This window comes from Jaculus jaculus, chromosome 4, assembly GCF_020740685.1.
Source record: "Jaculus jaculus isolate mJacJac1 chromosome 4, mJacJac1.mat.Y.cur, whole genome shotgun sequence".
In the NCBI taxonomy this organism is placed as follows: domain Eukaryota; kingdom Metazoa; phylum Chordata; class Mammalia; order Rodentia; family Dipodidae; genus Jaculus; species Jaculus jaculus.
Window position 1 is genome coordinate 110,527,706 of NC_059105.1, and position 144,179 is coordinate 110,671,884.

The 144,179-nt window shown below is 36.7% G+C and overlaps 1 long non-coding RNA gene and 1 pseudogene across 1 annotated transcript; both read left to right on the forward strand.

Moving 5' to 3' along the window:
• The first annotated feature begins 45,469 nt into the window (after window positions 1-45,469).
• LOC123460206 lies at window positions 45,470-109,652 on the forward strand. Its single transcript, XR_006636855.1, has 3 exons — window positions 45,470-45,534; window positions 48,465-48,503; window positions 109,331-109,652. It is a non-coding gene; the product is annotated as an uncharacterized LOC123460206 (long non-coding RNA).
• Window positions 109,653-127,057: 17,405 nt separating this feature from the next.
• On the forward strand, window positions 127,058-131,807 carry LOC101598833 (annotated as a pseudogene).
• The last annotated feature ends 12,372 nt before the right edge of the window (window positions 131,808-144,179 follow it).

Below are 144,179 nucleotides of genomic sequence, written 5' to 3' on the forward strand. Positions count from 1 at the left end.
ATATTATTAATGAACTCTGGACCATCTAAAGACTTCAGATGTCTGTAATTCATAGAGTATGCCTGCAGTACACCAGAAGAAACCCAAGAACCGATGAATTTCATGTGGCTTTGGGGCATTCACATGACAGACTAAAGTTAGCTGACATGTACTGACAGTGTATGACTTTTCTTCCCACATAGGGTTGAATCGATTGCCAAGAATTCAGTACAGAGTAGACTCAGCATGGCTCCCTATCAAGGGAGATAGCAGACTGATGGAGGAGGATAAAAAATTGAGTAGTTCTAAGGTATTGTGAGGTTTGGGAAAGCAAGATAAACACAAGTAACACACTAGTACCTTGTTTTCCTACCTTTTCAATAGTGTGTGTGTATCTGTGTGTGTGTGCGTGTGTGTATGTGATGTTGGATAATAAAGAAGTAAGAAAGGAATAAATAAGTAAATGAATCTGAATAATGTATTGAAAAAAGAAACAAGAAAGAACAAAGGACACCATGGTAGTAGATGTAATTTTCTATCCCTAAAATTTAAAACATACATGGTATGTTTCATACTTTATTGGAAGTATTAAAAATGACAGGTTATTTGCTGCTAAGTAGGTTAGACCATGAGTTGCTTGGACAGATATTGGTCATTTTCCCCCAGTCACCCATGTAGCATCTTCTGGCACTAGACACTCTGACTGTCTGAGGACTCTCTTCCAGCTTCCAGTCATGCTATTCCAATTTATGTGTCAACCACCTATGGTGTCTTCAGCAGTAGGGTCTTACCTAAACTTTGGTGGGCCATCAAGTACTCTGACATAAATCTGTCTTTCTTTTAGGAAACGTTGTAGGCCTCTCTGATCAAGTGCTCATTGTGGATAATAGCCAAATGCTGGTACTGGGAGTTACAGGCCAGTGCCCATGAAGAAAAAGAAGAAAAAGATAACTGATATAAAGGAGTTAGGGAGAAGAGACAGAGAAAGAGAAGCTGTAGAAGATTAAGGTCAGTCTTCATCATAATCTTTTCAGTGTCTTGTGACTTGGGTGTTCCCTCTAAGGGCCTGGTGAAGGTTCAGCCATTTGGTCTGCCTTTTAGGATGTAGAATTTCATGGTACATTGCTGTTTGGGTCTAGATTTGTGTTCCCCACCCCTCTCTTACCCTCCCCTCCTTCCCCATCTATCCTATTGTCTAGTTCTCAAGATTCTTGCTGGGTATGTAAGGTATCCTGGGTAGATTCAGGTTAGGTACTGTAGATGAGTGAGACTATGTGGCGATTTTCTTTCTGTGATTGGGTAAGTTCACTGAGAATTATCTGTTCCAGATTCAGCTATTTTTCCTCGAATTTCATTCTGTCATTTTTTCTTACTGCTGTGTAGAATTCCATTGTGTAGATATACCACATCTTAGTTATCATTTCTTCTAATGATGGACATCTGTGTTGATTCCAGCTCTTAGCTATTACGAATTGAGCTGCTACAAACATGGTTGTGCAAATCTCTCTGCCCTGTAGTTTAAAGGTTTTAGGGTAGAAGCCCAGTAAGGGAATAACTGGGACTGTTGGTATCTCTATAGTCAGCTTTTTCAGGAGTCTCAATATTGCTTTCAAAAGTGGTTGTACCATCTTACATTCCCACCAACAGTGGATGAGTGTTCCTAATTCTCTGAATTTGAAGCTAAAGAAGAATTTTTTTTATAAGCACCCAGCTTCAGTTACATTGCTATAGTAAAAGAAAATGAACAAATACAAAATCTAGTCATATGTTAGCATGTCTAATGCCAGAAGGTGCTACATGAGTGACTGGAGGAAAATGACCAATACCTGTGCAAGCAATGCATGGTCTTTCCTACTTAGCTGCCAACAACCTGACGCGATGTTTATACAAGTGCAATAGTGGTGCAAAGCCATGTGGTGGAAACCAATGGATCTCAATTTGGCTAACTGATCTGCTCAGTGGAATGGAACCCATAGCTGGAACTGGGAAAAAAGTCAGAACCATATCCAAAAATGAGCCTGTTCTCCATTAAACTCTCTCTAAGAAATAATGGCTATCACATTTACTTGGTGCTAACTTTAATCTCCATTGGAGAATTTGCTTCTCTTTTTCACATAGATGCAGATCCTAAGGAGAGAACCACCCCATCATACTTCATAAGAGCTCCAGCTGAAACTAGGTATAACTGGGGAAGCATGCAAGAATGCTGTTCTCTTGGCAAACCAGGAACCAGCACAATGGTGAAAGAGATAGACTGAGAGAATAATCAACCCCTAAAAAACCAGATATACAGAGACACAGAGGAACCCAAGATCTCAACACTGAAGCAGACCTAAAATGAACTCAACATGGCTCAGGGAAATTTGCAGAAAGAATGTCAGAGCTACACATTGGTTCATGACATGCAGAGACATTTCCTCCTACCCAAAACTGAAGGCTAATTCCACAATGTATGACCCATATACCTCAACAAGGAGGGTCCCTGTTGTGGGGGGAGGACAGGGAAGAGGCTAACAATAGTACCAACTTGACTGTATTCACTGACTACAAAAAATATTCAAGTCATTAAAAAATTGACTAAAAGCAGGTATGACTTACCAGAGTTCTGTATGATTGAAGCAATATAACAACATTTCATAGTGTGTTTTAGTTCAGAGAAAAAAGTTGACATGGTAAACATATAACATCAATATAATATAATATAATATATTCTATTCTATTCTATTCTAAAAATATATAACAGCAATAGAAATTAATTTCATAAATTATGACAAACCTGCTGAGGGTAGTGATATAGACTGAAATCATACCAATTAGCAGGAAATGACAGGAGGGAGGATCATTATGAGTTCAAGGTCAGCATGGAAATACAGAATGAATTCCAGGTCACCCTGGGCTAGAGTGAGACCCTACATACACCACACACACACATAAAAACACACACACTGAGCTTGAGAAATTGCAAGTGCTTTAAAACATGATTCCATCATGTCAGCCCATGGTTTTCTTATTTTAAAGATTGAGAGAAATTGCTCAGTTGTTAAAGGCACTTTCTTGCAAACACTGATGGCTTGGATTCAATTCCCCAGTACCCACAAAAAGCCAGATGCACAGTGGCACTTGTACCTCGAGTTCATTTGCAGTGGCATTAGACAATGGTGTACCCATTCTTTCTTTTTCCCTCTGCTTGCAAATAAACAAATAATAGTACTTTAAAAAATGACACATCTTCCTGAATTTAAACACTCTTAGAAAATTGATGACCCTTATACAGATATGTAAAAAATTCTTTCATATATTAAAATTACAAATTTATAATTTGTATTTGAAAACAGTGATGACAGTATATTTCTGTATAGAAAGCATTTTTATATTCATGCATTTCTTAGAATAACATATTTATGTATATATGTTTAAATATATAAACACATTTACATGAATAGGTCTACATAAATATACATATTTATGTACATAAATGCACATACATCTATATCCATAAATGTGCATATAAAGTTACATACATAAATAGGCATATTCACATATGCATAGATTCTGGTAACTTAAAAAAATCCACCATCATATGACATTAGGTTTTGTAATTAACTCTAATTATATCCTATCTTGTACTTTTTTGCTTTTCAATTTTTCAATATTCATATGTATTGGTTGTGATTTTTCAATACTAAATAACATTATTTTCCCCAAATTTATATAAAATATGTAAAAATATTCTTTAACACTCTTAAGAAATATTTAAAATAGTTCATAAGATTTTCAATTTTTTTATTATGCCTCTATTTTATAAAATAGTTAGAATTCACACTTACAAATAATATATATAGATATGAAGTATTGTATTAAACTGTCCTTATGATACTTGTGATCTAATTTGATCTAATTGTATAACTTTCTATTTGATGCAGCATCTCTCGGTATAGCTCAAGATGATCTCAAAGTCACAATCCTCTTGCACCATCATTTTCAAAGCTAGGTTACAGGTCTGAGCCATCATGCTTTACATCAATTATATATTTAATAATTTATAAAGTAGGTACATTCTCAAAGACTCATGTACTCTGTCCAGGTTAGCTTTCCTTTAGCTCCCCAACTGTAGTTTGCACTCTGTACAATCTAGATTTTGCATATGCCAGCTGGGCTTTGTCAAGGGCTTTTCCTCACATTTTCACAAAGAATGATGTTTCCTTTTCCCTGTGAATATAGCTTGAAAGTGCTTTTCTCAAGAGCCTCTAATTACTGAACAACCAAAATAAAGTCAGCATCTTCCATTGTTATGTATTGCCATTCTCAAACATAAGTTTTTTTTTTTAATTTGTTTTTGTGTTATTTTTAATTTCATCAGTATGCTCAGAGATTCTAAACTACTGAGCAGGAAGTGTAGGTCTAGCTGATTTTCTTTTAATTTTTTTTTTTTTTTTTTTTATTGAGAGAGGGAGGGAAAGAGAGAGAGTGAAAACATCAGGGCATCTAGTATTGCAAATGGACTTCTTCAGATACATGTGCCACCTTGTCTATCTGGCTTACATAGGTCCTGGAGAATTAAAACTGGGTTCTTTGGCTATGTAGGCAAGCACCTTAACTACTAAGCCATCAGTCCAACCCAGTTCAACTTTTTTATAATGAGCTGGAGAGATGGCTTAGTGGTTAAGGCACTTGCTTGCAACACCAAATGTCTCTGTTTCAATTCTCCAGAACCCATGCTAGATGCATAAGGTAGCGCTTGTGTCTGGAGTTCATTTGCAATGCTGGATACCCCCTGCACCAATTCTCTCTCCACCTCTCTTTCTTTCTTTCTTTCTTTCTTTCTTTCTTTCTTTCTTTCTTTCTTTCTTCTTTCTTTCTTTCTTTCTTTCTTTCTTTCTTTCTTTCTTTCTTTCTTTCTTTCTTTCCCTCCCTCTCTCTCTCTCTCTCTCTCCCTCCCTCTGCCTCTTTCTCTCAAATAACTAAAAATAAAAATATATATAAGACTGAAAGCATGTATAAAATGTTTGCCTAGTTTATGTACCAGGAAAATTCATACATACATCATATATATATATATATATATATATATATATATATATATATATATATATATATATGTAGGGAGAGAGAGAAAGAGAGAATTTGTGTTTTAAAACTTGATTGTGTCAGATAATTTGAAAAATCACAGAGAAAGAACATTGCATCTTTTAAAGTTCTAAGTTTGGTTTAAAAAGCATATAAAGTTGTTCAAATGAGATTCATGAAGGAAGAGAACATTTTTATATTGTATCTAGTTCATCTCACTGGGAGGGTAATGTTGGGTAAATTGCTTATGTCCCCAGCCTATGTTCACTGCTGCACCATATGGTCATGTCAACTTCTTTCCCTCCATTTTGAGACCTGTCCTCATCCTTTCTAGGCCTGGCACATCTAAATTTGAATTCAATGAATTCTTAATGCTAGCATAAACATCTATCCATTGAACTTCACAGTTGAAAAATAAAGATCTATAACTGTATTTTATTGAAGTTTTTGAGGAAATTTATCTCAGGAACTTGTGATATATATTCAATGGCAGTATCTGACCATCTTCCCCAGTGTTCAGGTAACAAGGTAAATAATCCCACAGATCAATTATTATGGTCTAAAATCATCTTGAAGGTACTTCAGGTAATTCACTCAAGTCTTTTCTCAAAACTGACCATTACCCCAAGAGACACTTCTGCATAGTGCTCAGAATAATGTCAACTCTTAATAAATATTTACAAAATGTACATAGGCAAGAAAAAGTAACATGTGTTATGAAAACATAGGCTGATATCAATATGTGTTTTTACCACTATAATGATTATGATGGCAATCACTGAGTCTTACCAATTATAGGGGAAAAATAACAATATTAACATTATGCTGGCAGACAAGATAATCAGTATTAGTATAAATGAATTGCTGGTACATGTGAGTGTTAACTAGTTTATTTTATCCTAAAATTGGACATGACTAAAATAATGAGTAGTTTAAAAGATATTTTCCATCCTTAAAAAAAAAAAAAAAAAAAAAAACAGAAACAACATTTAATTCTCCTGCAGCAGTGTTGGATCTCAGCTAAAACACCATTTTTACATGTTTGGACAGAAAACAGCACTTCATTTATAAATAATGTTTTTATTTAAATAATCTTGAATTAAAATGAAACCTTTGGCCTTGCTAGTAATTAAACAGCAGTGCTTTACACTAGTCCCATTCTAAATATGTAGACAGAGAGAAACACTTTACAAATAAAAGTATATACAAGCTGCAAAATGTGGATCCATTAGGGAGAGAACACCTGCAAAAATTTGACTTTCCCCACTTAGTGTTTTTTGTTTTTGTTTTTTTTTTTTTCCTAATGGGATGAAGTGTGATAATACTCTTGTCCCCATATAGGAATCAGGTATTAGCCCCAGCTATAACATCGAAGACACTCAGCTACCTGCAAGCAGTGAAGAAACCTCAGCTTAACAGATATGTAGAGCTGGAGGAAAAGCACTTGAAACGACTGGCCACATGGGGCACACAGCGAGAGGGGTATTCAAAAGTCCAAATAAGCATGTGCTTGTTGGTCTCCTATAGAGGTGGCAGAAAAGTCACCACTCAGGATAGACCTATTCAACTTCACACAGATGGTGGAACTGGCTGAGCCTCTCCATCAGAACCCCATACAGTGCTGGGCCTGGAGTCCAAGAGTAGCAATCAGAGTAGGAGAGTGTTTCACAGACCACATTCAAAAACAATGGGGACAGTACTGCTTAACCTTCAGGCACAGTAACATATGGGAATGCAAACTTCTGTATTCTGCCTTACAAGAAGGATTTTACTTGTCTCCCCAGCTGAAAAATGCACAGGGAAGAAACAGCTGATACAATAGTTGTTTTGTGTCTCATCCCCTCAACATCATGGTTGACCAACCCACATGCTAAGGGGCTGCACACCGCAGCATACAATCAGCATTGCTGCATACTGCTTTTGAGCTGATGCACACACTCAAATACCCATGCAGGAGAACAATGAGGCCATCATGCTTCACGTGAAGTCAGGGATATGACTCAAAATGCACATGTCTCAAGTTGTGAAAAACATGGAAAATGTATATACTTAACAACATTTAAATGCATTACTGTGCTTAACATTTAATATATACTATAAAATAACTTCCTTTGTCTCTCTGTTCATATCCTCTAGGGCTCTTAGCACATCTTATTTCAACTATGCTCCCTATTTCTCTGTTCTAAAATCATATGAATTCATTGTCATCATAGTTTATACTCAGTAAATTTTTCACTAAGCATGATAATATTGAAAGTAAGTTTAGAAAATACTGGGTGAAAACTACATGGATATTAGCCATACTCCTATTGTTCTATCATATGAATGTCCCTGTAATTTGAGAACCTTATAATTTATTAAGGGAGATAGTAATTTAACCAAGTCAGTCCACAATCATATGCATGATATCACTACAAGAAACAAGAGAAAATTTAACTGGAGATCAGAGAAATCTTCCATTAAAAAATGATTTGGGGGCTGAAGAGATGGATTAGCAGTTAAGGTGCTTGACTGTGAATCCTAAGGACCCATGTTCTGCTCTCCAGGTCCCATGTAAGCCAGGTGCACAAGGTGACACAAGCTAACAATGTGGTGCACATGTTCAATTACAGTGGCTGGAAGCCCTGGCATGCTAATTCATTCTCTCTCTCTATGTATCTTTTCTTTTGGGCTTGCCTTATAAAAAACTGATTTTGTATATATATATAGAAAAGAAGAGTAAAATTATCCTCTACTCAGCAGAGTCAAGAGTATTTAAGCATTAAGAATCAGATATTATCATCTAAGACTATATTTGTAGTGATTGATGTAGAGACTCTCAGGAGATAAGATTACTCAAGCAGACAAAGTCAGAAAGCTTCTAAGGCCCTAGTAAAGGCTACTAAGTGCCACTCCAAGAATAATAGGCATAGCCCTGTGTCAACAAGGGCTGGGTAAGAACAGTACAAAACTACTATAATTGCTTTAAATGGAAGGGATATTTGAGAAGAGTTTAGACACCAACATGATTGTTAGGCAACCTATAAATTTGGCACATCAGGAAGATGTTATTAACTACTTAACTATAGGAAAACTTGGAGGAGATAGGGAGGTAGAACTTCTGATGCTAGAGAGAATTGCGGTTGCATTCAAACAAATGACTGTAATAAGGAAACAGAAGTGACAGGTGGGGGTGCAGGTCGCCCACTTTGAACATCTACCAAGAAACCAGCTACTAGGAAGGACTCCAAAGAAAAGACCCCCAGTGATAAAATGAAGAGCCATAATGGTTGAGAACACAGAGAAGAGCAAAGAAGCACTTAACCCAATGGATGTGTAAATGTGATCAAGTTTCACTTGAAACATCACTTTGGTGTTATATAATCCTATAGGTAGAGGGTGTCAAGAGTGATGCAGGCATTAAGGTGTCCAGTGCTACTATCCATGTGCTTGATGAGGCAGACTGAAACAGGATGCTCACAGTTGTGGTGAAGTGTCACACTTAAGTTTGACACATATTCAAGAGGAAGGTAAAAGCAGCAAGGATTGTTTCTTTTCTTTTCTTTTCTTTTCTTTTTTAAGGTAGGGTCTCACTCTAGCCCAGGCTGACTATGGAGTATCAGGTTGGCCTTGAACTCACAGCGATCCTCCTATGCCTCCCAAGTGCTGGGATTAAAGGCATGCGCCACCTCGCCCGGCAAGGATTGTTTCTTGAAGGAAGGGAAATATGATTTTTATGTGATGGGAAGTCCCTGAAAAATTTGGATGAAAGGTGACAGAAGTAGTATGATTCATTTGTGAGAAATAGAATGAAGGAGAGCTTGTTTATAAAGTTATTGCAATAGATCAAATGGTGATAGTCAAGTGTCAAGGTGAAGGGCAAAACAAAGAGGAAAACAAAACTACATCAGTCTAAAGATGATTTTATTCATTTTATTTAGATTGTAAGAGTGATTTTCATAGTAAACTTGTTTTTAACACCTTCATTGTATATTTTAGTCATTTATTAGCATTATTGTTTGTAAACCAAGAATTCGCTGGCATATTTAACAAAGGCTAGTGCTCTTGATTGATGTCAGTGTGAACCTGGATGAGCAAGTTTGGAGCCCTAATGACTGTATGATTAATTCCCATCTCAGCCTTTCTGATATCATTTATCAAAATCCAGAATTTTTTTTTTCTGGGGGGTGGTTACCGAGAAAGTAAATGTGTGCAGATTTTTTCTTTTCAATCTAGGTTTGTGTGGTCAAGAAATAATTGTCTAGAAATTTATAAATATTTTATAATAATTTAGACCAGAAATCAGCACTCATTATTTTAGAATGAGAGCCCTATAATTATGTCAATATGGTTGAATTAATTTCTTCACTTATAATTTTAAGTCTTACTAGTTTAGTTCATTAATTCTTTGTTTAACATGTTTATTCAGTGTTATAGAACAGAATTTTTGCTTATATTTGATAAAAACTAACACCAAACTTAAACAAGTGAAGTAGACAAGAAAAATAAAAACTACCCAGGTGGAATTTGCATTGTAGTCCTCATCTAATGGTAGGTGGGTGTGTTTAGTAATGAAATTGCTTCAAAAGTCCACTGCATGGAGACAGAAAATACTTTATATATAAAATTTCAACTCAGAAATATATTTTAAAAATATTCAATTTTTGTAAAAATAATGGAAGGAAGGCAGTATTAGAAAACAAACATTTTCTTTCTCATCTATATTATGGTTTTCTACAATATTATGCTGCATAAGTGCATGTATAACTTTACTTGTCTTAGGAAACAATAAGAAATCATTTACATTACTTTTAAATGTTTTCTGTATAATATTAAGCAATGCATGCATGAAATTAGGCTTAAGACCCATCAGGTCATTTTTCTATTATATCAAAGGCTCTGTTTTATCCTCATGCTTGTTGTATTTTTATTCCATATAAACAAAATGTATTGTCTACTGTGTTCTGGCTCTATATGAAAGGAGCTTAAGAGTCACCACTGTATCCCAAACCAAGAAAAAGCTACATGGACTGAAACCCCAGCTCTTAGATTTTTAAGAAATGGGAGGATACATGGTGTCAGCTGCTCCAAAGTCTGGTGAATGCTTCTCTAAGACAGAGTTCATTGGCAGCCATGAAACAAATATTGGGCAGAGGAATAAGGATAATTTTGGCATTTATTGTATGTGTGTGTGTGTGTGTGTGTGTGTGTGTGTGTGTGTGTATGTATTTACCAGAGCCTCCTGCAAACAAACACCAAACATGATGATTGTGCCATTCTATTTTATTTTATTTTATTTTATTTTATTTTGTTTTACTTTATTTATTTATTTTATTTTATTTTATTTTATTTTATTTTATTTTGTTTTACTTTATTTTATTTTATTTTATTTTATTTTATTTTATTTTTGGTCTGGCTTCCATGGTTGAAATGGGACCTGAACCCAGGTTTGCAGGTTGTGGAATCAAATACCTTTAACTGCTAAGCTAACTTCCCAACTGCTATTTTATTATTTTAAAGCACTCAAACCAATCATGTGATAGTATAGTGTTATTTGAAGGTAGATATTTATCATTCATAAATTTGCATCATTCTGAGTTAACTACTAAAATATTTAGAAAATTATCTTCTACTAAAAGAAATGAAAATGTAACTTAAAAAATCAGGTATAGCAAAAATAGTGCTTAGGGTAAAACTTTAGTTCTGTATTCATACACTAAGCTAGGAGAAATAGACGAAATTAATAATGTAATATGCTACCTTGCAAAATTAGGTAAAGAAAATCAAATTAAATCCAAGAAAAACTGATAAGAATTTGAGACAAAGTTTATTACTAAAATAAGAAATTAGTAGAATTAAAACAAGAAGCTAGTTCTTTGAAAGCAAGAAAAATATTAATCATAGAACCAGTCTAATGGAAAATAGAAACACAAATTATACATACTAGAAATGAAAGAGGGCCATCATGTAGAGCCTACGGACATTCATAGGATAAGAAGTCAATATCATGACCAACTTTATACTCAGAGCTAGTATAACTTAGAAAAAGTAGAATACTTCCTTGAAAAAGAGTCCAAAGCCAGATGTGGTGGTACATGACTTTAATCCCAGCCTCGGTAGGCAGAGGTAGGAGGATCACCATGAGTTCAAGGCCACCCTGAAACGACATAGTGAATTCCAGGTCAGCTTGAACTAGAGTGAGACCCTGCTTTGAAAAACCAAAACTAAAACCAAAACCAAAAAAAAAAGTCCATTCAATCTGATGATCTGATGCTTGGGAAAATAGAAAATATACATAGATTAATATTTAGAGAACAAAATTGTTCCTATTCATTTTATACAGGTCTAATAAGATACCCATATGAAGTCTTGGAGGTACAAAAACATGCATCATGAAATTTGGACTCATTAAAATTAAAATTTAGAATTCAAAGCTGATCTCTGAATGAGCATGTTACAAAAATTAAAGGGCCAACCATAGACCGAGGAAAATCTTAGGAAATAAATATCTGGGAGGAACATGTTAGTGTTTTTTTGTTACTCCCAGTCTAATAGCTATGCAATAGTATCTCTGGGGGGAATGTGGAACAGTAATGCACATTCACTTCTATTTTGACATGACATTATGGCATGACAAATAGACAACTAGTTTGTAAGACCATTAGGCAGCTTCTCACAAAACATATTTTCTACTACATGGTCCAGCAATCATGCATATACATGAGGGTAGCACCAGGACCTCAGTTTCTCTATTACCAGTGCTTTGTTATATCACTCAGCTACCCACCTAGTACTAAAGATGAAGATTGTCATGTTATACATTTTATAGATGTAATAACTTAATTGGTAAGGTAGGATTAAAACCAGCAATCATGTATATAAAAGAAGGATAACTTTTAAAACATAATAAAACAGGGCTGGAGAGATGGCTTAGTGGTTAAAGGCAATGCTTGCAAAACCTGGCCACTCACCCCCACTGGGTCGACTCCCCTGAATGCAGTGCCAGTGTAAAGCCAGAGAACACAGTGATGCATACATCTTCAGTTTGTTTGCACTGTCAGAAGGCCCTGGCATGCCAATTTTCTCTTCTCTCTCTCTCTTTCTCTTTATCTGCCTGAAAATAAACAATAAACTAAAAAAATTAAAAACAAATGAGGGAACAATGTAAATTCACTGGGGAATAAAGCAAGAAAAAGGAATAACAATATAATATTTTTTCAATTCCCCAAATATCAAAAAGTGAAGACAAGAGACACATGTCTATAAAAGTTAAAAGTATGGTAGTTTTGGGCTGGAGAGATGGCTTAGTGGTTAAGCACTTGCCTGTGAAGCCTAAGGACCCCAGTTCGAGGCTCGGTTCCCCAGGTCGCACATTAGCCAGATGCACAAGGGGACGCACGCGTCTGGAGTTCGTTTGTAGAGGCTGGAAGCCTTGGCGCGCCCATTCTCTCTCTCTCCCTCTATCTGTCTTTCTCTCTGCATCTGTCGCTCTCAAATAAATAAATTAAAAAAAAAAAGCATGGCAGTTTTTAAACAACTGGAATCTCATTAATCATATTAATACCATTAATAAATAAAAAAGTAATGAATTATGACAAATAAATATGTTGGATTGAATGAAAATTTAAAATATATACTGAGTAAAGAGAGATAATCAATGTTCATTAGGATGTTCTGAATTAAGATCAAAGTATCTTGAAGAGGGAAGAAAACAAAAGCTTGTGTACCTATCTAATTATAAACAAAGTAGAATATTTCAAAGCTTATATTTATAAACTGAATTTTGATAATAATTACTTTCAAGACATGCTTATGGACTCATTCTACACTGATATGCAATGAAATACATATCTTCAATTCAATGATTGCTGAAGTAAACAATAAACTCACAGTAAGCCCCCTACTGGCTATGCTCTGTAATCAAAGCACAAGAAGCTAGTTATTCATGAAGGCTATTGAGGAATCTCATTTTTTTAAGGAATATGTAATGGTTATTGATCAAGGAAAACAATGATAGAAAGGTATTTTATGAATTGTGAATATCTACCTAGGTTACTGTTCCTAAAGTGGTGAGTATGGACATTTCAGATATAGATAAGAAAGGAAACGGGATATCAATAACCTTATATATTTCAATGAGCTAAAATGTAACATACAGCTTGAAAAAAAAAGTAGAAGATTAAAAAATTAGATTGGATGTTAAGTAACTAGATTTCATTTTTTAACCTTGAATAAAAGTCTTTGAAAGGTTAATAGAATCCGTCATTAGCTAGTGAGACGAGTCTAGAGAAGTGGCACCAAGAACATACATTAGCTATAAACGAGACATCATAGGGTACCTATAAGCATTTAAAGAAGATATTTAGAAGACAAACACAAGCCCACTCTTCAATATCAAGCTACCATCAATCATGGGGTATAAGAGGGCCTAAACCTACCATATTGTCTATCAAAAAAGTAAGTCTTATCTCAATTTTCTGGGTGCTAACTTACTCTCCGTTGGAGAATCTGCTTCTCTTTTCCAGATAGATGCAGATCCTAAGAAGAGAGCTGCCCCAACATACCTCAAAAGGGGCCCAACTGAAACTAAGGACAACTGGCGAAATAAGCAAGGGTGATGTTTTCCTGTGAACCGGAGACCAACACAGAGAAAAATCAACTCCTACCAAATCAGAGAGCCAGAGCCTCAGAGGCCCCCAACACCTCAGCACTGAAGCAGACCAAAAATGAACCCAACATGGCTCAGAGAAATTTTGAGGAAGAGGGGGTGGAAAGAATGTCAGAGTCACATGTTGGGTCATGATTTGCAGAGACATTTATCATACCAATAACTGGGGGCTAACTCCACAATGCACGACCCATTTTCATTAACAAGGAGGGTCTAATGGGAAGGGGTAGATCACAGATGAGCCTAAATAATGGTACCAAACTGCCTGTATTTACTGAAAAGAAAACTAATAAATTAAATATAAATTAAATATAAATTAAATAAAAATAAATAAATAAATAAATTTAAAAAAATAAATGAATACATGAGAAAAAAATAAATAAAAGAATAAACTGTTCCTTCAGACAAGAAAAAAAAAGATATTTAGAAGACTTAACATTATAACATTAAATCCAAAAATATAAAATTAAGCCGGGTGTGGTGGTGCACACCTTTAATCCCAGCACTCGGGAGTCAGAGGAAGGAGGATTGCCATAAGTTCAAGGCCACCCTGAGACAACAGAGTTAATACCAGGTCAGCCTGGACCAGAGTGAGACCCTACTTCAAAAAACCAAAAAAAAAAAAAATAAAAGTAAATAAATAAAATAAAATTAGCCCTTATCTAAGAAAATCACCTCACAGAACTGGGAAGACAGCTCAGCAATTAAAGTTGCCTAATTGCAAAGCCTACTGTCATGAGTTAAATCCCCCAACCATCTACATAAAGCTAGATGGGTATTTGTTTGTAGTAGCAAGAGTTCCCTGACATGTGTGTGAACACACACACTAATGCATGCACGTGTATGTGCACAAGTAAAAAAAAAAAAAAAAAAACTTTAAAGAAAAAATAATTTCACCAAAACTGGAGTTTTAATAAAATTTATAATCAAATCTTATTTCTTTAAAGTACTGTAAAACTGAGAAAAATATCAAGCTCAAATCTTGATTTTTCTTCTACTATAATTGTGAAACAAATTGAAAGCACACCTTTGCCATGTTTTCTACATAAAACTTAGTTTAGGAATAGTGGGAAGCTTTGGATGCAGTGAACTATGAACACGTACTTCTGAATATTTTAAATCACCAAATTTTCATGGGCAACCTCCTTGTAGAACAAAATATATCTTCTTTTATTTTATTAGATGTGTTTTTTTTTTTTCTTTTCTTCCTTTTCTTTTTGGAAAGTAAAGACCTCATAGAACTCTTGTGTAGTTGCTTACAGGAGAAAAGCTGCTCTCCTCCAGGCTTGTATTTACTGATTCTCTTTGACTTCAAGCTTCACACCATAATGAGAGGTTGCTAGCTATGAAAGGGAGAGTATGTGGAATTAATTGTAAGATTAAAGAGATGGAATATATAGTTTTACTCTACCAAATCTACTCTTGTGTGGCTTTTTGGAAGATCTTAGATTACATATGCCCTGAATGACAGAAGAGAAGTATGATCACATAAAAATTAATCCATAAATACTTACTGAGAGCTAATTCACACTCCTATAAATGGAACCAGCTATTCATATTTGGTGTGCACATTTGCTGACATTAGTTAATTCTTTCGTATTTCATAGTTACTGTTTTGAGTGAAAAATACATTGTGTGCACTTTTGCACTTCATTGTTTTCTATTTGAGCATTTTTTCTGTGAATCTTGGGTGAAAAAGTATACATGGCCAAATACAAGAACATGTTTCCCCCTTTTTTGCAAGATATTGTGAGCATCATTGTGCTCCCTATGGTTGTTTAATTGAAAGATATTTTTTGCTATGGGAATTGAATATAGATGGAAATATAAGTGGGGCAAAGAATGAGCAAATATGGCACAAAGATAATCAAGATGAGCCAGAGTGTGCTATTTTCTTGGTTGCTGTCAGGTGGACTCTCACATGCATATGAATGATACATTACCAAGTTTGGTTCCCTTTGGTCAGCTGGGTTCATAGGGATTTATGGAAAGTTGATTGGAACAGGGAACTAATGTTATACCAGTCATTTCTGTGGCATAGAGCACACAAGTTTATCAATGTGAAGCAAATGTTGTTGTATCTTCACCATTCTTATGGGCAGTTGTGTATGTCCATTTGACTAATAGGTCTTATATCTTTCTGAAAAATGTAGGGTTCCCATAAATGACTTCTATTTAAGGTTACTTTCAGTGAGTTTATGCATAGTAGTATGTTTGAATGAGGTTGGTTTCAATGATGTTTTCCTTCTAGGAAATGCTTTTACCTTTATTTAGCCATAGTCTTCCTATTAAACTATCATTTAATTTATAGTAAAGTTACAAAATTATAGAAAAATAAAATTTCTATAAGTAATGAGAAGTTTATTACTCCTATGTAATGCTTTTGTCTAATTTATAAGTCATATCACTGTGTCAAATCACAACGAAAAGAATTGATTTGCCACACTAAAGTTGTTGAATGTCATATAAAAATTGTCATACTTGAAAGCAGGCATCATCTTTTGTTCTTTGACTTAATACTTCCTCTTCTCCTCATATTTCTCTTTCCTTTGTCTATGCACAATATAGTGTTCTGTGTTAGGTTTCCTTTTCCATAGCAAGATTGTATCATTCTAGTCATGGCATCAGTGGAAATAATACTGAATTTTAATTTTCTTTACATTTTGAATGTGTTTCCATGCTTTTGAAAAATATACATATGTAAATAGTTTTAATTTTTCATAACATAAATTATTTATAATATTTAATAGTGCACTGACATAAATCTTTGCATTTTCTAAATAAATTTTATTAGAATAGTTTAGCTTGTTAGTATTTATTACAAATATTTTATTTATTTATTTATTTTAATTTTTTTATTTATTTATTTGAGAGCGACAGACACAGAGAGAAAGACAGATAGAGGGAGAGAGAGAGAATGGGCGCGCCAGGGCTTCCAGCCTCTGCAAGCAAACTCCAGACGCGTGCGCCCCCTTGTGCATCTGGCTGAAGTGGGACCTGGGGAACCGAGCCTCGAACTGGGGTCCTTAGGCTTCACAGGCAAGCACTTAATGGCTAAGCCATCTCTCCAGCCCACAAATATTTTAATTTAAATAAATTTGTTAGAATATTCAGTTTTATATATGCATTTATCTGTTCAAGTTTTCATATAGTTGACTGTAAAGTAGCTTTAGTAATTATATTGTTAAAATATTAATTTTTCTTTATTGGGGTCATTTTTAATATGATGGGACTTTTTAGACTTTTTAATAATTGGAATAACGACACCTTTGAATTTAAAGTAGAGGGATGTTTGGAAGGAAGGGGATTATAGTAAATATTAATATAAATCGATTAGAAAGATTAGGTATAGCCATATAGATATAGATAAGTTTTCATTGGAATCTCATAATGAGGTGAATTTTATCATGTTAAATATCAAGCATGAGGACAGATACTGGTATGGACAGATCAAGAGATGCCATACAGGAAAATTTTGAAAATGCTGTGGGCATTAGATGGGAAAAAGCAAGGATCTGATTATTCTAGTAATATTCTACCTAGCCATACAGAAAAAGGATTGAGGGCTGGTTAGATGGCTTAGTAGTTAAGGCAATTGCTTTCAAGCCCAAAGGACCCAGGTTTGATTCCCCAGTATCCATTCAGGCCAGATGCACAAGGTGACACATACCTCTAGAGTTATTTTCAGTGGCTAGAGACCCATTTTCTCTCTCTCCCTCTCTCTCTTTCTCTATCCCTCTTTCTTTGACTCTCTCCTTATTAATTACATCAATAAAAAATTTAAAAGCTTAATGTCCATTATATTTCTAAGTATGTTTAAGAAAAGACTATATTGCATATAAATAGAAAACATTTTAAATAAATTGATGACTTATTTGCTGAACACTTACCACATAACAGATGTTGTGCTACTCAATGGATGTGCATTATCCTATGTCGCTTCAATAACACTCTATGGGATATTATTTTAATGTGCATATAGTGAAAAGTAAGATTATATCAAGGTTTAGCCTAAATATTTAAGGCTTACTAATATGGTCTAGTTTCATGTAGAAATATTTACACACAATGTGCCAGAAAGTTGAATTAAAAGTTAATGATTAGTATGTGAATATAAACCCCTTTAAAAGATTATGTAGGGCTGGAGAGAACACAGTGCTTAAGGCACTAGCATGTAAAACACAACCATGCAGGTTTGATCCCTCAGTACCCTCATAAAGCCAGATGCACAAAGTGGCCCATGTACCTGGGGTTCATTTGCAGTACTCTGGCATGTTCTCTCCTTCCCTCCCTCCTTCTCTCTCTCTCTCTCTCTCTCTCTCTCTCTCTTTCTCTCTCTCTCTCTCTCTCTCTCTCTCTTTCTTTCTCTCCTCTCTTCTTGAAAAGTAAATAAATAAAACTAAGTTTATGTATCTTTTTCTTTAGCAGAACTGAATTGCAAGGAATGGTTCTATCAACCTATGCTTTAATATACTATAGTACTTGTTTTAGTCTTCCTGTTCTTTTTATTACAAAAAGACTACAGTTTGATTTAGGAAATATAATCAGTCAGTTGAGCAAATATACCTTCATCGGGAAATCATATAATACTACACCTGTCTGAGATTCTTAGGTATAATCCTAAAATAATATTAATATTAAGGTAGATTTTATGTAAAAATGCTTAATGCTAAGTACATGTGCATGTAAATATGCATATGGCTGTGAATATATATTTACATATATGAAATGTACATTGTTAAACAAATACAAACTCAATGGCAAATTAGAAGTCTGTATTCAGTTAAGTTTGAGCTCATTATGAATTATGCATATTTTCTGAAATTCCTGGTTATGTGTTCTGTAAGAGGTTTGCCTCATGTGAAAGATATTACAAGCACATAGGCCTCCCATGACATCGTCCTGATGACCTAAGACAACTTATAACACATGTGGATTGTAACTGGATTATTCTATTAGCCAGGATCACAGGTCATGCCTAAGGATAATTTTCGTCTTTGCTTTATGTTCGTATTTCATGGTGACAGAGCTAGCAGCGGAAGGGCAGTGAGATGCATGTGATTGAAGAGGACAGCCTTAGCTACTTTTGCTCAGATGCTTTGTTCCGAAAATGGTGAAAGTTCTGTTTATGCTGCAAATCTGAACCAGAGCACTGTAGGCGATTACCACTTCCTGGAGCAGTGAGCGGCAGGTATGTGCTGCCATATCCTCAACACATCGGTACTCCATATGCCTGAAGAATGTCACTGAAGTCTGGCAGCAATTTTGAAAGGCTCTTGACATGTTGTTTGGTGTCATTCTTTCATAGGAATTGCCTGGGGTTGTGACTGAAAGAAAGGGGAAATTGTCGCAACCAAGCTACACAAAAGCCTAACAGAAATAAAAGGATATGGAAAAGGTCTCTAGCAAGGAACAGTTGCAGATGATTTACTGAGAACAGGAAGGAGAGAGAATGCATAGGCCAGAAGGGGAGAAATAAAGAACGGGGGAGGAAGAGATAGTAACACCAGATGCATAGAGTACGCAAAGTACTATTAGTTGTATGCTTTTTAAGTTCAATAATGAAAACAAACAAATTGACACAACAAAATGTGAGGCTTTGTCTCTTTGACACATTTTGAAAATTCATCTGAGAAGCATTGAATACAGATATAATTTTTTTCTGGTCAATTGTTATCACAATAGGCAAACATTTTAGAATTACAAGTATCTCAGTTACTATACCAGGTTGTCCCTAAACCCAAAACAGCTTGATTTACAAGAATCCCTACATTCTTTCCCATTCAGCCATTTTTTGCAGAAATCATGTAGCATTCTTAGTACATTGATAGCTGAGATTTTTTAAATATCTCATCATTATCAAGTTTATGAAGTCATTAGACAAATCATTTGCTATACCAGCATAATTGAACAATTACAGAAATTTGTTGTTTTAATTTATACCTGGACATCTACAAGAGATGAAGTGTTTACTTACAGATTATTGTTACTGGCATGGAAAATGGGAAAGGAAACTAGGTAATTTGCTTTTCATGAAGCTAGATAATCTTGACAATGAGACTGTCATGGGATGACCTTAATAGTGATTAACATTTGTGTGATCATGATATTGTCTGTTTTCCAATATCTTTGAGTAAATTAATCTTTCATTAAAAACAATAGCTACAGACAACATAATAAAGACATTCATCTTAATTATAAAATATCTGAGAATGCCAAATTGTTGTGACTTAATAACCGCATACGTATGTATGTGTGTGTGTGTGTGTGTATATATATATATATATATATACATATGCACATATATATAATTATTTATGTATAATTTTCTGTGTATTTATTTTGGACCTTTATAGACATGTGTACCTAACAATGTTGTGACCAGTAACAGACTTCAGAGATGATGGTGAGGCCACAAGAGCATGTTATCTACTGACACTCATTCTATGAGTTTGTGTGAGTACACTTTAAAGTTTGCACAGTGGCAAACTCATGAAGAAATTCATTTCTCAGAAAATACTCCCATTAGGCAGTTCCTCATTACATTTGTTTATATTACTTTATTTTTATCATAAAAACCTATACATTGTCCTATTTTTAAGTACTATATAGCCCTTGACATGTCAAACTGATAATATAGCATTAAGCCAATATTGTTACTATTTACTTGTATAGAAAAATAGAACTTTCCTGATTTAAACTTTTATGAAATAACTCACAGGAATAACTCTAAAATCAGATGTGAATACATTAACCTAATTATCTTTAACAACACAAAAGGGAGGAAGATAGTTGCAAAAAAGCGATCATATATGAATATAAAATTTTCAGGAGCTGTGTATTCAAACAGAACATCAATGTAGATAGTAGTATGCTCATTCTCTTCTATTAGATCTCCAGGTTTCTCCTTCCTTTGACGATTTTCATTGTTTTAAGTCTGTTTAGAAGAACTTAGATATAATACAAGACAATAACAAAATATTTAGCCAAGCCTGGTGGTATGTACCAATAATCCCAATATTGGAGAGGCTGAGGTGGGAGAATCAAAATATCGAGGCTAGCCTTAGCTATGTAGTGAGACTCTATATCAACACAACCCTCCTCAATAAAACATTGTTAAATAATGCTTACAGAAATATAGTAAGAAAACCAAATATTAAAAATAAGGATATTGAAATAATTAGGAAAAATAAAGATCTGATGGCTTGTATCAAATACAAAGCTGTTTTATTTAAATCTAAGAATCAAATACGAATACCACCATATAATGAATTGCAACAAAATAATATTTGCTAGTTTTCAGTTGCTTCCAGTATGCACTAACATTTATTGTGCAGTCAGGACATATGTATGTCTTAACATGTCATCTCAAGAATACATTATGAAGAGATAGCTCCATGGCCACAGGCACTTGCAAAGCCTGCTAACCCAGGTTTGAGTCATTTGAACCATGTAACGCCAGATACACAGAGTGGAGCATATATCTGGAGTTTACTGATCATGGCAAGAGATCCTGGCCTGTCTGTGTTCTCTCTCTCTCCCTCTCTTTCTCTCTCAAATAAAATATTAAAAATGTATTTTGAATATTTTTTTATTTTAATAGTTTTATCAAGAAGTTTTATCAAATAATGCAAATTAGTTTAAACAGTACATTTTAAAAGTGATGTATTAAATATGACAATAGAGCTTTCAGTAGAAATTCAAAACAATTTTTATTTGCTAAAATATTTGGAATTATATGTTAGTAAAAATGGAAGAACATACGGTGATGTTAATAGAGTTTAAATTTGAGCAATATTTTTAAAGTTTGTATAAATAAGAAATAAAGTTCAATAGAACAAGGTTAAAAGATTTTAAAATATGACATTAAACTTAAAAAACTGAAAAAAATAAAAGTAAAGAACATTCTATTATGACAATTATGGTCAATATGATAAATCTATTGTAAGGTTATTATGCCTTGTCTCAATACACTAGGTTTATGCTCCTGATAAGCTCATTTGTTTTGAATATAGACAGCATCATAAAACAATTATTGCTACTTGTGGTAAAATTGAATATCAATATTTTAAAATATAGGACTCAGTAATGCAGCTAACACCACCAAGAAAAAAAGTCAATTAGTTTACCTCCTAAGCTGGAAGCTAGGAAAGGTTGCTTTAACGTGGACAAGTCAGGTAAAACCACCAAACCCTGAGCCCTGGAAGGGAAATGACACTTACTTAACATGGTGGTTGTGATGCTGACAGATATATTTCCAAGAAAATATGTACAGAATTTAGTTTTCTAGAAAAAGTCAAGTGAAATTACTTAGAAATGTAAAATTTGAAATATATCTTCTAGAAATACATCATAAAGGAGATGGATCATAAGTAACATCCAAACTAGGACCTAATGCAATTTAAAGTTGATATGGGATGATAACGCCATCAAATTTCATTTTATTTATTTATTTGAGAGAGAGATAGAGGCAGATAGAGAGAGAATGGGTGCATCAGGTCTCCAACCACACTGCAAATGAACTCCAGACACATGTGCCACAATGTACATCTGTCTTACGTAGTTACTAGCAAATCAATTCTGCATTTTTAGTCTTCATAAGCAAGTGCCTTGACCACTAACCCATCTCACCAGCCCAAATTCCACCGCATTTAAGTAGATGAACTCTCTAGTAGTCTGTATACTAAAAGTATGCATTCATTATTTTTGGTGCTATAATCTGAAACCCAGGAGTGCTATTCAAGGATCTTTATCAAAGTCTCTGGATTTAGTGTTGCATACAGTTATATCTCAAACATTTTTTTCAATGTTAGCAGAGGGCAAATGTTTCTTGAGTGCTTGTGAAATAAATGGATGGACATGTGGATTAATGAAAGCATGAATGTATATCAGAATGCCTATTTTGTATCTCCATTTTAGTGAATAGGTCTTTGAGATGTTTACAGAATGCACAATGCTTTGTGTTGTATAATATAAGAAGATATGTTTGCTGCCACCAAAGAAACTAAAATCAGCTTAGTAGAGGACAGGAAAAAGGCATGTAAAAAACTATGTGTAATGCCACTGGTAAGGTCCATGAACATAGATCATGAACATAGATAGCCTTGGAATTTCCAGAAAGGCATACCAGAGAGGAGATAGGTTTGAAAGGAACTTGGTGACTTGATAGAAGGTTCATTTTAGTTATCTGAATCTCTATGAATTATTACGTAAAATAAGAGAAGTAGAGCCCACAGCCAAGTAAAGAGAAAGGCGTGCGTTTGCTTTCAATGTAGAAATTGTCAATGAGAGGTATATAGGTGAGGCAGGTCAACAAGGATGAATTGACTTGGGCGAGGCTACTTGCCTACTTACTATCAGTATGTAGAAAGCTAAGGCAAAAACCATGCAAGGCAGCAACACGCTAAATTTCAGGGAATGAAAATAGCTTTTGAGAAGCCCAGAGGGAAATCCGAAATCCAGGTGCCATTACATCTTGCTTGTGATACCTCCATTCATTCATAGTAGTGAAACTTGCTCAAATTCCTTTTATAAATCAAAGGGAATCTCCCCAAGATGTGAGCCTAAAAATATTAATTCCACTCTTTTACAGGTAAGCATATGTGTCCTACTGAATACATGTTGTTGGCACTTTTCATCATTAATTTGAAATATACTTACATGTCTTTTGAGATTTTTTATATTGAAAATAAGAATGTTTCAGCATCAAAATATAAAACACAGCTCTTCAAATAATATTAATGAGGCATGTGTAATTAATTTAGAATCATGCATATAATGTGTATTTATTGAAATGTCTGTTATCTTATTTTACATTCCCTTTTAACTGCTTGAAGTTAAATGCATTTATAAAACCTTTGCCTTAGAACATCATAATGTAGCACACATTAAATTTTTTCTTCATTTATCTAGGTTTGAAATTGGGTAGCTTATAATATGAATATAAAACCATGCTTGCTTTATCTAGTTGTATGTAATAGCTACTTCTTAAGTGATAATTTTTAAAGTAAGCAATATGCCTGTGAAATTTCACAAATGTGTTGTTTCTGCTAAAACTATGTCAATAGCTGACTAATATTACAACCCATTATAAGTAAAACTTCAAGCCTACATTCTCTTGCTTATATAGTCACAGAAATAGGTTGTGATGTGAAACATTGACAATATAGAGATGATTTTTTTTTCTTGAATCTTTATTCATGGATTGTTCCCTTATTTTACTTTGCAAAGGAAGATTTAAACACTAAGCTTTGTTCAGAAGTTGAGTGTTTGCAATTTCCAAGTACTTACCAACACCAAAGAGAGAGAGAAAGACAGAGAGAGAGAAAGAGAGAGAAAGAAAAAGGGAGAGAGAAAGAGAGAGAGATGGAAAGCAAGTGCATGCATGTCAACAAGTTGCCTAACAATCAAGACAATAAACAAAACCATAAGGCTGGGAAGAGCCACCCCTCCTCCAATTTATAGATGAATAGAATCAATGCTTCAGAAAATTTCCCTGGAGGGTACAGGGTGGAATTTGGAAACTGTAAAAGGAGCAATGAAAACAAGAAGAGCAGATGGAAGCTATTAAATCAGAATAACATTGCCTCTCACAAAGACACAAATCAAATGTCATGAACTTCTATTATTGACAACACAGGCAGGCAGCAGCTATCTTTGGACTTAAAAAATATAGTATATGCAATATTACACTATAAATAGTCATAAATTCTGCCTCAGTAATTGTTGTGCACCTGGGAGGTACACAATAAAGATTTGTTTTTTTATGAAATTGATCCTAATCTTAATAGAGTCACATGTCTACACATTGTGAAGAAGGGAGAAAAACTGACAAAAGTTGGTATAAATTTTATTTTGTAAACATGCAAAAGTACTCAAATGGGAAAATAGGCAAATTATTTGAATTCATTGCTATGACCAACCAATTTAGAATAAAAAATATTACTTGATGATTTTATATATATTTTATCCACTCACCAGTAATTCTTACTTCTTTATCAGAAGTGATCAAAAGCTCTTGACACATGCTTCCCACCTGGATTCTCTCCATGACCTCTATATCCTCGATGGAGTCTTTTAACGCCTTATGAAGGCATGAAATTATTGAAAGATTTGGAAATAAGATTCTTCAAATGGGGCTCTGGGATCTGAGGTCACATTGCTGTACCTGCTTGTTCTCCTTCTATGGTTATGTGTTCTCTTGATCTTCCACTGGCCCAGCTGTTGGTGCACATGTGAGCACAGATGAAGGTCAATCACCTCCTTCCTGATGCCCTTACTCACATGACTTCATCCAGTGGATGCTGCTCAGTGGATGGCTATATTCCTCCTGCCTTTTCCCCAAATCTCATTTGAAGCCATATTTCATCAGAGATATTTTCTATAAAATTCCATACATTTGCCATTGTTATACCATTCTACATTTCATCCTTTATTATTTTATTGCTTTCTACACCATCCAATCAATACTAGAGGCACTATGCCACAAAACTTGGCAATGGAACTTCTTGATAAGGAAAAACTGAAGAAAAAGGAGAGGTGATGTGGAGATTCCTGAGAAAGACTAGAACGCTCCCCCATGACCTCATTAAATTAACTAATAAGTTAAAAGATTCAAAAGATAGATGTTCATTCTTTGTTGTTTCTTAAGGTTTAATTAAATTTACAAAGAATCTGAAGAAATGATTTCTAGAGTGAGTTTTAATCTTTGAATTACCAATAATATAATTGATGAGAAATGGTTGATTTTATTTATCTCCCCAGGTATACTTTTTGTATTTGTATATTAGAAGTAGGCCACTTCACAACTTACATGCATGCTTACATGGGTGCTTCAGACTAAGAATAAATGAAATCTTTTGAACTATCAATCATTCCTTGATACTGTAGATGTTATACTCATTCAGGTCTGCAACTGAAAGGTATATAGAAATAAACAACAGATTATTCCAATATATCACCTTATTATTCTTTCATTTAACTTCATTTTTTTATTAGTTTGGGTGTATATGTAGCATTTGTTTATGTGTGTGTAATGTATGCATGCCTATATAGATCCATGTATCTATTCACATACATGCAGTGCCTCTATCACTATTCTACCTTGTTTCTTTGAGGCAAAGTTTCATGCTGGGGAGGAGGGCATATCTGCCTCTTTGGAGATTGAACTCTGGTCCCTTATGCTTGCATAGTAATACTTCTACCAATGACTCATCTCTGTAGCCCTGTGATATTTATCCTTAACTTTTAGTAGAGTTGACTGTTTCTTGCTTCCCCTCTGTCCCATGCCTGTGGCAATTCACATGGACATGTGTAAGTCAGACTCCTTGACCATGGAAAGCAAGTCATATTCCTTAATGAGCATCACCTATGTCATATGAAATTTAGGGAGCTTAAAAGTTTGTTTTGTCACTGTTATTGCTGTATTATTGTATTATTGCTGTATTAAATCCTTTGTTCTACAATTGCAGGTCATTACTTAGTTTGCTAAATGGGCACAAATTGCCAGTTTATCTAACAAGTTATTTAAAGCTCTATTTATATGTAGAATATAGATACTCCCAAGTCTTAATCAAATGTACAGTTTCATAGCACAGTGTTGGCCTGGAAAATGGCTAAATACATAAGGTGCTTGCCTGCAAAGCCTGATGACCCAAGTTTAATTCCACAGTAGTCATTTGAAGTTGGATGCTCAAAGTGGTACATTTGTCTGAAGTTTGTTGGCAGCAGCTAGAGGCCCTGGCACACCCACACCTATGCTCTCCCTTTCTCCCTCTCTCTGCTTATAAAGAAATAAGTAAATAAATATTTTGTAAAAAATTAAAAAGCTCAATGTTATCAATTAAAAATTTCTTTTTTATTTTATTATTAAAAACATTGTACTTACATATTTACTTATTTGAGAGAGATAGAAAGAGGCAGATAGAGAAAGTAGGTATGCCAGGGCCTCCAACCAATGCAAATGAACTCCAGATACATGCACCACTTTGGTCAGGTGGCTTACATTTGTACTAGGGAATTGAACTTGGGCCCTTAGGTTTCATGGGCAAGTGCCTTAACTGGTGAACCATCTCTCCAGCCTACTTTAACATTTCTTTCTCTGTGATTATATTAACTCATAATTTGGTATAAACATAGCTAATCACAAATGTTTCACTTCTTTGCATTTTTTTGCTCAATCATTTACTTCATTATTTTAGTATCTGCAAGTTGACATTAAAATGATAATAATGATTAATATCAATAGTTTCAGAACTGATTATTTAGGGAAATATAGGAATTAATATTTGTGAATAGAACAAAGAAAGACTTTAAATTTAGATTTCATTGTCTTTCATCCAAATGTCTTTTTCTTCATTTATTCATATATAGATCATTATAATTACAATGATGGTGGCAATAAATATGAGGGTACGACTACTACCAGTTATGATAGAGTGATATGTGATATGCTACACTGACTTAAACTTACTCTGCCTGTACAGACAAAGTTTTCTTGGGCCTAAGAGGGAGTGGACCTCACTGAACAGCAGAAGCATGATGTGAGTTTTAATGACCAAAGAAGCACTAGGGAGGGAGGGTGTGGTCAGAGATGAAGGGCCAGCCATCCCAAGTCCTGTTGTTTAACTGACTGCTACAATGTGGACTAATCACTTTTTTGAGTCTATTTCCTTGGTAAAATTAATAGAATAATATTTACCTCTGAAGATCGCTATGAAAATTAAAGGAGGCAATACATATATAATGCTTTGAAGGACAGCTGCGACATAGGGAAGTGTATTAGTTGTTTTTCTCATTGCTGTGAAAAAAATACTTGAAAAATTTTTTCTTAAGTAAGAAAGGGACTATTGTGTCACATAGTTTGTGTTTGAGGGAATGTAGTCCACCATGGCAGGGAAGGCATGGTGGGAAGACATGAGGCAGCTGGCCATACTACAATGCACAGGCAGAAAGTAGGGAGTAATGAATGCTGGCCCTCAGCTTTTAATCTACTATGTTACTTATTATTCAGTTCAGTAGCCCAGACTGTGGAATGGTGATGTGCACATTCAAAGTCAGTTTTCCCTCTTCATTTAAACTTACAGGAAACACTATCACAGACATGCTGAAGATGTGTCTCCCAGGTGATTCTAAATCCAACCAAATTGGCAATGAAGTTTGCCTTTCACAAGTCTCACCTTTATCAACAATACACTTTAAACCAAAAGTCATCAGAAGAGAAAAAGAAAGTCACTCCATACTGATGAAAGGAATAATTCACTGAAAGGATGTTATAACTCTAAACATATATGCCACATAGGCACCCTGAATTTCCAATTAAACAAAATCTTCTATATATAAATGCCAGCACAATAAAAGTGGGCATTTTCAATGGCTCACTATCACCAACAGACAGATCATCTAAACAGACAACAAATAGAGAACCAATGGAGCTAAGTGAAAACTCAGATCCAATGAACTTAACAAATATCTACAGGATATTTCATTCAAAGCCAACAAACTGTCCATTTCTCTTAGCAACACATGAAAATTTCTCTGAAATATGGCACATATTAGGATACAAAGCAAGTCTTCAAAAATTCATCCAAAATGAAATAGATATTTTTCTTTTATCTGACCACAATGCAAGTGAAGCTAGAAATTAATGAGAGAAACAACAGGAAGCACAAAAACTCCTGGTGATGGCATAATGAACTCACAGTGAATGGGTGTTTGAAGACATCAAGAATGAGATAAATAGTTCCTAGGATTTTAATGAAAATAAAAATAAAATGTTACAAAACCTATTGGACACCATAAAAACAGTGTTAAGTGTGAAGTTTAAAGCTCTCAACATCTGCATAACAAAGTTTTATTATATTATTATTATTTAATTACACATATGTATTATTATATTATTATGCTATAAATAAATAATAATCAATATTAAGGCCTTGGGGGGAAAAACAAGAACAATCCAAATTAAAATATTCCAGAAAGAATGAAATAATCAATGTCAGGGCAGAAACCAATGAATTAGAAGTGAAAAATAAATAAATAAATAAATTGAATAAACAAAGAGTTTGTAATGCAAAAGAATAAAAATGTTTCATAAACACCTAATAAAATTAACCAAAAGGAAAATAAGACTTTAATCAATAAGTTTAGAGGTGAAAAGGGAGCTATTACAACGGATTTGAATTAAACTGAAATGCTCATATAAACATGTTTCAAAAACCCATATGCCACAAAATTAGGAAATTTGGAAGGAACGGGTGAATTTCTTGATATACATGAGTAACCAAAGTAAAACCAAATGCAAAAAGATAAACAATTTAACCAGAGAAACAACAAATATCAAGATTTAAGCCATAATTAAAAATCTCACAACCAAAAAGAAATTAGACTCATACAGATTCAGTGATGAATTCTACCAGTTTTAAAGAAAATCTCAAGCCATTGCTTTTCAAGTTATTTCATAAAATTAAAAAGAACAAAGTACTCACTAAATTATATGAAACCATCATTACAATAATATGAAAACTAGACAGAGACATAATAAAAGTAACATGATAGGCTAATATTTTTGATAAATTAGATGCAAAATTCCTCAATAAACTTCTGGCCAATTGAATCCAAGGACACATTAATGGTATCACCCACCTTGATCAAGTGGACCTCATTCCAGGAATGCAAGGACGAATCAAATCATGAAACTCTATAAGCATAATACATCATATCAATGCACTTAAGGATAGAAATTGCAAGGTTATCCCAATAGATTCATAAAAGGCCTTAAACAAACATATCTTTTCAAGATAAAAACATAGAAGAAACCAGGGATGGAAGGATCATAACTCAATATATTAAAAGCTATATGGATACAACAAACCCAAGGCCAATATAACACTAAATGTGAAAAAGCTTGAAGCATTCACATGAATATCTTTAACAAGACAAGTGTCTCCACTCTACCCACTGCTACTTAACATAGTACTTGCGGTCTTTGCTAGAGCAATATCTAGGAATATCTCTAACCAAGGAAGCATAAGACCTGTAGAAAGAAAACATTCAAATACTGAATAAATTGAAGAAGACACCATAAAATAGAAACATTAGAACACTGAAGCAATTGACAGGACTCCACAAAACAATAGACCACCCACACTCATGGGTTAAAAGAATTGATGATAATGAAAATGGCCATCCCACCAAAAACAATATACAGATTCAGTGAAATTCCAATCAAATTTCCAGCAACATTCTTAGCTGAAATAGAAAAATAATTTTAAAATTCAAATTCACATGGTAGTACAGAATGTATTAGATAGCAAAAAATATCCTTAGGGAAAGAATTTTGCTGATGGGTATCACCAACTTGAATTCAAGTTAAACTGCAAAGACATAGTGATAAAACCATAGTTGTACTGGCATAAAACACAGACACATTCATCAATGTAGTAGAATCAGGGATGCAGGTATAATGTCAAGTAACTATGGCCACCTTAAGTTTAACAAAGAGGCCAAAACAAACACTGGAATGAAGACTGAATTTTTAAAAAGTGGTGCTGGAGAAAATGGATATCCACCTGGTATAAAAACAAGCCTAGACCCTTCTCTCTCACTGTTCATAAAAATTAACTCCAAATAGATCAAGGACCTTGATATAAAACCGGGAATTGTGAAAGAATTAGAGGAAAAGTACTGAGAAAAGAAGTTCTGAATAAGACCACAGTAACACAGAAATAGAATAAAAACTCAACCAATGTCATCTTAGGAAACTCAAAAGTTATTGCGCAGCTGAACAAACCATCAGTAGAGTCAATAGCCTAAAAATGGGAGAAAATTTTCACCAGCTACATATCTGACAGAGGTTTAATTTCTAGACTATGCAAAGAACTAAAAACACAAAGCTCTCTGTGCAGTCAACCCAGCAAAATCATAGGATAGGGAACTGCACAGAGAGTTGTAAAATGAAGACATAAAGATGACCAATAAACATTTTAAAATTTTTTCAACATTTGCAGCAATCAGGGAAATGCAAATTAAAACTAATTTGAGATTCCATTTTATATCATTCAGAATGGATATCATCATAAAATATAATAATCAAATGACAAAAAATGTTGGTGAGGGTGTGGGGAAAAAGGAACTCTTGTTCACTGTTGGTAGGACTGTAACCTGGCTATGCCAATATTGAAATCACTGTGGAGGTTTCTTGAATATCTAACAATAGATTTATTATTTGACCCAGCTATATGCTGGGTATATACTCTACTGCTTCTCTTCTTTACTATAGAGATACTTGTTCAGCTCTGTCTGTTGCTGATCAATTCACAATAGCTAGGAAATCATATCAGCATGGAAATCAAATAACCTTTCAACTAATGAATGGATAATGAAAGTATAGTACATATACACAGTGAAGTTCTGTTCAATGGTAAATACTGAAGAAATTCTGAAATTCACAAGAAAAAGAATGGATCTAGGAAAAAACAAAACAAAACAAACAAACAAACAAACAAAAAACTTCTTACAGTGATTGAGGTAGCATAGGCTCAGAAAGACAACTGCTGAAGGTCCTCTCCCATATGCGATTCCTAGTTTGCAGAAGTTAGCTTTATAAGTTATATCAATAAAAGTGATCAGGAACCTTGGAGAGAGGAGAAACAATTAGGGATTGGAAAAGGGGTTAGTAGACAGGAAACAGCAGATAAATACAGGGGGTAGAAATAAATGGGGGGGGGGGCAGGGGAAACAAAGGATCAGAAGGTGAAGGGTTATGCAATACTAAAGACAATATAAATGAGTTTTTGAAAACCTACTCATTAGCTGGATAAAACATACAATATTTTTAAAAAGAACAAAGATGGAGAAGTACCCCGATTGGGTGGAGAAACCTTTACCCAGAAGCCATAGGTTGTAAATCCCAGTAATATTAATTGTATCACCTTTCTCTCCCCTGCAGTGAACTTCTGGTCAGGGGTTCCCATGAGGCCCACAAAACAGTGCAGGCCATTTAATAGAGCTTGGTTACCAATCAAAACTAGATGGCAAGATCCTCTTGCTGAAGATACCACAAGCTAAAATCAAGATGGAACTGAGATGGAAGCCATAACCCATTTGCATAGCTATCAAGGTACTGAAAAGTGCTGTGAGAGCTACCGGGCAAAAAAATCATGAACAGTCTAAAGAAATGCTGGATCCTGCAAGCTAATGAACCTGTTGGACAAGATTTTCCTGTGGGTGCAACAATGGCACATAAGTTATGCAGGCAATTAATTGCTTCTGATTGGTTATGAGGCCCTTCCCAGTGGAAGGGAATTCATGCCTAGTACTGAGAATTGAATCAAAAGCCTATAGTTTGAAAGGTCAAAGACCACAGAGGAAAATACCCCCTGCTCTTTGGCTAAAAAGAAACGTTATGCCCATCAAAATACCTTCCAAGTACATATAATGTTGATGTCATTTTTGGTTAGTAAACCTTCTTTTTATAGATGGTGAAAGCCAAGGGGACCCAGGACTCATCAAAAAAAGAAGAAAAGAAAGCCAAATTGAGTCATCTCTATCACACCTGCCAGGGCATAGTGATCATTGCTGCTCTTACTGCTGTCCAGAGAAGCTTCTTTATAGAGATGGAAGTAGTAAGTGAGGAGACTAAAAACTCATCAAAGCAGAAAATAAGAGGTCATTGAGAGCTCAACACTAAAAGACATTTCTATCATGCCCTTCAAGTCTCAGAGAACACTGTGGAAGGAGAGGAGCAGAAGTAATTAAAGAGCCACAGTGTATGTGCAAAATCCCTCTTATGCAATAAAGTATATCTCACACTATTTCATAAGTGCAATCAAATAAACTGTTAATGTATATTATCATTATCATTGATACTATTTTTGTGAGTGGTCAACTCCCAAGCTCATATTTCTATCCTCCTCAAGGTAAATAAATTATTGGTTTTTACCCATGATTTCTCATACTTGGACCAATCATAGTAATATTTTGTCAGACATAGGCAGGGCCCTGGGTTAAAGCAAACTGAAGCTGTCTGACACAAAGGGCCCAGGCTATGGAGGGGTTGCAGCAACCTTGGATCATATCTTGACTGGACAAGCAGGGGAGCTCCTCCCCCTATTCTTGGGGGTTGCAGTGAGCTTGGACCCCCAGATAAAATCTCTGACCCAAGATTGGCACATGTAAGGCCACTCCTTCTCCAAGTATGGGATACCTGGACATTCAAATAAAACTTTGCCTATAACCCTGTGTCATTTGTCCAGTTGCCTAGGAAGCTCCTTATATGGTATCAGCCAGCAGCTTTGCACAGCCCCTCACCCTGCTATTGCCTACCTGCTAGACTGAATGTCCCACATTAGGTGTAGGTTAGCAACCTTGAAACCCGCCAGTCCCCTTAGGGTCCTCTTCCCATCTTCAACTGCTTACAAATCCATTTCCCTGACAATAAACGGAGAGCTGTTCACCAAAACTATCTCTCGAAAGTCTTTGCTTTCACGTGCTAACCACCCTGGTTGCCTGGGTGCCTTTGGGGGGATTGCAGCTGGACTGGAGAAACACACAACATTTTATTTATATTCTTCTTTAACTTTATCAAAACAATATACAATTATTGGGCTGGAGAGATTGCTTAGTGGTTAAGGTGCTTGCCTGCAAAACCAAAGGACCCAGGTTTGATTCCCCAGGACCCACGTAAGCCAGATGCACAAAGCAGTGCATGTGTCTGGAGTTTGTTTGCAGTGGCTGAAGGCCCTAGCAATTCACTTTCCTTTTCTCTCTCTCATAAATAAATAAATAAAAATATAAGAGTTATAACAAAAAAAAAACAATACACAATTATCTTTTCTCATAAATTTCTGATAATTTTAATATTATATATATAATATTAATGCTAAAATATGGGCATTTTTTACTGATACATGGCTTTTCAGTTTAAAATTATAAAATATTTATGCATTTCTTTATTTGGTAAATTAGTTATATTTGTTACTGCTGTATTTTTCTGTATACTATTGTATGTAAGGCAGAGTTCCTAAGAAGTAAATATCTGGATCATAGGACACAGGGATAGGTGAAGTTAATGATATGCTGTCAGTGGCTTCTGTAGAAACTATGGCAATTTTCAGGCTCATTGGAAACTGTGATAGTAACTAGTTTTTCCATGTTCATTTTAACAATTGCAGAATTGTCTTATTTAATTGATTGATTGATGAGAGAGAGAAAAAGAGAAAGAGGGAGAGGGAGAAAGAGAATGGGCACACCAGGGCCTCTAGCCCCTGAAAATGAACTCCCGATGCATGTACAACCTTGTGCGTGTGGCATGCATGGGTCCAGGCAAATCCACCTTGGTCCTTAGGTTTTGAAGGCAAAGCCCTAACTGCTAAGCCATCTCTCCATCCCAATTTTGTCTTTTCTATGGATTATCATAAAAAGCACCACATTCTGACTTCATTTACCTGATCATTATAGGGATTCAATGTATTTGTATATACTTACTGTTTCTTTATGTTTCATTTCCACCAAATGCCTACTTTTACTTTGACATTTCTTCATGGATAATTCAGGAAGATTCTTCATAGTTTCTCATATATTTGAGCATTATTATGTGGAAATTGCCATTGTTAGTCTGTGATTTTCATTTTTATTTTCTCTATGGTGATCTTTTCATTAACAGAGGTTCTTGAACTTCATGTGGAATCTTTTCCTTTAAGATCGTGCCTCTTGTGCTTACACAAAACTACTTTACCTGAAGTCCCCAGTGTACTACTTCCTCTTCTACAATATTATAATAGTTCTCCTTTACATCTCATTTGTGAGTAACTTTTAAGTGATCTATATGGAATGCATGAACCTTCATTTGCTTGTCTATATATGTAGTATGCATACATGCTTACATGTATATGGATGCTCAGGTAAGTGAGAGCATATGAACATGTGTGTGTTTCTGTGTGTAGAGGCTAGAGGTCAAAATTGAGTGTCTTCCTAGATCATTATCCATTATTATTATTATCATCATTATTTTGATGCATCTTCCTCTCACTCTCTCACTCATTCAAAAATAAATTAAATAAAATATAATGAAATAGTATATGAAACAGAATGTTGAACCTTAAGCGAGTAAGGTGATGAAAAAAAAAAAACCAACATATTTACCCTTTAAGTTTCTAAGGGTTTCAACAATTAAACTGTTATTCACAAAGATGTATCATGTGAACTTTCTGATTGGGAAAAACACAATGTCACTTCCCTGTTCAAAACTATCAGTGGTGCTTTTCTTTCTATTCAAAACACAATTTAAAGTCCGTACTTGAGCCAACGTGGTATGCAACAATTTAGCCCTTTTTCTCTGAGATACTGTGCTTCTAGAACCCCTTGTCTACCTTGTTCTAGATATTTCCCATGCACCAAGCCATCTTTGAATCCTCTCATTTCTTCTCTTATAAGGGTGGTAATTTAATTAGGTAGCTACTGAGAAAGTGAGTGAAAACTTAGTACATGGAAATATAATGTAAAGACAGTCTGGAAATTACAATGAGGAACATAGATTTTGTCACAGCTTCTATGAAGAGGTTTTTAAGTTGATCTCAGTGACATATAGAAAGCTTCCTGACATAGTAAGAAGCATTTGTAGAATGAATGAATGAACCAATACACAATAATTAAAACAGCTCTTTGATTTGGGTCACTCAGCTCCTTGACTGTTTACAAGTCATTTTGTTATCTAGACAGCCTTTTTTTTTTTTCATTTGTTTGTTTGTTCATTTGGTTGTTTGTTGGATTTTGATTTTATGAGATTAAAGTCTTACTGGTCAAAATCTCTCTGTACCCTAGCTGGCCTTGATAACTTGATCCTCTGATTCAACCTCCAGAACGCTAGAATTACAAGTGTGTGCCATAATGCCTAGCTGGCTATTTCCCTTTTTAGGTAAAATTATGTTATAGTCATCACAAAAACATTTGCTACATTTAACTCTCACTACATTTAGCTGTTATGAAAGTGTACTTCTGTTCGATCAGAATTTTTAGTAAGTTCATAATTTTTCACTTTTATTCCTGAAGCAGATTATTTAGCTTTGTGTACTGTTTTGGTTGTAGGATCTAGCATTCTAAGTGCTCAAAGGACTTCAGTAGGAAATTAAAATTCACTTAAAGCTACTTTTACTTAGTCACAGACAATTAATAGCTTTAGTTAAAGTCAAATATCAATGTGGAAATACAATTTTAATTTGTGCATTCATTACTAATTTCTTTTGGGGGAGCAAGTTGGTAAGAATACTTTTACTAATTCTTTAGCTAAATCAAATACAAGAAAATTTGCAATAATTAATAAAATGTATTCTTATTTTATAGCACTTCAAATTAAATTGCATATATAATACATACATATAAGAGTGAACACACACACACACATATGTATATATATTCTTCATACAATTTCATTCATCTGTAGAAGTGTAATCTCTTTTTAATCACCATTTCTCATAAAAATTAACTTGAAATACAACCACATTTGGGCATGTGTGCTCAGCATGCTTGCTGTAATCAATGAGTTCTGCATCCTTTTAGACCTTCGTTCCACTTAGGAGCCAGCTGGGCTCAAGCTGAAGCCCTTTCCCTTGCTGCAGCCTTCTACAAGATCAATATTAGTCTCAGTCTCTGTGAGATGCAGTCTGTCCTTTCTTGCTCCAGTGCTACTTCTGTGTGCAGTCGCTTTTCTTTGTACTCTTGGCTTCTTTCTTATTTACTTTCTTTGGCAATCATTGGATCTTAGGCTTAAAACTCTCTTCTCTGTCTCCTGAGTCAATGTCATGGCCACTTTCCAGCCAAGGCCTCTGTACTGCTCACTGTCCACACTGCATGGTATGTGGTGCTCAGATACCATAGAGGGTTGGGACTGACCAAGCCTCTATAGAGGGCCTTATTTCTTTCCACTCCTCATTTTTTATAGTTGTGTTCTGTTGCCAGTTCTCAAAGCCTTCTCTGAGGAACTATAGAATGTTGAAAACAAATGGACAGTAGGGATGGATGCCTACTTAGGTTCACTTTTATCAAGATGTTATGTGAAATTTTACATTTTTATCAAGCATAAGCACATTTTGATACAAAAATAAATGGGGAATAAATGCTAGATAATGCTCCCCAAAGGACCAGTCTCACTCTCCCTTATTTTCAGTAAGCTGGAGTCTGGAATTTTCAGTTTCTATATTAACTAACTAGTTAATTATTTCTTCCCCTGTCCCCTCTTTCCTTTGATTCTCTATCCTCTGGGATGCACTTATTATTAGCTACATCACTTGGGCTCATCTAAAAGAAATAATATATGCATGTCATTAAATTAATTCTACTATTTTCTAATTCTGACTACATCTGTGTTAATTTGTGAAGTTTTTCTTAACATTTCATTGGCCCTGATACCTGTTTTCTTACAGATTCCTAGAGATTCTGCAGACCAAAGCAAGAATTATGATGCTACTTTTTAGTAGGAGCTCCACCCACCCCTCACTACTTCACAGGTTTGAGGCAGAGCTGTGCGTAGCATTTTTGATTGTCACCAGTAGTAGCATATTGGGTGTGACAAGCCCTGGATAAAATATCTTCCAATCACCTCCCTCACAACATTGTTGGAAAGATTCTTTTGCAGACTTGTCTTCTTCAAATTAAGGGACAGAGAAGGTACAAGCAGGCTTCTACTACCTTTAAACATAACTTGAGACCTTCTACCCATGCCATGTCTGTTGTACTAAGATAAGATATCCTGGTTCAGATGCCTGTCAGAGATCTGGCCTAATTCATCATCTATCCATTCTTTCAACAATTCCATATCCAATAACTTAATTCCTCCCTGCTGGGAGGATCTGGGTCAGTCATACTATGGATAAAATCTCAAAAGTATTGATAAAGAGAATGAGAACACAAAGTTGAGAATGAGAAGTTGAATCAGCTGTATCTAGGTGTATGTTTTCTCTTTAGCTGTCATGACCTGCTGCCTTAGAACTTGTTTATTGGCCTGAAGGCTTCTCTTGCCCCTTTACTTGCAGAGGAATAAATCATGATTCCCAATTTAAAAACATATTCATATTCATATTTTATTTTATTTATTTATTTATTTTATATTTTTTGTTCATATTTTAAATTAAGGAAAGTTCTTGCATAAGGGCTAAAGTTGCTAGTTTGCTTTTAGAATCTGTGGGGACTGAGGGCATAGCTCATAGATAAAGCAATTCACTAGAATGAAGGACCTAATCTTAGTCCCCAACACTGATAAATAAAACTTAAAAATTGTGATTTGAGGGCCCTCTCAGAAGGAGGAAATGTCACCAGTTTCTGAGGATAATGATATGATAATGGGATTTTTTGCATAGGCTCTCATTTTTTTCTTACACATAGTTATGGTGTGCAATCTTTGTATCAGGGATAGTTCAGAGAACCCTTTTCCAAATGAGAAGGACTGAGGGTGGTGGTACAGAGCATAACCTTGCCAATGGTAAGTCATGTGCTTCTGAAGTTGCTCTGAACTTCTCTATTTTAGCTCTGTAATCTACAAGGCTTCTGACAGCTTAGAATTCTTTCTGGTCATCTTAAGGAAATTAGTCATAGTATATCTCTGATAAGCAATTTGAAAGAAGTAAGTATATGCAGAATATATAAACTAAATTGTGATTACCTGATGTTTTTAATTACTTAACTTATTCAGATAAGAAAAAGTGAGACAAGAATAGAAAGTGAAACCTGGAAGATGAACTTTCTCATATTTCCATTCCTTTCACTGTGTTCTAAGAAACTTTGCAGGAGGTCCTAGGGACAGGGTACTGAGAAGAATGCTTAAGCTGCCACTTTCTCAAAAGTGGTAATAGCACCTTAGAAAAGTTTTCTGTCTTTTCTGAGCTGAGTCAACTTGTCAGTGGGAGAATCACAATCACCACAGGAACAACACAATTCCTAAATTAAGGTCACCATTGAGACATCATACCACTTCACACTAAGCAGAGCCCTTGCCCTAATGTGTTTTATGGTCCCTAGTTGGAATAAGGATTGAAAGATGCTGTCATTAGGGATACTTATGCTTAGAGCTTGCTTATCTGGGAAAACATAAATATGAGGATAGTTTAATATGAAAGAAAAGACTGGAACATTGCCTAGCCATTCTTCATCTGCATGTACTGTGTTCTCAAATTTTCTCCGCAAATTAAAGTTGTCAAGAACGAAAGGTATAAACTGAAGTGGGAGATTTCTTTGAAATAAAAATTTAGGTTTCATTTTCCTTCCTTAAATATCTTCTAAGATTCTTGCTTTTACTAAATCTGGGATTCCTACATTTTATGCACCCTTACTGGTGGATCTGATAACATTATGCATTGCACATTCTCCTTACTGCAGGCTGTAGGCAAAGGTAACATGTAAAGAAAGTTATAAAATCTGGATAGTGAAGAATCAGCACCAACTTACCATCTTGCCTTTAAATTCCATGCTGCTTCCCTGACTCTAAAGCAGGTGAATGCTGGATACAGCTGCTAGCGCAAAGCCATTATTGTAACCCACACTGTTAGTGCAAAGATTTCATTTGCAGAAAGTGGCTATGCCTCATCATGCTTGGAAACCTAGAACACGTTCCCCATTCACTCAGTGGCAGCCGCGTTTATATTTTAAGCAGCATGTGGTGCACTGAGGAGATAGGTCCTGGGCATATCCTTACACATATGAATAAATAATGTTAAAGCTAATAAGATCTCTGGGAGAAAATGATGATTGTCTTTAATCACTAACCTTAAGCAGCAGCGAACCGTATTATCAAACACCTTCATTTCTTATAAAACTATCTATCACACACAATATAGACCTGATGAAAAAGAAGGTGGAAGTAATCAGGACAGAATGCCAATTACCTCATTACTTGTCATAGCACATTGTAACTGGAAATTGCTTCTTTCAGGTTCTGTTTGCTCAGGCAATTACAATAAACTCTCTGCTTGACATGTTGTTTGCACAGATGTAGTGCATTAATAAACATGAGGGCTAATCTGAATTATTGAACCAGCCACAATAATTCCAACAAAGGATTTATAATAAGTCCAAGAAAGCTGAGGTATCACTGGAATTCCCTGTAAGCAACACTGACATACTTTATCACATGTAAAATCCTCAAATTTAATGTACAGTCCTGGAATATGTCCCATAGGTATTTTATATGTAAGTTCTAAGCAACTGCTACTAAGAAGGAGAATCAAGACTGCTGAGGTAAGTGGCAATATCACAGGCTTAGAGGAAATTACTCTATTTGCTATGTAGCAGTACATGTGGAGCCCTTTTATTCACTCTTGACAAATATAATTTTATTTTAAAAAATCCTGCTGTGGAATCAGTGAAGATTAAATGTTCTGGGTGTCATGAAATGTACTATTACCCAAGAAATGGAATGAAGGTGTAGAAAGTCCTCAATGGGGCACCATGCAAACATGGAATAGTCTCTTGTCAGGGTCAAAATGCTGAATAATCTTATAGAGCAAAATTCATGATCAAAATTTTCTTCTTCGAAATTAAGTTTATTTAACTGAGTTAGTTTTTCTTATAAATGATTCTCATATAAAGTTATCATATTAGTGTAAAAAATATATACACTTGGAAAAACCACGTGTCTCATCAATTTCTACTATAGAGAGGCTAGATTTTAAAATAACTCCTTTTTGCCATGTGAGCAATAAATAAAATTTGAAATAGGAATATTTTCAGAAGAACTGGGTGCATTTATATATAATGACTTCTGGGGTTTGTGGAGAGAACTGCTAATGCTACTAATTGTGGTTGGGAGCATGTCCCAAACGTTTGAAGTTAAGGTCAGGACAGATTGGTTTCTGCAAAGGTGGCAGGAACTTACCAGCAAATATCCATAATGAGTCTTACTTTCTTAAGCAAAGCCATATACACAAAATAGAATCCTAATCATGTTAATTGACTTCTTTCTAACCTAGGCAGGACTCATAATTAACTTGTTTCTTAAATTTCCTCTAATATTCTGTCACCTTTTGTTATCATGTAATTAATTGTACCTGAATGGTGGTATAGTAGCTTGAATATAATGATAAATTAAAGAGCTGCAAGTTTTGATATTAGTAGTACTAATAGGGAGGAGAGTTACCATCATGTATTCCTTCCCAAATAAACAACATGTATTGCCCAACTCTAAGCATTGCTCAAGTTTGTGGTACACTAGCCAAGGACACTGGGATTTGAAACTCATCTTGAGAAATTAGGGAACAAGGATTATTGTTCTCTTTCCTTGAAATTTTTATTTCAAATGAAAATTATGAAGTATTTTTTTCTAATATTGGATCTTAAGGGTTTGATCAATAATAAAATATAAAATTAATGTTTACAAATGAAATTTCTCTTCATGAAACGCAAATTCATATTGAAAGTAGACACTGCCTCTTTTGGGGCACACAATTCCTCCTCAACTCCTGATATCTCTACTTATTATCCTCTCTCTGTGTACCTAGAGTCACTCTATCCCACCCTGGTCTCATGAAATGCTATTTGCTAGTTCAGAAACTACTCTTTATAGAATTCAAAATGAAATGTGAATCAAGATATCTCAAACACTAATGGGATATATTAAAGCAATTCAATTATTTTAATCTTTTTCTTATATCATGAAATTATGTAGAACAATTTCATTAAAGTGTTGCTATCATTGTTGAGACTTATTGTTACACTAGCAAATATTGAAGAACATGCATAGTAGAGAGGTCCTATTGCGGTGTATGCAAGTGAAGACCAGAAGTACACCAGAGGAAAAATTTCCATCATAATCAACTCATTCATTTGGTAATAACCTCCTTAGGAATCATGCTTCAAGATTATAATGTCCTATGATTAGTTTTAGTCTGGAGTTAATGTTATTCTTTGAGTCACTGTTTGCTTTTTGCAAGTTATAACACTCTCACATAGAGCAAGAATACTTTTAATTATAAAATAATTATAAAAATAAATTGAATAAAATAAATGAATAATAGCTTAAAAGAAGATGAATTAGACCATTTACATACTACATAGAATAAGCCTTCTCTGAAAGACAAAGTACATAGCAAAGTTAAATGTAAGGAAAGCTAGATTCCATGGAGGAAAAATTACTTTCCAGTTAATTTTAACTACACAATTCCCTGCTTCATGATGAGATTTTATTAAAATGCTTTTGATTTATTATAAGGCATGGATGCAAAGTTGCCTATTCCTATGTATATAGTTGGGATAGGTGGGGGCCACTTGATTATTTTTCAATAATATTATTTTACTTCAATGAGGATTAAAAGCAAAAATATGTACTTTGCCTTTGTAATATTTAACCACAAAGCAAATTATGTTACAGTTAAAGCTCCACCATTGATAATATTATAGCTTATGAAAATGTTCTAGAGTTTTGGATCTGAGAGTCAATCTCACATTTTCTCATCAGATATCAATCCAGATGAATAAAAATTGATGGATTAAAATTTTATCTTATGTATTTTTGTGATGTGTAGAATTCTAAGCATAAAGAAAATGATAAAAATAAATTTGTAGAATGTATAAAAATGACTAATGAAATCCATGAGAAATTACATTATATACACATATATACATATATGTGTGTGTGTGTGTGTGTGTGTGTTTAAAAATAAAAATAAAAGTAGTTACTCGTAAACACTCCAATTTAAGTAAATCAAAGTAATTATTGAACATAAGTGGATGCATTCATGTCCTACCAAATAAAAGGAATACTGGGAATACTGAGCAGGTATGGTTCTCTGACTTTGCTACTAATCAATGTTGAAACCTTAGGAACTTGAATAGGCAACATCAGAAGATACCAATGTCAGTGTAGAGTACATCACTTCATACATGTAAGCATATTATATAATAGTATTGTTAGTTTCACACAAATATGTACACCAACATTCAACTCTATATACATCAAGAACATGATCATTACATAATACTCCTTTCTTCTATTTAAAGTTCCGATAAAATTAAGAAAATTTTTAAAAAGAACATGAATTTGTATATAGTTAGTAGAATGTTCCAGAGATTAAATATTATTTTAATTTCTTTACATATTAGTTAAAATCTAAAATATTAGGCCAGTAAAGTAAAATCATCCTAACTATCTTACTATTATAATACTAGAGATTATGATATACTCTAGAACAGGAGTGACTTATACCCCAGTTCTCAGGAGCAAGAGTTAGCATGGGAACATGCCCAGGGTAAGACCACAGTCTTTACAGTATTTTTTTTACAATATTTTTGCTTTCACTAATTTTCAATATTGTTTTTCTCATAAGAAACTGATATTTCATCTTACTGAAATACAAAATTGTCAGTTTTGTTAGCCATTTCTGTTCTGCACTCAATGAACCTGAATATATAAACTTGTACCACCATGTTCCAATGAGACATTAGGAAATGCAGATATGGGAAAGGAAATTTAAATTATTTCTCTTTTTAAAACTTAATATATCATATTAAAATAATATAATATATCATATTAAAATAATATAATATTTATATATATTGTTAATATATCATTAAAGAACACATTTTTTAAGTGTTATAGACATTTCTAATATCATTTTCATAGTATTTTTTTTAGAAATTTACCATTTGTCACTATTAGATATTATTGAAAACAATGAAAAAATGACCACAGAGAACCATTTACCCAATATTTTTGCTATGATTTAATTTTTAACATTCATATGTTTCTTATTGAATAATTGGGAATCTCAGAATTCAAAATAACCACCAGAAAAGATCCTAAAAGTTAACCATATAGTTCTTAAAGTTGTTGAATTTTACATGCAAAAATCATGAATCATTTTTGAGAATATTCCCCACAAGTTGCAAATTCAAGCATCAGAGAAGTGTCCAATCATTAACATGTAGCACATGTCCTCAGTGAACTCATCAAAGTGCAAGTCATTACATATTTATCTGTGTGCATGTTCATATCAATCTTCCTCAATTACACAAGTATTTGTACACAAGAAGATATTCAAGTGCTATTGGATAGCAACATCCTGAGTTCAAATTTTGTCATTGCAAGCCATTTATGCTTTCACCAAGTCTGCTTCATTTAAAATTAGTGACTACCAAATGGAACTTTTGACATAAAGTGATATGCTTTTCTGAGGAACACGGTAAGGCTGGTGCTGTGTTTGGATTCTTCACACTCGTAAATGGATGAGGCTGGTCACATGAGTGTCACACTCCTTTGGAATGCCACACTCCTGTTTTCCAATTCTGGGTGGATTTTCACTAGATATTCCCAGAAAGCAAATTAACTTACTCAATATACAAATAAAGTTTTAAGTTAACTTTAAGAAATGTTTTCTTTTTTTTCTCAAAATGCTTTCTATTCTGATTTAGAAATACCTCCAAGCAGCCTTTGAAGTAAATTACACTCTGTTCCTAGTTGTTGTTCATAGAAAAGCATGAGTGTGTGGATTTTCCCATAAAGGTAAAATGTTTTGAGCACAAATGAAAATCTCTTCAGCTAAGAACTCCATTTACTGTCATAGGAGAAGGGAAGAAACAGAGTGGAAGAAATCAATACAATTTTGCATTTCCTGGAGATGGTTAAAAGACTACTAAATAAGGACCAGTGTTGAGAGATGCCTGCTGAGAAAACTGAAGTTGGAAAACAGTCAGGGACAGCATGAGGAGCTGTCAAGACCATGCAGGGAGGAGCGCTCCAGTATTGACTAGGGGCTTTTAAAAAGTGCCTCCACCCTGGTAAGAAAAACTCAATACCAGAGAACTTGGAACACTGAAAGGCAGAACTTGCTGTGGGGAAGAGAAGTAAAGAGGTCCAGGACTCCATTAGACCCTCTCTCAAGGACAGACCTCTGAAAAGGGCAATTACGGGCAACCTTAAATGTCAGCCATCCACCTGGCATTCACTGAGCAACTTTTACTAACAAATAGGGAAAGAAAAAAACACTGTAACTTCTGAAGCTTGGTAATTTTCATAGGCCAGCCTAAAGTCAAACTCTTTATAATGTCCATTTAAAGTGTGATTTTCATCACAATAAGAACATGCAAGAGAGCAGAATAAGGAACTAACTAAATACTTGGCCACTTTTTGTTATTTTAGACCATGTTTCTGGCTCCTCATTACCAAATAACTTTAATACCCCAAAACAAGATCATTTTTGAAAAAAAAAAACACAATAATTTAACTTCTGAAGCTAAGACAATCCTGAAACATATATGTCTGTCAGTTTTTCTCTGGAAAACAGCACTCCCCTCTGATAATTTTCTCATCTGTGTCCATATTTAAGTGCAAAACATTGTTTTTTTTTGTTTTGTTTTGTTTTTTTGGTTTTTTTTTTGCCAAGTGCAGGGCCATCAAATTTTCTTTTTCTGTTTTCCTTGTACTTCAGCCATTAGAAACAATAACAGGATGAGTTTGTTGGACACAGGATGGGTGTTCAAACAAACTTCTCTCAACCAAGAAAACTTCAGCTTTGCCAGCTAAGAAACAAACAGTGGAAATACTGCAAGGAAGCAAACTTACCTTTACTGCTCTGCTCCTCTTAGCAGTTCAGGAGCTACAGTGGCAGGTCCCGCAGAGCTTCCCCTTGGCAGAACTGCATAACGGATACAGTCAGGAGAGGTAAACAGGGGCTTTACCAAAGAAAATGTGGAAAATCCAAGTATTAAAGTGCTGTTATTTCGATTAGAGGAGAGTACAGTCTATTTCTTAGAATATGTGACTCAATGCATATTTCTTTGTCATTGTTTTCAGGTTCACTTAACCATAAAGAAGGAAGAGAGCTCAGTGAAGCATGGCCAGCTAGACAATAGGCTTTCTGCAGGTTAGCCAAATTTAACTGCCAAAAGCTCTCCCCAAACCCCTTTGTCTGCTACATTTGCACCATAATGTCAGTCCCTCTTCGCATATTTCAGAAATCCAGCCTGCTTATTTATCCCCAAAGATGGAAAAAGTCATTTTCGGTTCTGTCCTTAAAAGTTACTTTATACAGAATTGTGCAGTTCTACCAGAAAATACAAAGGGGTAGGAGCCCTTCACACGGCCACAATTAGGGCTTCTGTTTCCGCTCTCGTGCCCTTGTCAAAGCTTTGATTTAGATTGCCTCGGTTTTGTCCAAGGGTCATTACAGATGTCTGCAGATGATTAGCATCTCCCCGACAGCACTCTCCAACTGGGTGATTAGCAAATTAAAACTTTGCATTCTTCTCTGTTTACTGAGACCTCTGGGAAAAGATCAGCAAATGTGGCCATTTCCTGGGACATAAGAGGGGTATCAAGGTGTTTGCCTCTAAGTTTTGGAAGCTAAAGATAAACTTAGAGATTCAGGATCCCATTAGGGCACATGCTCCTGTGTTTAATGAAGCATTCAACTCTGAAACTTAGAAACAATTGTATCCTTGCTGGGGGGAGGGGATAGTGCCTGGAACATTTTGCATCCAGGCCATATATAAAGGGTGCCAACCTGACCCATTATAAACTGGATTTGGCATGTACCATGAGCTGTATTGAGCACATTTGCAGCCTCTGAATTAGAGATTGAACCCCTTTGCCATATATAAGGATTCTGTATAATTTTGTATTCATGACCTATGAAATCAAGCAAATGCCAACCATAACTGAAATATTCAAATGATTCAGAAGAGATGAAGTCTTCAGTTTCAAGTGGCAATTTAAATACAGGAAAAAACTTTACTGGCTCCATCTTTGTTTGAGGAGAGCAAATGTTTGATGAAGTTAGCAGACGGTGGAGGCGGAAGGCAAGGCTTTGGCAGTATTGCCTAAACCATATATAGGATAGAGACTCTACAGAGAGGTCGGGCAAAGGAGACTCGATGTCAGGCTTCCATTCAAAGTATGCAGCCTGCAAAATGAATACTTATTTCTAATGTTTATCCCATAGGAGAACATAACTAAATTTTTTAAAAGAAATTTTTCCATTTTTCTTTTTATCACTAATTTTATATTGGTTACATATATTTCAGAGTATAGACATCAGTGGCAAATAGAAAGGTAGAAGATCACATATGTCAATCATTAAGCTCAATCTCATATATGTACTATGCAAATTTCAACTTCCTACTTGATCTACTAAGACTCCAGACAGAATGTTTTCCTGGCACCTCTGTTTCATGGCATTGCTCCTGAAGTAGCAAAACTTCTTTACCAGGTAGGAGCAAAATGGCTTAACCTTACAACACGTTCTCTTACACCAGAAAGGCACTGTCCCCTTTCTAACACAAAGAAGCCTATTGAAAAATTCTGAGAAAAGGCACATTTGATGATTGAGGCCATCTGTGCATTTTAGTTTGCAGAGTAAAAATGTTTATAGTAGCATATCTCAGGCACATAGTAATTGGCAAGGAAGAAGAGAAGAAGATATGAACAGGAGTCCGTGTTCTGTAAACTACGCCTAACATCAAGCAGTTCTCATAATGATATGGTAGCTCAGGCATGTAAGCCAAGCTTTTAGGAGGCTAAGGTGGAAAGGCTAGTATGAATTCAAGGATAGACTGGAATATAGTGTGACACTTTGACGCCCACACTTACACCCCCCAAAAAGAAAGAGAATAGAAGGAAAGAGGGAAGAGAGGGAGGAAGGAAGAAAGGAATGAAGGAAGGAGAAAAAAAATCAACCCAAGGATTTCAAGATAATTAATATACCCTTCTTAGTTGAGATAGGCCCAAATAATCTTGAGAATATTCTGGAGTATGGAATAATGCATTAAATCAAACTTGTTGAACAATTTACAAATATATACAAAAGAGACCAGAGGAGTATCCTGATGTATAGGATTTATTTTATTATTTTTTTATTGGAAAGTTCAGATGAAACAGTGCCTCATGGGAGAAGTGGAATTTAGTATTAACGATATGGTGCATAATGCACAAGTGTATATAATAAGTACTGATTGAGTGAAAGAAAACCCTCCAAACTGTGTCAGTCCTAGCCTTTGCAAAATGTAGTTTCAGCAGTCTAGGCACTTATCTTTGGAAAAAGTGAAAAAGTTCTCTAAGGAAGGTCTTGCATTATTTTATAGTCTGATAGCTTGGATCAACATTTTCCCTCATATATGTCTTGTCTATTACCAGAAGAGTGAATATTCTCACTGAATGAAAGGGGAGTTTTCATCATATCTTTGCAAGGAAATTAATTAATCATTTGTGGCAATTGATGAAAAATTCTCCCTGTAGGGGCATATACCAGCTATTGATATAAGTGTCTACTTTTCTCTGTGTCTTGCCAGTACTAGTTCTAATGAAGAATTTCCATCCTTCCCAGTCCACAAAATTCTTGGCTTCCACAATCCACATCCTTCCTGACTCTCATTGTATTCTCTGCTCTGTGATGTTATTATATGAGAGATTAATATGCAGGGTACATTTTCATTTCATGTTTAATAGTCCTCTAACTTTTAGTGTGGAACAAGACACATGGATCACCTCAAAATATACTTGGTTATTTGGTTTTGCTTCTTCATTCATTTGTTAATATATTTCAGATGTGATCTGAAACTTTCTTTGAATAATGAAGAAGAAAAATTGGACATGAAAACTGTAGCTAGTATGCTATATAATTTATGAACATAATTTATCATACAAAAATTTCACCATTTATTAAGGGGAATGAATAAGATAGAAATAGATATAAATCAAGGTGACCTCATGCAACCTGAATAGATGATAATCCTAGAACAAATGAGCCATTCCTATGGGCTATTTTATCTTCATTACCTTCTCTGTTCTTCATTACAGCCATATGAGGCATATGCACTTGTTATTGCCATTTTACAGGTAAGTAAACTAAGTTAAGTAACTAGACCTTAGTCATGGAGCTTATAGCTAGGACATAATGGTTGTGGTGGTTTGATTCAGGTGTCCCCCATAAACTTAGGTGTTGCGAATGCTAGCTCCCCAGCTGATGGATATTTGGGAATTAATGCCTCCTGGAGGGAGTGTATTGTTGGGGGCGGGCTTATGGGCTTTATAGCCAGTTTCCCCATGCCAGTGTTTGGCACACCCTCCTGTTGCTGTGTTCCATCTTATGTTGGCCAGGGGGTGATGTCCACCCTCTGCTCATGCCATCGTTTCCCCCTGCTATCGTGAAGCTTCCCCTCAAGTCTGTAAGCCAAAATAAACCTCTTTTTCCCAGAAGCTACTCTTGGTTGGGTGATTTCTGCCAGCAATGCGAACCGGACTGCAACAATGGTGTACCTTGTTTCAATTACTGAGATTAGCAAAACTCATACCTTGGGACAATTTTAAAGGACAATTCCAACTCCATGGTGAATACCAGCAATCCCACTGAGGAGGGCCTTCCGTGGAGTCGGGACAGGGAGGAAGGAAATAATGGAACCTACACATGACGTGTTCATACAACATTTCCACTTAATAAAATAGTTTATAAATATAAAAAGTCAGATCAGATGCCTGGATGCATATGTGCTTATTTATGGATCTTCCATCCTATTGATTTCATCTATGTTTCTGGTTTTGTGCCAATACCACCCTGGTTTTGTTACTATGAATTGGTTTTATAATTTGAAAGCAAGTATTATGATAACACCTAGCATTTTTTTTGTTGTTCAGGATTGCTTTGTGCTTAGTAAAGTATTTAAATTTAAATATTTTTAAAAGGCAATTCAAGGAGAGGAAGAAACCAATTAAGGAGCAGTATTAACTGAAGTCATAATATCTTTTACTTAGTTTTATTGCCTATTTTTAATTTTTTTGTTTACATTTTGTAGACTTTGGTAGCCTTTTATGGTACTGATTTTCTTTGTCTACACCTACTCTCTGATATTTTTTCCTACTGTTATTAAATGTCTAACCCGTATATTTCTCTTTTCATTCTTGCTTTACTCCCTTTTCCCCATTTTCCCTTTCCTTCCTTTAAATAGTTTAAATACTGATACCTTAGCTCTGAACTTCTACGAACTGTGTATTTCCCACTGCCACTGTCTCTGAACTTGAACAGTGAGGGGCCCAAGTGTACTCTCCTGCAGGTTAATGCATAGACCACTGTCAAATTACTGTATCTGCTGCTGTAGTCATGTCTCTTCTAACTAGCAGTAGGGAACATAAATTCAAGTAAAGACAACACACCAGTAGGGCTCACATAATAAAACAGAATAAATGAAATGAATTAAGCAAACAAAAAGAGTGAGCAAAGGGGACAAAAGAATATGTAATTTTCCCATCAAATGTGGAAAATACAACAAAGAAAACCAAACAAATATGACTCAAAACCCCACTATAACACCCATGAAGGTGCATAATTCTGCAATATCAGAAATCAAATATAAAAAAGATAGCTAAAATGAAAGTAAAATAATTCACAGTCCTACTATTTAAGAGGCTCAAGACCATACAGACATCTCTAATATAATGATGAATAAACCATATCAATTCATGATCTAGACAAAAAAAGTTTCAAAGAGGATGAAATGACCAATAAATTATAGCCAATTTTTAAAAACATATGGTGAAAAATGAAGGAAAAATTGAGACTCTGACAAAACCTAACAGAAGTGAAAGAACAACAAAAAACTCACAGTGGAAAGTATCATCATCCGAAAATACAAGTAAAAGAAAAAACTGTGGGAATGAGGACCACATTGAAATAATATGCTCAGACATATATAAAGAAAACAATAAACATGATAAAAGGCTTTAAACAACTGTGGAATATATTCAAGAGACAAAATTTACAAAAATAAAATACACACACATGAACAAAGGTAAAAGAGAGAGCTAAGGTAAAGATTTCCTAAGCCTGGAAGAATAAATGAACATCCAACCATGAGACATTTAGACCTCATATCAACATAACCAGACCCCATGTCATGTCAGAGTAAAGAGGTTTAAAGTAGCTAAAGACACAATATTGAACTTTGAAATTGAAAACTACAACAGACATACAAAGCAGAAATGTGAGACTTATAGCAGACCTCCCATTAGCAACACTAAATTCCAGAATTATTTAATTAAAGTTTCAAAATTAACTAACTTTCAACTAATATGGATATACAGAAAAAAAAAGATATATCTTAAAATTAGTGGAGAAATAAGAATGTTTCAACCATTTCAAATTAGGGAAATTTAGAACAACCAAGCCAGCATTGCAGGAAAAAAATAAAGAAATACAACATGCAGAGGAGGAACAAACACTGTTTTATCCATAATGCCATAGAAAAGAATGTATTCCATTAGAGGATTAGATGAATGAAGGAGATCTCAGTAGGTATCCATTATCTCCATAACAGAGAACCAGCACATTATTACATGAACAGAACAAACCAGAAGAATAAACAGCAAACCACAGAATATAGAACTCTTGGTATTTGCTTTAAATGTCCTTAACTTACCAAATAAAAGATAAATTAAGTGACTGGTGTTTTAAAAATTCATCTATCTTCTTGTTAAAGAAACATACCTGAACAGAAAAGACATCCAAATTCTGAGAGCTAAAGTGTGGAAATGAATCTACCAAGCAAGTGGAAGCTGTAAACAACATGTCCTGAGTATTCACATGTCTGATAAAGATGACATAACAATTGTAAACTGTAAGCTTCTCAATTTGATTAACTAAACACTAAATTTAGAAAATAGGGTGTACCACAATAATCATTAATTTTAATAATTCATTCTCATCGTTTGATAGATCTTTCCCAAGCAGACATTCTAAGACTCTATAGAGCTAATTTATAGTATATACCTATAGAATTCAACAACAATTTACAAACTATTCCATTCCATATTTCATGGAAGCTTTCCTAAACTTGATTCCATTTGTAGGACACAGAGCAAGATTTAATAAAAACAGAAAAAATAAGTGACTCTTTGCATTTTATCAGGTGTTTGGGTATAAAATGAGCAATCAAAAGTATTGGAAACAAAACACAAAAGGTACAAAAATAATTACAGAATCAACAATAATACACTTATGAGTAAACAATGGTTTATTGAAGAAATCCAGAAGGAAATGTTAATAAATCCCAGAATCAAATGGAACTAACAATACAAACTAGCACGAACTCTGCGATATAGGAAAGGCATAATAGAAGGAAAATTTATAGCTGCAATTCTTACATTTAGAAGTCAAACAGTTCACAAATAAATAACCTAATGATGTACCTCAAGATTCTTGCAAAACAAGAAGCCAAATACAAATATACTTGAGAGCCAAAATTAAACTAGGTAATGAGTAAATTAAATAGAGACTAATCGAACCATACATAAAAAGTCAATTAAGGGCTGGAGAGATGGCTTAGCAGTTAAGTGCTTGCCTGTGAAGCCTAAGGACCCGGGTTAGAGGCTCAGTTCCCCAGGTCCCACATTAGCCAGATGCACAAGGGGGCGCATGCATCTGGAGTTCGTTTGCAGAGGCTGGAAGCCCTGGCGCGCCCATTCTCTCTCTCTCCCTCTATCTGTCTTTCTCTCTGTGTCTGTCGCTCTCAAATAAATAAATAAATAATTTTTTTAAAAAAGTCAATTAAATCAAGAGTTGTTTCTTTGAAAGATACAAAGATTGATAACCTCTGCTTCTAGCCTAACTGAATGGAGAACATCCAAATTAGTAAAATCAAATATGCAAAGGGAGCAACTTCTAAAGTTTTCAATGTAATATAGATGGTACTGAGGACGCAGTTTTAATCTTATATTCTGAAAAGCTAGAAATCTTTGAGGAAAGGCATAAACTTCTAAACATATGTGACATATTAAACCAAGAAGATATATATATAAAAAAAAACTTAGGCACATGTCAAGTACTGAGACTGAATTAGTAATTAATTCTCCCCACAAAAAAAGGACAAATCCAGCAGGATTCATGACAAAATTGTGTCAAATATTATGGAACAGCCTACACCAATATTTCTTAAATTGTTTCATAAAATAAAAAGGAAAAGAGCATTACCAAACTCAATCTACAAAGCCACTGTTATCCTGATATAAAATTTGGGAAAGTATACTACATATGATGAGGAAAGTCACAGACCAATATTCCTAATAAACAGTCACTCAAAACTTCTCCAAAAAGAAAAAAAAAAAAAAACTCCAAGAATCTCAATGAATATTCACGTAATTGAAGAGATTAAAGAATTCTTTATAAAGTGCAGAGAAAAGCATTTTTTTCCCATTTATGAGAACAACATTTTGATGTGGTAAACAAATCCTTTGAAATGACTCTGTTAAGACAAGAAGCATTTAACAAAGCCACAGGGTTTGATGATCAGAGTTAACTAGTCTAACTTTTAAATAAATATGATACCTGTAGCTGTAAGTCCTTGAATTACTTCATTAAAAAATCTTAAATTAAACAAAATTCTCTAAAAAATCTGAAATCTGAATTAATGAACAGATCAAGAAGATTCACCATGACCAAATAGTTTCATCCCAGAGGTTCTAAATTGTTTTAACATTGCAGATTAATAAATGCAGCGTTCCATGTGAATAGACTTTAAGAATAAAAATTACCTAAGTATTGTCAGAAAGAGAGAAAAGTCATTTGACAAAGTTCAATATGCCTTCATGATAAAAGTCACAAAGAACTAGAAGTAGCAAGAAATATCTCAATTTAATATAGGCAAACCTATATCCAAAATTATAATAAATTGTGATTAACAGAAATTTTCCTTTAAAATCTAGAATGAGGTGATGCTGTGTACCCCTCTACTGTCATTCAATATTATTCTTGAATTTTAGGCTAAAGCAATAGTACCAAAAAAAAAAAGAAAGAAAATAGATACAAATATGAAAGGAAGAAATCAAAGTGTTCCTTTTTCAGATAATAGGATTCTATCATTAAGAAGCCAAGAAATTTTTAGATCGCATCAAAACTTACTGCAAAGTAGTAGGATATAATATCAACCTACAAAAATATCAGTAATTTGTAAAAATATTCCATTCATAATAGCCTAGAAAATACATAGGAATAAGCCTAACCAAAGAGGTAAAAGACCTCTAAAAAAATAAGTAAATAAGAAATTTAAAAATGAAATTAAAGTAGACACCATACAATGAAAACCTTCTATGTGTATGTATTAACAGAGTTAATATTAAGAAAATGGCTATATTGCTGAAAGCAGTCTATAGATTCAACACAATCACCATCAATAGCCCTATAGTCTTCTTTAGAGAAAAAGAAAAACACAATCCTAAAATTCATATGGAAACATAGAAAACAATAGCCAAATCAGAAAGTATAATGTTGGGATATCATCATATCTTATCTCAGATTATATTGCCGAGCATTAATGACAAATATAAGACAGTACTGGCACAAAACAGACATATACCACAATGGAATAGAACGAAGGACTCAGAAGTAAACATACAACTACAGATACCTAATACTTGGTGTGTATGTGCATACGTGTGTGTGTGTGTGTGTGTGTGTGTGTGTGAAGGACACACACAGATTTATACTTCCATGTGAGGGCAAGAGAGCAACCTCAGGAAAGCCATTCACTGTCTTTTATTGGTGGTGTTTTTGTTTTGTTTTGTTGTTTTCATGGATTTTCTTTTGCCTGCATCTTGTCAAATAGGGTAGACTGGTTGGCCAGTGAGCCCCAGTGAAGAGCCAGTATCCACAGCCTTAGCATTCACATTACAAATGCATACTAACATGTCAAGTTTATTCTTGTGGGTTATGGGAATTATGCTTCTATGACAAGTAATTTACTAACTGAGCTGTCTCTGTCTCTAGCTAAATTTTGGAAAAGGTATAAAGAACATTCCTCAGAAAAGGGAAGGCTTCCCAAACAATCAGTGATGAAAAATTAGGTGAAATTCTTAAATTCTGTTGTTAACTTGATCAGAATATGAATCCAAAGACATTCTTCTGGGGCAGATCTATGAAGTTGCACCCAGGTAGGATTAACTGGAAGAAGGTCTCAGAGTTAGCCCTTCCTCCACAGTGGGTGGGCCTTTTGGTGCTGGGTTATATATAAGGAACCTCTGGAAGAACACAACCCCTTGGCTTCCTGTGTTATTTACTGGTCAGTACCTTTTGCCTGTTGCCCCACCATGCCTAGACCTACCTATTCACAAAAATGTTTAATACAAAACTCACTCCTATCCTTCCTCAAAGGAATCTGTAGCATGATGTTAGGGTAACTGTACATTTGCAGAAAGAAAATAATCAGACCTTTTAAGGCCTAATTGACACTGACTCTGAATTGATATTGATTCCAGAAGACACTAAAAACCATCATTGCTTTCCAGCTAAAGTAGGTGCTTATGGAGGTCATGTGATTAAAAGTTTTGGTAAATGTTTGGTAGACAGTGGGTCCTCAATTTCATCCTGTGGTTATTGCTCCTGTCCCAGAATGCATAATTGGAAAAGATATATGAATTGGAAGAATCCTCACATTGGCTCCCTGAGCTCATGAACGAGGACAATTACATCTGGAAAGGCCAAATGAAAGCCATTAGAGCTGTCTCTACTAGGAAAAAACAGAGAAGCAAAATAGCATTGCATCTCTGATAGGATTGCAAAAGTTAATGCCACCATAAAAGTCTTGAAGGATACATCAGTAGTGGTCTCAACATAACTCTCTATTTGACCTATCTCTTATTTGGCTTGTTAAGAAGACAGATGGATTCTGGAGAATGACAGTGATTATTGTAAACTTAATTAAGTGGAGATAACAATTGCAGTTGCTAAACTATATGTGGTTTCTTTACTTGAGCTAAAGATTAATACATCTCCTGGTACCTGTTATTCAGTTAATAATCTTGATTGGTTTTAGTTCTAGTCCAAGCTGGCCTGGAATACAGTATGTAGTCATCTCAGTGTGATCTCCAACTCAAGATGATCCTCTGCCTCCCAAGTGCTGGAATTAAAGGTATGGGACACCACACCACACCCAGTTATTGATCTTAAGAATGATTTATTCTCCATACCCATTCATAAGGACCACAATAAACAATTTGCATTCAGCTGGAAAAGTCAATAGTTCATCTTTACTATTTTACTTCAAGGTGGTAATAACTCCCTAGCCTTGTGTCATAACTTAGTTCACAGAGATTTTAATGGCCTGTCCTTGCTACAAAGTGTTTCATTGGTTCATTATTTTGATGATATTATTCTCATTGGATCTAATGAGCAGGAAGTGGCAACTACCCTGGAGTTGATGATATGGCATGTGTGCATCAGGAGATGGAAAATAAACCCAACCAAATTTCAATGACCTTTTACTCCAGTGAAATTTCTAGAATTTCAGTGGTGTGGAGAATACAGAGAAACTCCTTTAAGGTGAAGGATAAGTTGTTGCATCTGGCACCTCCTACCACTAAGAAAGAGGCACAATGCCTAGAAGGCCTATTTGGGTTTTGGAGATGGCACATTCCTCACTTGGGTGTGCCAGGTGACTTGGAAAGTTGCTAGTTCCAGTGGGACCTAGAACAAGTGAAGGGTCTTCAACAGGTCCAGGCTTTCTGTGCAGGCTGCTCTGCCATGGGCCATATAATCCAGCAGATTCAATGGTACTTGAGGTGTCAGTGGCAGACAGGGATACAGTTTGGAACTTTTGGCAGGGCCTTGTAGTTGAATAACAGTGGAAGCCCTTGGGATTTTGGAACAAGGCCCTGCCATCATCTGCAGACAATTACTCTTACTTTCAGAGACAGTTCTTGGCCTGCTATTGGACCTTTGTGGTAAATGAACACTTGACAATGGGCAACCAAATTACCATGAATCTGAGCTACCCATTATGAGTGGGTTTATCTGACTCACAAGAACATAAATTTGGTTGTGCACAGTAGCTGTCCATGATCAAATGGAAGTAGTATATACATGATTGGGCTCAAGCAGATCCTGAAGATACAAGTTACATGAAGAAGTTGGCCAAATGCTTATGGTTTCTACTCCTATTACAATGCATTCTGTCCACTCCATTTAGAGTTGATTTTTGTGCAGAATGAGAGAAGAGGGTCTAGATTCATTCTTATTCATGTGGCTGCAAAATTTCTTCAGCACTATTTTCTGAAGATGCTATCTTTTCTCCAGTGTGTGTCTTTGGTCATTTTATAAAAGATCAGGTAGCTGTAGTAATTAGAATTTAAACCTGGATCTTCTATTATATTTCATTGACTCTATGTGTCTATTTTTGTGTAAGTGCTCATGAATTTTTTTTTTATTACTATGGCTTTGCAGTATATCTTGAAGACAAGTATGGTAATAACATCAGTTGTATTTCTTCTGCTGAGACATTTTTGGCTATCCAAGGCATTTTGTGCTTATTTATGAATTTTGAGAAATTTTATCTAACTCTGTGAAGAAAATTGCTGAAGTTTTTATTGGAATTGCATTAAATCTTTATATTAATTTTTAGGATGGCAATTTTCATAACATTAATATTATTTATTTATTTTAGAGTTATAGGGAGAGAGAGAGAGAGAGAATGGATGTGCTAGGGTCTTCAGCCACTGCAAACAAACTCCAGATGCATCCTTCCCCTTGTGCATCTATGGCTTACATGGGTCCTGGAGAATTGAACTGGGGTTCTTTGGCTTTGCAGGGAAGTGCCTTAATTGCTAAGCCATCTATCCATCCCCACAACAATAATTCTTATGGTCCATTGCATGTCCTTTCTCATATGTGGATCCTAGCTACAAATGATTGGACTTCTGTGTGAGAAGGACAAAAACTCAGTATCAGAAGCCAGTAAGCTAGAAAGAAGATGTAAGGGGAATAGAATGGGAGGGAGTGGGAACTTAATAGGATGGTATTGTATATATGTACGTAGAAGAACAGATGAATTGGGGTGAAAAGGCATAAGTGAGGTCAGGGAAAGAGAATGAGTAAAGGAAAGGTGGAGGGAGGGCTAATCAAAATCTCAGAGGATATGAATAAGTCATATGGAAACCTACTGTTTTAGACAATGGAACACACATGAACCATAGATTGTTACCAGAAAAAATTCAGTGCCAGGGATAGGATATCTTCCAGTGAGTTGTTGGCCAGGGAAGTCCCTTATGCCTCAAAAACATTACAGGCCACTGTCGAGTCCCTTGGTTTCCCACCAGGAATAGATGGTAAGACCCTATTGCTGAAGACTCCACATAATTTGGTTGCAAGGTCATTGAGAAATCCTGCTGGAGCTGGGCTGAAAACCTCCTCCATGTAAACCAGCTGACAGAAAGCTGGAAAAAGTTATGCTGCATGCAGTTGAATGGGAGAGAGAGAAATCACCAGTGAAGATAAACAACAGTGGACACTGCCAGTCTTATATTTGTCTAGTCAGGACAAATGAGACAATGGGTGCCATAGTGGCATGCCTGTTATTGGGAAAATCAACCACCCCCTAATTCGACTTAAGGCCTGCTACGTGGAGGGAATGCATCTCTGATACTGAAAACCTACAGCAGGGGTAGTCATGAGCCCTATGGGTGTAACATCTGCTGTGGTCTGGCTAAATGTATATACTATGCTAAGCAAAATGCCCAATAAGCACTTAATGTTCATACCCATATATTAATCTACTCTCACTTTTGGTTAGAGAAGCTTCTCTTTTCAGATGTCAATGACCTTGGGATGACTCAGAAGCACAATGATGCTGAGAAGAAGTGACCGAAGAGTGCTAAGCACTGAAATATCTCAATCACAACTTCCATGGCTCAAGGTCCATTGTGGAAGAGGTGGCAAAAAGAATGTAAGAGCCAAAGGAAAGGTAGGACCCCTTACAACAAGCACAAAATGGCCTGGATATTCATGACCTCACAGTGACTGAAACTACCTACCTACACAAGGAAAGATCATGACATCAGAATAAGAGAAACTGATTGAGAGAGGGAAGGGATATGATGGAGATTGGATTTTCAAATGGGAAAGTGGGAGGAGGGAATTATCATGGGATATTGTTTACAATTATGGAAGTTGTCAAAAAAAATCTTATGGTTCATTAACATGAAAGTTATTTCCAGTTCTCATGTCTTCCATAATTTCTTTCTTCCATGTATTTATGTTTTTATATATAGGTCTTTCACTTCCTGGTTTAGGGATATTCCAAGATTTTTTGTGGCTATTATAAATAGGACTGCTTTCCTTATTTCTTTCTCTGTATGTTTGTCATTACTATATATGAAATGTACTGAGTTATGTGTGCTCATTTTTATCATATCACTTTACCGAAAGAATTTGTCAAAGTAACCTTTAGGAGTTTTGATGGAGTTTTTCAGGTCACTTGCATATGGAATCATGTCATCTGTGAATAGGCCTAGTTTAACTTCTTCCTTTCCAGGTTATATCTCTTGTATGTATGTTGTCTTATTGCTTGATCTAAGACTACAAATACTATGTTAAAATAAATGGGGATAGTGGGCCCCACTGTCATGTTACAGATCTTAGTGGGGAATACTTCAAAATTAGTATAATATGGTCCTTAGGCCTGTCATATATAACCCTTATTATGTTGAGATATGATTCCTCCATCTCTCATCTCACCTGTATTTTGTTCATAAGAGGATATTGCATTTTGTCAAAGCTTTTATAGCATCTATTGAAATGATCATGTGATTCTTGTACTTATGCCTATTTTTGTGATGTATTACATTTGTTGATTTCCATATGTTGAACCAGTCTTGCATCCCTGGGGTGAAAACTAATTGATCAAACTGGATAGTTCTTAAAATCTACTTGCAAGAATTATGATGAGAATTTTTGCATTTAAGTTTATCAGAGGTATTAGTCTATAATTTTCTCTTCTTCTTTTGTCTGTCTGGCTTTGGTATTAGTATAATGCTGGCTTCATAAAAGGAGTCAGAGCAATTTCCTCCTATTCACTTGTGTGAAATAACTTGAGAGGAAGTCATTTCTGTTCTTGAAGGAAGGTTTTATAGTATTTGGCAATGCATCCTTCTGAGTCTGAGCTTTTATTGTTGGGAGGCTTTTAATTACATTTTCAATATCATTACATGTTCTAACTAATTTCAGGTAATTTATCTCTCCTGGTTTAGTTTTAGACAGTGGTATGCATCAGGCAATCCATCCATTTTTTTTCAGATTTTTCCATTTTCATCAAATATAATTTTTTAACATGTGCTGATGAGTCTCCCAGTTATATTGGTTTATCTTATAATATCTCCATTTTCATACCTAATCTGATTTATTAGAGTCTTATCTCTCTTTTTCTTAGGATTGATTTGTTCAAGGGTTTATCAATCTAGTTTACTTTTTTAAATAACAAGTTACTAATTTCATCAATATTTTAAAATCACTTTAATTTTATTAAATAGAAATTTTGTATGGAAACATCATGTGTTGGTGCAATTTCTCTTCTCCCTGCTCCTATTCCACTGAGGGGCCTCCTAAGTGGGATTTCTGGTATTCACCAAGGGGTTTTATGGGTTATGAGTTGTGACAGCAGCAGTCAGTCATTAAGGGGGTGAGCAATGCCTCTGGATACTCACTCCTACCAAATGACTCTTACAATCTTTCTGTCCACTTTCCACAAAATTATTTTCAATTGTTTTCTTCATTTCTAATCCATTGATTTCTGCTCTGATCTTGATTATTTTTTTCATTTGAATACTTTTTCATTTGGATCGTTCTTGTTTTTCCAAAACACACAGATGAATGGTAAAGTTATTCTATCTATCTATCTATCTATCTATCTATCTATCTATCTATCTATCTATCTATTTGCAGGCAGATTGAGAGGGAAAAAAAGAGAGACAGAGAGAAAGTAGAAAGACACACAGAAAAACAATGGGCATGTCAGGGTGTGTAGCCACCACAAACAAACTTCAGATACATGTGCCACTTTTTGCATCTGGCTTTAAATGGGGATAGTGGAGTTGAAGCCAGATTCTCAGTCTTTTCAAGCAAGCACCTAGACTGCTGTGACATCTTTTATATACTTTGCTCTAAAGACTGTCTTCATATGTCCCATAAGTTTTGTGTGTTGTACTTTTCTTGTTGTTAAGTTCTAGACATTTTTATATTAAATTTATTTTTTAAGTTGAAATTTTGTATGGACATATCAAGTATTAGTACCATCATTCCTCTCCTCCCAACCCCCACTCAACTGAGGATTCCCCTTGATGGGATTGCTAGTATTCACCATGGAGCTGTGGTTTAGGAGTTGTGAGAGCAACATTCAGTCATTGCAGTGGTAGAGGTGTGTGGCAATGCCTCTGTCTATTCCCTGCCACCATGTGGCCAATATATTCTTTTCACCCCCTTTTTGGCAAGATCCCCTGAGCCTTGGTGGGTGTGCTTTAAGTCTACTTTAGTGTTGAGCTCTCAGCAGCTTCTGCATTTCTGCATTGGTGCATTTTGAGAATCCTCAGTGTCTGTCCTTATCACCATGTCTCAGGTTGTCAGGGATTGCCATGAAAGCAGCATGTTTGTTCATCTCGCTGATTCCTTTGTTTTTCTGGGCCCAACCAGATATGATAGGGATGGTTTGCCTATTGACATGGAGTTAGGTATCCTTGTCTTGATAGATTTTAGTTGCCCTCAGTTCTCACTACTTTTTGAAAAAGGAAAACAAAACAAACAAAAAAAAAAAAAAAGATTATCCAATGGAGAGTGAGATCAAAATAGGTTAAAGTGCATAGGCATTATTAATTTAGAGAGATTTTTATGGGTTTATCCTGACATGTGGTCAAAGACTGGTGGAAGCTTCTCATTGGAGTGCATAATCTTGGTCTCCGGAGGATTCTGTCCTGGTTCTCATTTCCAGCTATGGTTTCCTATCCAATGAGTGGATCTCTTAGCCAATCAGAAAACCAGTGGTTACCTACCTAGGATGGATGACACTATAGCTCAGGTGTGTATATCTTGCCCAGATGTTTGCATGCATATAGCAGTGTTCTCTGTTTGCTCATAGCATTGTTGATTGTTTTCATCCAGCATCTCATTCCTCGGTTTTTAGCACAATGTGGGGTAAAAATTCAGCAAGATATCTCAATGTTCTGCATTGCCAGCATGTGTTTTCTTCAGCAACAGGTTCTTAACTTTCCCTTCAGGCTGGTAATCAGGCACTTTGACAGAAGTCCATATTGTTTGGGGGACCTCACAGGTCTCTCTGATCAACAGTTCAATGTGAATTGTCACCCATTTCTGGTACTGGGATTTTTAATGTTAGGATTCATCTCACCCTCTTTAGGGCCCATCTTATCAGACAATCCTTACATACTCCATTTGAGTGTTAAATCATTTACTCTTCTATCAGGGAGGAAGGTTTCTATGGTACCAATTAATTTTGGATATGGTTTTGTGTATATCACCCCACCTTCTCCTCCCTCCACAAAACCCTTCAATCTCGCTTATCTGGCCCTCAAGTTTCTTTTAGAATAGGACAAAAATTCAAGCTATTTCAGTTTAGGAACCACAGATGAGGGAGACCATGTGGCATTTGCCTTTATATGCTTATGTGAGTTCAGTTATATGATCTCTTCCAAGTCTGTCCATTTTCCTACAAATTTCATTGTAATATTTTTCCTTACTGCTGAATAGAATTCCATTATGTATATGTACAAAATCATCATCATTTAATCATCAAATGATGGGCATCTGGCTTGATTCCAATTTTTAGCAGGTGTTAATTTTTTTGTTTTTTTTATTAATTAGTTTTGTATTCAGCAAATACAGTCAGTTTGGTACCATTATTAGGCTCATCCATGACCTAGCCCCTCCCCTTGGCCCCTCCTTGTTGAGGTATATGGGTCAGACATTCTGGAGTTAGCCCCCAGTTATGGGTAGGATAAATGTCCCTGCATATCATGACCCAACATGTGGCTCTGACATTCTTTTCACCCCCTCTTCCACAAAATTTCCCTGAGCCAAGTTGGGTTCATTTTTGGTCTGCTTCAGTGATGAGGTGTTGGGGGCCTCTGGGTCGCTGACTCTCTGATTTAGTATGAGTTGATTTTTCTCTGTATTGATCTCCTTCACCCTTGTGCTGGTACCTGGTTCACCAAGAAAACAGCACCCTTGCTTGTTTTGCCAATTGTTCTTAGTTTCATCCAGGGCCCTTTTGAGGTATGATGGGGTGGCTCTCTCCTTAGGATCTACATCTATCTGAAAAAGAGAAGCAGACTCTTCAATGGAGAGTAAGTTAGCACCAGGACAAATGAGATAACCCTTACATTTTTATAGAGAATTTAATAGGTGTAGGCCCTCTTGTAGCCCATGATTGATGGTAGCTTGATAATGGAGAGTGGGCTTATGTTTGGATATAGTTCTGACTTGTTTCACAGCTCCTGCTATGGGTCCCGTACCACTGAGGGGATCAGTTAGCCAAATCAAGAGCAGTTGGTTCCCCACCATGGCTGTGTGCCACTATTGCATTTAAGTGGGCATCAAAACAGGTTATTGGCTGCTAAGTAGGTTAGACCATGAGTTGCTTGGACATATATTGGTCATTTTTCCTCAGTTGCCCATGTAGCACCTTCTGGCACTAGATGTCTGGGGACTGACTCTCTTCCAGAAAGGGTATGCTGAAGACTGAACCTAATCTTCTACAGCGAATCTCCCCCCTCCCCTCTCTCTTCTCTCTAACTCTTTTATATTAGTTATCTTTTTCTTCCTTTAATTAGTGTGCACTGACCTGTAACTCCCAGTAGCAGCATGTGGGTAAAATCCACAATGAGCTTTTGATCAGAGAGACCTACAAGGCTTCCTAAAAGAAAGATTTCTCTCCAAGTACTGGATGACCCACCAAAGATTAGTGGTAAGACCCTACTGCTGAAGACATCTTATGTGGTCAACACGTAAAAAGTAATGGCATGGCTGGAAGCAGTTGTTAATTGAGTAGCTATAAACACGGTTGAGCAAATATCTCTGCAGTGAAGCATGGAGCCTTTAGTGTAGATACCCAGTAGAGGAATGGCTCAGTCAGTTGGTAGCTCTATGTTCATCTTTTTCAGGAGTCTCTATATTGATTTCCACAGTGGTTGTACAAGTTTGCACTCCCACCAAAAGTGAATAAGAGTTCCTATTTTCCCACATTCTCACCAGCTTTTAGTGTCATTTGATTTTTAAATGATTGTTGTCCTTTCTGGAGTAAGTGGAATCTCATACTTGTTTTAATTTGCATTTCCCTGACAGTTAAGGATGTTGAAATTTTCTTAAGTGAGTATTAGCTATTTGTTTTTCTTCCTTTGAGAATTACCTCTTGAGTTTTCTGCCCCATGTTTTGAGTGGATTTTTTTTTGTTGCTGTTTTTTTTGTTTCTTTGTTTTTTTTTTTTTTTTTAATTTTTATTTAATTTATTAGTTTTCTTTTCATTAAATACAGGCAGGTTGGTACCATTATTTAGGCTCATCTGTGATCTACCCCTTCCCATTAGACCCTCCTTCTTAATGAAAATGGGTCATGCATTGTGGAGTTAGCATCCAATTATTGGTATGATAAATGTCTCTGCAAATCATGACCCAACATGTGACTCTGACATTCTTTCCGCCCCCTCTTCCGCAAAATTTCCCTGAGCCATGTTGGGTTCATTTTCGGTCTGCTTCAGTGCTGAGGTGTTGGGGGCCTCTGAGGCTCTGGCTCTCTGCTTTGGTAGGAGTTGATTTTTCTCTGTGTTGATCTCCTTCCCCTTTGTGCTGGTATCCGGTTCACAGGAAAACATCACCCTTGCTTATTTCGCCAGTTGTCCTTAGTTTCAGTTGGGCCCCTTTTGAGGTATGTTGGGGCAGCTCTCTTCTTAAGATCTGCATCTATCTGGAAAAGAGAAGCAGATTCTCCAATGGAGAGTAAGTTAGCACCCGGAAAATTGAGATAAGACTTACTTTTTTGATAGACAATATGGTAGATTTAGCCCCTCTTATACCCCATGATTGATGGTAGCTTGATATTAAAGAGTGGGCTTGTGTATGGGTATGGTTCTCACTTGTTTCCCAGCTCCAGCTATGGGTATAGTACCACTGAGTGGATCAGTTAGCCAAATCAAGAGCAATTGATTCCTCACCATGGCTGTGTACCACTATTGCACTTGTGTGGGCATCACATCCGGTTATTTGTTGCTAATTAGGTTAAACAATGTGTTGCTTGGACAGATCTTGGTCATTTCCCCCAGTCGCCTATGTAGCGCCTTCTGGCACTAGACACGCTGACTGTCTGGGGACTGACTCTCTCCTGGCTTCCGGCCATGTCATTCCATTTTACACGTCAGCTGTGTATGGAGTCTTCAGCAATAGAGTCTTACCACTGGCCTTTGGTGGGTCATCAAGTACTCTGACAGAAGTCTGTCATTGTTTTGGGAAACCTTATAGGTTTCTCTGATCAAAAGCTCATTGTGGATGGTAGGCCCAAGCTGGAAGTGGGGGTTACAGGTCAGTGTCCACTAAGAAATTGAGGAAAAAGATAACTAATATACAAAAGTTAGAGAGGATAGAGATAGAGGGGAGATGGGGAGAGGGAGGGAGAGAAGATGTAGAAGATTTAGGTCAGTTTTGATCCTACCCTCTCCAGTGTCTTGTAGTTCAGGTGTTTCCTGTAAGGGTCTAGTGAAGGTTCAGCCATTTGGTCTGTCTTTTAGGAAGTAGAATTTTATGGTACCATTGCCGTTTGGGTCCGGATTACTGTTTTCCACCCTTTGATTCCCTCCCCGCCCTCCCATCCATCTTATTGTCTAGTCCATGAGGTGCTTGCTGGGTATGTAAGGGATCTTCGGCAGATTCAGGTTAGGTGTTACAGATAAGTGAGACTATGTGTCAATTTTTTTTATGTGATTGGGTAAGTTCGCTGAGAATGATCTGTTCCAGGTTCAACCATTTTTCCTCAAATTTCTTTATGTCGTTTTTTTCTTACTGCTGTATAGAATTCCATTGTGTAGATATACCACATCTTTGTTATCCATTCTTCTAATGATGGACAACTGGGTTGGTTCCAGCTTTTAGCTATTATGAATTGAGCTGCTACAAACATGGTTGACCAAATCTCTCTGGCTTTTGGTTTGAAGGTTTTAGGGTACAAGCCCAGTAATGGTATAACTGGGTCTGTTGGTATTTCTATAGCCAGCTTTTTCAGGAGTCTCCATATTGCTTTCCAAAGTGGTTGTACCATCCTGCATTCCCACCAACAGTGAATGAGTGTCCCTGCTTCTCCACATCCTTGCCAGCATTTATTTTCATTTGACCTTTTGATGTTGGCTATCCTTATTGGGGTAAGGTGGAATCTCATAGTTGTTTTAATTTGCATTTCTCTGATGGTTAGCGATGATGAATATTTTCTTAGGTGTGTGTTGGCCATTTGTATATCTTCCTCTGAATTGCCTGTTTAACTCTGTGCCCCATTTTGTGAGTGGGGTATTTGTCTTCTTATTGTTTAGACTTTTGAGTTTTTTGTAAATTCTAGAGATAAGGCCTCTATGAGTTGGATAACCTGCAAATATTTTCTCCCATTCTGTGGGTATTCTATTGGCTTTGCTTATTATATGCTTGTCTGTAACGAAACTCTTCAGCTTCATATGATCCCAATGGTTGAGTGACTGTTTAAGAACTTGAGCCACTGGGGTTTTATTCAGAAAGTCTTTTTCCATTCCTATATCATGGAAAGTACTTCCTAAATTTTCTTCCAGTAGTTTTCGAGTTTCTGGTCTTATGTTGAGTTCTTTGATCCATTTGGATTTGAGTGTTGTGCATGGTGAAATGTGTGGATCAAGTTTTAGTTTCCTGCATGTGGTTATCCAGTTTGTCCAGCACCATTTGTTGAAGATGCTATCTTTTTTCCAGTCCATATTGTTTGGGCCTTTGTCGAATATCAAGTAGCTATAGTTGCTTGACCCAAAATCCGGGTCCTCAAGTCTATTCCATTGGTCTATACTCCTGTTTTTATGCCAGTACCATGCTGTTTTTATTACTATGGCTTTGTAATATAGCTTTATATTGGGTATGGTGATGCCACTAGAGGTATTTCTTTTGCTGAGGATATGTTTGGATATGCGAGGCCTTCTACCTTTCCATATGAAATTTGAGATCATTTTTTCTATGTCTGTGAAGAACACTGTAGGGATTTTAATTGGAATTGTGTTAAATCTATATATTGCCTTTGGTAGTATTGTCATCTTCACAATGTTAATTCTGCCTATCCAGGAGCATGGGAGGTCTTTCCATCTTTTCAAGTCCTCCTTAATTTCTTTTTTGAGAGTTTTTATATTTTCGTTGTATAGATCTTTTACTTCCTTGGTTAACGTTATTCCAAGGTATTTTATTTTTTTTATTGCTATTCAAAATGGGACTATGTCCTTTATTTCTTTTTCTGTGTCTTTGTCATTTGCATACAGAAATGCTACCGATTTTTGTGCATTGATTTTGTATCCTGCTACTTTGCTATATGAGTTAATCACCTTCAGGAGTTTTGGGATGTTGTCTCTCGGGTCTCTTACATATACAATCATGTCATCAGCAAATAGAGCTAACTTAACTTCTTTCTTTCCAAATTGTATCCCTTTTATTTCCTTCTCCTGCCTTATTGCTTGGGCTAGGACTTCCAGAACTATATGGAAAAGCAGAGGTGAGAGAGGACATCCCTGTCTTGTTCCTGATCTCAATGGGAATTCCTCCATTCTCTCTCCATTAAGTATTATTTGGGCCTTTGGAGCTTTGTACATTGCCTTTATTATGGTAAGATGTGAACCTGTCATGCCGATTCTCTCCAATGTTTTGATCATGAAGTGATGCTGTATCTTGTCAAAGGCCTTTTCTGCATCTATCGAAATGATCATGTGATTTTTATGTTTAAGCTTGTTTATATGGAGTATTACATTGACAGATTTTCGTATGTTGAACCACCCTTGTGTTCCTGGGATAAATCCCACTTGGTCAAGGTGGATAATGCTTTTGATGTGTTGTTGGATTCGGTTTGCAAGTATTTTGTTGAGGATCTTTGAATCTATGTTCATTAGGGAAATAGGCTGATAGTTTTCTTTTCTTGTGGCATCTCTGCCTGGTTTTGGGATTAGGGTGATACTAGCTTCATAGAAGGAGTTGGGTAGCTTTCCCTGTACTTCAATTGTGTGGCACAGTTTGAGGAAGATTGGTTTGAGTTCTTCCATGAAAGTTTGATAAAATTCGGCAGGGAATCCTTCTGGTCCTGGACTCTTCTTTTTGGGAGGTTTTTTATTACTTTTTCAATCTCCATGAGTGTGATGGGTTCATTGAGGTGATTGATCTGCTCTGAGTTTAGCTTTGATAGATGGTAGGCATTCAGGAATTTATCCATCTCCTCCACATTTTCCAGTTTTGTGGAGTAGAGGTTTTTGAAATAAGTCCTGATGATTCTGCTAATTTCACTGATGTCTGTTGTGATCTCTCCTTTTTCATTTTGAATTTTGTTAATTTGGAGTCTCTCCTTTTTTTGCTTGATCAAATTGGCCAGAGGTTTGTCAATCTTGTTTATTTTTTCAAAGAACCAGCTCTTTGTTTTTTCAATTGCCTTAATTATTTCCTTGGTTTCCAATTCATTAATTTCTGCTCTGATTTTAATTATTTCTTTCCTTCTCGATCTCTTTGGGTTGGATTTTTCTTGTTTTTCCAATGCCTTTGGTGGATGGTTAGGCTATTGATTTGGGATCTTTCTGTCTTTTTTATGAAGGCATTGAGTGCTATGAATTTTCCCTTGAGGACTGCCTTCATTGTGTCCCACAAGTTTTGGTATGATGTGTTCTCATTGTCATTCAATTCCAGGAATTTTGCAATTTCATCCACTATCCATTTATTGTTTAAGACTATGCTATTCAGTTTCCAGTTGCCGTTGGGGTTCTTGTTGGTTTTTTTGTTGTTGATTTCTAGGAATATAGCATTATGATCTAATATCATGCAGGGTATTATGTCAATTTTCCTAAATATGTGGAGGCTATCTTTCTGACCCAGTATATGGTCTATTTTAGAGAATGTTCCATGGGCTGCTGAGAAGAATGTGTAGTCTGTGGATTTGGGATGGAAAGTTCTGTAGATGTCTGTTAGTTCTAAGTGCTCTATGGTTTTGTTGAGCTCTCTTACTTCCCTGTTGAGCTTCTGTTTGGATGATCTGTCTATTACTGATAATGGTGTGTTAAAGTCCCCAGCTATGATGGTGTTGGTGGTTATTTCTGTTTTATTGTCAAGTAGGTTTTGTTTTATGAACTGTGGTGCCTCTGTGTTTGGTGCATACAGATTTATGATTGTAATATCCTCTTGATGGATTGTTCCCTTTATAAGTAGGAAGTAGCCTTCTTTGTCTTTTTTGATTGTTTTTGGTTTGAAGTCAACTTTATCTGATATTAATATAGCTACACCTGCTTGTTTCTTATTCCCATTTGCCTGGAATATTGTTTTCCACCCTTTCACCCAGAGGAGGTTTCTATCTTTAGTGGTAAGGTGGGTTTTTTTAAGGCAGCAGATTGAGGGGTCTAATTTTTTGATCCACCCTGTTAGTCTGTGTCTCTTGATGGGTGAATTAAGGCCATTAATGTTTAGGGTGATGACTGTGAGATTTGATTTGATCCCTGTCATGTTGTGGTGGTAGAGGTGTGTTGGCATTTCCATGGCATTTAATTTTTTTTTTTTCTATCTACTCTGGGTTTGGTTGCTGTGATCTGCTTCTTATAGGCATTTGTGTTTGGTTATTTGTTTCTTCTCTGTGGAGAATTTCCTGGAGTACTTTCTGTAGGTTTCATTTTGTGTTCATATAATTGCAAAGCTGAGTTTTGTCATGGAAAGTTTTCCTTTCACCATCTATTATAAGGGAGACTTTTGCAGGGTAGAGTAGTTTGGGTTGGAAGCCATAGTTTCTTAGAGTTTGGAGAGTTTCATTCAGGGCCCTTCTAGCTTTCAGGGTTTCCATTGAGAAGTCTGAAGTAATTCTGATGGGGTTTCCTTTGAAAGTGGTGTGCTGTTTTTCCCTAGCTGCTTTTAGGATTTTTTCCTAGGTGTCAATGTTTAGAGTCTTAATGATAATATGTCTTGGGGAGTTTCTCCTTTGGTCTAGTCGGTTAGGAGTTCTGTTTGCTTCTTGAATCTTAATGGGCCTTTCTTTTAAGAGACGGGGGGAGTTTTCTTCAATTATTGTGTTAAATAGGTTCTCCATGCCTTTGGTCTGAAATTCTTCTCCTTCTGGTATTCCAATGATTCTGATGTTAGGACGTTTAAGTGTATCCCACAATTCTCTCATGTTCTGTTCACAGGAACTTTTGAACTTACTGAAATTTTTGGACTCTCGAATTGTTTCTTCCATCCTATCTTCCAGATCAGAATTTCTATCTTCCACTTCGCTGACTCTATTCTTGAGAGCCTCTAGTGAGTTTTGGAATTGTTCAATTAAGTTTGCATTTTCTACTACTTTCCTATGTATCACTTCCATCGCTTTGTCCAGCTCCCTTTTTGTCTCATTTTCTGATTTTCTGATGATTCTTGGAAATCATCTTTGCATTTCTTTATATTTTTATTTAGTATGGCCAGCTGATTTTTAAGGTCCTCTTTTTTTTCACTCTCCCTCAACTCTCTTAGCTCTCTTTGAATTCCTTCCAGTGTCTTATCATATTGCTCTAGCTTAGTGATGGTAGCATCCATACGATTATCTATCCTTTGTAGTTTTCCTGTCAGTTCTAGCAGTAGTTTGGTCAGGGTTGCATTGTTCATTGTTTCCACTTGATGTTCTGATCCTAAACACTCTTCTATGTTTTGGTTAGTTGTGATCCTTGTTGGACTGGGTGATCTGTCTGGGTTTTCTTCCATTTTATTTTTCGTGTTATTTCTTTTGTGCTGTGGTCTACCCATGTCAGTGTATGGGCAGGTAGGTGGTGGAGCAGCCTGGGATCTAGCTTAATGAGAATCCAAAGCAGCTTGGGGCAGTTGCAAGCAGCCTGGTTTTTTGCTAACTCTTGGCAATGCCGCCCATCTATAGCCTGACAGGGGCACCAAAGTTGCCTAAATTCTCACCCAGTAATGCACCTAAGCTCCCTGCCTTTGAGCTTGAAAGGGGACTGAGGTAGCAAGCCCTGAAAGTGCCCAGACTCTGGCTGGGTACACTGGGGTCTGTAAACAGTCTGTGCTCTCCCGCCTCAGGGGAGTGGGGGTCCAAAGACAAGTCTGGAGCTTGATCCACAGACTTTGCCCCAATTGGGCCCATATACCCCAGACACACAGCCCCTCACCAGCTCCATGTGCACAGGCTCCCATATGCAGGTGCCTAGAATGCACAGGCCCCAGACACACCTTGCCCCTCTCCAGCCCGGAGCTCACACACACACACAGGTGACCATTCTCCATAGGCCCTATGCAGCTGGGAGCTCACAGGCCAAGCTGTAGATTTTTTAGTCCTTTTTTATTTCTTCAGTTACCCATTCACTGTTTAATACTGAGTGGCTCAGTCTTACAAGTTGGTATATTTGCTGTTGCTTCTCTTGTTGGTTTTTAAATTTATTATATTTATAATATAATACAGAGAGTTATGAATGTTTTCCTGAATTTGTGTAGACTTGATTTATGTCCAAATATATAATTAATTTTACAGAGCATTCTGTGAGTTGCTTAAAAGAATGCGTATTCATTACAGTGAGGGTGTAATGTTCTTTAGATGCCTTTTAAGTCCATTTGATCTATGAACTTGCTTAACTCCATTTTTTCAGTGTTTGATTTTCTATTTATACATTCTATATGTTGATAATATTGGTGGTATTAAAGTCTACTATGATTTCTGTATTAGAATTTATATTAGATGTAATGTGTACTAGATTTTGTTTGTATAATTTAGTGCACCTGTGTTTGGCACATGTAAATTTATTATTTTAATATTCTCTTATTGAATAATTCCCTTAATGAGTATAAAGAGACCTTCTTTACCTCTTTACTTCTTTACCTCTTACTTGTGTATAGATATATCATGGGCTAGTAACCTTTCTCCCTTCGTCCCTGCACCCATTCCATTGGGGACCATCAGTGGGGTTGCAGATATTCTGCATGGGTCGTGTGTTATGTGTTATGGGAGCAGCAGTCAGTTATTTTTTTGGTGGGGTAGGAGAGAATGACTCTGAGTATGATGTCTTAACCTGTGGCTTTCATAATCTTTCTGCCCCCTCTTCTGCAAAATTCCCTGAAACGTGGTGAGTGACTTTTAAGTCTACATCAGTAATCAACTCATAGAAACCTCTGGATCTCTGTTTTGGTAATTGTTGTGTATCCTCAGGGTCTGCCTCATTCACCCTGTCACTGTTTATCAGGTTCACCATAGAAGCTGCACTCTTGCTCCCCTCCCCAGTTCATCTGTGGTTTCAGCTGTGGCTTGGCTGATGTGCAAGGAGTAGTTTATCTCCTTGGGTCTTGCTACCTTCTGAAACAGAAGAAGATTCTACAATGCATATTTTAAATGGGATAAAAATGACTAATTTAGGGAGAATTTGATGTATGTAATCCCTCTTTTAGCCAAACACTAATGAGAAATTGAACACTAGACTTCATAATCTTAGTGACCATATGACTCAGATCTGGATCCCAATTCCAGATATGAGTTCCTTGACATTGAGTGGATCTCTTAGTCAATCAGAAAGCTATTGGTTACCTACCACTCTTGCCACTATTGCAATAGTGTGTACATCCTGCCATATTGTTTGCTTCTGAGTAACTTACACCTCTGGTTGCTCAGAACGTTGTTGGCCCCTTTCCCCCAGTAGCTCAAGTAGCACTGTCCAGCACTAGATGGGATAACTGGCGGCTCTCTTCTGGATTCCAGCCAGGTCTCTCAATGCTCTGTGTTGGTGACATATGAAGTCTTCAGTAGTAGAGTCTTACCATTTAACTCAGGTGGGAAACTGAGTGCTTTGACAAAAACCTGTCTTGTTTTGCTGACCTTGTAGGCACTGGGAATTACAGGCCAGAGATAAATAAATTAGTAAATATATATATATATTTTTAAAGCTTAGCCTTCATTCCAACTTCTCCAGGACCCTTTTCTGGCATTCCCACCTTACTCCTGTTGAGGTTATATCTTTTAGTCTATCTTCAAGGATAAAGTTTTCTGTAGTATCAGTTCATTTCTTATTTAGTTTTGTATTTTCTCCACCCTCTGATTCCCTTTCCCAAATCACAATCATCACTATTGTTTGGGCCTTGATTTTTCTATCTTGTTTTGTTGTTGAGTTCTATTATTTACCTGTTGATTTTCTGATTGGATGATCTATCTAATGATGATAGTAGAGTATTGAAGTCCCCAACTATGAAGGCATTGGTGTTTATCACCATTTTGTGGTCAGGTAAGTATATTTATAAATTGTGATGCACCTGTGTTTGGTGCATTTAGATTTATGATTGTGATGTGCTCGTATTGGATCATTCCCTTGATGAGTAACAAGTGGCCTCCTTTGTTCTTTTTGATTACTTTTGGTTATAGCACTGTGGTTTGAAAGCCATACTTTTTTACACTTTGAAATGAAAATGAAATAGAAATTCCAGGCCCTTCTGTCTTTCAGGGTTTCCACTGAGAAATCTGAGGTACTTCTGGTTGAAATGCCTTTGTATGTAGTGACTTGTTTCTCTCTTGCTCCTTTTTATGTTTTCATTTTGGGATTCGATTTATGTTGATTACTCTATGATTCCATTGAAGGCTTCCATTGTTGGACTAGGCATCCTTGGTGGAGAACTCTCAGATTTCTAAATTTCATTGGCATTTTCTGCATTGTGATCTACCCACCTTGGGGAAGCATTTTATTTTATTTTATTTTTATTTTTTTATTTTTATTTTTTATTAACATTTTCCATGATTATAAAATATATCCCATGGTAATTCTCTCCCTCCCCACCCCCACACTTTCCCCTTTGAAATTCCATTCTCCATCATATTACCTCCCCATTACAATCATTGTAATTACATATATACAATATCAACCTATTAAGTATCCTCCTCCCTGCCTTTCTCCACACTTTATGTCTCCTTTTCAACTTACTGGCCTCTGCTACTAAGTATTTTCATTCTCACGCAGAAGCCCAATCATCTGTAGCTAGGATCCACATATGAGAGAGAACATGTGGCACTTGGATTTCTGGGCCTGGGTTACCTGACTTAGTATAATACTTTCCAGGTCCATCCATTTTTCTGCAAATTTCATAACTTCATTTTTCTTTACCGCTGAGTAGAACTCCATTGTATAAATGTGCCACATCTTCATTATCCACTCATCTGTTGAGGGACATCTAGGCTGGTTCCATTTCCCAGCTATTATAAATTGAGCAGCAATAAACATGGTTGAGCATGTACTTCTAAGGAAATGAGATGAGTCCTTTGGATATATGCCTAGGAGTACTATAGCTGGGTCATATGGTAGATCAATCTCTAGATGTTTTAGGAACCTCCACACTATTTTCCACAATGGCTGGACCAGATTGCATTCCCACCAGCACTGCAGAAGGGTTCCTTTTTTTCCACATCCCGCCAACATTTATGATCATTTGTTTTCATGATGGTGGCCATTCTGACAGGAGTGAGATGGAATCTCAGTGTACTTTTAATCTGCATTTGCCTGATGACTAGTGACGTAGAACATTTTTTTAGATGCTTATATGCCATTCGTATTTCTTCCTTTGAGAACTCTCTATTTAGCTCCATAGCCCATTTTTTGATTGGCTTGTTTGATTCCTTATTATTTAACTTTTTGAGTTTTTTGTATATCCTAGATATTAATCCTCTATCAGATATATAGCTGGCGAAGATTTTTTCCCATTCTGTAGGTTGCCTCTTTGCTTTTTTCACTGTGTCCTTTGCAATGCAAAATCTTTGTAATTTCATGAGGTCCCAGTGGTTAATCTGTGGTTTTATTGCCTAAGCAATTGGGGATGTATTCAGAAAGTCTTTGCCAAGACCAATGTGTTGTAGGGTTTCCCATACATTTTCCTCTAGCAGTTTCAAAGTTTCCAGTCTGATGTTAAGGTCTTTAATCCATTAGGACTTAATTCTTGTGCATGGCGAGAGAGAAGAATCTATTTTCATCCTTCTGCAGATATATATCCAGTTTTCAAAACACCATTTGCTGAAGAGGCTGTCTCTTCTCCAATGAGTATTTTTGGCATTTTTATCGAATATCAGGTGGCTATAGCTACTTGGGCTTACATCTGGGTCCTCTATTCTGTTCCACTGATCTACATGTCTGTTTTTGTGCCAGTACCATGCTGTTTTTGTTACTATGGCTCTGTAGTATAGGTTAAAATCAGGTATGGTGATACCACCAGCCTCTTTTTTGTTGCTCAGTATTATTTTAGATATTCGAGGTTTTTTGTGATTCCAAATGAAGTTTTGGATTGTTTTTTCTATTTCCATGAAGAATGCCTTTGGAATTTTGATAGGGATTGCATTAAATGTGTAGATTGCTTTTGGTAAGATTGCCATTTTCACGATATTGATTCTTCCAAGCCAGGAACAAGGGATGTTTCTCCACTTTCTAGTGTCTTGTGCAATTTCTCGCTTGAGTGTTTTAAAGTTCTCATTGTATAGATTCTTTACTTCCTTGGTTAGGTTTATTCCAAGGTATTTTAGTTTTTTTGATGCAATTGTGAATGGGAGTGATTCTCTGATTTCATTCTCTGTGTGTTTGTTGTTAGCATATATGAAGGCTACTGATTTCTGTGTATTTATTTTGTATCCTGCTACATTGCTGTAGGTTTTGATCAGCTCTAACAGCTTGTTAGTAGAGTCTTTAGGGTCCTTTATGTATAGAATCATGTCATCTGCAAATAATGATAACTTGATTTCTTCCTTTCCAATTTGTATCCCTTTTATGTGTGTCTCTTGCCTTATTGCTATGGCTAAGACTTCCAAAACTATATTAAATAAAATTGGGGACAGTGGACACCCTTGTCTTGTTCCTGATTTTAGTGGAAAAGCTTCCAGTTTTTCCCATTTAGTAATATGTTGGCTGTAGGCTTGTCATAAATAGCCTTTATTATATTGAGATATGTTCCTTCTATTCCCAGTCACTGTAGGACTTTTATCATGAAGGGATGTTGGATTTTGTCAAATGCTTTCTCTGCGTCTAATGAGATGATCATGTTATTTTTGTCCTTCAACCCATTTATGTAATGTATTACATTTATAGATTTGCGTATGTTGAACCATCCCTGCATCTCTGGGATAAAGCCTACTTAGTCAGGGTGAATGATCTTTTTGATATACTCTTGTATTCTGCTTGCCAATATTTTGTTGAGAATTTTTGCATCTATGTTCATGTGGGAAATTGGTCTGTAATTTACTTTTTTTGTTCTATCTTTGCCTGGTTTTGGTATCAGGGTGATGCTGGCCTCATAGAAGGAGTTTGGTAGAATTCCTTCTTTTTCTATTTCCTGGAAAAGCTTAAGAAGCAATGGTTTTAGCTCTTGCTTAAAAGTCTGGTAAAATTCAGCAGTGAATCCATCTGGGCCTGGGCTTTTTTTAGTTGGGAGATTATTGATAACTGTTCGGATCTCCATGTTCGTTATAGGTCTATTTAAGTGATTAATCTCATTTTGATTTAATTTAGGTAGGTCATATAGATCAAGGAAATCATCCATTTCTTTCAGATTTTCATACTTTGTGGAGTATATGCTTTTATACTATGTCCCTATGATTTTTTGAATTTCTCTGGAATCTGTTGTGATGTTACCTTGTTCATCTCTGATTTTATTAATTTGTGTCTCTTCTCTCTTTCTTTTGGTCAGAATTGCTAAGGGTTTATCAATCTTGTTTATCCTTTCAAAGAACCAACTCTTTGTTTCATTAATTCTTTGGATTGTTCTTTGTGTTTCTATTTCATTAATTTCTGCCCTAATCTTTATTATTTCTTCCCGTCTACTGATTTTTGGTTTGCCTTGTTCTTCTTTTTCCAAGGCTTTAAGGCGAAGCATTAGGTCGTTGATTGCGACCTTTCTAATTTCTTAATATAGGCACTTAAGGTTATAAATTTACCTCTTAGAACTGCCTTCATTGTGTCCCAGAGATTTTGGTATGTTGTGTTCTCATTATCATTTGACTCTATAAATTTTGTGATTTCGTTTTTGATTTCTTCATTGACCCATTCATCATTTAGTAGTGTATTGTTTAGTTTCCATGATTTTGTGTATGCTCTATAGCCTTTCTTGCTACTGATTTGTAGTTTCATTCCATTGTGGTCAGATAGAATGCAAGGAATTATTTCAATTTTCCTGAATTTGTTAAGATTTGCTTTGTGTCCTAATATATGGTCTATTTTAGAGAATGTTCCATGTGCTGCTGAAAAGAATGTATATTCTGCAGCCTTTGGATGAAGTGTCCTGTATATATCTGTTAGGTCCATTCCTTCTATGACCTCATTTAGTCCAGATGCCTCTCTGTTTATTCTTTCCCTGGATGACCTGTCAATTGATGAGAGTGGGGTGTTAAAGTCACCCACCACCACTGTGTTTGGTGTTATATGTGACCTTAGTTCTAATAATGTTTGTTTGACGAATTTGGGAGCCCCCATGTTTGGTGCATATATGTTTAGGATTGTAATGTCCTCCTGTTGGAGTTTGCCCTTAATCAATATAAAGTGACCTTTCTTATCTTTCTTGACTAACGTCGGATTAAACTCTACCCTGTCTGATATTAGGATAGCAACCCCTGCTTGTTTTCTAGGCCCATTTGCTTAAAACACCGTCTTCCAACCTTTCACCCTAAGATAATGTCTATCCTTTGTAGAAAGGTGAGTTTCTTGGAGACAAAAAATTGTAGGATCCTGCTTTTTAACCCAGTCTGCAAATCTATGTCTTTTCGTTGGGGCATTGAGACCGTTGATATTAAGAGATATTATTGAAAGGTGTGTATTTATGTTTGCCATTTTTTTGTGTGTGTGTGTGTCTGGTTCTACCTGTGCTCTCTTCTGTTAACTGGTATTTGAGTATAGCTTGTTTTTTCTAGGTTCCTGATATGTGTGCTTTTCCTTTTGTTCAGCATGGAGGATTCTATCAAGTATTTTCTGTAGAGCTGGTTTTGTCTTCAAATACTCCTTTAACCTGCTTTTGTCCTGGAATGTCTTTATTTCTCCATCTATTTGAATGGATAACTTTGCAGGTTAAAGTAACCTTGGTTGACAGTTGTTATCTTTCAGAACTTGGAATATATCACTCCAAGCCCTTCTGGCTTTAAAAGTTTGTGTTGAATAATCTGCTGTAATCCTGATGGGCTTGCTTTTGTAGGTAACTTGATTTTTCTCTCTAACTGCTTTCAATATTTTTTCTTTGGTGTGTGTGTTTGGAAGTTTGATTATAATATGGCGAGGAGAGGTTCTTTCTGGGTTTTGTCTGGCTGGGGTTCTAAAGGCTTCCTGTATCTGTATTGGCCCCTCTTTCCCAATTTGGGGGAAATTTTCCTCTATGATTTTATTGAAGATGCCTACTATGCCTCTGGAGTGGAGTTCTTCTCCTTCTACTATGCCCTGAATTCTTATATTGGATCTTTTCATAGTGTCCCGAATATCTTGAAATTCCCACTCATACTTTTCTATAAGTTTGTCTTTCTCTTTGTTGGACTGCATTAGGTCTGCCCCCTGGTCTTCTAGCTTAGATATTCTGTCCTCTCCCTCATCCATCCTACTGGTGAGATTTTCTACAGAGTTTTTTATTTGATTAACTGTGTTCTTCATTGCTAGTAATTCTGACTGGTTTTTCTTTATTATTTCTATTTCCCTATTTATGTCTTGTATTGCCTTCTTTATTTCATTAAATTGGTGTCCTGCCTCTTCTTTGATTCCTTTGATTTCCTCTTTGATTTCTTCTTTGATTGTTTTCATGTGTTCTTTGACCTCTTTGAACATATTTATAATTATTCTTTTGAACTCTTTCTCAGGCATTTCCTCTAACTCTTTCTCACTGGAGGACATTTCTGATGCATTAATACTTTTAGGTGGATTTATATCGTCTTGCTTTTTAGTGTTTCTTGTGTTATCATGTATATATTTTTGCATCTTGGATTAAGTTAATGCTTGGATTTTCTAGCTAGCTGTGTATTCTTAGCTGTATCAATTGATTTGATGTAATATATTTTCAGGGTAGGACCTTAAGGTGTTAGGTGTGGCTCTTAAGACTCTCAGAGTATCTACAAATATGTTCTTAGGGGTTGAGTTTCCCTGCTATAGGAGTATTGAAGCAGGCTGAGTGGAATAAAATACAGGTAGATTCTAAAATTTAACTAAACACTGTACACATTCAATCAAAAACAGCCCCAAGTATGTATGCAAGAGTAGTTATTATAATGACCAGATCCTCTATCAACAAAGAGGTTTAGATTTCTGGTCTGTTGAGGGATCCAAGTCACCTTGTGACCAAGTGAGACCCTTCCCTGGTGCAATCCCAGTTACCTTGGGTGATTTTGGTCTCAGTCAAGTTGCTGCCTGGGTCGTCGGGCTGCTGTTCTGATTTCTGGAGCTGGGCACTTGCTTTTCCTATGGGGCAAACTGAGCCACTGCTGCTGCCTCTGCTGCTGCTGTAGCTGCCACTGCTGGAGCCACCACTTCTGCTGAAGCTGCTGCTGCTGTGTCCACTGCCGCTGCTCCCCCTGAAGCTGCTGCTGCCGAGTCTGCCGCTGCTGCCACTCCTGGGTCTGCTGCTGCTGGGGCCGCTGTTACCGGTGCTGGAGCTGCTGATGTTGCTGCCGAACTCTGCTCCTGCTTGGGTCCCGTTGTCAGCCCAACTTGACGTGGCCGGGTCCTGGGCCGCTGCTCTGTTCGCTGGAGCTGGGCTCAGGCGGTGGGGGAGGGGAGGGAGCCACGGCTGCTCTGGTTGTCTCACTGTTCCACGTGTTCTTCTACCTTGCGGTCTGCTCCTCCGCTGCTCGCTGCCGCTCTCCCCTCATGTTTCCCGAGTTGCGGAGAGCGCGGTGTGAGGGGAAAATCTCGCACCTGGCTTTTCCTGCGGCTCGAGCCGAGTCTGGCGGTTTTCTGCTGTGCCGCGTCCGCGGCGGTTGGCCGAGCTGCTGGAGCCGCTTTTCCCGCCTGTGTGGGCTCTGGATGCTCTAGAACTCTTCTACTTCCTTGCTGCCACTTCAATTTCCTATACACCTCACTTTTTGTAAAAGTGTGTATTTTGCTGAGTTTTTTTGGTCTTTTTCCCCCCTAGGCTGCTTTGGCGTGGTATCTATGCCGCCATCTTAACCGGAAGTCCATTTTATTTTATTGAATGGGAAGTATTTATATTTATAGGATCTTCGGTGTTCTGTTTTAAATGTGAATCAGATTGGTGTATGATGCAGTTATAACTGCAGATGCACAGATTGTGGAGACTACAAGTACATCAAAATTTTTGGGGAACTAGGAGGTGGGGAGCAGGGAGATTTGACCTACTCATTACACTTGCATGCACTCTTCAGGACAATGGGATGAGGGGATGGGGAACCAGGAGCCATGAAGTTGGAGAGCTAAGTGCAAGGGTCCAGCTCCTACATCAGCCTGTTCATTCTCTGGCTCAGGGGGAATATGGATTTGGGTACTGAAGGGCCAGTTAATCAGGAAACCTGTGCAAAAGGCCTAGCTCCACAGCCCACACACAGGGATCAGGATTCCACAAGCCAGCAGAATGGATACTGGGACCAGGGAACTGAGGTAGGGAATGAACTGGGAGCTCTGGCCTACTCACCCCTTGTGTGCACCTTGGATGTGCCTCTCTTTTGTAATATTGGATAATTTTCTTCAACTTTTAAATTTTTTATTAGTTATGTATGCAGTGTGTGTACAGTCATGTTGATACCATCCTTAGCCTCCGCCCTGTCCTCCTCACTCTGCAGGGACCCTTCTCCTTGGCAAATACAAGTCATGCATTCTGAGTTTAGCAGTCACTTATGGGTAAGAGACAATGTCTCTGTGCATAATGACACAAAGTGTGGCTCTAACAATCTATCTGCTCCCTCTTCCACAAATTTCCCTAGGCCACGTGGGCTGGTTTTAGGTCTACTTCATTGATGAAATCTTGGGAGCCTCTGTGTCTATGGGTATATGGTCTGGTAGGAGTTGAGAGTTCTTCAGTAATTTTATTGAATATATTCTCTATGCCTTTGGCTTATATTTCCTCCCCTTCTTGTATTCCCATGATCTGAATATTTGGCCTTCTTAATGTGTCCCACATTTCCTTCATGTTTTGTTCATACCTTGTTTTTTTGTTAATGTTTAATTTTTAAATTTTATTTTATTAACAACTTCCATGATTATAAAAAAATACCCTATGGTGATACCCTCACTCTCCCCACTTACCCCCAAAAGTAAAAGAGACTGAATGAGATGCAGAGGGGGTATGATGGAGAGTGGAGTTTCAAAGGGCATACCTTGTTTTGAACTTATCATTGATTTTGGACTCCTGGTTTGTTACTCCCATCTTGTCCTTGAGTTCTAATATTCTGCTTTTATATGAATTATTTTGTTGGTAAGGATTTCTTGGGACCAATATTTCCATTTTACATTATTATTTTTTTTTATCAGCTCCATCTCCACTGAATTTCTATTTCATTTTCATTTCTTGGTTTGACTTTGTTGTTGTCTGTTGGAATTCACTACTGCATTTGATCATGTCAACACTGAGTTTATTCTACTGATCATTGAATTCATATTTTTTACTTTCCAACATGTCATCCAGCTGTCTATTGAGCTATTTTTGTTAATTCTTTTCATTTCATTCAGTCATACTTTGAGTTATTTTTATTCTTCTTCTTAATTCTTTTCCATGTCATCCACCCATGGCCTCATTAAATTTGTTTAATATGTTTATAATAATTTCATTTTGGGATTCTATGTCTAGAGTTTTTACTACCTTTTCATTTGAGACTTCCACTATGTGCTAGTCATTCTTGGTAAGAATATCCTGCCTTGATATCTTGCATTATTTTTTACTTGAGGTTTCCCATCTCAATACAGGCCTCTTGTCTTGTTAATAATGAAGCAATAACAGTTCATACAGAGCCCTATTGAGTGGCTTGGTCAGCCTTGATCAAAGTGGGTGTGAGGTGGCACACAAAGTTGATTTGGGAACACTTGATTCTGAGCATGTTCTTCCTTGTGTGAACAGCCACTAGGCAGGTCTGAACTAGATTCTAGGAGGGCTAACTGACTTAGTGCCTGTGGTGGTTTGAGTCAGGTGTCCCCAGAAACTTAAGTGTTCTGAATTCTAGATTCCCAGCTGATAGGGATTTGGGAATTAATGTCTTCTGGACACAGTGTGTTGTTGGGGGCAGGTTTATGGCTATTATAGCCGGTTTCCCCATACCAGTGTTTGGCACACTCTCCTGTTGCTACAGTACACCTTATGTTGGCCATGGGATGATGTCCATCCTGTGTGCCTGCCATAATTTTCTCTGTCATTGTGAACCTTCCACTAAAGCTTGTAATCCAGAATAAACCTCTTTTTTTTTTTTTTTCCACAAGCTATTCTTTGTTGGGTTATTTCTACCAGCACTGCAAACTTGACTGCCAAGATGTGGAGTGTTATCAGCTAGACAGTCATTTCTGAGATAGATGTAGGCATGTAGGCCAAGGTACAGAGTGAGGGGTTATATACACAAGTGGGTAATCAGCCCTGGTTGCCCAGCATTACTCATTGCCTAGGGCCAGTGCCCAGATGGCTAGCCCATCTAGTGCTGGAAAAAGCTACATGAGCTACTGGGGGGAAGTGGCCAACAATGATCTGAGGAACCAGAGGTCTAAGTTACTCAGAAGCAAACATACTGAGTGGATGTACATGCCAGTGAAATGGTGGCAAACATCCTTGGTGGGTAACCAGTAGCTTTCTTATTGACTAAGAGATCCACTCAGTATAAAGAAACCTATATCTGGAATTGGGAACCAGATCAGGATCCTATGGAGACAAAGATTATGCTCTCCAGTGTCAAGCTCTCATTAGACTTTGGCTAAAAAAGGGGTTACACACATCAAAATCTCTCTAAATTAATAATGCTTATCCCATTTTAAACTATGTTGACTTCACTCTTTGTTGGAGACTCTCTGTTTCTTTTTCAGAAGGTAGTGGGAACCTAGGGGATGAACAAAAGCAAGAAAATAGGAAATGCATTGGTTTTGAATAGGGGTATTTCTGGTTTGGTGAGGTGAAGGAAATAACAAAATGTAATAGGGGTAAGAATAAGATTAAAATGCAGTATACACATGTATGAAAGCACCAAAATCGAAATAAAAGACCAGAAGTAAGATCAGACTTTACTAGGACATAATGTGGACTTCTAATAAAATGTGAATACATTTTAATATACTATAGACAATAGGCATCTAAGTTATCTTTTAAAGAATTAACTGTGACCCCTACATATTCTAGATATAGTTTTTATTTTATCTGCTTATCTATCATCTATTCATCTATCTGTCATTTGTCTATTTTCTATCTAGAATTAGTATAGGAAGATCATGAAATCAGAGCTTCATGACAAAAGGAATTTTTTTTGTGAATTATTTACTCAAAATATTGTCAATTAATTACATTTTACCAATTCTCTGATTACCAGGCAAGAACTCTTTATATGAGTCTTGTAGCTTTCAAACTAAGTCCATGTTAGTTTGGGGGAAAAAAGGAAATAAGCACAGTAAGCATATAATTAATTATATTAATAATTCATGTATTTACTCATTCACAAGGCTTGTAGCAAACTGAGCAACATGATGGGAATTTGTTAAGTACCAGGCAACAGAGTCAAAGCCTGACTACACTGTTTGATGAGTTTATAAGGCATAGGATAAGATGCAGAAATAGAGGACGACAGAGGCCAGCATGGGAGATGGAACAGAACCATATAAGCTCATTTGTTTTTGTTTCAAACCCACCTTATCTTCGCTGATTTTTTTCATTGTATCTTATGAAACATAATTCCATGTTATGCCATCAGGATTGAAATTAAAAATGTTTCTAATATATTTCCCCTTAATTACATCCATCAAATTATAGCAGATTATGAACTAACTGAAATAAATATTGATTATCTGTTACATTACCCCCATTCTACTGACATGTATAAACCATGTGTCTCATCGTCAAAAGTGAACTGTTGAGATGTTTGCTTTCTTCAGCAGTGTCTGAGTTAAGCATAAAGAAGCTCATTTTTTTTTCTTTCAAGCGTTGTTTACATTTGTGGTAATTTTAATTGCGTTTCATTTTGGGGAACACAGTTGTTTTTGATTGTATTTTTTTTTCTTAATTCAAAATATATAGAATTATTTTCTGTATTTTATTTCATTATTTTAAAATTAATTTTTATTAGATATGGACTTACTAGGTATGTAAACAACACATGTTGTTACCATTCTTTCCTTCATCCCTGCCCCTTCTGAAGAGGCCCTCCTCCTTGTGGATGAAGGCCAACCCCATGGGAATTGTGGGTCATGTATTGTAGGGGCAGCAGTCAGTTATGGGGAAGAAGTATTGTCTCTGTGTATAATGTCCCAGCTTGTGGCTCTGATAATCTTTGTAACCCCTCTTCATCAAAATTCTCTGAGCCATGTTGGGTACATTTTAAGTCTACTTCAGTGATGGACACTTAGGAGCATCTGGATCTCTGTTTTGGAATGTGTTGAGTGTCCTCAGTGTCTGTTTACTTCACCCTTGTGCTGATATTAGGTTCACCAAGAAAGCAGCACTCTTGCTCAGTTACCCAATTCCTCTGTGTTTTCAGCTGGAGCCAGGGTGAAATGCACTGGATCATTTATTTCCTCAGGTCCAGCTCCCATCTTACAAAGAAGCAGACCTTCCAATAGAGAGTGAAGTCAGCACAGTTTTAATGGAATAACCATTATTAATTTACAGAGAATTTAAAGGGTGTAGACCCTCTTATAACCTAGTTTAGTGAGAGGTTGACATTGGAAAGCAAAATCTTTATCTAAATTTTGATTCTGACTTGTTTCCCAGTTCTAGATATTGTTTACTTTCAACTAAGTGGATCCATTAGCAAATCCAAGAGTTGTTGGTTACCCACATGGCTGTGTGCCACTATTAGACTTGTGTGAGCTTAACATCAGGTTGTTTGCCTCTAAGTACCTTAGACTTTGAGTTGCTTGGACAGATGTTAGCCACTTTCCCTTGGTAGCTCATGTAGCAACTTCCAGCACTAGATAGCCTAACTGTCTAGATACTGGCTCTCTTCTGGATTCCAACCAGGTTTTTCCATGGTGCATTCCAACAGAGGAGTATGGTGTCTTCAGCAGTAAGGTCTGACCACTAACATCTGGTGGGTAATCAAGTGCTCTCACAGAAGTCTTTCTTGTTTGTTTTGAGAGAACTAGTAGATCTCTCCAATCAATAGTTGTTGATGTTAACTATGTCCTGGTACAGGCCAGCACCAAGGGAAAAGAAAAAAGAAGAGAGACAGGACAAATTTGAGGTTAGGATTCATCTCACCTACTTCAGGGTCCTTCAATTCAGGTGCTCCCTCTACGGTCATCTTGAGGTCAAACCTTTCAGTCTAACTTCCAGAATATAGGTTTATATGGTACCAGTTCAATTTTGGTTCAGTTTTCTGCCCCGCTCCCCCACCTTTCCCCATACCTCAAGCCCTACCTTCCTTATCATCCGAGCCTCAACATGCCATTCAGGTGTGTCAGCAACTCAGGATGATCCAGGTTAAGAACCACAGATGAATGAGACCATGAGATGATTTGGACTTGATTATTGTGTATGGAGAAATAAGTCAGTCTAATTTCATTTTTGTACATATGGTCAGCCAACTTGCCCATCATCATTTGTTGAAGATGCTGTCTTTTCTCCAGTATACATTATTGGCACCTTTTTCAAAGATCAAACAGCTGTAGTTGCTTGACCTAAGGTCTGGGTCTTCAATTCTGTTCCATTGGCCTATATTTGTTTTTATTCTAGTATCATACTGGTTGGTACTAATAAAGCTTTAGATTGGTTATGGTGATCCTTCCAGAGGTTTTGTACTTGGTTTTGTACTTAATTTTTTTTTGTTATTGAAAGTGAAGCAATCTCACTGATTTCTTTCTCTGTATATTTTTCCTTTGCATATACCAAAGCTACTGATTTTTTGCACTGATTTTGTATACTCCTACTTTCCTGAAGGAATTTATCACCTTTAGAAGATTTGAGATGGAGACTTTTGGGTCATTTATGTGCAGGATCATGTCACGAGCAAATAGGGTTAATTTGACTTCTTTTCTGATTTCAAACACTTATATTTTTTTTCTCCTGTCTTATTGCTTGGGCTAGTACTTTGAGTACTATGTTGAAGAGCTGTGATGTCTTGTTCCCTGTCTTGCTCCTGATCTCAGTGGGAACTGCTTGAGTCTTTCTCCATTAAGTATTTTTGGGCTTTAGAGACTTTATATATAGCCTTTATTGTGTTGATATGTCAAAGGCCTTCTCTACATCAATTGAAATGATCATGTGGTTCTTATGGTTATGTTTATTTATGTGGTATACAAATTTGACCAATTTCCATATGTTGAATCACCCCTGAATCTCTGGGTGAAGCCTACTTGGTCAAGGTACATAATGCTTTTGATGCGTTATTCAGTTCAGTTTGTAGGGATTTTGTTCAGGGTTATTGCATGTAGTTCATCAGGGATATAGGTTTATAGTTTTGTTTGTTTTTCTAGTTTCATCTCTGTATGGTTATGTATCAGGATGATGCTAGCTTCATAAAATGTGTTGGAGAGGTTTCCCTGGTCTCTAATTATGTGAAACAGTTTGAGAAAATTTGGTTTCAGTTCTACAATGAAAGTTTGATAGAATTGGGCTGAGAAACCATCTGGTTCTAGATTTTTCTTTTGGAGGAGTTTTTTTTTATTACCATTTCATTCTCCATGGATGTGTTAGGTGGTATGTTCAGGAGATTAATAAGCTCTGAGTTTAGTTTTGGTAGGTGGTATGTGTCTAGGAATTCATCCATTTCTTCAATATTATTCAATTACGTGTAATAGAGATTTTAGAAGCGTGCCCTGATGAGTCTTCCAATATCATTGATGTCTATCATGATCTCTCTTTTTCATGTCTGATCCTGTTAACTTGAGACTTCTCAATTTTTGCTTGATAAAATTGATCAGGGGTTTGTCAATCTTGTTTATTTTTTTAAAGAACCAGCTCCATTTCTTCAATCTTTAAAATTCATTTCTTCATATCCTATTCATTAATTTCAAATCTGATCTTGATTATTTATCTTAGCTGGAGCTCTTAGGGTTGGATTATTCTTGATTTTTCAATGCCTTTAGGTAGAAAGTTATGTTATTGATTTGGAATCTTTCTGTAATTGCAATGAAGGCATTTAGGGCTATGAATTTCCCCTTTATGACTGCCTTCATTGTACACCATGAGTTTTGGTAGGATTTTACAATTTTTAAAAATTTCTTCCACAGCCCATTCATTGTTTAAAAGTGTTTTGTTTAGTTTCCAGGAGCTGGTGGAATTCTGGATGTATCTCTTTTTGTTAATTTCTAGCTTTAAAGCATTGTGATCTGACATGATGTAGGGAGTTACTTAAAATTTCCTAACTTTATGGACACACACTTTATGGCATAATATATGGCCAATTTTAGAGAAGGTTCCAGATGCTTATGAGAAGAATGTGTATTCTGTAGAGTTGGGGTGGAAATTTCTTTAGATGTCTGTATGATGTTGAGCTCTATTATTTCCCTGCAGATATTGTGCTTGAATGATATGTCTAGGGATGATAGTGGAACATTAAGTCCCCAACTATGATGGTGTGATGGTGTTGATATTTATTTCTGCTTTTTTTTTTTTTTTTTTTTGTCAAGTAGATTTTGTTTTATAAACTGTGGTGCACCAGTGTTTGCTGCACATGTATTTATGATTGTCATGTGCTCATGTTGGCTCATTTCCTTGATGAGTAAGAAGTAGTCTTCTTTGTATTTTTTATTACTTTTGGTATGAAGCCTATTCTACCAGTTATTAATATAGCTACACCTGCTTGCTTTTATTTCAACTTATTTGGAATATCATTTTCCATTCTTTCAGCCTGAAGAGGTGTCTGTTTTTAGTGGTGAGGTGGGTTTCTTGAAGACAGTGGATATAAGGGTCCAGTCTTTTGATCCAACCTGATAACTTGTGCCTTTTGATGGGTGATTTAAGACTTTTAATATTCAAGGTTATCACTGTGTGATTTGAATTAATCCCTGCCATGATGAAGTGTTTTATGGGGTTTGGTGCTTTCTTGTGTTTTTTACTATGTTGAACCTGGCCCATTTTTGGTTATTGTGACCATCTTGTTGGCTCTTAAGATTGGCCACTTGTCCTGTGTGGAGTATTCCTTGAAGTATTCTCTGTAGGTTTGGCTTTGTGTTCACATAATCATAAAGTTGATTTTTTCATGGGAAGTTTTCCTTTTTCCCTCTATTATGAGGATATTATTAGTGGATATAGCAACTTGGGTTGAAAGCCATAGGTTTTCAACATTTGAAATGTTCTACTCTGGGCCCTTCTGTCTTTCAGGGTTTCCATTGAGAAATCTGATATAATTCTAATGGTATTGTCTTTGTATATTGTGAATTGTTTCTATCTTGCTGTTTTTAACATTCTCTCTTTGTTTACATTGTCAAGAGTTTTAATTATAATGTACCTTGGAGAGTTTTTTTCTTTGGTCCTGCCTGATGTTCTGTGAGCTTCTTGTATCTGGATGGGTCTCTATTTTGAGAGATTTGGAAAATTTTCTTCAATAATATTTTTGAATATGTTCTCTGTGTCTCTGGCCTGGATTTCCTCTAATTCTGGTATACTCATGATCTGTATATTTGTTCATTTACAGTACCCAGGCATTATGTTTACTTGATTTTTTTGAACTTAGCAAAGCTTTTGGCCTCCAGATCAATTTCTTCCTTCTTTCTTCCAGATGAGAAGTTCTGTCTTCCACATGAATAACTGTATTAGTGAGGAATTCTAGAGAGGTTTTTATAACTTCTATTTTATTTTTATTTTCTGTTGTATAAGTTTACATTGTGTCCATCTCTTTTTTGAGATATGATTTCAGTTTGAGTTCTGACTTAAAAAAATATTGACAATTTCCATGATTGTAAATAATATCCCATGGTAATTCCCTCCCACCCACCACTTTCCCCTTTGAAACTCCAATCTCCATCATATCCCTTCCTCCTCTAAATCAGTCTCTCTAGTTCTGATGTCATGATCTTTTTCTCCTATTATGATGGTCTTGCATAGGTAGTGTCATGCACTGTGAGGTCCTGGATATCCAGGCCATTTTATGTCCATCATAAGGAGTCCTACCCTTCCTTTGGCTTTTACATTCTTTCTGCCACCTTTTCCACAATTGATCCTGAGTCTTGGAAGGTTTGGTAGAGATATTTCAATGCTGAGCACTCCTCTGTCACTTCTTCTCAGCACCATGGTGCCTACTGAGTCATCCCAAGGTCATAGCCATCTAAAAAGAGAAGCTACTCTAACAAAAAGTTAGAGTAGCATTAGTATATGTGTAAATACACTAAGAGAAGTGCTTACTGAGCAGTTTTGTGAGCATAGTATGTACATTTAGCCAGGCCACAGCAGATGTTACACCCATAGGGCTCAAAACTACACCTGTTGTAGGTTTTCAGTATCAGGGATGCATTCCCTCCCACGGAGCAGACTGAAAGTCAAATTAGAGGGCAGTTGGTTTCCCCCATTACAGACATGCCACTATTGCACCCATTGGCTCATTTGGCCAAATATCAGGCTTGCAGTGTGCACTGTTGAGTATGTTCACTGTTGATTTCTCTCTCACCCATTGAACTGCATGCAGTGTGGCTTTTTCCAGCTTTCTGTCATATGGTCTTCATGGAGGAGGGTTTCAGTTCAGCTCCAGTAGTATTTCTCAATGTCCTTGCATCCCAAGTATGTGGAGTCTTCAGCAATAGGATCTTACCATCTGGTCGTGATGGGAAAACAAGGGCCTTGGCAAAAGCCTATAGTGTTTTTGGGGCACCATGGATCTTCCTGGCCAACAATTTACTGGAAAGTATCACATCCCAGGAATTGAAAATTTTCTAGTAACAATCTATGGCTCCTGAGTATTCCATTGTCCAAAAAGTAGGTTTCCATATGACTTATTCATATCCTCTGAGATTTTGATTAGCCCTCCCTCCACCTTTCCTTTATTCAATCTCTTCCCCTGCCTCACTTATGCTTTTTCACCCCCATTAATCTGTTCTCCTACTTACATATATACAATGCCATTTCTTTTTTAGACATTTTATTTATTTATTTGAGAGAGAGAGAGGAAGAGGCACATAGAGATAAAGGGAATGCCAGGGTCTCTAGCCACTGCAAACAAACTCCAGACGCATGTGCGCCCTCGTGCATCTGGCTTATGTGGGTCTTGGGGAATTGAACCGGGGTCCCTAGGCATCGCAGGCAAACAACTTAACCGCTAAGCCATTTCCCCAGCCCTACAACACCATTTCGTTGGTTAATTTTCATTTATTTATTTGAGAGCAACAGACAGAGAAAGAAAGAGGGAGAGAGAGAGAGAGAAAGAGAGAGAGAGAGAGAGAGAGAGAGAGAGAGAGAGAGAGAGAGAGAGAGAGAATGGGTGCATAAGATCCTCTAGCCACTACAAATGACCTCCAGATGCATGTGCCACCTTGTGCATCTGGCTTATGTGGATAATGGGCAATCAAGCCTAGAATTGGGGTCCTTAGGCTTCACAGGCCAATGCTTAACCACTAAGCCATATCTCTAGCCCCAAGTTCCGACCTTTTTGATACTTCCTGTAATTCGTTCTTACATTTGATCATGTTTTCATTAAGGTTAATCAATTGGGTGTTGAAATTTTCCATTTCTTGACTCATCTTCAATTAATTCATATCTATTGTGAGGATTCTAATGTTTCCTTCAATCAAGTTAAGCCTACTGTCAAAGATTAACACTCCAAGAGATTATTCTGTTCAATTTCATTGATATGATTTTTGATTGTTTGATGGCTTGATTCCAGTTAAATCATCTTTTGATCAGGGTTTCATTGATTGTTGTGTTTTCACTTTGGGATTGAATTTCTGTTAATTTCTGTATGATTTCATTGGTGGCTTCTATTGCAAGACTAGGCATCCTTGGTGGGGATCTCAGTTTTCTGACATTTGCCAGCTTTTTTGTGTTGTGGTTCCCATTTTTTTTTGGGGGGGGTATTTTGTTGAAGAGGAAGCAAGTTTTTATCCTTTGGCCCAATCACCCTCTGACTAAGGTGAACAGGGATGTTGGTATTTTGTGGATAGTCAGGATACCAGGGAAGAAGGCCTTATTCCACAGCCCACACAGGGACTAGGCCTCCCTAAGCAAGGCACTATGAGGCCTACTTGGACCAGGCAACTGGGAGGAGTCAGGCAATAGGGATCTGGCTATGGCTACTTACTTCGTGCTGTCTTTTCTGCTCACACACTGTCCAGTGTGCAAAACCTGGGCCAGGGAAATGGAAGAAGCCAGGAAGCAGGGATCTGGCCTATTCACTCCATGTTGTGCCTTGGTACACACCATCTGGGACAGGAAACCCAGACCAGGGAGCTAGGAGGAGACAGAAAGCAGGGATCTGGCCTACTTACTTCATCCTGCCTCACCCACCTACACCCCAAACCTGGTTTATTGCATCATTTTGAAAACATTTTATTTATTTATTTGAGAGAGAAATAGAGAGAGAGAGGGGGATTGAGAGAGAGAGAGAGAGTGGACACACCAAGTTATCCTGCCACTACAAGCCAACTCCAGACACATGCTCCACCTTGTGCATCAGGATTTACATGGGTATTGAGGAATTTAACCCAGGCCATCAGACTTTTCCAGCCCTCATTATTATTATCCTTTGTTTATACCAGGACATACTCTGTTTCATGGGTAGTCTGAAGCCCAGTATATAGTCTAGGACATGGTGATCCTTCTTCCTCAGTTTCCTCAGTGCTAAGATTATAAGAATGAGCCTCTACCCCTAGCTGAAAATTTATATTGTGTGGTCACTATTTCTTTGACATTGCATTATGTGTTGGTGTCATAACCAGGGTTATATGTATGCTAGGAAAGTACTCTACTACTGAGTTGAGTCATGTTACCAGCCTTATTTCCTTTATTATATTCTAGAGTTAGATATATACTTTATAAAGATAAAACTAACTTGTTATTTTTCCTATAAGAAACTTTAAAGGCAAATTTTAATTACAGTTTCCACATTGAACTCACATTATTCAAAAATAAAAAAAGGAACCTGTTTTGAACCACAGATAATATGTTCCTTCTGATATATCCAATGTAAGGCAAAATCATTGTTATCATCTTATTTAATTTTATTTTTATTACTAACATCAACATATGTAGAAAATCCTATGCTTAACTTTTTAATACTTTTATTGATTTTTTTTTTTTTGTAATGGCAGTATTGTAAGAGATAGATAGATGATAGATAGGTGAGCCAGGGCATCTTGCCACTGCAAATGACCTTCAGATGCATGTGTCACTTATTTCATCTGGCTTTAAATGGGTACTAGGCAACTGAACCCAGGCCATTAGGCTTTGGAAACAAGTGCCTTTAACTGCTGATCCACCTCCTCAACCCCCTATGCTTACTTTCAAATATGCACTTGAAGGGTCCCTAGGAAGCATGACATTATATATAACTGAAGAGTGCTGAACAGACATGTTAGTTTTCCTTATAAACTCCAAGGTTTTCTTGTAGCAAATCCCAGGACAAGAGGCTTAAGGAAGAGTCATTTCCATTTCCTATGGCATAGTTCCTTCATGGATCAGAACACTTTGCCAACTGCTTTCCCCAAACCACTCCTTCAGTTAAGGATTCATTAAGTATCCATTTGGCCTTCTCCCAACTGTTCTTGTACAGCCTTTGGCCAGTAACCATTCATCAAGAATTTGTTTGCTATGAGCTTGTGAAATAAGATCATCCTCTACTCCATGCCCAAGTGGAACCAAAAGCATTTCACCTAACAATCTGGAAGAATGTCATGTCTATTTTTAAATATGCTATCCCAAGGCAATTTCCAAGAGATGTCTGAAGATATGCCTGCTAATCTGTAATTATATTTCCCAGTACACTCTCATTGGCCCAATTAGTGCTCCTGGGAATAAGTTTGCCAGATTACATAGACATTCATTTAAAAGAGAATTTCAGATCAATAATGAACACATTTTATATAAAGTATGTCTCAGATATTAAAGAATCTCTACATGGAATTCAGATTTAAGTGAGCATTCTGAATTATTTTGGGAAATCTGATAATCCCATCCCAGTGGGCATTAGAACATTGATCTCCTAAACTGATCTTCTTTGGGGCATTGCCAAAATGAGCAAGATAACAACAGTCTCTGTGTGTGGATAGTTTTATTTATTTATTTATTTTCAGAAAGCCAGTAAGAGACCCAATGCATTGGAATAAATTTTCCTGAGGCTTCATCCATCAAGAACAATGGTCTTCAGTATTTCTTAAGTTAAAAATTGAATGGACTCTAGAGTTTTCCAACTCAGAGTGTAACAGCTAATTACCAAGTCTTCATTCTCAACAACAGTGAATTTTATTTGACTGAACAATTTATGCAATTAAAAATATTCACTGATATGGGGATAGAGAGATGGCTTAGTGGTTAAGGTATTTACCTATAAAGCCAAAGGATCCCGGTTCAATTCTCCAAGACCCATGTAAGCAAGATGCACAAGAGGGTTTGTACGTCTGGAGTTTTTTTGCAGTGGCTGGAGGTTCTGGTGCACCCATTCTCTATTCTCTCTCTCTCTCTCTCTCTCTCTTTCTCTCATAAATAAATAAAATGTTTTAGAAGATTAAAAATAATTCACTGATATGTAAAAAGTTATACATTGTTAGACATGCTTTCAAAGCTATTAATATACACAATAACATACAATTAACATACATGATAGCAAGAGGCTAATAAACAATTAAAATAATTGCAGGCTTGCTAATTCTAGAAATAAACACTAAATTCATTAAGGGAAAATGACTAGAAAAGGCATTGACATATTTTATACATTTTCTTTTTCATTTTTTCAATGAAGAGTCTCACTATAGCCCTGGCTGACCTGGAATTCACTATGTAGTCTCAGGATAGCCTTGAACTCATGGTTAAAGGCATGCACTACCACAACAAGCTGGATATGTTTGGATTTTATTTATTAGAGACAAACAGAGAGACAGAAGAGAGAGACAGAAAGAGAGAGAGAGAGACAGAGAGAGAGAATGGACATGCCGGGGCCTCTAGCCACTGCAAATGAACTCCAGATGCATGTGCCACCATGTGCATCTTGCTTATGTAGGACCTGGAGAATTGATCCTGGGTCCTTAGCCTACATAGGCAAGTGCATTAACTGCTAAGCTATCTCTCCAGCCCTGAACTTTTTTTTATAATAAACATATTGAGAGATATTATTTTTGGTAATGCTGGTGACTACACTCAGAATCTCACACATGTTAGGCAGGTCATAGAATGCAGAACACCAAAGAAACCCTGTAAGCTAACTAATTTATTGTAAACTTCCCTTTCCGTTCTATAGCAGTGTCAAAGAGTTATCAAAGTTCTGTTGTCTTGTGGATCAGAAGATTCCCATTTGTGAATCTGATTGACCCTGTCTGTGGAATGAAGTAATCTTACCCATCAGGCTAGGAAGCTGATGGAAAGATAGGCTTTGGAAAATTCCACCTCAGTATGCTAGCACTGCCCCCCCTTTTTGTATAAATTTCTACCCTGTCCTGTAATGATTCATCAATCTAAGCATAAAATAGATTGATACTATATAAAATTCCCTCCTAGTTGGAAGACTAAAAGGTACAATCCTCAAGAGGAGTATGGCGAGATTTATGGTAAGAAGGGCCCTGGAAAGGATGGGATGAATCCTAACCCTAAAAACACTTGGCAATGGCTAGTAACTCCCAGTAACAGAAATTGGTTACAACCCATGTTAAGCTATTTATAACAGAGCCCTATGAAGTCCCCCAAGCAAGACAGACTTCTGTCATAGCAATAAGACTATTGCTAAAGACACTATATGCTTCTGACAGAGAACATGGAGATGTCTGGTTGAATCCATAAGGAAGCTAGTTCCATATAATTAACCTATAATGTATAGTGGTGGTGAAAAGTGCTACATTAGTTGCTGAGGGAAAATGGACAAAAATGCTGTGAGCAAGCAGGGGACCCTGTTATATGAGATCAACTAGCCTGACAAGATTTTTACACCTGTACAAAAGTGACACACAGCCTAGGTGAGCAACCTAAAACTCTGTGATTGGATATGAGATCAGTGGAAAGGAACCCATAGCTGAAACTGGGAATCCTATGGGATAAAAGAATATGATCTCCAGTGAGAAGCTCCCATGAGTTTTTGTGCAAAAGTGAGGCTACACCCATGAAAACCTCTCTAAATTAATGATGCTTATCCCCTTTAACCTATGTTGACCTCACTCTCCATTGGAGAATTTGTTTTTATTTTTCAGAAAGCACTGAGAACTGAGAAAAACCAAGAATTCTCAATAAGATAAAAAATAGATAGGTGACACCATGGCAGAAGATGAACTACCCTGTGCACATTAACCAGGATTAAGGTGAAACTTCAGAGGAATTGGCCTCCAGCCCTGCAACTTCTTTTCTAGTTCCTGATTTTTAAATTTAACTACTAATGCTATGTTTGCTTTTTTATACACCATATGATCAGTCCTAGGTCAACACGTGCAATCATTGTTTTGTTCATTTGCTAAAGACACTGAAGACATCACACAACCCAGTAATTTAAGGACATTTTCTTTTGTAATCTTCTACCCAGATACACAAATAAGCATTCATTTTCTTGGCTGTAGGGACTTCTTTCCTTATGGTGGCCAAGATGTTCCTGATGATGTCTGCTTGGTCTATCTTTCACACTCTGCTTCGACCTGCTAGTCTCCTAACAAGCAAAACAGACCCCGGCATTGAAGTCTAGTGATAATCTTCCATATTCTTATTATTGTCATTTAATTTTTATGAATGACATCTTAAATAATGTGGTAGTTTGAATTCATGTTCCCCAATAGATTCAAATTATTTTTTAAAAGCTTGTAACTTGGATTTCCACCTTCATTGCTGGAGGAGGTGTCACTGTGGGTGGATTCCTTGGGTCCACATCTAAGGTTTCACTTGGTGATGAATCAGAATTGTAGCCTAAGTTATGGAGAGTTTTTGACTCTGCTTGGGGTTCCCAGAGTGTGCTTGCTTGTGATGCTGTTGGTGGTTACCCTCTCTCTGTGGATTTCTTAAAGGGGGGCAGCTTCTTCCACCATTTTGGAATTTCACATGGATGAAATAAATTCCATTCATCCCATAAAATTGCTGGCTCAGAGGTTCATTCTAGCATCATGGAGCTGACTATGACAAATGGTTACAACTGAGGTCATTTAATATACTATTTTCCCAGTCTCTACTTTATTTCTGATTATATTCATCTGGTGTCACTTATTTTAAAGACGATGCATTGGCTTTCTTTGAAACTTGAATAGAGAACATTTACCATGATAAAATAAACACAATCTGAGAGTATTTAGATTTGTTTTTAACTTAAATATAAACTTTGTTAGTTTTCATTATTATTATTATTACTATTATTATTATATTGGTTTTTCATATGGTCTCACTCTGGAGCAGGCTGACCTGGAATTAACTCACATTGTCTCAGGGTGGCCTCGAACTCACAGCAATCCTCCAATCTCTGCCTCCCAAGTGTTGGGATTAAAGGCATGCACCACCATGCCTGCCTCTAGTTAATTATTTTCATACATCTCTCTAGTTGTTGATGATACTATTATTTCACATAATTTACTTTTTCTCTTTCTTTTGTATTTTTTCACTTTTTTGCTTTGAGAGAAAATGGCAATATAAAAGTTTAGTTAAATGTCTGAATAGGAAAATCTCCTACCCTACTTTTTTCTGGAAATTAAGGTATAGGGTGAGCGCCTCCCTCTAGCAAAGTGTCAGGAGCTGCCCCGGGACAGTATTGACTGTTTAACTGGGAGTGTGAGCAAGTTGTGTAGCTTTCTAAACCTTGAGGTGCTGATAATATCCTGCAGAGCCCTGTTGTGATAACTCACAAAATAATCCATTTAAGAACTACAACCACATATCTTGTGCTCCATAAACTTAAGTTCTCTTTCTCCCTGTTCTTTTATCATAAAATTTTATGAAGACACAATATTTGACTTAAAAATTATTTATATCACCTACTTTTAAAACAAGTACATTACTGGGCTAGAGAGATGGCTTAGCAGTTAAGTGCTTGCCTGTGAAGCATAAGGACCCTGGTTTGAGGCTCAATTCCCCAGGACCCACGTTAGCCAGATGCACAAGGGAGCGCACGTGTCTGGAGTTCATTTGCAGTGGCTGGAGGTCCTGGTGTGCCCATTTCTTTCTCTCTCTCTGTATCTGCCTCTTTCTCTCTGTGTGACCATTGCTTTCAAATAAATAAAATGTAAAAAGCAAAAATAAAAATAAAAATAAAATAAGTACATTACATCAAATAATATTTACTTACTTTTTAATTTAATGTTCTCATTTAAAATAAATACATTTTAAATTAAGGAACTTAAATAGCATGGTCTTTTCAATATAGAAACGGTGATTATAGTATAAATGTGATTTATATGCTATACAGATAATTATTTCTTTATATCAATATGGTAAGTTGGTAGTAAATTGCTTACTGTTTCATTAATTTGAGAGAGAAGGAAAGAGAGAAAAAAAAAAACTGAATGGGTGTCACAGAGCCTCTACCACCTTATGTCTCTGGTTTAAGTATGTCCTGGGAAATCAGACTTATGTCCTTTGGTTTTGTACACAAATGTTTCAACCATTAAACCATTTCTCCAGTCCTTCCTTACTTTTTTTTTTAACAATATAATAATTGATTCATATTTTCTTCCTACTACCATCTAAAATTTATAAGTTTTTATTTTACTAGTTTTGTTAGATATGGACATATTTAGTATGTAAACAACATGTGTTGTTACCATCCTTTCCCTCCTCCCTGCTCCTTTTCTGAAGAGGCCTTTCTGGTTGGGGATGCAAGTCAGTCCATGGGGATTTTGAGTCATGATTATGTGGTGGAGGGGCAATGTCTCTGTGCAGAAAGCCCAACGTAATTGCTCTAACAACCTTTTTACCCCCTCTTTTGCAAAACTCCTTGAGCCAAGCTGGGAGCATTTTAAGTCTGCTTCAGTGATGGGCCCTTAGGAGCCTCTGAATCACTGTTTTGGTAAGTGTTGATTTTCCTTGGTGTCGGTCTCCATCACCCTTGTGCTGATATCAGATCCACTAAGAAAGCAGCACTCTTTCTCGGTTCCCCAGTTCCTCTGTGGTTTCATCTGGGGCGGGGTTGGAGGGAACAGAGTCATTTATTGCCTTACGACCAGCTTCCCAGCTCCTGTCTGAAAAAGAAAAGATTCTCCAACAGAGAATGAAGTCAGCACTGGTTAAATCAGATAATCATTATTAATTTACAGAGAATTTAAAGAGTGTAGACCCTCTTGTTGCCTAGTTTAGAGAAAGCTTGTCATTGGAAAGCAAAATCTTTTATCTGGATAAGATTCTGACTTGTTTCCCAGTTCCAGATATGGTTTCCTTTCCACTGAGCTGATCTGTTATCCAATCCAAGAGCAGTTGGTTATTGACTATGGCTCTGTGCCACTTTTGCCCTTGTGTGAGCATCATGTCAGGTTGTTTGCTCCTGAGTCACTTAGACTTTGAGTTGCTTGGACAGATGTTGGCCACTTTCTCCCTGGTAGCTCATGTAGCACCTTCAAGCACTAGATGGGCTAATTGGGGACTGGATCTCCTCCAAATTCTAAGCAAGTCTCTCTATGGTGCATGCTGACAGCATATGATGTCTTCAGCAGTAGGGTCTTACCATTAACCTCTGGTGGGTAATCAAGTACTCTGACAGAAGACTGTCTTGTTTGTTTGGGGACATCTAGTAGGTCTCTATGATCAACAGCTCATTGTGAATGTAAACCACATCCTGGTACAGGGAATGACAGGCCAATGACAAGGGAAAAGAAAAAGATAACAAAGAGAAACAGGAGAAATTTGAGTCTAGGTTTCGTCTCACCCTCTCCATGGCCCTTCTATTCAGGTGATCCCCCAGAGGTACTCTTGAGGGTTCCACCTTTTAGTCTTTATTCTACCATATAAGATTTTATTGTACCAGTTCAATTTGGATTTAGTTTTGTGTCTCTCCCCTTATCCCTTCCATAAACCCCTGCCCTCCCTAATGTCCAAGACTTGAGATTCTATTAAGGTATGATCAGCAACTTGATCTGATTCAGGTTTGGAACTACAGATGAGTGAGACCATGCGAACGTTGACTTTCTGTGTGTGGATGAGTTTACTTAGAATGATCTGTTCCAAGTTGGACTATTTTTCTACAAATTTCAATATGTCATTTTTTTTCCATACTTCTGAGTAGTATTTCATCATGGAGTTATACCACATAATGGTTATACATTCATTTAGTGATGGACACCCACCTGGGGTGATTCCAGTTTTTAGCTATTATGAATTGAGCATCCATAAACTTGTTGAGAAAATATCTCTGAACTGAGATGTGGAGCTCTTAGGGTAAATGCCCACTAAAGGAATAGCAGGGTATATTGCTAACTCTATATTCATCCTTTTCAGGAGTCACCACGTTGATTTCCACAGTGGGTGTAACAGTTTACATTCCCACCAACAGTGAATGAGTGCTTCTATTTCTCCACATCCTCACCAACATTTGTTTTCATTTGATGTTTAATGTTTCTATCCTTACTGGGGTAAGGTATAATCCAATGGATGTTTTAATTTGCATTTTCCTAAAGGTTATGGGATGTTGAGCATTTTCTCTTTTTTTTTCCATGTTTATTTATTTATTTATTTTTCTCAATTTTTATTAACATTTTCCATTATCCCATGGTAATACCCTCCCTTCCTCCCCCGCACTTTCCCCTTTAAAATTCCATTCTCCATCATATCCCCTCCCCATCTCAATTATTCTACTTACATATTGAGCATTTTCTTAAGTGTATATTAACTATTTGTAATTCTTCCTCTGTGAACTCCCTTTTTGGTTCTCTGTCCCACTTTTGAAGTGAGTTGTTTGATAGTTCTTTTTAGACTCTAGATATTAAGCTGCTGTCAATGGTATAGCTAATGGTATAGTGGGTAATCTATTGGCTCTGCATATGGTATGTTTAGTCCCTGCAAATGATTTTAGCTTCATGAGATCACATTGGTTTAGTGCTTGTTTAATTTCCTGGGCTACTGGGGTTTTGTTCAGGAAGTCCTTTCCCAGTCCTATAATATGGAGAGTGTTTTCTATTTTTTCTTGTAGTACTTTAAGAATTTCAGGTCTTATATTAAGGTCTTTAATCCATTTAGGCTTAATTTTTGTTTATGGCAAAATGAGTGGATCTAATTTAATTTTTTCTACATTTTGTCATCCTATTTCTTCAACACCATTTGTCTTTTCTCCAGTATACATTATTGGCACCTTTGTCAAAGATCAAACAGCTGCCTTTACTTGACTTAAGGTCTGGGTCTTCATTTCTGTTCCATTAGTCTATGTTTATGTTTTTATTCTAGTACCATGCTGTTTTTGTCACTAGGCTTTATACTATAGCTTTAGATCAAGTATGGTGATACTACCATAGTTCCCCCCCCCCACTTCTAAGGATATCATTGGATATCTGAGGCCTTCTGAGATTCCACATAAATTTTGAGATCAGATTTTCAATCTTTGTAAAGAATAGTGTGGGCATTTTTATTGTTATTGTGATAACTCTGCATGTTGATTTTGGTAGAATTGCCATTTTCACAATATTAATTCTACCTATCCAGGAGCATGAGAGGATTTTCCATCTTCTCAAGTCCGCCTTTATTATTTTCATGAGTGTTTTTATGTCTTTATTATTTAGGTGTTTCACATCCTTGTTAGTGTTATTCTAAGGTATTTAATTTTTGTTGTGGTTGTTGTTGCTGTTGTTATTGAAAATTGATAATCCTCACTGTTATCTTTCTCTGTGTATTTTCTCATTGCATATAGAAAAGCTACTTATTCTTGTGCTTTGATGTTTTTATCCTTCTACTTTACTGAAAGTATTAATCACCTTTAGAAGATTTGAGAGGGAGATTTTTGGGTCATTTATATATAGGATCATGCCATCTGCAAATAGGGCTAACTTGTCTTCTTTCTTTCCAATTTGAATCCCTTTTATTTCTTTCTCCTGTCTTATTATTTGGGCTTATACTTCTAGTACTATGTTGAAGAGGTGAGAGTGGGCACCCCTATCTTGTTCCCAATCTCAGTGGGGATTCCTTGAGTTTTTCCCCATTAAGTATTATGTGGGATTTAAGAGCTTTATATACAGCCTTTATTGTGTTGAGATATGAACCCTCCATGTCTAGTCTTTCCAGTGTTTTCATTATGAAGTGGTGTTGCATTTTATCAAAGGTCTTCTGTACATCAATTGAAATGTGGTTTTTATGGTTCAGTATATTTATGCAGTGTATTACATCCATCTATTACCATATGTTGAAATATCCCTGCATCCCTGGGTTTAAGCCTTCTTTACCAAGGTGGGTAATGTTTTTGATGTGTTGCTTTATTTGGTTTGCAAGGATTTTGTTCAGGATCTTTGCATCTAAGTTCATTAGGAATATAGGCCTATAGTTTTCTTTCCTTGTCATATCTCTGGCTGGCTTTGGTATTAGGATGATGCTAGCTTCATAAAAGGGGTTGAGGAGGATTCCCTGTTCTTGGATTTTGTAGAACAATTGAGAAAAATTGGTTTCAGTTCTTCAATGAAGGTTTGATAGAATTCAGATGAGAAGCCAACCCATCCTGGGCTTTTCTTTTGGGAAAGATTTTTTTAATTTCCTTTTCAATCTCCATGGATATGATCTGAATTTAGTTTTGGTAGGAGGTATGTGTCTAGGAAATCATCCATTTCTTCCAGATTATTTAATGGAGTAGAGGTTTTGAAAGCATGCCCGGATGATTCTTCCAATTTCATTTATTTCTGTTGTGTTCTCTCCATTTTCATTTCTTATTTTATTAATTTGAGACTTCTCTGTTTTTGCTTGATCAACTTGGCCATGGGTTTTCAATCTTATGTATTTTTTCAAAGAACCAGTTTTTTGTTTTATTTTTTTCATTGTTTTCTTAGTTTCCAATTCATTAATTTCTGCACTAATCTTATTATTTCTTTCCATCTGGAGCTCTTTGGGTTGGATTCTTCTTTTACTCCACTGCCTTTAGGTGGGCTGTCAGATTATTTTTCTCAATTTTTATTAACATTTTCCATGATTATAAAATGTATCCCATGGTAATACCCTCCCTCTCCCCCACCCACTTTCCCCTTTGAAATTCCATTCTCCATCATATCCCCTCCCCATCTCAACCAGTCTCTCTTTTATTTTGATGTCATGGTCTTGTCCTCTTCTTTTATGGTCTTGTGTAGGTAGTGTCAGGCACTATGAGGTCATGGATATCCAGGCCATTTTATGTCTGGAGGGAGCACGTTGTAAGGAGTCCTACCCTTCCTTTGGCTCTTACATTCTTTCTGACACCTCTTCCACATTAGACCCTGAGCCTTGGAAGGTATGATCGAGATGTTACTCAGTACTCCAGTCACTTCTTTCCAGCACTATGATACATTCTGAGTCATCCCCAAATCACTTCCATCTGAAAAGAGAAGATTCTCTACCCAAAGTGAAAGTAGCATTAATATAAGGGTATAAATATTAAGAGAAGTGCTTACTGGGCAGTTTGATAAGCATAGTATATACCTTTTTCCAGACATCAGCAGATGTTACACCCCTAGGGCTCATGACTACCCCTGTTTTAAGTTTTCAGTATCAGGGATTTGTTTCCCCCCATGGATCAGGCCTCCAGTCCAATTGGAGGGCAGTTGGTTTCAACCATGACAGACGTGCCACTATTGCACCCATTGGCTCATTTGGACTGGCTGTCCAATTATTAATATGGGATCTCTTTGCCTTTGTAATGAAGGCACTTAGTGCTATGAATTTTACTCTTATGGCTGCCTTCAGTGTGTCCATAAATTTTGGTAGGTTGTGTTTCATTATCCTTCAATTCTAGAGCCTTTACAATTTTTTGATTTCTTTCATGACCCATTCATTGTTTAAAAGTATATTGTTTAGTCTCCAGGGCTGGTGGAGTTCTTTATGTGACTCTTGTTGTTATTTCCTAGCTTTAAAGCATTGTGATCTGACATAAAGCAGGAAGTTACTTCAACTTTCCTGACCTTATGGAATCATGTTTATAACCTAATATATGGTCAGTGTTGAAGAAGGTTCTGTGGGCTGCTGAGAAGAATGTATATTTTGTAGAGTTGGGCTGGAAAGTTCTGTAAATATTCATTGGGTTTACTTGATCTATGATATTGTTGAGCTCTATTATTTCCTGTTGATTTTCTGCTTGGATGATCTGTCTGTTGATAGTGGAGTGTTGCAGTTCTGATTATGATGGTGTTAATGTTGGTGTTTGTTTCTGTAGATTTTGTTTTATAAACTGTGGTACACCTGTGTTTGGTGCATATATATTTATGATTGTGATGTACTCATATTAGATTATCCCCTTGATGAGTAAGAAGTGGCCTTCTTTGTCCTTTTTTTTTTTTTAATTTTTTATTTATTTATTTGAGAGCGACAGACACAGAGAGAAAGACAGATAGAGGAAGAGAGAGAGAGTGGGTGCGCCAGGGCTTCCAGCCTCTGCAAACGAACTCCAGACGCGTGCGCCCCCTTGTGCATCTGGCTAACATGGGACCTGGGGAACCGAGCCTCGAACCGGGGTCCTTAGGCTTCACAGGCAAGCACTTAACCGCTAAGCCATCTCTCCAGCCCTTCTTTGTCCTTTTTGATTGAAGTCTATTTTATCAGATATTAATATAGCAACACCTGCTTTTTTTTTTTTTTTTAAATTTCCAGTTGCTTGGAATATCATTTTCCAGCCTTTAACCCTGAGGAGGTGCTGAGGTTTGTTTCTTGAAGACAACAGATAGAAGGGCCCAGGTTTTGATCCATCCTGATAACCTGTGTCTTTTGATGGGTCACTTAAGACCATTTATATTTCAGGTTATTACTGTGAGGTTTGAATTAACCCCTGCAATGATGAGGTGTTTTATAGGGTTTGGTGGTTTCTTGTGTTTTGTACTATTTTGAACATGGTCTTTTTTGGGTATTGTGATTTTGTTGGCTCTTGAGATTGGTTAATTTACAGTTCTTTTTAGAGTATTCCCTCAATTATTGTCTGTATGTTCTTTGTGTTCATATAATCATAGAGTTGACTGGAGTTCATTCTTGCATCTGATCAAGTTTTCATTATGCTAATCACCTGGTTGTTGAGATCTTCCATTTGTTGACTTACCATCAATATATTCATATCTCTCTTTGGAAGGTTCTAACAGTTCTTGAATCATATTATGCCTACTTTCAAAAGCTGAACACTCTAGGAGCCAATTCTGTTCAATTTTATTGTTGTGATTGTTGGTTCTTTGATGGATTGCTTCCAGTTCAGCAATTTTTTTTTGAACAGGGTGTCATTGGTTGCTGTGTTTTCATTATGGGAATGAATTTCTGTTGATTTCTGTATTATTTCATTGGAGGCTTCCATTGTAGGACTAGCCATCCTTGGTGGAGACCTCTCAGTTTTCTGAACTTTGTTGACTTTTTTTTGTGTGTTGCTCTCTACCCATTTTAGGAAGTCTATGTCTTTGAGGAGGAAGCAAGGTTTTGACCATTGGCCCATGCACCCTTTGACTCAGGTGAACAGGGATGTTGGTACCAGACGTTACCAGAGCAGAAGGCCTGGTTCCACAGCTCACACAGGCATCTGGTCACCCCATGCAAGGCACAATGGGACCTACCAGGACAAGGGGACTGGGAGGAGCAAGGGAGCAGGGATCTGGCATATTTTCTCTATGATATGCCCTCCAACACAGGGATATTTGACCAGAGAACTGGGAGGAGCCAGGAAGTAAGGGTCTGGTCTACTCACTTCATAGTGCTGGGTGACAATCCAGATCAGGGAGGTGGGATGATCACTGAAACAGGGGTCTAGCATACTCACTCCATACCAGTGTCTGCCTGCATACTGTCAGTGCAGGCAATCCAGACAGGGGAGGTAAGAGGAGCCAGGAAATACGGGTCTTGTCTACTCACTCCAGATCTTACACCCACCCACATGCTGTCTACACAGGCAACACCTTACTTTTAAAATAAGTAAATTTCATAATTTCATATTAACTCAGCTGGATGAAATTGCTATTCCAAATACTTTTTATTGTTATCATTTCTCCCTTCCTTTTGCCTTATCACTTCCTTCCAGTTAATCTGAGATCCATCAATAAGTATATTGATAAGTATGGAAAACCAAGTAGAAATAAATTAATGGAGAGATCATTGTATTTATATATGCTTATTTGTGAATTTATAGAGTTCTGTATTGTACAAATATTACAAGAACACATGGCTCAAGATTCCCAGAATATTCATAGACATCTTCATTTGTTTGATGCATTAATTCCAAAAGTATTTTTGATTATTCTTTGAATGTCACATTAAGATCACTGGCATGGGTATCATAAGGTACATTGGTAATAAAATCAGGTTCAAATATAGAGGTAGAAATTTTAAAGATAATATCATCTCAAGCTTCTACAATTAAGTAATGGCTACATGTTTCTTATTTTTTTCAGTCAGCAGAAATTATCGTGAAACCAATTCACAATGTGTATATGGTAATTTTGGCCTATTGTTCTGATTTTCATGAATAAAAGCTATCAGATACATGAATTATATCTATTAAATTTTTACTCTCTACAGACAACATCAAATTTATCAATTGCAAGTGTTATAGAATACCAGTTTTACTAACTTCATGGTTAGTTAGAAAGTAGTTATAGTCAACCTATTTTCTCACAGGTTTTATAATCATATTCTGAACTATTTATAATTTAAATTTGATTAAAATTCTATCATTCTATCTTTATTTATACTTCTTTTTCTCTCATTTGTGGTTTCATTGCCATATATTGAAATTGAGCAGTTTTCTGGAGTTAGTCTGTTGAAAGTTTGAAAACTAAGAAAAAGTTTAGCATAAATTACTTCATAACTTATTCCTGAAATAGTGATACAACTTGGTCTAGTCCTATTATACTCTCAACCTGAATTTTCTCATAAATTTCATTCCGTTGGTACTTTAATACTTATTTGTATTATATTTAGTCTAAAATATATTTTAGTATTGAGTACTGAGCCCAAGGCATATATGTTTGAGGCAACTGAGTAAAAACCAGGCCCTGTATTTTATTTTACCTGTAAAAATTTAAGAATTATACTGCATTGGTTCACTACATGAACACACTGTACAGTGATCACATCATGGCAACTGACATCTCCATCTTCTTAACCTTTTTTTAAATTGATTAGGCCAGAAGAATGGTACACATGTATTGGAACTCAAGTACCAATAAACACTGAAGAAGACACTCAGTGTAATTGGGGAGCAGAGAGGGATCATAGAAGTATAACCCAATGGGAATATGATGAATAATAATTATTGTTATTGTAATAAATATTAAAATTCAGCCAATACCTAATTCTTTATATAAAACAATCACTTACATCTAATAAAAGAAGAATTGAAATGGCCATCTAACAAAAGTAATATACAGATTCAATGCAATTCCCATCGTAAAGCCAACTACATTCTTCACAGACTTAGAAAAAACAGTCTCAAAATCCTATGAAAGCACAAATGTCATTGGGTAGCCAAAAACACACTCAGCATAAAGAACATTTTTTTTTTAAATAAATACCAGATCCCATGCCTTATGTTCAGGGACCTAGTAATCTTTTTTTTTTTTTTTAATTTTTTATTTATTTATTTGAGAGTCACAGACATAGAGAAAAAGACAGATAGAGGGAGAGAGAGAGAATGGGCGCGCCAGGGCTTCCAGCCTCTGCAAATGAACTCCAGACGCGTGCGCCCCCTTGTGCATCTGGCTAACGTGGGACCTGGGGAACCGAGCCTGGAACCAGGGTCCTTAGGCTTCACAGGCAAGCGCTTAACTGCTAAGCCATCTCTCCAGCCCATAAAGAACATTTTGATGTTATCATCATACCTTATTTCAAGCTATATTGTAAGGAAATAATAATAAAAGAGCATGGTACTGGCATTAAAACAGATACAGATCCAAGATGGTTAGCCTGTATAGTCCTAGAAAGAACCACATTAACTGCTGGATGAAATGGCCACCAATATTGTGACAAGCAGGCAAACCTGCTGTACAAAATCAACCAGACAGACAAGATGTACACACCTGTGTAATAGTGGCACTCAGTCTCAGCAGGTAACCAATGACTCTCTGGATAAGAGACCCACTCAATTAGAAAGAACTCATATTTGGTACTGGGCTCCAGGTCAGAGAGAATCCTATGGAGACAATGTCATGGACACCACTGAGAAGCTTCCACTAGTCTTTGACCCAAAGAAAGGCTACCCCCATCAAAATCTCTCTCAATTAACTATGCTTATTTCTTTTAACCTATCATGTTATCACTCTCTGTTGGAGAATCTGTTTGTCTTTTACAGAAGGCATAGAGAACTGGGAACATCCAAAATATATCAACATAAGAAAATATAGCTTACTTCCTATCATGAGATGAGCCACCTCTTTTATATCTAGCAGGGACAATTGAAACCATACAAAAATTGGTGATTTAAACAAGAGAGTTGGTCAGTCCCACAGTGATCCTGACAACCTCCACCAGGATGATGGAAACAATACACACAAAACATCCAATAACAGAGAACTCAATAGTAAAGTAGACTTGAAGCACAGCCATCAAGACTCAGGGAATTTTGTCAAAATGGGGGCAGAAAGACTGTAACAGCCACAGGGTGGGAGAGCATATCCAGAGACATTGCTTCCATCCACAAGGACTGGCTGCTGCCCCCACAACTCATGAACCCTAACCCCACAATGAATAGCTGAAACCCCAATGAGGAAGGCCCTCGGTGGAATGAGGAGATGAAGGAGAAGAGTAGTAACAACAGTTTCTGCTTATTAAAAGAAATGTAAGTAAGAAATAAGAAAGACGGGGGGGGGGGGGAAGAAAAAGAAAGAAAGAAAGAAGAAAGAAAGAAAGAAAGAAAGAAAGAAAGAAAGAAAGATGCTATGCATTTTACAAAAGGAAGAAAGAAATCTATGTATTTTACATCTGGAGATGTAGGTCAGTTAGTTGACTGCTTGCCTAGCATATACAAAACCTGAAGTTGAATTCCAAGCATTGCATAGACTGGACATGATTTCAAACTGTATTCCCAGGGTTTGGGAGATTGAGCCAAGAGCATCAGAAGGTCACATCCCTCCTTGGATATGTGGCAAGTTTGAGTATTGCCTGGGGTACATGAGCCAGTATAAAAATAACTCAACAAGCTAGGCGTGGTGGCACACACCTTTAATCCCAGCACTCGGGAGGCAGAGGTAGGAGGATTGCCGTAAATTCAAGGCCACCCTGAGACTACATAGTTAATTACAGGTCAACCTGGGCCAGAGTGAGAACCTACCGCAACAAAAATAAATAAATAAATAAATAAATAAAAATAAAACAACAAAAAACACTCAACAAATATGTAAAATATACTTGTTATATATTTTATATAAACTGTTAAATTTTGTATAAAACATAATACATTCAATCTTACTATATATAAAAGAATAAGATAGGAAATAAATGTACACTGTAGATTTAAAGAGAGAGAGACAGTATGTGTGTATGGGTAGGGATATACAGGTGTAGTTTTAACTCTGGACTGTATTCTTAATCAAAACTCTAGAAGAGCCACTTGTTCTATCACTTTAAGTTGTCTGGGAAGAATGATCTTTTCTTCTGAATGTAGAACTTTAAAGCACATAACTGATGTGTATGGGACACACAAGAAATCCTGGCACAATGACACACTCACAGTGTTGAAAATAATATATGATAGGTCCTATCTTCCATCTCTGTAAGTTTAATATTTAAATGTCAAGCACCACTAAATCAGTTATGTATACCTAGATTCTCATGCTAAAACCAGAGACCTTAGGTCTTTGTTAAGGGCATGAACACTTCTGGAACATGAGCTAGGCCAAACTGCACAAGAGTCATTGTGTGATGAGAAGGAGGCTTGATTGTCTCTTTCATAGTTTATTAAAATTTCCCAAAGTAGAGAAAAATGACATAAATTACTGTAGCACATTTTTCTTTTTATTAAATTTATTATTATTAACAACATATTTTGTATGGTTACGTAACGTGTTGGTAGCCTCTTTTCCCTTGTCCCTACCCCCATTCCACTGGAGACCCTCCTCAGTGGGGTTTCAGTTATTTCCTATGGTGTTGTGGGTTATGTGTTGTGGGAGCAACAGTCAGTTTGGGGGGAAGGAATGCCTCTAGGCATGATGTCTCAACCTGTGGTCCTTATAAACGTTCTGCCTCCTCTTCTGCAAAATTTCCTGAGCCATGGTGGGTGAATTTGAAGTCTACTTCAGTAATGAACCCTTAGGAGACTCTGGATCTCTGCTTTTGTAGATTTTGTGTCTCCTCAGGCAGGTAATAAAGTGCAGAATATTTTTCTATGTGTGTCCCTTCATTCTTCCATTAACATCCTCTCTTTCCACCCACTTCCTTATATTTTTTAGCACAAAAACATAAACATATGACCAAACACCTGGCTCCTCACACCTCTGAGACCCTTCAGAACTGAAAAGAACCTGCAATGTAAGAAGAACTATGAAGAAAGTCCTGGATTGAGCTCACCTGATCCCCAGGACCTGATGAGCACTCATACCCATGGGTGGGGGCTAGCACTTTCTTTCTGTGAAACTATTGGTCAGAGATTTCAGAGGGTTTCTGGTCAAGTTCTTCACACCTATTCTAATTTTTCACAGGATATCATTCAGAAGATACATCATAATTTGGCCTTTGGCTGTGCTTCTTAAACCAAAAGCAAATTTAAACTAAGAACCCACACAGAAAACTTTCTTAAGTGATTCTCCTTTTCTTCTCTTTCCTTTTTCTTTAAATCTTAGATTCCTCTTAACCTTGTGACCTCTATTATTCAATTATGCTAATAGGCTTCTAATGTCACCCTAACAGCTTCTCCTCAGCAGGTGGGGAAAAATGGACCATGTTGTAGATAGCATCACTGTGGTGATCTCCCTGGATTGAGAAGTTACTCTGTGTGCTAGAGTTCCCATGGAGATTGCTCTTAACAATATGAGTCTCTGCAGCAGCAGCAAGGACCATCACCAGCAGACGTATTTGTGAACTTCTAATTAAGAGACAGACACTCCAAAAGAGATTACATTCACCCAGGACTGTACTGAGCCAAAGTCTTCTTTCAGCACTTCTAGCAATTAGCAGAGGGCAGTTTCTCCCATAATGTGTAGCCGGTTGGGGTTAGGAACAATTCTCCCCCAAAAAGCCACATGAGAGAGTTGTTGATAGTGCTGGTAACAGCACTACCTCATTGTGTGTGCCCATAAAAATCTGAGATCATGGTACCCATCTAAGGCAACATGTACGAGTCTTGTCTGCTTTTGCCTCTTTTAAGAGTCTCAAGGGACTGTTGGATTCCCATCCTTTTGCCTCTTCAGTTTTTCCAACAGAGAGGCAGAGCACACTTCCCCTGGCTTCTTCCTCAGTTGTTATCTCATTTCCTCACCACACTTAGGTTGCTCTAACTGGCCAATGCAACTTGTATTAGTGCAATGCAACTCGTATTAGTTCCAATGCAAGCTAAAGAATTCTGTAGAAGTTGAAAGTCAGAAAGGTTAGCAGTTGCATCTTCTTATGAGGAAAACTACTTTCCAGTGGCAGGTCATGATATCTGTTACTCCAACTACTCTAGAAAAATGAATTTAGTGAAATTCGATAAGACCCATGGACCACTGTGGTGAATAGCATTTCATAAGTGGGAGGAGTGGTTGGTACATGAAGATGTGCAAGTAACTGTTTGAGATAACTATCCATGAAGTCTCTGCATGCTATTTTTTTGGACACTGTGACTACACTGCCAAGTTGTCTCAGCAGTTATGTGTTAAATAGATTTTCAAATAAGAAATTATATATTTTGAGTACAGTAAGACTACTTTAGCACTAGCTACCTTGTCTAGGGCCATAAAGTGTTTACCTGTGCTGTTTGTTAAATCTTCTCTATGTAGTCACCTATCTAATGTAATGGTTATATAAAAAGTCAAAACAAGCTGCATGTGGTAGTGTACACTTTCTACTCCAGCCCTTGAGAAGCAGAGGTAAGAGAATCCCTATGAGTTCTAGACTACCTTGAAACTACATAGTGAATGCCAGGTCAATCTGAGCTAGAGTGAGACCCTACCTTGATTTTTTTAAAAGTCAAAACATATTACCAATTCAATTGGACACATATATTATTACTTATATAGTTTAATCAGCAAGGAAACACTCTGACTTACAATTCCTTAAATAGCACAAAGTATGGTCAGAGGTTCTCAGAGCTGAATGCCCTGAAGTCTCTTTGACATCCCTCTGTCTGGGGACTGAGCTATGTGCATAGTATATAACACACTTATTTTTCATGTTAAAAGAACTTTAAATAACAGTAAAACGGCAGTGCATTAGTCTATTTTCTATAATTAGATTTCTAAAGCAGAATGACATAAATAATGAAGTTGATTTCATTCAGGATAGTAAAGGTTCAAGGTCATGGTATATGCCATCATCTCATTTCTGAGAAGGATATCATGGCTAATGGCATCACAAAGGTAGATATATGATTCCAAGATGAGATTACATGGTGAGTCAGGAAAGCAGATATTGGGAGGTAGAGTCTTGTGACTTCTCACTGGCCTTGCTTTTGAAAATCCCAACAATTGTCCACACTTGCACTAAGAGTGATGGTTATCATATGTTATATTAATTTGATCAAGATACTTTTTGAGGATTCTAAAACATGACCCCTTGGGGAAAACACTAAAGACATCTGCAAGCCATAGATGAGCCTTGAGAAAGACATGACAGCAGAAATCTGATGAGAAGTTGGAAGCTTTGCGCAGAGTAATAAATAAAGAGAAAACCAAACACAATACCATTAGGGAATAGGATCTAACACAGGAAAGGAATGAAAGCAGGCAAGCACATTGAGTGGAATTTCAAAATGGAGAAGTATGGAGGCCAAGGTGAGACATTCCCAGGCTTCTTTCAACATTGCGATGCTTGAGTGATGCTAGAAAAATCATAAAACTCTTTTCCAGATTTAAAAAATAATGCTTGTTCAAATTCAAGTTGCTGTGCTTATGATACCAAAGGATTATCAGCATAAACCTTTACTTGTTGTAGCCTACTGCAACAATGCATAAAACATGGAGACTGGAAATATATGTTTTTATTCTAGAAGGACATCATTTTAATTGTCTGCTACTTGCCAGTATGTTATGTGTGATTGCCTTGTAAAGCTGGTAGCAGCTTTCTTCAACCATGTTCTATCATCTGCTTTGTAAGAGTGCTTTCGTGTGCAAGTTTAATCCTTGGTGGCTTATGTGTCTTTATATCTGTGAGTAAAGCAATTGATGCTACATATCACTACTTTTAGCAAGAGAGGTGGGTTATTTTAACATAAGTCTGTGGATCCAAACTGTGGTACTTATGCTTGTGTGGCAAGTATTTTATCCTGAGCCATCTCTCTAGCCCACAATGGACTTTTTACAAATCATCCACTGAGCTGTCGAACAGTAGTCTCTTATTATATTTAATAATTTATTTTTGTATTATTTGGGATAGTCTATATAAATAAGTTCATTATCTTTGAATAATTACTTTCTCCCTTTTTCAGTCAGGTTCACATTACTGGTAGAGATCACCCAACAAAGAGCAGCTGTGGGAAAAGAGATTTATTTTGGCTTACAGGCTCAAGGGGGAAGCTCCAAAATAGCAGGGAAAATGATGACATGAGGAGAGGGTGGACATCATCCCCTGGCCAACATAAGGTGGACCATAGCAACAGGAGAGTCTGCCAAAACCTGGCAAGGGGAAACTGGCTATAGTACCAATAAGCCCGCCCCCAATACACTCCCTTCAGGAGGTGTTCATTCCCAAATATCCATCAGGTGGGAAGCCAACACTCAAAACACCTTAGTTTATGGGGGATAAGTTAATGAAACCAACACATTCTGCCCCTGGCCCCCATAAAATGATATTCATACATGATGTAAAATACAATGTATTCAGTCCAACTTTAAATGTCCCCATAGTTTTTTTTATCAATCCTAATGATGTTCATACACCCCCATAGTCTAAGGTCTTTTAACTGAGCCATAATACCAACTAATATCCTCAAGACACCCATAATACCACAGAATAAACATTCAAACTACAAAAGACGGCATTGGGCATAGCAAAGAAATATTCAACCAATACAAGATGTAAAACAATCAGGGCAAACATCAAACTCTGTAGCTTCAAGTCCAACAACTCTAGCCAGTGACAAATCTCCAATTCAGATAATTCTAACCAGAAACAAGTCTCTAGCATTCCAATTCTGCCCCTCTAGCTAAGTTACTCACAGTCTTGGAAAACTTCATCCAGGTTCAGCAGCTTTCCTTAGCAGCTATCTCATGGTCCTGACATCTCCTCTGGGTCTCCACTGCAACCCACAGTTCATCCTCATGGCCCCATGGGGTCTTCATGCAGGCATCCAGCAAACATGCTTCACACTGCTCATGGCTATTTCCAAAACACAGGACTGTGTTGCAAACTCAATGACCCTCTCTTTCCTGCATTTCTTATACTCCAAAATACCAGGTAGGATGCAATTTGTTAACCCAGGGGGTAATAAAATACATTTTAAATAACAGAACACTCCTTGAGCACTCAAGCACCCTTCAAAAGAGCCTGCATTCTTCCTGTTGCCCCAGTGCAGGTCAGCTGGCCCAATCTCAAAGGTTGCAATCTCTCAGTTGCAGCTGAATGGGCTGCAGTTCACCTAAAGATTTTTCTTCCCATGCCATATCCCTATGCTCACACCAGTTCATTCCTATGCATGCAAAGTAACCTTGCACAACTTCTCAGGACATAGGTATAAATCAAGCCTCACATATACTTTTAGCCTAGTCCAAGGAAAGCTCTTTCTCATCCTCATAAGCCAAACCTCACAGTCCATAGTTCTTACTGCCTTCAGGTCTTTCAATTCTGACCAGAAGAGACCATGAATCTGTACTTACAGCACTGCAAAACATCTCTTAGGCCAAGGTTTCAAATCCCTCTATATTCCTCTTGAAAATCAGTTCAAAAAGGTGAAAGCCATACAGTCAGGTGTCTAGCAGCAACTCCACTCCTTGGTACCACTTTACTGTTGCAGTCTGGTTCACATCGCTGGTAGAAATCACCCAATCAAGAGCAGCTTGTGGGAAAAACAGTTTTTATTTCGGCTTATAGGCTTGAGGGGTAAGCTCCATGATGGCAGGGAAAGTAGCTACATGAGCAGAGGGTGGGCATCACCCCCTGGCAAAACATAAGGTCGACAACAGGAACAGGAGTAGTGTGCCAAATACCGGCAAAGGGAAACTGGCTATAATACCAATAAGCCCACTCCCAACAACACACTGCCTTCAGGAGACATCAATTCCCAAATCTCCATCAGCTAGGAATTTAGCATTCAGAACATGTAAGCTTATGGGGCACACCTGAATCAAAGCACCCCACTCCTCATCCTTTCTATCTTTTTATATCACTTACTTTTTCTTATGCTACTGCCTAGAACATACATTTTGTTTGCTAAATCAAAGTGCTTGTCTCATGGACTCCTACCTTAAATATGATGAAATATTGACAAGCTCAATCATGTGCAGGAAACCACATCTGTGAGGCCATTAGTGGAGTAGACCTCTTGTATCCAGAAGCTCCACAACCTCCTTTCCTATCCTCCTACTCTTATATTTTATTTTCTGCTCTCCCTTTCATGACATCTCATGAACCTTAGAGATAATGGGTTAGATTTCATGTATTTATTGCTTTAAAATTATCATTTTTGAGCAATTTAGGTTCAGAGTAACATTTAATTTAAGGTTCAGGTATTACTCTCATATTTTCCATCTTCTCACTTGCATAGCCAGAGCACATTTAGATGTTTTGATAAGTTGCTTAACTTATATTGACACAACATTATACTCAAAGTCCATAGTATACCTCAAATTCACTCTTAGTGTTGCACAAGCTATAAGTTTAAAAAAAAATATATACAATGGCATGTGTCCATCTTCTAGCCCCATTTAGTTTTGCATTGCCTTGAAAACCCTCAGTGCCCTGTCCACTCCACTCTAATCTACAAATAATTATTTACGACATGAATAATGTTGTCTTTTTCATAATGTTGCATAGTCTGTTATATATTTTGTATCCTCTCAGATTTGTTTCTTTTCCCTCATTTACATACATTCAAGCTTCATCCATGACTTTACATAGCTTAGTAAGTGAATAACTCCATGGCTTATAAGAACCTGTTTTATTCATTCACCAGATGATGGTGATCTTGGTTACTTTCAATTTTGGAAATTATAAGTAAAGATGTAACAACCACAACATTACCTTCTTATAGCTAATGTAATAATAGCAGTAAGAATTCTTGTTACAGTTGGCACTTACCTATTGGGAGTGGGTGATAAGAAGCCTTCAATGCTAGTGAAAATATTACATGTCATCACAGGGTGGATGGTTATTCAGGAATAGAAATATATTAAAGTCACAAATGTTTTCTTTTATGTTTTTTTCTTTTTTTATTAGTTTCTATTCTGCAAGTACAGACAGTTTGGTACTCTTTTATGGTTTATATATTTTATTCATATAGCTTGTATATTAATGAAATTTGTAGAAACTACTGACAGAAAATAACTAAACAATTGGACATACACATATTTAAAGTTTTTGAGTTATTTGGTTAGGAAGGTCAACAGATAAAATTACATATTTGAAAATTATTAAGTTGAAATACTGAGGTATAGAATTAGAAGTCTACTGATTTGGTGATCTAAATGAGAATCCTGTCCTTAAACTATTTTATTTTTACTTTTCTTTCTCATTTGAGATTCATTTAGAGCAGATAAACCATTACTACCTGAATTCTGTCTTACTGAAGTAAATGAAGAAACTTTCTCAATGTGTTCAGAGATTTAAGAAGAAGTCCCTATGCAGAGACTGATAAAGGCCCAGGCTCATGGAGCTTACCTGGAATGCTTGCAGCACTGAGCAGGAAGCAGTCATCAGAATATTATGGGTTTGGCTATAGAATGGGAGAGCTTCACATGATCCTCCCATTGAAAACTACTTTTACAAAGGGTTTAAATAAGCCAGAGAGAAATGTGTGAGATGTGTGATGGTTTATGGGAGCAAAACATACCTTAATATATGAACAGCATTAAAATTTGAAGTTAATAGCCAGTCTGTGGTCAACCAGTGTGATAAACTTGTTAATTGGTAGGTAACTATACCATATATATATGGTTCACTGTTCTGTAACTCACCAATGAAAATCATTGCTAGGAAAGGAATTCACTTAAATAACTCATGGGAGCAGGACCATCTATCATTGCTTAAGAGGCCAACAGGACTGTTGGGGCCCTATCTGCTTTAATTTTTCTCTGCTTTCCTTCCTGTTACTTTTTACATGTCAATCTTGAAACTATACAGGCTAGAAATAGCTTGCCCTTTTTAACTTATGAGTCTTGTAGTTTCATTTCTTCCTTACTCTTATGTCTTGATACTCAGTTGTTCCTCGGAGACAAATAGACAGTATTTGTATAAGAAAATTATATACATTATATACATTATATACTTCTGGTGTTACAAATTAATGTTGTTTTATTAATTTCAAAACTAAATACTTAGAAAACTATAGCTTTAATCACCATTGTGATAGAAATAAACAGTTTATTTGTAAGCCTATGAAAACTGGTAAAATTCAATAACATTTTTAAAAAATCTTTGGAAAGTAAAATAAAATTACCAGCAATGTCTTCAAAGTGAAAAGAAACAGATATTGTAAGTATGGCAACACTTCAAGGACAAGAAAGCCCAGGCACTAATGATTTCCCATTTAATTTACTCACTTTCCCCACCAAGTTGTTCCTACTTCTGTCACGTTTTAAATGAGAAAACATTAAAGTAACTTACTTCTGTTCAAACTTGGTATCTGTAGCTTATACCTTGTGATGTTAATTAAAAACATATTTTTTATAAACTTATCACAAAGGAAATATCATTTCATTAAAATCCAATTAGATTCAGACAATATCTGAGAAGACTACAGAATCACTGCTATTTGAACACAAGCAGCTTTGTTCTGTTTTCATTACTTGAATAAAGGCACCACAACAAACAATCAAAGAGAAATTATTAATCTCTGAGGATATAAACACACTTGCATTTTGAATAGTATTTGGTTACAAGGAAAAACAACAAGATGGAAGATCTCCTGTTTCACAGAACAAAACTTAGTTGACTTTACCTTTTCCAATTATGTACTTGGTCTTAGCAAGGAAAATAGCCCTTAGGTATTCACTGTACACACACAGTCTTATAATATTTAGTCTGCATTTCAAAGTGGTGTTCACAGTTTGATTAGAACAAATTTAAAATAAAACCACAAGTTAATGAGTGTGAATATTCCTTAAAAATTAAAATATAAAATATGGGCTGGAGAGATGGCTTGGCAGTTAAAAGCCTTGCCTACAAAGCCTAAGGACCCAGGTTCAATTCTCCAAGACCCATGTAAACATTGTGGCACATGCAGCTGGAGTTCATTTGTAGTGGCTGGAGGCTCTGGTGCAAGCATTTTCTCTCTTTCTAATAAGTAAATAAAAATAAAATATTAAAATAGTTTTAATAAAATGTAAAACAATCAAAAACTGAAAACACAAAAAAGCTGGCGTGGTGGTGCACGCCTTTAATCCCAGCACTTGGGAGGCAGAGATAGGAGGTTCACCACCATGAGTTTGAGGCCACCCTGAGACTCCATAATGAATTCCAGGTCATCCTGAGCCAGAGTGAGACCCTACCTCGAAAAACTAAAAAAAATAAAAATTAAAATTAAAAAATGGTTAATATGCATTTTCATGTTAGTATACTTAGGTGATGGACAAGGCCATCATGAGAGACTTCAGCAGCTGACCTTGGGGCTGAGTCAGAGCACCTAGCCTTGGAGACGTCAGAATTTGGCTTATTCTACTTGGTGAAGCTTAGAGGAAAGACTACACTCACTGTGGCAACCTCTTCTAGAAAATCATAAATACCTTTCTCATTGAGAGACTAATAGGGAACAAAAGAATATGCTGTCCATTTTAGATGGCAGCAGCAGAGTTTATAAAGCTGCGTCACGGACAATGATTTGGGATGACAGTGCAGTAAAACCACTGGTCAACTACCTCAAATGAATGAAACAGTCAACAGACATGCTTGGCACTCTGCTTTCTTCATCTGCAACATTTTGATGTGAGAAGAGCTGCCTCCATGAAGGCTTGGGTAGTGAGCATGAATGTGACAGTTGATGAGAATACTGGCAAAAAGGGAAATGAGACAAAATAATTATCACATATGTTTTTTAAATGATTTTATCTAAAACAAAAACATGATAGCCCTTTGGGAATTTTTACTTGAATTTTTCAAGGAAGCAATATAAATAAGCTAAAATCACACCTAATATTCCACATGGATGTTATAATATTCTTAAATACATACTGTGAATACAGTGTTTCCTTAAGCTGAAGATGAATAGTGGGACACTGTACATGGTAGATATTCCACATGTTTGAGTAAATGGAGAAACTTCTCAAGTAAATGGAAATTGAAAAGTTTATTTATGTTGGCACAATGTGTTTATAGCACAATATTAAATGAGATCTAAGAATAAGCAAATTTTATTCTTGCATTTGCACATGTTCATGACATATTAATTTGGCTTTTTAAAGATTATGATTTTGTTTGTTATTATATAATTTCTAATTCTGAGTCAGAGAAATTTTTTCTTATTTTTTGTGAATGAAAAAGCATGTCATAGCAGAGGTTTGGAATTAAAGATCAGAATTTAAAATTTATTCATCCCTTTGGGCTCCCTTCCAGGCACTCACCATGGGACATGCAATACTTAGCCCCTGTGTGAAGGTCACTGTCACAGTTTTTTCTCAGAGTACTAGAGATGCTGGAGGTGATGTTTGTAGGTAGAAGATTTAATTTGATTTTGTTTGGGTCTTTAACATAGAAAGCTCTCTTCTGCCTGACATGAAGAGTACATCATCATGCTCTATTGTGAGAATAAAAAGCTGACCACACCCACAGTGTGTATTCACACCCCACCCCCTCTCGGAAATCATTAACAATTAAGAGATAGGACACACTACATTCAGTAGGACTTAAGAGAAATCCTGTCCTACAGTGTGCTCTACTGGTGGTAAAGAGTGCGGCTTGGATATGACACATGTAATCTCCTTTCTTCATAAGCTGCTGAATAAGTATATGCTGGAATAAGTAGCAAGCTTGAGAATGAAATAAATTGCTTTCCCATTAAAAGTCCTCATCAGCTTAGTCATTTCACCTTATCATTTTATTAGTACCTAAACCAATTTTTACTTCCTCTGGTCATGTTCTATTCATTTTAATGCTGCCTTGTTCCTTTTTTTTTTTTTTTTTTTTTGCTTTGTTGTTTTAAAAACACATTTTAAATATTTCTTTAAGGGAATCATGGTTTTTGCAGAGCAAACCAAAACAAAACAAAACAAATATCCCTCTAAACACCTCTGTATCTGTTGTCTCTCCATGTGGTACCCCCCCTCTCTCTTTCTCTCTCTCTTTCTCTCTCTCTTTCTTTCTTTCCCTCTCTCTCTCTCCCTCTCTCTCTCTCTCTCTCTCTCTCTCTCTCTCTCTCTCTCTCTCTGTGTGTGTGTGTGTGTGTGTGTGTGTGTAAGCTTTTGTACAGTGCCTCAGAAGTCAGAGAATGATTTTTTTGAGGTTTAGTTCTCACTTTATATCTAATTTGAGGCAGGGTCTCTTGTTTAATGCTCCATCTCCCAGGCATGTTGAAAGAGTACAACAGAATCTACTGCTTCTGACCCCTTCACACTGCAGGCACTAGGATTACAGATGCTCACCATGGCATAGTGAGCTTCACTTGTGTTTGGGGATCTGTGCTCAAGTACTCAAGCTTACTTGGTAAGTGCTTTATCCACTAAGCCATTTCCCCAGTCCCCATTCCCTTGGTATGTCTTTTAACTAATTAGACATTTCACTTATAGTTAATTGCATTTTTTAGATTTTTGTTCTTTTCTCAAGTATAAAAATCAAAGGGCACTGATTATGCCTGATTGATATGATGACCACGTGGTAAATGAAGAGTTGTAATGGTAGATTTGACATATAGAAAGTATTTACAAACCTGATCTAATTAACCTGTGCTTCCCAGAAGAATATTTCATTTCTTCTTTGAAATTTCTCATAGTCTATGCAGAACCAGGGAATTATTAAAATTACCTAATATAGTTAAGCCTTGTAAAATCTCATATTTTATCTTGTTCAATACCATACATTTTTCATAAGGAAATGCAAACTAGGATTAAAGTGGAGAACTCAATCTCCCTCAGGTGACATTGCAAGTTAAAAATACATAGATATAGGGGAGTGAAATGGAGACAAAGAAACATGGGCCCATGTGTTACAGAGTATGGAAGTAAAGTTTCTGAAAGGAAGTAAAATACAATGTCCTGCAGTAATAGGACGTGAGGAGAAGAGAATACACATTAAGAATCTGATATGAGCATTAGTTAAATAAAAGCAGGGTATGTAGGTGGAAGAACAGTCCAGCTAAAATGCAAAAGATATTCAAGGACCAAATACAAAAGGGCCAAAGATACAAAAGACATTTTAACTGTTCAGTCAAAATGGTAATTGAATAAAAGCCTCAACTGTAGAAAGTTATTTTTTTTCATCAGACAAACATAGTCCAACACATTTTGACAGATTTTCCCCCATTACTGGGGAAATTTCCATAGCAGATTAGCAATATAGAGTAGTTTTCAATAAAATGTCAACACTTCTCATTACGGTGTACTTAACAATGATATATCACTCAGGAAAATATTGTGACTTAGATATCTAAGGTAAATATTATGAGATGAGAACTAATAATGGTTTTTGAACGGAAATATACCAGCATTGGATTTTATTCTGCTAGCAAACTCTGTTTGCTGCATTTAACACTCTTTTTATGTGTAAGAGAACTGATGTGTAGCTGATAATTTTCATAACTATTCTTACATGGAACTTTGCTTAGAACGGCATTACTTTTTGACATCTCTTACAAATTGTGAAATGCATAATGAGTAAACCCTAATTTTTAGGAATCTATACTCGTAATAATTTTGAGTAAGTAGGAACTCCCATTCACTGTTGGTGGGAATGTAAGATGGTATAACCATTATTGAAAGCAATATGGAGACTCCTTAAAAGGTTGACTATAGAGTTACCAAGAGACCCAGTTATTCCCTTACTGGGTATTTAGCCTAAAAGCTCCATGTCTCAGTTCAGAGAGAATTTCTCAACCATGTTATAGCTGCTCAATTCATAATAGCTAAGAGCTGCAATCAACCCAGATGTCCATCATTAGAGGAATGGATAACAAAGATGTGGTATATCTTACACAATGGAATTCCAAATAGAAGTATGGAAAAATGATACAATGAAATTTGAAAAAAAAAATGGTAGAACTTGGAACAGATCATTCTTAGGAAGCTCCCCCAATCACAGAAAGATAATTGATGCATGGTCTCTTTCATCTGTGGCACCTAACCTTAATCTGCCCAAGATGGTGACATACCTAATAAGCATCTTGAGGACCAGACAACGGGGTGGGTGGGATGGGAGGGGAGGGTAAGAGTGAGAGGGTCAAAAAATTGGACCCAAATGGCAATGGTACCATAAAATTCTATATTCTAAAAGACAGAATAAGTCGTTGAACCTTCATTAGGTCCTTAGAGGGTACACCTGAATCACAAGGCCCTAGAGTGGGTATGATGAAGACTAACCTTAATCTTCTCCCTCTTTCTCACTCTCTCTCTCTCTCTCTTCTACCTCTTCTCTCTTTCTCTTTTATATTACCTATCATTTTCTTCCTTCTTTTCCTTGGCATTGGTATGTAACTCCCAGTACCAGCATGTGATTAACATCCATAATCAGCTGTTGATCATATAGACCTAAAATGTTTCCCAAAAGAAGACAGATTTCTTTCAGAGTACTTGATGACCAACCAAAGGTTAGTGGTAAGATCCTACTGCTAAATATACCATACGCTGTTGGTACAGAACATGGGGTGACCAGGCTGGAATCTGGAAGAGAGTTAGTCCCCGACATTTAGCTCATCTAGTACTAGAAGGTGCTACATGAGTGACTGGGGAAAAATAACCAACATCTGTCCAAGCAATTTGTGGTCTAAGCTGCTCAGCAGCAAACAACCTGATATCATGCTTACATAAGTGCAATAGTGACACACAGCCATAGTGGGGAACAAACTGTTTTCGATTTGGCTAACTGATACACTCAGTGGAATGAACCCATGGAGCTGGAAAACAAGTCAGAACCATGTCCAAAAAGTGAGCCCACCCTCCACTATAAAACTTCTACCAATTGTGGACTACAAGAGCACCTATGCCTATTGAATTTTCTCTAAAATAATAATGATTATCCCAATTATCTGGTGCTGACTTCACTTCCATTGGAGAACTTGCTTCTCTTTTACAGATGGACACAGATCTTGAGGAGAGAATCAGCCCATCACACCTCACCAGGGCCCCAGCTGGAACCAAGTGTAATTGGGGAAATGAGCAAGAGTGTGCTTTCTTGGTGAACCTGTTACCAGCACAAGGGTGAAGGAGATAGATACAGAAAACACTCAACTCCTACCAAACCAGACATCCAGAGACACAGAGGCTCCCAATTCCTTATCACTGAAGTAGACCTAAAACAAACCTGACATGGCTCAGGGAAATTCATGGAAGAGGGGGCAGAAAGATTGTTAGAGCCACATGTTGGGACATTATGCACAGAGACATTGCTTCTTACCCATAAATGATGGTTAACCCCACAATACATGACACACATTCCATGACAAGGAAGGTTCCTGTGGAGGAGGGAGGACAGGGAAGAGGATAACCATGGTACCAATATGGCTATATACACACTGTGTACATAACTAATGAAAAATTAAAAAATAAAAAAATCAAAGATATGATGAAAATAAGATAAAATATTTCTTTAAATGAAAAGGGCAATGTTCTAGATTCACTAAAATAATAAAAATCATATGCTGAAGTTGATATGCTCTTCAATCAATAAAGACTACATATGTAATACAACTACATTTTATATAATATATACATATACGTGTGCATATTACATACTATATTATTCATTGTAATACTTCAATACATTATTTTAGGTATCCACTTTAGGATCCTAGCATACATGTCATATAATTAAGGATAGCTAATTAGCTAACGCAGTACCCAGCATATGTACCATTCTTGTAGTTAGAAAAATATAACCCTTACTTTTCTAATACAATATATTGCTATTAACTATAGTGATCATGTTGTGGAACAGAACTTGTGGACTCCTTCCTCCTATCTAATTGTGACTACATGTACATGTACCTGTTCTTTGAAAATCTGCATAGTAGCATTTGCAAGTTTGTTTCAATTAATATTTGTGCAAACTTGACATGGGATTCTAGTTTTATTTTAATATATCTCCTTCAGTCACATTCACTTGCTACTCATATCTCTGCTTCTCACACTCCTAGATTACACATGGATAATATTTTCTTCTCAAGAATATATATTTATCAGAGAAATTCACTCATGCCTTAAATATTGACAATCTAAATGCTAATTGTTACTTGTTATTAATAATATGGATTATTGTAACATATTCACCTAACCATCATATTTTAATTTGGAAAAACTACTGTGGTTTATCAATGTATGGAAATTAGCTAAAGTAAGTGGCAATACTTGTAATTAAAAAATTTAACTGCCTTATGGCATAATTTTTAACATCTAAGAGCTTAGTAAACCTAAGCCACTATAACACATGAATATATTACTTGTATTAGTAGTTGGTAATATTATTCAGAATTTTAGAAGTCTTAGGGAAAATGTGAAAAGTCCCTCCTGAGTTGTATTTTATATTCTTTGTAATGAGAGTTGACAATCATAAATAACATACAATTAGTAAGTAAGAGGACGATTAGAATTATTCCAATGAATGATAGAAATCGCTTTCATTCTAGAAATGCACAGTATATAGTACATACTAATCATTAATGCAGTTACTTAAATGTTTAAGCAAACACATACATGGTCTTTTCCTTTAAGCCTTGACCAGAGAGCAGTTGCTGATACAAGCTCTGTTTACAATCGTCCTGCTTGTGCTCATTGTACTTCCTAGTGCTGTCTCAGATAGCAAGTGTGCCTGTGTCCATTAAGCATATCTCAGTTTCCATTCCTGGGCCTCTTCCTACTATGTTATCAATGCTGCTAGGAAGAGAATTGACCCAAGACTATGCTACTCAAACTTTATTATCCTTAGGAAACAATTGTCATGATATTTAAATTTTATAACATCAACTGCAGAGTGGAATCATTTTCTGTATTTGATTTAAACACAGATACACACACACAACTAAAACATATTTGTGTGATGATTGCAGGCTTTATTAGATATTTAGAGATATATTAATCAGCTTCCTGTCACTGTGATAAAATGTCTAATATAATTAACTTATAATAAGGAGATGCTCATTTTGACTCACAGTTTTTAAGTTCTCTTCCACGACTGAAAGTTTATGTAATATGGACCTAATCAATAATCACATCAAAACCTGTAGTCATCATCTACTTATTCCTGGGACAAAATATCCACACAGAAGCAGCTTAAGGAAAGAAAGGGCTTGTTATCAGTTAATTTTCAATGACAAGTCTACCACAACAAAGAAAGTATTATAGGAGCAAGCAACTGGCATGACATCATCATACCATAAAGCACAAAGACCAAGCAATAATGGGTTATAACACCTCACAGGTTGCCATTAGTGACACACTTTTTTTAAATTTTTTTTTTATTGATTTATTTGAGAGCGACAGACATAGAGAGAAAGTCAGAGGGAGAGAGAGAGAATGGGCGCTCCAGTGCTTCCAGCCTCTGCAAACAAACTCCAGACGCGTGCGCCCCCTTGTGCATCTGGCTAACGTGGGACCTGGGGAACCGAGCCTCGAACTGGGGTCCCTAGGCTTCACAGGCAAGCGCTTAACTGCTAAGCCATCTCTCCAGCCCAGTGACACACTTTTTGATTAAGGCTATTCTTTCTAACGATTCCAAAACATTTCCAAGCAGAGTACCTAGTCTCTGGGCAGCATTTTACATTCAAACCATCATACTCTACCCCTGGCCCTCACATTCACATTATATCATGATGTACAATATATTCTGTCTAAATTTGAAGGTCCCCATAATCTTAATGAAGCCCTACACTGAAGATTCAAAGTCTAAAATCTCATTTGAGAGTCAAGAGTCTCTTAACTGTGAGTTCTATACAACCAAAACCTAAGTTAAATACTTAAAACATATAATGGCATAGAATAAGTATCCCCATTCCTAAAGAAAGGACTGGGGGCACAGCAGGGAAATATTGAAGCAATAAAAGGCCATGTTCTATTTATAGCATTGTGTGGCTTCTCTAATTCAAAGTTTCAAATCCTTACACATTCCTCCTATGTGGGTTTAGAAGATATTTTTAACCCAATCTATAGTAAGGAAGCACAGAAGAATTTTACTAGATAATTTCAATATTGGAAATTATTATATAGGATCTTTATTGCTAACACACTAATGTCCCTATGAATTTCCAAACTTACTATTGTCTATAGTAACCATGTAGTTTCTGCATTCTGCCCAATTTGTTTGAGCTTTCTTTCCTTTATCATTAAAATATCTTTTGAACTTTTCCTTCTTATATTTTTCTGAATAAGACTTACTTAATGCTGTTCTATTTTGAGAAGAAGCATGCAGTCTGAGTCCCAAACTCATATCTGTGAATAAATTAAAAAGTATTAAAGTAGTACACAAAAGAAACAACTTAATATTATACAAAATTGGTATTAAATATGAGAAAAGACATAAATTAATCAAAAGAGTTAGAAGAGGAAATTCACAGTTACGAATCATTGATGTTTTGCACCCTGATAGCCTACATGTATATGTATGATTGTATTCCCATGAATTTACAGTGACAATGAACCCCCTTTAACCTGGTGAAGACACAGCTGACCTATAGCCATAGTGCAACACATTACTGACATAAGTGAAACGATGCTGCATGTTAGTCACGTGACTGTGTGTGGTATATAAAACCAAATAATGATAACATAGAATGAAAGCATAATACCCTGCTACATTTTGTTATTTTATTAGAGTGTACCCTTCCACTTGTAAATATATTTATTGGAGCTGCCTCATATATCATACTTACCTTTTCTGTTGACTACATCTTATTTTCTTAGTTTAATGCAATCTTGTTTGTTCATTGTAGCTGAATCATACACTGTACTGTCTGCACAATGACTATGTCAAGTGCACACAATAGTATATGTCCCTGTCTTTAAGTATCATGTCTATAATCATACAATATTTATTGACGAGTCCAATAACAAAAGTTGCTAGGGTTACCTATCTGGTAACAAGGCTCTACTTGTTAACTTAGAAGTCAGTTAACTTACCAAGTTTTAGTTTTGTCTTATGTCAAACAAGGAGAGTCACAGGTTTTTACTATCTATGTGTTTGGCATCACAATTAAACAAATTAGAGTGATAAAATTACTTAGAATAATTCCTGGCATTGCCATCAAAATAAAATGTAAAGAAGTGCAACATGCTTGTCAAAAGCAACTACAGATGGTCCCCATCTTAGGATAGTTCAACATAATGTTTTCCTTCATGCAAAAGTAGTATACATTCATTAGAGATTGTCCTTTGAATTTTGAATGTGGGTCTTTTCCTGGGATAGCTATATGTGACTTGGAACTTTGGCTATGCTGGGCAGTTGGACATAAGTGAACTGTAGTTGCCCCTTCAGGTCATGATCCTGATCCACAGATTTCAAACCCAATACTCACCCATTGTGGCTTTATTTCTGAGCTAGCATACCTAGCTTAGGTGGCTTAAATGCATTTTTCAGTTAATAGGGTTTCAAATTATGGTGACTTTATTTAGATGGAACCTGAGTTTCAATTGAGGGGTACCCAAACATTTAGTTTATGAATAGTGTTTAGAAACAAATGCTACCTTAGTTGTCCAGGATCAATGCAAGGAGAAAGGTAATAGCATAATGTAAATATAAATGGAACTTCTTGGAAATCGGGCAGATATGGTAAAATTGGTGCTCTTGTCTGAATGTTTGAGCACTTCCTAAAATTCACATGTCAAAACTGGAGTTAGGGCTATAGAGATTGCTTAGTGATTAAGGCACTTGCCTGAGAAGCCTAAGGACCCAAGTTTCATTCCCCAGTACCCATTGAAGCCAGATGCACAAGGTGACACATCAATCTGGAGTTCATTTGCAATGGCTGGAGGCCCTTGCATGCCCATTCAGTTTCTCTGTCTGCCTCTTTCTCTCTCTTTCTCTCAAATAAATAAATGAAAATAAAATGTTTTAAAAAGTTACAAAAAAAACTAGAGTTAGTTCTGTAATAAAATATATCTTCCCAAACCTGGAGGATTTGTCTTGTCTCCTAGTGTGCAGTGTTGGGGCAAGAAGAGAAGATGCCTATGAGACAGGCAGCAAGCCTTTACCTTACATTGAACCTGAGCTATCTCCTTCTGTCCTTCCATGAAAGTTCTGTTATGTAAAAGCCATTCAAAGTATATTTTTGCATAGCAGACTGAACTGACTAAATGGGTGCCTTAGAAAAGAAAAATCATGTGACCATATTGTTTCCCATCCCTAGCATCACAGCCAAAGAGGGAAATTCTATTGCATAATATTTTAATTTACCTTTAAAAGAAAAAAAAAGTTTAAAAGCCACACATGATTGGGAGAGGAAAACTGTGTATTATCCAAAACATATTTAAAGCTTAGAAGGATATTTTTCCCATCTAGTAACACAAAACATCCTACTATTTAAGCATAGGGTGTTCCATAATAAATCCTGAAGTCCACAATTAATGTTATGTAGGTTGGATAATTCCATGTCTTCCCTGTCCCAATCAGAGGAACATGTCCAATTCTGTTTGCTGACAGTGTGATAGCAGCAGCAATGACACTGTTACTTACATGTGACCCTCACACTGTCCAGGTCTCACCCCGCTCTCTATTTTGTATGTGACAAGTATTTAAACGTTGCTTAAATTTAAATAAACAGATCTAGGTCAGAATCTCTGTTTTGATTAAAGGAAAGCCAAAACACAGCCTCACCACCTGTGTCACACTTTGAGTAAAAGATGCTGCTGCTGGTGGTGGTGGTGGAATTTGCTCTTCACACTTTCCACTGAAGGAAGGTATAGATGGAAGAAAAAATAGTAAAAAATATTAATGCAAATATAATTTTCTAATTTGAGGATGATAGATTATGAAATGTTGTGTTGTTCCTACTAGCATCAAAAATTAAAATGTATACAATTAAATATGCTTCTTCTGCATATAAGAACTTCACCCTCCCCAGAACACTGCAAATGGGAGAGGCCATTAAGGATGACAGCCAGATAGAAGAGTAGGTTGCAGAGAACCATAATTACAGGAATTAAAACCATTTTTGTTGACAAAAATCTTGATAAATATAAAAATGGAGGGAAATTGCAGCCTTTGTGTGCATCGTCTGGAATCCCCACGGTAGCTATTCATGAGCTGAAACATCTCCACTTGCTGTATTTAAGAGTTTTATGAGTCCCAGAATACCTCTGGAAATTGAATTTTGTCCCAGAAAGTGCTTATAATTTTAGTACTTAAAATCTAAATGTTTAAGTAGTATAATAACAGATATTTGAATAAATAAATAAATAAATACAGTATATGTGTGCCATCATGTAAAAGAGATGTTTGTAATTCCATATTTGAAATAGCCATATGAGAATATCAACTGTCCTTTATTTTGGAATAAGAAAATTCTCAGATGATAATTATTAACAAGAATTTGAAGAAAATGGTTAGGGTAGGTGTCTGAAATGTTTTGAAGAATAGAGCCTCTAAATTTCACCTGAGACATATCCAAAATTCACTCCCCTGAACTCTCACATGCATAGACTCCTAGAAAAATTAAAGGATATTGGACTAACATTATTCCTTAATAACTTAAACTTCAGGGAAGGGGTGGTCACCAGAGATGAAGTAACTTTGCAAGCTCACAACAGGTTGTATATTATGCATGTTCTGCTGCCATCCATTGTTTGAGGAAATTTCTGCTTAGCACAGGAAAAACAAGTACTGAGTGAGTGATTAAGAAATTAGTAAGAACTTCACATACATATGGAAATTGATTGACTTTAGAAAATTGAATTTAGGGCTGGGGAATGACTCCAAGGTCAAATGCACTTTCTTGTAAACCTACTATCTTGGGTTCAATTCTCCAGTATCCATATAAAGGTAGATGCTCCAACTTGTGCATGTATTTGGAGTCTCTCTCTTTCACTCTCTTGCAAAAAAATAAAATGTAATTGAACAAATATATTCTAATCTTTAACATTTCTTAGTAATACAATGAAATAAAGCTATTATCATAAATATTTTCAAACTCATGTTTCACAAACCAAGAGCTTTATTTCATGATCCTCAATGACATGCTCAAGTTGTTTACTATGGGATGAGCTATCTGCTTTCATTGTCATCATGGTTGTTTAAGAACTAAACAATGCAACTAGACAAGAGATATCCCAAGTAACCAATGGAACAGAGTGGCTAAGGGTGGAACCCTTTGAATTAAATAGATCCAAAGAAGTTTCCTGGCTCTGATTTTAATAAGTTTTATAATCTTGTTTAGTTTCTTAACAACTCTGAACTATGTCACACCTAGTCTATCAAAAGGTGATAAAATACACACTTAACTCAGAGGTTGAAATTAACCCCCAAACCAAATTTTATGTATATTTTATTGTTATTTCAATTCTTCTTTTGATCTTTATCATCAAAATTGGGAGAGACATGGAGATTGAACAATATGCTTGAAAATACAATTGGTGTTTCCCTGAAGAAATCAAGGAGAAAATTAAAAATCTATAAAATCAAATAAAAATGAAGACACAATTTAACATAAACTTTGTTACAATGAATGCATTTCTGAACAGCAAATTCATATATGATAACACCTATATCAGGGTTGTCATAGTGATACCAAATAAACAACCCCACAATGCTTCTTCATAGGAACACAAGAAAAAAAATAAATAAATCTTATCTGAGTATATTGAAAAATAAGATAAAAAGCCAGGCATGGTGGCGCACGCCTTTAATCCCAGCACTTGGGAGGCAGAGGTAGGAGGATTGCCGTGAGTTCAAGGCCACCCTGAGACTCCATAGTGAATTCCAGGTCAGCCTGGGCTGGAGTAAGACCTTACCTCAAAAAAACAAACAAACAAACAAACAAACAAAAAAGATAAATATTGCAGCAGATATTAACAAAACAGAGACCAAAATAATCCAATCAGTCAATTCACAAAGAGTAGGATCCTTAGACAGAAAAATAAGATTGGCAAACTTTTAGCCAAACTTTCTGAGAAATGAGTACAGACAGAGGCAGAAAAGGGGACATTAAAAACAGGGTCTTATGATATTCAGAAGCTCACCAAGCAATACTCTAATATATGTACCAATAAATTTAAAATGCCTAAAAGAAATTGACCAGTTTTTAGATGCATATGCTATACCAGAGTTATATGGGGAGGATATATAGCTGACTTCATTTCACAGACATAAGAATAGTTCAACAGAGGCAAATTAAATAAATGTAATACTGCACATAGGTCTGAAATCATATGGTCACCTCAATAAGTTCAATTCAACATCTCTACACGATAAAGAACCTAGTAATATAAGGAAGAAACCTCATCATACTTAAGGCTGTGTTTGAAAAACCTATAGTTGATATGATGATAAAAGGGGAAAACTGGGAGAATTTCCTCTAAAATCTTCAACAAGGATGTATACTCATTCCTCTCTTATTTAAAGTAGTGCTTGAGACCAGGGAGCAGAGGAGCCAGGGAGGCAGGAGGTGCCAGGGGCCTTTTAAGCGGCTTCCCTCCCTCCTCCAGCAACCAGGTGTTGGTTTCCTGGCCCTGTTCTGACTCCTGACAGCATTGGCTCACACTGGTCCTGGCCTGGCCCAGCGGCTCTGTCTGGAAGCCCAAAGACTGTGAGAGCCCTGCACTCTGCTGAGGGTGCATACTACACGGTGTTTCCCCCCCTTGGAGGATCATTGCAGTTCCAGAGCAGATTCCAGCTTTTCATAAACCATTAGGCCCCAGCCAATGGCAGCACAAAACAACTTGCTATGAACATACTGCTAACTGTTACACACATGTGTTCCTCTTTGTTCCAGCTGTTGTAGGCAGTGTTTTCCTCCATTGGCTGTCAGAAGACTACTGGAAAAAGATAATGGCATAGATCTATGGGATGGGACTCTGTGCCCGTTTCATCATGTTCACGATATTTCACCTAATGTCATGAAAGAAGAGCCACTTAAGGGCAGTGGAACATTGTTTTCACATGTGTGCATCTATTTGTTTATTGCTGCTTCACATGCCCCATAGTTAATCTCTATGAATTTGGACCCCTGGCATATCATATGCTTTGGTGTATCTGACTTTTGGGAGCTGAAGGAACCATTTGTGTATCATGAAGAGTATAAAGTGGTTGAGCTCTTTATCTATCTCACAATGGGATTTTCTCTAGCCTTGGTGGTAACATCTATGAATAACACCTATGGACTTCAGGAACTGGCCTGTGGAGTTAATTTATTGTTTGGGAGTTGTGTTTTTCAAGAAAGAGGGAATCATTCCATTAGCCCATGCCATCTGTCACCTGTTTGTGGCCACAGCAGCTGTGGTGCATTCCTACTCCATTTGAAAATACCTGTAGGGAACAGATTTCATGTGACACTTATGAACCTTCTGTGTTGGGTCTCCAAACCAGTATTATCTTAGTTGTAGCACTCAGAAGTGGGAGTAAGTACTGAAAATTGCACAGGGAAGGAAAAAAAAAAACTCTGCATTGACTATCATATATATGATTACTGTGAGCCAGGGGTTTTCCCCTTCACAACCAATAAATAGATTAATGAATTAATTATTCATTCCATTACACTGTCTGAAGCAGACAGCTTCAGGCTCACTGAGATGAACTTCCAGACCAGGCACAGTTATGGAGGAAGGGATATTTATTGAAGTTTACAGATCCAGGGGAAGTTTCATAAATGGCAGAAGAAGCTGGCCTGCCTTCACAGGACCAAGTGGAGAGAGAGAAGCAAAAAAGCCAAAAGCCATACAGCACAGCACACTTCAGGAACTCCAGCTAGGTACACTTTGCATATCTTTAGATTGAAATCTGAAACCCACCACCACATGTAAAGATCCACCCAGTGACATTGCTTCCAGCCAGGTGGCTACAGAATGCAAACTAAAAAAAAAAAAATAAACAACTGAATATATTGGGGGGCCATCTATTCTATTCAAACCACCACATTCTGCCCCTGGCCCCCATAAGATTCATAACCATCACATATTGTAAATTGTACTCAGTTCAATTTCAAAGGTCCTCACAGTCTTGACCAATTTAAGACCTGTAAAATCAAACAAGTTAAACACTTCTAACATATAAAGGCACAGAGTAAACATTTTCAACTGGTATAAGACATAGCAAGGTGATACTAAAACAATGCAAACTCAACCACCATCAAATAAACATAAAACTTATGCAACTCAAGTCCAATACAACCAGAAACTGACAGTCTCCAGATTTTCCAATTCCACCCCTCCAGCTGGGCAGAGCAGCCAGAGAACACTTCCATCTCAGGCCAACAGTGTGCTCTGTGTTAGAGCTTGCATAGTCCTGGTATATCCAAAACATCTTGAGGTCTTCATGCAAATCATGGCTCATCTTCCAAAAGTGCTTTCAGCTTATCAGGGCATCAGGCCCTACCTCATGCTGCATCTCAGCAGCAGCTCCTAGAAGCATGTGCAATTCACAACCACTCCTCACATTTTTCATGCTTCTGAAATCAATACCAGGTGTGCAGGACACAACCATATTTTTAATTCATAGACACAATAAATCATAACCTTGAAAAGCAGGTTTGTTTTCCAGTCAACTCTTTCCAAAAGTATTTGCCTTTCTACAATAGTCTTTCCTCAGGCATCCTTTCCATGGTAAAGCAACTGGGCCATCTTCCTTTAAGATTGCTAATGTGTTTGACAATAGCAGATTCAGTAACCTAAAACCAGTCTCAATGCCTATAATTTTAAACTGTTGGAGGTTTTCCAGCTTAAAAATCTTAAATCTCTCACTCTAATATCTCTAGCCAAGTACATCAGTCCATTACAAATTTAACCTTGATCAAACCCTCTGGGCCTGGGCAGCAGGACAAAGCCAACCCTTATGCCAATAGACCAGTTCCAACAAAGTCCTCTGTAGTCTTTTGTTCTTAGAAAGCTCTTAAGGCAAGCCTCGAAGTTCAATACTGTCTGCACTTAGAATTCTCAAATTCTGATTATAATAGTCCATAAAACATGGTTTACCACTCCAGAAGGCATTTTCAGTTGCAAGCACCATGTCCATGCCCACTCCTCCAAAACAAAGGTTCCAAAAGATCAACATCCACATGGTCAGGTTCATCTCACCCCACTCCCAGAAGTTCTGAAGCAGAAAGCTTCAGGTTCACTGAGATGAACTTCCAGACCAGGCACAGTTATGGAGGAAGGGATATTTATTGAATCTTACAGATCCAGGGGAAGCTCCATAAATGGCAGAGGAAGCTGGCCTGCCTTCACAGGACCAAGCAGAGAGAGAGAGAAGCACAAGCCAAAAGCTAAAAGCCACACAGCACAGCATACTTCAGGAACTCCAGCTAGGTATACTTTGCATATCTTTAGATTGAAATCTGAAACCCACCACCACACCTAAAGATCCACCCAGTAACATTGCCTCCAGCCATGTGGCTACAGAATGCAAACTACAAACAAATAAACAACTGAATATATTGGGGATCATCTATTCTATTTGAACAACCACACTATCCTACTGATGTTTACAAATCATAATTTTGTATTTTAATTTTATAAGTTTTACTAGATGGCCTTTCTTAATTACTATGTCAGGTTGTAACAGTCAGTGAAAGAGCAAAACTTCCTTTTGAAGAGAAGATAAGATCATTTTTATCACTTTCCTATTCATGGACAGAACCTACACTATATGTAAACATGTTTCATCTCTCACAACATGGTCATTTTTCTAAACAGAAGCTTTGGTGTTGATGTAAATTTTTTTAAAAACTTTTTATTGACGAGCATCTCTGCAGTTTCTCATTCATCTGGTAAATTTTTTCAGCAAGAGTCAACATTTCATAGACAAGCATCATACCTCTTCTGGTGGTTTTATTAAGTATGGAGAAGTTTCCAGTTTTTAAAACAGAGGCTGAAGTTTTCCAAACTTTCCTGCAAATCTCTTACTGAATTCATTGTTGCTTTGGACCATACCTGGTTTGAATTACGGATGATGGGAAAGTATTTTGATATTTTGATACTGACTTTTTCAGAAGCTCCAACTTTTCCCTATGCCTTTGCTATGTCTTCTCCATGGTCTCTTTGGACAGTGGAGGAGAACCTTGTCCTTATTTTAACAGTATTGGGTTATACATCTGCCAGATGTCCCTCATGAATATCTGAGTTTCCACACATAGCTGCTTATCTGTTTGGTACCCAGTGCTTCAGTAACTGTGGTTAAGTCCTTGTTACATAGCTTGATGTTCACATTAAATTGTGTAACTAGATGCATAAAGTCACATTTCTGTCTTCCATCTGTATTTCCCAATGTACTGTTCCCCACATATAAGAATATTTAAAGCATTGTTGGACAGGCAAAGACACATGTCAGTGTCCATGAGTCTTATTCTGGCTCAGTAAAGTGGTATTTATATATTATTTCTAGATTTCTCTTAGTGTCTTATGTTAAGATTTATGTGTCAGTGGATTGATTTTTCTTAGTGGTGTTTTAAGAAATAAAGTCAACTTCCAGTTAAGATGGCGGCATAGGTGCCACGCCAAAGCAGCCTAGGGGGGAAAAAAGACCAAAAAAACTCAGCAAAATACATAATTTTACTAAAAAGTGAGGTGCATAGGAAATTGAAGTGGCAGTGGAGAAATAGAAGAGATCCAGAGCCCGCACAGGCTGGCAAAAGCGGCCCCAGCAGCTCCGGCAACCGTGGCGGCAGCAGTGCAACAGAAAGAGGCCAGGCTCAGCTCCAGCCGCAGGAAAAGCCAGGTGCGGGGAACTTCCCCTCACACCTGCGCTCTCTGCAACTCAGGAAACGTGAAGGGAGAGCGGCAGTGAGCAAAGGAGGAGCAGACTGTGAGGTAGAAGAACACGTGGAACAGCAAGAGATCCAGAGCAGCTGTGGCTCCCTCCCCTCCCCCACTGCCTGAGCCCAGCTCCAGTGAACAGAGCAGCGGTCCCGGGACCGGCCACGCCAACTTAAGCCAATAACAGGACCCAAGCAGGAGAGGAGTTTGGCAGCAACATCAGTGGCTCCGGCACTGGTAACACTGGCCCCAGCAGTAGCAGCTACAGTCGCGGAAGCAGCAGCAGACCCAGCAGCAGCAGACCCAGGAGCGGCAGCAGCGGCAGATCCCACAGCAGCAGCTTCAGTGGCAGCACTGGCAGTGGACACAGCAGCAGCAGCTTCAGCAGCAGTGGTGGATCCAGCAGCAGCAGCTTCAGCAGTAGTGGCTACAGACCCAGCAGTGGCAGCTTTAGAAGCAGCAGTTCCAGCAGCAGAGGTGCTGATCTGCAGGGCCACAATTGCCAGGCTTGGTTTGCCCCGCAGGAAAAGCCAGTGCCCAGCTCCAGAAATCAGAACAGCAGCCTGACGACCCAGGCAGCAAATTGACTGAGACCAAAATCATCCAAGGTAACTGGGATTGCACCAGGGAAGGGTCTCACTTGGTTGCAAGCTGACTTGGATCCCTTCACAGACAAGAAATCTTAACCTCTTTGTTATTAGAGGATCTGGTCATTATAACAACTACTTTTGCATATATACTTGGGGCTGTTTTTTTTTTTTTTGGTTGTTTGTTTTGTTTTTTACCAGCTTTTTTTTTTTTTTTTTTTTTTTTTTTTTTTTTTTTTTGAGAGTGACAGACACACAGAGAAAGACAGATAGAGAGAGAGAGAGAATGGGCGGCCAGGAACTCCAGCCTCTGCAAACGAACTCCTGATGCGTGCGCCCCCTTGTGCATCTGGCTAACGTGGGACCTGGGGAACTGAGCATCAAACCGGGGTCCTTAGGCTTCACAGGCAAGTGCTTAACCACTAAGCCATCTCTCCAGCCCTTGGGGGCTGTTTTTGATTGAATACATACAGTGTTTAGTTAAATTTTAGAATCTACCTGTATTTTATTCCACTCAGACTGCTTGAATAATCCCATAGCAGGGAAATTCAACCGCTAGGAACACCTTTGTAGATACTCTGAGAGTCTTAAGAGCCACACCTAACACCTTAAGCTCCTACCCTGAAAATATATAACATCAAATCAATTGATACAGCTAAGAATACGCATGTAGCTCGAAAATCCAAGCATTAACTTAATCCAAGATGCAAAAATATATACATTATAACACAAGAAACACTAAAAAGCAAGACAATATAAATCCACCTAAATGTATTAATGCATCAGAAATGTCCTCCAGTGAGAACGAGTTAGAGGAAATGCCTGAGAAAGAGTTCAAAAGAATGATTATAAATATGTTCAAAGAGGTCAAAGAACAAATCAAAAGAATCAAAGAAGAAATCAAAGAGGAAATCAAAGGAATCAAAGAAGATGCAGGACACCAATTTAATGAAATAAAGAAGGCAATATAAGACATAAATAAGGAAATAGAAATAATAAAGAAAAACCAGCCAGAATTACTAGCAGTGAAGAACACAGTTAATGAAATAAAAAACTCTGTAGAAAATCTCACCAGTAGGATGGATGAGGGAGAGCACAGAATATCTAAGCTAGAAGACCCGGTGGCAGATCTAATACAGTCCAACAAAGAGAAAGACAAACTTATAGAAAAGTATGAGTGGGAATTTCAGGATTATCGGGACACTATGAAAAGATCCAATATAAGAATTCAGGGCATAGTAGAAGAAGAATTCCACTCAAAAGGCATAGTAGGTGTCTTCAACAAAATCATAGGAGAAAATTTACCACAAATTTGGAAAGAGGTGCCAATGCAGATACAGGAAGCCTTTAGAACCCCAGCCAGACAAAACCAGGAAAGAACCTCTCCTCACCATATTATAATTAAACTTCCAAACACACACACCAAAGAAAAAATATTGAAAGCAGTTAGAGAGAAAAATCAAGTTACCTACAAAAGCCAGCCCATCAGGATTACAGCCGATTATTCAACACAAACTTTTAAAGCCAGAAAGGCTTGGAGTGATATATTCCAAGTTCTGAAAGATAAAAACTGTCAACCAAGGTTACTTCATCGTGCAAAGTTATCCATTCAAATAGATGGAGAAATAAGGACATTCCATGACAAAAGCAGGTTAAAGGAGTATTTGAAGACAAAACCAGCTCTACAGAAAATACTTGATAGAATCCTCCATGCTGAAGAAAAAGAAAAGCACACATATAAGGAACCAGAAAAGATAAGCAATACTCAAATACTAGCTAACAGAAGAGAGCACAGGTAGAACCGGAACCACAAAAAAAAAAAAAAAAATGGCAAACATTAATACACACCTTTCAATAGTATCTCTTAATATCAACGGTCTCAATGCCCCAATGAAAAGACATAGGTTTCAGACTGGGTTGAAAAGCAGGATCCTACAATATGTTGTCTCCAAGAAACTCACCTTTCTACAAAGGATAGACATTATCTTAGGGTGAAAGGTTGGAAGATGGTGTTTCAAGCAAATGGGCCTTGAAAACAAGCAGGAGTTGCTATCCTAATATCAGAGAAGGTAGACTTTAGTCCAACGTTATTCAAGAAAAATAAGGAAAGTCACTTTATATTGATTAAGGGCACACTCCAACAGGAGGACATTACAATCCTAAACATATATGCATCTAACATAGGGGCTCCCAAATTCGTCAAACAAACATTATTAGAACTAAGGTCACAAATAACACCAAACACCGTGGTGTTGGGTGACTTTAAATTCCCACAGTCATCAATTGACAGGTCATCCCAGGAAAAAATAAACAGAGAAGCAACTAGACTAAATGAGATCATAGAAGGAATGGACCTAACAGATATATACAGGAACTTTCATCCAAAGGCTGGAGAATATACATTCTTTTCAGCAGCACATGGAACATTCTCTAAAATAGACCATATATTAGGACAAAAAGCAAATCTTAACAAATTCAGGAAAATTGAAATAATTCTTTGCATTCTATCTGACCACAATGGAATGAAACTACAAATCAGTAGCAAGAAAGGCTCTAGAGCATACACAAAATCATTGAAACTGAACAATACACTACTAAATGATGAATGGGTCAATGAAGAAATCAAGAAGGAAATCACAAACTTATAGAGTCAAATGATAATGAGATCACAACATATCAAAATCTCTGGGACACAATGAAGGCAATTCTAAGAGGTTAATTTATAGCCTTAAGTGCCTATATTAAGAAATTAGAATGGTCTCAAGTAAACGACCTAATGCTTCACCTTATAGCCTTGGAAAAAGAAGAACAAGGCAAACCAAAAATCAGTAGACGGGAAGAAATAATAAAGAGTAGGGCAGAAATTAAAGAAATAGAAACAACAACAACAACAAAAAAAAATCCAAAGAATTAATGAAACAAAGAGTTGGTTCTTTGAAAGGATAAACAAGATTGATAAACCCTTAGCAAATCTGACCAAAAGAAAGAGAGAAGGGACACAAATTAATAAAATCAGAGATGAACAAGGTAACTTCACAACAGATTCCAAAGAAATTCAAAAAATCATAGGGACATACTATAAAAGCATATACTCCACAAAGTATGAAAATCTGAAAGAAATGGATGATTTCCTTGATCTATATGACCTACCTAAATTAAATCAAAATGAGATTAATCACTTAAATAGACCTATAACAAACATGGAGATCTGAACAGTTATCAATAATCTCCCATCTAAAAAAAGCCCAGTCCTGGATGGATTTACTGCTAAATTTTACCAGACCTTTAAGGAAGAGCTAACACCATTGCTTCTTAAGCTTTTTCCAGGAAATAGAAAAAGAAGGAATTCTACCAAACTCCTTCTATGAGGCCAGCATCACTCTGATACCAAAACCAAGCAAAGATAGAACAAAAAAAGAAAATTACAGACCAATCTCCCTCATGAACATAGATGCAAAAATTCTCAACAAAATATTAGCAAACAGAATACAAGAGTATATCAAAAAGATCATTCACCCTGACCAAGTAGGCTTTATCCCAGAGATGCAGGGATGGCTCAAAATATGCAAATCTATAAATGTAATATATTACATAAACAGGTCGAAGGACAAAAATCACATGATCATCTCATTAGATGCAGAGAAAGCATTTGACAAAATCCAACATCCCTTCATGATAAAAGTCCTACAGAGACTGGGAATAGAAGGAGCATATCTCAATATAATAAAGGCTATTTACGACAAGCCTACAGCCAACATATTACTAAATGGGAAAAACTGGAAGCTTTTCCACTAAAATCAGGAACAAGACAAGGGTGTCCACTGTCCCCACTTTTATTTACTATAGTTTTGGAAGTCTTAGCCATAGCAATAAGGCAAGAGACACACATAAAAGGGATACAAATTGGAAAGGAAGAGATCAAGTTATCATTATTTTCAGAAGACATATTCTATACATAAAGGACCCTAAAGACTCTACTAGCAAACTCTTAGAGCTGAGCAAAACCTACAGCAATGTAGCAGGATACAAAATAAATACACAGAAATCAGTAGCCTTCATATATGCTAACAACAAACACACAGACAATGAAATCAGATAATCAATCCCATTCGCAGTTGCATCAAAAAAATATAATGTACCTTGGAATAAACCTAACCAAGGAAGTAAAGAATCTCTATAATGATGGGCTGGAGAGATGGCTTAGCGGTTAAGCGCTTGCCTGTGCAGCCTATGGACCCCGGTTCGAGGCTCGGTTCCCCAGGTCCCACGTTAGCCAGATGCACAAGGGGGCGCATGCGTCTGGAGTTCGTTTACAGAGGCTGGAAGCCCTGGTGCGCCCATTCTCTCTCTCTCCCCCTCTATCTGTCTTTCTCTCTGTGTCTGTTGCTGTCAAATAAATAAATAAATAATTTTAAAATATCTTAAAAAAAAAAGAATCTCTATAATGAGAACTTTAAAACACTCATGTGAAAAATTACAGAAGACACTAGAAAGTGGAGAAACATCCCTTGTTCCTGGCTTGGAAGAATAAATATCGTGAAAATGGCAATCTTACCAAAAGCAATCTACACATTTAATGCAATCCCTATCAAAATGCCAAAGGCTTTCTTCATGGAAATAGAAAAAAACAATCCAAAAATTCATTTGGACTCACAAAAAACCTAAAGTATCTAAAATAATACTGAGCAACAAAAATGAGGCTGGTGGTATCACCATACCTGATTTTAGCCTATACTACAGAGCCATAGTAACAAAAACAGCATGGTACTGTCACAAAAACAGACATGTAGACCAGTGGAACAGAATAGAGGACCCAGATGTAAGCCCAAGTAGCTATAGCCACCTGATATTCGATAAAAATGCCAAATATACTCACTGGAGAAGAGACAGCCTCTTCAGCAAATGGTGTTTTGAAAACTGGATATATATCTGCCGAAGGGTGACAATAGATTCTTCTCTCTTGCCATGCACAAGAATTAAGTCCAAATTGATTAAAGACCTTAACATCAGACCTGAAACTCTGAAACTGCTAGAGGAAAAATTATGGGAAACCCTTCAACATATTGGTCTTGGCAAAGACTTTCTGAATACAACCCCAATTGCTCAGGCAATAAAACCACAGATTAATCACTGGGACCTCATGAAATTACAAAGATTTTGCACTGCAAAGGACACAGTGAAAAAAGCAAAGAGGCAACCTACAGAATGGGAAAAAATCTTCACCAGCTATATATCTGATAGAGGATTAATATCTAGATATACAAAGAACTCAAAAAGTTAAATAATAAGGAAATAAATAAGCCAATCAAAAAATGGGCTATGGAGCTAAATAGAGCATTCTCAAAGGAAGAAATGTGAATGGCATATAAGCATCTAAAAAATGTTCTATATCACTAGTCATCAGGGAAATGCAGATTAAAACTACATTGAGATTCCATCTCTCTCCTGTCAGATTGGCCACCATCATGAAAACAAATGATCATAAATGTTGGTGGGGATGTGGAAAAAGAGGAACCCTTCTACACTGCTGGTGGGAATGCAATTTGGTCCAGCCTTTGTGGAAAATAGTGTGGAGGTTCCTAAAACAGCTAAAGATTGATCTACCATATGACCCAGCTATAGCACTTCTAGGCATATATCCAAAGGACTCATCTCATTTCCTTAGAAATATGTGCTCTACCATGTTTATTGTTGCTCAATTTATAATAGCTGGGAAATGGAACCAGCCTCGATGTCCCTAAACTGATGAGTGGATAATGAAGATGTGGCACATTCATACAATGGAGTTCTACTCAGCGATAAAGAAAAATGAAGTTATGAAATTTGCAGAAAAATGGATGGACCTGGAAAGGATAATACTAAGTGAGGTAACCCAGGCCAGATAGCCAAGCGCCACATGTTCTCTCTCATATGTGGATCCTAGCTACAGATGATTGGGCTTCTGCGTGAGAAGGAAAATACTTGGTAGCAGAGGCCATTAAGTTAAAAAGGAGACATAAAGGGAAGAGAAAGGAAGGGAGGAGGATACTTAATTGGTTGATATTGTATATATGTAAGTACAATGATTGTAATGGGGAGGTAATATGATGGAGTATGGAATTTCAAAGGTGAAAGTGTGGGGATGAGGAGGGTGGGAATTACCATGGGATATTGTTTTATAATCATGGAAAATGTTAATAAACATTAAAAATTAAAAAAAAAAAAGAAATAAAGTCACTTTGCCTTTTGATAGGATGTCAGTCTTTACTGTTTTCTAGATATGGGCCCTTCAGTGGAATGGTCAGATTGACTATTATATGCATATTAATTGATAGTCCATACTGATGGAAACTTGAGACAGTATATTTTGGATATGTGTTTAGATTTTGGTAAATTGTATGGCAACAATGATCAGAATTGATACTTGCTGATGAACTCTGCTGTGGGCAAGGGGACCCAGTGATAACACATACCAGCCACTCCCATCTGCATGATTTCATGGTTCTGAACAACTAGATGCCCATTTGCTCTATATATTTTATTTTTAATATTAGTTTTTGTGGATTCACTTCAAGCCTGCTCAAAACTAACATTGTCCAAAACACTAAAGAGACTGTGTGTGTGTGTGTGTGTGTGTGTGTGTGAAAACTTGTGCTATAGAGCAGAATAAAGTTATTGCTTGGATTGACTCCACTATCTCTATTGTATGACTAAAATAAAGATACATATAGAAGAGCTAAAATTTAAATAAATACAATAGTGCTTGGAATATTAGCCAATGAAGGAAATATAAATGATACAATAGGACAGTAAAAACTCAAAATATCATTGGCAGATGATATAGTCCTATGCATAAAATACCTAAAGAATCCACCCAAAAACTCTTGGGTTTATTATACACTTTCAGAAAAGTTATAAGATACAAAATTAAAATAAAAATAGTATGTTTTTATGTATCAATAATGAACATGTCATGAAAGACATTTGGAAAATAATTCATGAGAAAACAGCCTCAGAAATACATAAGGGTGTATTCTAACAGTGGAGGCAAAAATCCTGTAATATTACAGGTTTAAAACACAGAAGAAAGAAAGTGAAGATTATATGAGACAAGAGAAAGACCTCCCAGGCTTATGAATTTGCATAATTAATATGTTGACAATGGTATAATCTGCAGCACAGTTCTTATGACATTCTTACAGAAAAAAAATACCAAATTTTATAAGGAAACACAAAAGACCCTGAATAGCCAAACCCCTCCTGAGGAAGAACAACCTGGAGATATCACAATAATTGAAGTTACATGGCAGATGCTCAAAAAGTCAACAGCATGGCACTAGCACAGAAATAATCACATGTAACAGTGTAAAGACTGCAGGGTCAAGAGATACACCAACACAGCTGTGGTGACCTAACTTCGATACAAGTGTCAAAACATGCACTAGCTGTAAAGCAAATGGATGCTGTGGAATTTTAGATAACCACATGCAGATGAATGAAATTAGATCTCTCTCCCTCTCTCACAGTATATAAGATTCTATCCAAAATGGATCAAAGACCTTAATTTGGAAAATTAAACACTAAAGAATCTAATCAATAGATGTGCAAATTAAATAAATAAACACTTCTCAAAGGATGAATATGTGTATGGTCATTAGATTTTGAAAACATATACTCATAATAGGCCATCAGAAAAATCCAAATTGAAACAAAGGTATGATTCCTCTCACCTATATTAGGATGACTATCATTAAAAATTCTGGTGAAGATATGGGATTAGTCTTTATATATTACTTATCTGGTGGGATGTAAAGTATAAAAGCCACAATATGAAATTACTCAAAAAAAAACAAAATATAAACCAGACATGTTGGCACACACCTTCAATCCCAGCACTCAGGAGGCAGAGGTAAAGGATTTCATTGAGTTCAAGACCATCCTGGAGCTCTAGTGTGAGTTCTAGGTCAGCTTGGGTTAGAGTGAGTTAACCCTGTTTTAAAAAACAAACAAACAAAACACAATAACATAAACCTTCACTATGATTGAGGAATATCACTCCTGGGAAAGTACCTAAAAGAACATAGGTCACAGTAACATACCAATACCTGCACACATAAGTTGATTGAGGCCTTTTAAACAAAAGTCAAATTATGGTACCAGCCTATGCATCTATGAAAATCTGGCATAAAGGAGACGTGGTCTCTGTACATGACCATGAGGAAGAAGGTATTATGTCATTTAAAAGAAAATGGATGGAACTGAATATCGTCACATTAAGTAACTCAACCAAAGCCCAGAAAGACAGACATTGCACATTTTCTCTCACATGTAGAATCAAGATGAGAGACAGACAGACAGAG